The 108,991-nt window shown below is 51.5% G+C and overlaps 4 protein-coding genes across 7 annotated transcripts; 2 read left to right on the top strand and 2 right to left on the bottom strand.

Moving 5' to 3' along the window:
* The first annotated feature begins 4,633 nt into the window (after nt 1–4,633).
* On the top strand, nt 4,634–25,331 carry HMGXB3 (HMG-box containing 3). 2 transcript variants are annotated; one of them, XM_065644222.1, is made up of 21 exons: nt 4,768–4,851; nt 5,575–5,739; nt 6,126–6,273; nt 6,681–6,855; nt 7,287–7,850; nt 8,473–8,571; nt 10,079–10,210; nt 12,087–12,499; nt 12,846–13,021; nt 13,303–13,400; nt 13,947–14,045; nt 14,542–14,691; nt 16,396–16,697; nt 18,138–18,265; nt 18,888–19,019; nt 19,344–19,528; nt 20,125–20,344; nt 21,441–21,574; nt 21,981–22,097; nt 22,516–22,725; nt 23,301–25,331. In XM_065644222.1, exons 3-21 carry the CDS (start codon nt 6,128–6,130, stop codon nt 23,769–23,771), a joined length of 3,951 nt encoding a protein of 1,316 aa, XP_065500294.1. In that variant the 5' UTR covers nt 4,768–4,851; nt 5,575–5,739; nt 6,126–6,127; the 3' UTR covers nt 23,772–25,331. The 2 variants fall into 2 exon arrangements, with proteins under 2 accessions (XP_065500293.1, XP_065500294.1); XM_065644221.1 differs by lacking the exon at nt 5,575–5,739 and having other exon boundaries at nt 4,634–4,851.
* An 898-nt stretch (nt 25,332–26,229) lies between these two features.
* CSF1R (colony stimulating factor 1 receptor) lies at nt 26,230–47,271 on the bottom strand. 2 transcript variants are annotated; one of them, XM_065644331.1, is made up of 21 exons: nt 47,096–47,271; nt 41,957–42,202; nt 40,318–40,602; nt 39,634–39,770; nt 38,732–38,891; nt 37,688–37,877; nt 36,533–36,648; nt 36,145–36,265; nt 35,333–35,523; nt 34,623–34,735; nt 32,430–32,556; nt 31,842–31,946; nt 31,397–31,507; nt 31,123–31,285; nt 30,445–30,545; nt 30,184–30,299; nt 29,349–29,471; nt 29,117–29,228; nt 28,703–28,802; nt 28,008–28,113; nt 26,230–27,542 (listed from the first exon to the last, which is right to left on the bottom strand). In XM_065644331.1, exons 1-21 carry the CDS (start codon nt 47,139–47,141, stop codon nt 27,411–27,413), a joined length of 2,901 nt encoding a protein of 966 aa, XP_065500403.1. In that variant the 5' UTR covers nt 47,142–47,271; the 3' UTR covers nt 26,230–27,410. The 2 variants fall into 2 exon arrangements, with proteins under 2 accessions (XP_065500403.1, XP_065500404.1); XM_065644332.1 differs by having other exon boundaries at nt 40,318–40,518.
* A 4,112-nt stretch (nt 47,272–51,383) lies between these two features.
* Nucleotides 51,384–84,996, bottom strand: PDGFRB (platelet derived growth factor receptor beta). 2 transcript variants are annotated; one of them, XM_065643829.1, is made up of 24 exons: nt 84,634–84,996; nt 84,305–84,458; nt 71,091–71,168; nt 69,212–69,508; nt 68,569–68,838; nt 68,157–68,284; nt 67,633–67,807; nt 66,858–67,050; nt 66,529–66,644; nt 65,885–66,011; nt 65,511–65,722; nt 64,654–64,748; nt 64,237–64,369; nt 63,709–63,813; nt 63,489–63,599; nt 62,953–63,106; nt 61,433–61,599; nt 61,081–61,199; nt 59,743–59,865; nt 58,201–58,312; nt 57,821–57,920; nt 57,596–57,701; nt 56,856–57,094; nt 51,384–56,361 (listed from the first exon to the last, which is right to left on the bottom strand). In XM_065643829.1, the coding sequence occupies exons 3-24, from the start codon at nt 71,137–71,139 to the stop codon at nt 56,211–56,213; spliced, it is 3,282 nt and encodes a 1,093-aa protein (XP_065499901.1). In that variant the 5' UTR covers nt 71,140–71,168; nt 84,305–84,458; nt 84,634–84,996; the 3' UTR covers nt 51,384–56,210. The 2 variants fall into 2 exon arrangements, with proteins under 2 accessions (XP_065499901.1, XP_065499902.1); XM_065643830.1 differs by lacking the exons at nt 84,305–84,458; nt 84,634–84,996 and adding an exon at nt 71,276–71,390.
* Nucleotides 84,997–93,542: 8,546 nt separating this feature from the next.
* On the top strand, nt 93,543–106,718 carry CDX1 (caudal type homeobox 1). Its single transcript, XM_065644341.1, has 3 exons — nt 93,543–93,969; nt 106,165–106,310; nt 106,512–106,718. The coding sequence occupies exons 1-3, from the start codon at nt 93,543–93,545 to the stop codon at nt 106,716–106,718; spliced, it is 780 nt and encodes a 259-aa protein (XP_065500413.1).
* Nucleotides 106,719–108,991: the final 2,273 nt, after the last annotated feature.

The following is a 108,991-nucleotide window of genomic DNA, read 5'->3' as shown; positions in this document are numbered from 1 at the left end:
AGAATCTGCTTCTTGAGGAAAGACTTTCTGGCTCTCTGGGGAAAACTCCAGGTAAAACAGGGACAATGACATGTTATTCCTGATGTTCCTGTGGAAAGAAATGAGTAGGACAGAAATGTTTATTTCAAGAAAATATATTCGGGACCCTATAAAGTGTCAGACCTATCAAGACTCTGCCTTTAATAGCCACCAGCACTGTATTCAACACTCTCTAATAGACTCTTATGGTGATATGGGGCCTTGGAGAACTTTTCCTGGTCCCTTAGATAGTGGTGGGCTTATTCTTTAAACAGGAAGATGTTTAGCTCCTATTTGTTTATCCTGATGCAGTTTTCTAGATGGGTGCACTGTCCATATTAAGTTTTAGAGGGTTTGGATACTTGCTGATGTACTGTGCTGCTCTGCAATCAACTGGCAGCAAAGCTGGAGATATTTCTTCCTGTGAGCTTTGAATGGTTATGCTTCAATTTCGCCTTCCAAATTGGAATTAAATTAAAATTTTCAATTTGAAAAGCTATGCCCTTTCCTTTATCTGCATTTGAGAAGGAATGGGAACACTTGTCTAGCCTTTCTATACTGTTCATTATTCTACACAAATGTGTCACTAGGTTTCTCTTCCTCATCATAAACTCTCTAGACAGCCTTTTTAACTGTGCCTCTTCTCACAGCTTTCATTATTTTCATCACCTAGCATAAAATACTTCTATACCTCATTTAGCAGAAAACTGTATAGAGATCAAATTTTAGTTTAAAACATGAAGGTCACCTCTAAGCCTTGTTAACAATTTTATTGAAATAACTAGAACAGAGTAGTAATACGAATCATTGCTCCCATTTGATTGTTTAGGAAAAACTGAATAAATGTCTTGAAAATGTTTTATGTAACCTTTTTGAAAGAAACATATTTTACTTGCTGTAAAATATGTGCTAGTTTGACTACTGTTGAATATATTTGGTCAGGAGGTGACTCAGAAACCAAAGCAATTTCAAAGAAGAGAGGCAGGTTCTGCTTTATAAACACAGAAACCCCAAGTACTATGTGTGGCTATGGCAGCCTCACAGAGAAATGGAAATTTTTATGATCCTGGAAGATTGAGAGGTTGGTACAATTTATCGGTTGAGCAGCTGCTTTGTTTTGGATAAAACAAGAAAATACCTTTTGCTACCTAAATCAAATATATCACTTTTGGTCCCTTTCCTTATTCAATAATTTTGTGCTGTGAGTTACCTGTTCAGTGACAGCCACAATTAAGAGCCAAAGTTTTGTTGTTTTGTAACCCCCACTCCCCTGAAACATGTGAATATAATTTGAAACATTGAAAATGTTAACATTTCTGAGATCTGTGATGTTTGTAGTTGCACACAGCTCCCAAACAAACCAGAATTCATCAAAAATATAACAAATCCCTTTTTCCTTTTCCACTGGAGCTATTTTTAAGATAGCGACATTTTTATTGCAACATTTCTAAGGGAAAAGGGGCTCCTTTACCTTCTGCAGACAGACAGATGCTTTGTCTTTGTCCCCAGTCCTCCAAATGCTGCTTTATCATGCTGTTGCAGTTATTCCCAGCACAAAGACCACGAACGGCGCAGTGGAATGGGAGCTGTAGCAGATGTGTGCAGAACCATGGAGGAATTAGTTCAGCGTGTTTTTACTCTCAAAGGAAAGCACGACCCCATGGTCACCGATGCAGCGTCCTAGCAAAGCTCAGGAAGGTTTAAAATGACTTAGAAGGGCTGATGAAAACTGCCCTTGGTGACTACAGCTAATAACAGGCCTGCCTGACTGCTCTTACATCCCCTGCATGCCTCCCTCACCAAGGATGAGGCTCGGAATAGGTTCCATCGTGGATTTGATCCCTCCAACGTGCCCCCCCGACGTTCTTGGCAGTGTTCTCCTCCTTGCTGCCTTGCTGTCTCGGTCTCACATGAGCTTCTTTCCAGGAGCTGGTGTCATGAAAGCCTCTTGGAAACTGGTGCTGTTTGAGCAATGACAGAGAGATGATGTCACATTGTGCTCAGAAAAGAGGCCTCAGCCCCACATCACTTGCATGACAACGTTGTGTTGATGGAACAGGAGAAGAGATCGAGCCTTGGAAGGCTTTGTAGATGAGGGAGCTGGAGACGGATGGAACTAATAATAATCTGCTACACTTTCTCATCTATTTAAGCAGACTCTGAAGTCAACTCCTCAAAAGCACATGCTGGTACCTGCTGTGGTTCGGTGTCCTTTGAAATCCTTCAAAGTGGCTCTTGTGCTTTTTCAGGGAAATGAACAGGGAGATCCCCGTGTAATCTGCATCGTTACCTTTCATGTCTCGAGGTAATGACACTTCAGGTGTCCTGAGGAGAGAGCGCCTTTCCCTGCTGACACAGCAGGTTCTCCTTTGTAACCTTCCTCGGGCTTACAATAGACATCGCTGCACAGCAGCTTCCCTTGCTCCTCAGAATACTATTACAGCATACCTAAAATCATTTACATGCTGTTAATATTTTTCTGAGAAAAAGCTGTTATGTCCATGGAAGAGTCAAAATGCCCAATTTAGGAAAGAGTTTGTGTTTCTCATGCCATCAACAGCACGCACGCTGTGAGAAACTCCTCTGTGAATGATGAGGGAAATACAGCTGCTTTCCTTCTTTTTTTTTTTTTCCTCTTATTTTTTCAGTTGTTCATTAGTCCTATAAAGCCAATCAGCCCTTTTTTCCAAATATTTGGCTTCGTAATTCCAACAAAATTCTACTAGTTGTGTGTTGATCCAGATAAAAGTACGGACCTTCAGAAAATTACCTGGGTTGGATGAAGCTGCTTAGCGTTTGATGCAGAACAGACACTTTGCCAACAATTTTTGCACATAAACACTAGCAGAGCACATAAACAGCTGCATGGCTTCAGGAGAATAAATAACTGATTGCAGATTTAATACTGGCTGTCATATCACTGCTTTATGGATTTTATTAATGACTTGCTAGACAAAAGGAACCTTTATTCTGCTCCTCCAAGATCTGAGAAGACATGTGATAGGTGGGGTTTACATTTCTCTAAAGTTAGAAGTCATGATGTAAAACATAGAAATAAGACAGAAGTAGAAGAAATTTTTTTTTAAAAAAGCCAAAAAGTGTAATTTGAAAAACGTGTTAAAGCAATAGCTGCACAATATCCCGCTTTCCAAAAGGTTCAAAGGAAGAAGGTTGTGGGTAGAGAGACCTATAAGGCAAGAAAACAGTTAGTCATGTATGGAAACTTTCATTCTTGAAAACTGAGTGAAAAACGTTGGTGAGCAAGTGCTGGGACCCAAAGATCCCGTGAACACTTGTAGTGGCTGTTACACCTGGGCTGACACCACATCCCATGCCACGAAGATCTCCAGGGGCTCTCGTGCTGTGGTGGTGGCACCGGTGGAACAACCACTGCCCCAGCTGAGCGGCACTCAGCTTTCTTGCGTTTTCAGCTGGATCCAATTTTTGGATTGCCACTTCATCTGCCTCATCGCCGGGAACAGAGCGGGATGGACGGCACTGCTGGGCTGACGTTATGGGAGCCAAGAAGCTTCGCTCTGCCCTGCTGCCCGCCCGCTCCAGGGGCCTGGCCTGTGCCTGCTGCTCCGAGGAGCCCATGAGGGAGAAAAGCTGTGGAAAATCAGACCAAAAGTCGGCCTAGCACCACTGGAACGACAAATGGAACGTGAACCAACAGTGTGTCCTGGGTGCATCCAGCACGGCATGGCCAGCTGGGCAGGGAGGGGATTGTCCCGCTCTGCTCTGCGCTGGGGTGGCCTTGCGTGGAGCACAGCGCGCAGGTCTGGGCACCACAGGATAAAAAAGATAGCAAGGATAAAAAGGATATAAAGCTACTGGAAAGTGCCCATAAGAGGGCTATGAAGTTGGTGAAGGGTTTGAAGGGGAAGCCGTATGAGAAGCAGCTTAAAGTCACTTTGTTCAGCCTGGAGGAGACGAGGGGAAAACCTCACGGCAGCTACAGCTTCCTCACAAGGGGAGGAGGAGGGACGGGCACCGAACTCTTCTCTTTAGTGACCACTGACAGAACCCCAGGGAATGGCAGGAAGATGTGCCAGGGGAGGGTCAGCTGGACATGAGGAAAAGGTTCATCCAGAGGGTGCTGGACACTGGAACAGGCTCCCCAGGGAGGTGTCACGGGCCCAAGCCTGACAGTGTTCAAGAAGAGACTGGACGAGGTCCTCAGACACACGGTGTGAACTGTGGGGTGTCCTGTGCAGGGACAGGAGTTGGACTCGATGGTCCTTGTGGGTCCCTTCCAGCTCAGGACGTTCTGTGGTTCACTGAAGCACCCAAGATGATGCTGCTCCTGCAGAGAGCACTCCGCGCTTCCAGCGGCCGGAGCCTTTCGCTAATTACACCCTAACTGCGCCACGCTCCCGCGTGACCAGCCCTGAGGAGAACTGGCGGGAAGCGCAGCCGCGCGCGCCGCCTCCGCCTCGCGCCCCGAAGCGAGGAGACACCGCCCACACGCACACAGCGTGACCCCTCCCGGCCACCGTCCCGCGCCGCGCCGGCCCGTCCCAGCGCCCGACCTCGCCTGTCCCCCCGGCGCGGCCCCGCCCCCTTCCCGCCGCGACCCGGATGCTGTTGCCACGAGCACTTCCGGCGGCGGCGGGTGGCGGCCGAGGCGGAGGGTCCGGTGCTGTCCCGCCCCGCGGCCCGGCCTGGCCCAGCATGCCGGGGCTGCCTGCCCCGCCGAGCCCGCCCGCCCGGTCCTCTCCATGCGGCTGGGCCTCAGCTCCGCTGCCGCCTCCTCCTGCGCGCCGCTGCGCCCCGGCTGGGACGTGACCGCAGCTCGGTGCCTGCCCGACCGCCCGTCCCCGGTGCTGCCCGGTGAGTGGCCGAGGCGCCGGGGTCTTTCCTTGGGGGGCAAGGGGAAAGATTCACCAGGGCCAGAGGGGATCCCGCCGCTTCCCTTCGCCTGGGGCGCTGTGGCGGTGGCGGGGCCGCGGTTCAGCGGCGTTGGTGTCGGCGTGGGGCCGAGGGGCGGGTTGTGCGTGGGGTGGGGCTGCCCCTTGGCCCTGAGGCTTCTCGTGTCCCCTCTGCCTCCCCGCGCGGCAGAGGCCGGAGCTCTCATGGGTGTTAAGCGAGGAGCCCCGGATGTCTTTGAATCATAGAATCATTTTGGTTGGAAAAGACGCTCAAAATCATAGAGTCCATCCGTAACCCAACTCTAGCACTAAACCATGTCCTGAAGAACCTCATCTACGCATCTTTTAAACTCCTCCGGGGATGGTGACGCCACCACTTCCCTGGGCAGCCTGTTCCAATGCCTGACAACCCTTTCCAGAAAGAATATTTTCCCAATATCCAATCTGAACCTTCCCTGGCGCAACTTGATGCCATTTCCTCTTGTCCCATCACTTGCTACTTGGTAGAAGAGACCAACCCCCTCCATGCTCCAATCTCCTTTCAGGTAGTTGTAGACAGTGAGAAGGTCTCCCCTCAGCATCCTCTTCTCCAAGCTGAACCCCCACTGGTCCCTCAGCTTCACCTCATCACACTTGTGCTCCAGACCCTTCACCAGCTCCATTCCTTTCTCTGAACTCTCTCCAGCACCTCAAGGTCTTTCCTGTAGTGAGAGCCTCAAAACTGACACCAGGATTCGAGGTGCAGCCTCACCAGTGCTGAGTACAGTGGCACAATTACTTCTCTGGTCCTGCTGGCCATGCTATTCCTGATACAAGCCGGGATGCTGTTGGCCTTTTTGGCCATCCTCTGGTGGGTAAGAGGATTATGAGGCTGCCATGCTCCTTCAGCCTCTGCCCTTGATTTTGTGAACGTGGCCATGGTGTCTTGTAGCTGGACACCTGCTTGCTGGGTGTGAGGCTCATTCAAGATTACCAGACTTACCTGAGAGGTTTCTGGGGAATTGCACCTTTTAAGTGCACGTGCAGCGTGTCTGTGCTGAACTGATGGTAGTGAGGTCAGAGTAGTAAAGGTGTTTTCTTCTAGAAATAGATAAATAGCAAACACATAGTTATATTGGTTAGTTAACGTCACATGCCAATGATGCTGTCACTTTGCAAAGGTGATTAAGAGCAGTCTTGGTTGGGATAAACGTTGTATAACTTGCTAAGTATGTAACATAAAGTATGTATTTTTAGCAATGGAGGCTCCATATGATGGCACTGAAGTAACTGTGGTAATGGAGGAAATAGAGGGCACTTACACTTACGCATCGCCAGTGCCCTCTAAGAAGAAAAAGAAATATAAAAGTACTGGCGATCATGGAGAAAAAGCCAAAAAGCCTAGGTAAGTTCTTTCTGTCTTTATTTAGCTCCTGCGTAGGGCATGGGAGGAGTATTCCTTGTTTCTGATAAGAGGGAATTTTGCACTGCACTTGGAACACATAATATTGTACAACATCACATATAAAAAATTAGCTTGACACTTCAGGCTGCTCTAACGTTTTTGCCTTTGTGGGTGCTACCATTGCTTGATCTAAAGTTTGTGTATTGCAGAATAATTTGCCTTAGGTTCTTTCTCCTTACTACAGAGGTTCTCCTCAGAATCTTAATTTTCCTTTGGTTAAAAAATGTATTTGCAAGTAGAATTAAATATAATGTGCTTGTCATTTCACCTTAAGACAAACATAAACCTTGCAAATTTCTTTTTCCAAAGGAATGACTTTAAGGTTTAAGTCTCTGGTTGCCTTTCAGATCAGCGTACCTCCTCTACTATTATGACATTTACTTGAAAGTACAGCAAGAGCTGCCCCACCTCCCTCAATCTGAAATCAACAAAAAGATCAGTGAGAGCTGGAGGTTGCTCAGTGTGGCTGAAAAAAGTTATTACTTGGAGAAAGCCAAGCTAGAGAAAGAGGGATTGGACCCGGTAAGTCACCTTTCCGGCAGTTCTTTGCCATGTGAAGAGAGTGCTTAACTGCTTACGCAGTGCTGTGTGTCGGAGAGTCATTTAACTGCGGATTCCAGTTTGTATTTCTGCGTTTTTGTAAAGAATTGATGTGTGAGGCCACTGCCTCTTTTGCGTTGTGTTCAGTCAAGGAATAATGTTTCAAAATTCAAGATGGGTATGTCTAGTGCTCGCTGATGGGGATGGTGATTATTTTTGTGTCATGTCATCAGGGTGACTGCTGGTAAAGTGGATGATAAAACCAGGGCTGAGAGGAATTCCTCTGGCTCTGTCACGTGGAGAAATTCCCAGCAAACTACCTCAGGAAACCACTTGAAATTTAAGCAGGATCGAGAACTGAATCCCTTCCTTTTCTCATACTCATTTATTCCATACTGTGTTTTTGCCAACAGAACTCCAAGGTGTCCACGCGAACTGCAGTAGTTCCAGACATTCCAGGCTTCCGTAAGATTCTTCCTCGCTCAGATTATATAATTATTCCCAAAACCACTCTGCAAGAGGACAGGAACAGGCAGTCGCTGGAACTGTGTGTGACACCAGGTCAGGCAGCATCCGAAGGGTTCACAGCTTCCACCAATCTCACAAACGTCTCCCGCGATGCTGTACAGAACATCCTGTCTGTGGACTCGGGCCACGCTGGCGTTTCTGAGCAGTGCATTGCCATCGAAGGGCTGGCAGAAGAGGCGACGTCCTTTGGTCAGCCAGACGCTGTGGAAGAAGTGGTGGCATCAGAGGTTCTCTCTCACTACGTTGGGCCCGTGACGGAGAAAGTGACTGGAGATATCCTCTTGGATGAGGCTTCTTTGGAAATAGAAGGGCAACCGTATGGGACAGCTAGGGTTGTTATTGAGGAGACTCTCGTTAGCAGCTCCACAGACATCTCCAACGGGAGCATCGCGGTGGCCCCTCCTCAGGTTTCAGACGGTGTGTCTGTGGTGACAGTGGTCACTGGGAGGGTAAGTTGCTCTGATGACACTGAGCCTCCTGTCAGTGTCTCACCTGAAGTGTCCGAGTGCTGTTTCACACATTTTACTTGAGATCCTTGGTGGCTGCAGGAGATCCTGTGCTGCCCAGTGTGAGGGAAAAGGTGACTTTTCTAACTCGGTGATTTCAGTGTCTCTGCCGGGTTGACTCTGCCGTGTGCTGATATCACTTCTGTCATAAGATGACCGCTGGAGGTTTTCTAAAATTATTTCTTACAGCAATACTTGGGTTGGGTTCCACAGTTGGGCTGCAAGATTTTGGGGAGAATAAATGTTACCTCTTTGCTACTGATAGCTGTTTTCCTGCTTGCAGAAAGGTAGCAGGGAGGAGTCCTTTTAAGTTGAAATGTTAGGAATCAGTTCTAGAAAACCTTATTCTGTGAAGAATTTGATCTGCTATTTTTTATTTCAATCTATGAAGAGTTTGGTAATTTCCAGTGTGCCTGGTAAGCTCATTGCTCTTGAAATGATCGCTCTTCTTTCCTACTTTCTGGTCTCATCAGTCCTTAAGGAATATGTTCAATGGTGGTATTCATGAGAGAGTGGGACACAGATTACCATGTCTCTTGTTTTCTGCATGTATTTTTCATTTTAGGATACTGAAGAGAATAGCTCCTCCACACCTGCCACACAGTTTATTATGTTACCTTTGCCAGCTCATTCTGTTGTGGAGAACCCAGCTTCAATTAAATTGGTAAGAAATTCAGAGTCTTGTGTGGTATTACCAAGGGTTTGTCTTAAAGATGTTAAGAGTAAGAAGAGTTTGATCATGGTCTAGTTCTTCAAGATAATCCAATTTGGAGTCATTATCTCAGCTGATGTGTTTCTTGTCCCTGGTTTTATGCCTTGTGTGTCTTAGTGGGCCTGTTTTTGCTGCCTTCTTCCTTAAGGAGTTATGGGAGACAACTAGAGTAGTTAATGCTATCACAACACACCTGGCCAACAGCAGGTTCTATGTTGCCCTTTTCAGGGTCTGTGTAGCCATCTGCGTTCTCTACTTGGATGCATATTTGTCTTCATAAAATGCTGGTGTCCATCCCTTTAAGGGCAAATATCTGCTCTTGTGACAGAACACGTGAGCTCCCCGGTCTTGTGGTGTTGCTTTGGCCACGTGACAGGAGGGGAGCAATGACCTAAGATTTTTGAGAACCCATGTAAAAGGTTGTGTGGCCTGTTGCATGAGGAAGAATAGTATTATTTCGCTATTCTAACCACTCCAGCCATCTCTACTTCTGTAGTCATTGTAGGATTTCATTGTACAGTCAGCACTGCAGCTCCTTGAGTTGTACAAGCTAGCACCGAATCCTGTTTTCCAGGTCATCCGTGCTTCCAGCTGGTGGAACACTGCAGATATTTATAGTGGTGCATAGCATGATAGTCTTCCAGGTGTCTTAGGGAGAGTGGAAATACCTCAGGTTTCTGTTCCTGAGAAGTGCCTAGCTTAAATTGTCTCATTTCTTTGACAGCAGCACATGCATTTCTAGAAAAATCTATCTAGTTAGGGACTTACAGCACAACAGCTCCCTCGGGAGTGTTGAGTATAGAATATTGAGAATTGCTGCACTGACAAAAACTCGATGCGTTGATGCAGTTATCCAGGCAAAGATTACAAGTTCTGCTTTAGTTGCCTTTATAAATAGCGCCTGGTGGCGCTGCTGAAGTTAGAGTAGTTTATAGCAAGTTACAGCGAAGCACCTGGAATACTTGACCACTGCACGCAACAACAAATCACTAATGAAAACTGCCCATACATCATGAGTCCTTGTCTCCAAGTCTTGTCACTCTCTTGACATGAGTCAATCACATCTTGCCTCACTGTGGGCTGCTCTTTGAAACATTTTCTTACCATCTTATTATGACTTTTTCATATTCATAGGAGAACTGTTAGATCCCTGTAAATGCAAGGTTACCTCCTCCAGTAGGTTAAATGTGTTGTTGATCTCTGCTCTGCAATTTGATATAAATTCTGGTAATACCGAAGGCTTTTGTAGAGACTGAGCGTTTATACTCAGAGCAGTTATGGTGCTGACTCACTCTGATCCAACTGTGTGGTGGTTGATCAGTGAAAGGAATAATAGTGTAGGGCTGGTGATTTGCTGAGTAACGTTTGTAAAGTGCTTACGAGGAAAAAGGGAGCGATGAGCAGCACAGCTCTGTGTTTTTCAGCTCTGTCAAAAAATTCTTGATAACTCTCGTTTCAGACAACCACCTATACTCGCAGGGGACATGGAAATTGCACCAATCCTGGCTGTTCCTTCACTTATGTCACCAGGCATAAGCCACCAAAATGCCCGACATGTGGGAACTTCCTGGGAGGGAAATGGATCCCAAAGGTAGATTTGCCTTTCCTTTCCTGATTTTCAGACAAAAAGTGCTGTTTCTTTGAATGCCTGTGGTGTTTCTAGAGCTGTAGATGTAGCACAGGAGGTCAGACATGCCAGAATCGATCCCTGCACTTGTGTTCCAGTGCTTGTGCTGGTGCAAGTCACCATTGCAGGGGACACTTGGCCAAGGTGAGATGGACCTGAAATCACCCAGTCTGGGTAAAGATGCCGCTTGTAATGGTGTGAGGTACAATAGATGGGGCTGCGTTTGGTAGCTCTTTGAGAGGACACGCATTCTTCTGGCTACCTGCCTGAAGGTCAGGAATTCCGTTGAACCATTTGTGGTAATTCATCTGTGTTTGAAGTTCTACAAATTGAGGTTTTCTGTGGTCTTTCAACATCGTTTTTCCAACAGAAAGGAGGAACAATTCTCAACTATAGCAGGTACCTGATCCTTTGGGAGCTAGCTAATAAAGTTGATCTAGTGAAGCGGAGTGTTGCTGAGTAGTGCTGACTCGTGGCCATGTGTCTGATCATTCATGATGTTCTGACCTTTGGCTGGAAGGAAATTCCCAGGTGTTGATGGAGTTACGAAGTTTGTTTGAGTGGAAAAGTCTTTCTCCACGTGATACCTACTCTGCTTAAGTTATTGGCATCTCTGCTAGCTGCACGCAGCAAAAAAACTTTATCCTTAAACCTTGGCAGTGTCGTGGTAATTAGTCAGCTCTTAACAGATGTGCATTCATTAAATTTCTGTCTGGAACAAGTCTCCTCAGGCACAAGTTAAAGGATGTTCTCTGTGTGAAAATTTGCATTTGCGTTCAGTGGCTTTATGTGGATTTGTTCAGAACCTCCTTTGCTTTGTGTCTAGATCCATTAAAGATTTTTTAGGCAAGCATCTTTTAGGCAAGAAATTTCTAGGTGGTGTACAAACTGTGTCATGTCCGAGCTGATGGCTGAAATGGCTGGGCTTCCTTTTTTTTTTTTTTTCTGGCTTTCAGTTTTATTCTGCTCTTCTGGGAACACGTTTGCATAAACAGTTCCACTTGTTTTTATGGTGTTATGGCTTGGGAAAAACATGCACCAGCAGTTTTTTTTAACCAGTAATAACGTCAGTAGAACTGAAACTAAATATATACATACCTTCCACTTCCTTGTAAAGAAAAGGGACTAGGTTAGAAGATGTCCCTTTTTAAAAACCTAGATTATCCTTCTGACTATGAACTCTGTAGAGAACTTAGAATTAATTTGTTCGTCATGCCAGAAACTCTTGATTGCATTTCTCATATCTTTCTGCATATTACCGATTCAGTGTTCCATCATACCTTTGTTGACCTAAATACATGGCTTCTGTAGCCTGTCTTGAAAGTAACATTTTTCTTAAAGTCAAAACACCTTCCTGAGTAATTCTGTGTCTCCTGACTTTCTCAAATGAATGCTTTTCTGACTGCACGTATCCAAAAGATACAAGCTCTCCATCCCTTCGGTTCCTCAGGAGTGTGGAAGAACAGGCAGCACCAGGGAGCTGCAGCTATGAAAGGGGAACATAGGAGATGGGTCCTTGTTACAGAGGGTGGTGGGTGAGTTTGTGATGTTGATGCTAATGGTGATATTGGAGAGAGTTCAAGAAAGACTGATTATTCAAAGTAAACAGTGTCTAAAAATAATACATGAAAGGCCAGAAGGCTCGGTAAAATGTTAACAGGGACTTCGCTGTCATAGGAGATGAGGTATTTCTGGTCTTGTACAGTTCACTGCTTAAACCCTTAAAGATTTTGCCGATTTGATGCAGCATTAAATAGGCCATGGCAAACGTGGCATGTGTGAAAGGAACTTATCTGTGAAAGCCTAAAGCTCTGAAATGTGACTCTCTCTTTCTTTCCAGGAAAAGCAACCAAAAAGCAAATCTGAGCCAAATTCAGGCACCTCTCTTAAAGCTCCAGTGGCTAAAAGAAGTCAACAGTCAATATTCACAGAACCGGCAGCCGTTAGCGAGAGCACCTCCAAGTCTGCCCTGGAAAGCTCCGAGGCGGTCAGCCAGCTGCTGAGTGCTGTGCCTGTCGGAGGGCAAGTGCAGGAGACGGAGTGGGAGGAGGTGATCATCTCGGAGGCTCACATTCTCGCCAACAACGTGCTTGCTGAAGACAGAGGGACAGCTGTCGGAGGGATGCTGGGTCAAGGGAGCCAACAGCAAGGAGACTCTTCTTCAGAGCAGGCAGAAAAAGATAACACAGGGCTGGGGATTCCAGCATCTTCTGAGGTGCCGAGTCCAAATGCCTCTGCAAAAAAGCCAATGGGGTAAGTCAATTTTCCATATGTTATGGGAGTGTGAGATGTCTGGTTTGTGCTGGTGGGACTAATCCAAGAAATTGAAGGCTGTTGGCAGTGCTTCCTATAAGACCTGTTCTGTTTACTGTCTGTTTTCTGCCAGTTCAGGATTGTTCCTTTGAGATTGTTTCGTCCATCAGAGCTAATTTTGTTTTTAAGTGATAAATTATAGTCACAGGGCAGATGTATCCTTAGCGCTATTTCTCCTTCTACAGCAATAGTTGTGATTGTTGTGCTAATAAAGGGAAGAGAAAAAAATTGAGGCTGAGGTGAAACCGTGGGATTTTCTTTCCAATTGTAGCTCTTGTCCTTTCAGAATTGATGCTTCAGCTGCTACACACAAAGGGCAAGAAGTAAAGAGTAAACCAAGACCTAAGCCCTCCTTGCTGGCTGCAGCAAGACCCATGCGAGCCATTCTGCCTGCACCAGCCAGTGTGGGGAGAGAAGCCAGCGCTGAGCAGCCCAGCAACAGACAGGCCTTTGCAAATACCGGTACGAGCAGCATTCTCTGGTGTGCTTTGGGAGTGACTGTCGTTCCTCCCCACGTTGAATTGGTCTCTGTCAAATAATAAGATGTGCCTGAAGGGAGATAGTGACCTATGCTAGAAAAAACACATTCTCTGAGTGTACAGGGCCATGAAACACCTGCTTGGGTCATTATAAGTTCAGAGGAAAAATCTCACATGACTATGGTGGCAGTTACCAAAGATGTCACAATGAAACAAGACCTGTTTTCTCCTGTCTAACCTGGTGCATCCTTTTCCTCCTTCAAGACAAGCATTCCCCTGTGAGAACATCAGGCTTGAAGCCCAGCACGTTGAAACAACTGGGTCAGTCAATTCTGCAGCCACCAAGTGCTGAGGAGCGAAAGGTACCTATGGTTTGTTCTTCAAATGCATATTATTTTCCTTTTGGATGTTTTTCCCCCAGGTGAGAGATATGTCCTAAGTGGTGAGAAATAGAACATAAAAATGTAGCAGCCTTATGATGATGAGATCTGTGACTGACAGTTTTTATGAGACCGCTCAGAAGCAGCACAAATGCTGGATGGTTGAGTGTAGGAACTGAGCTGATAGATGTGGTTGGACAGTCCTTCTGGTGGCTGCTTTGAGAACCTCCCAGCTACTTCCAGAAGATGTTTTTTGAGGATCTGCTAGTGCTTTGATAATCTGACAGGCAATACTGAGTACTGAATCTTTCACCTGTGAAATATGACTGAGTATGCCAAGATGCTGGAATACTTGTGTTTGAATTGTAATGCCTTAGTATGCAAAACAGTGAGTTGTAGTCCTCTGATATTAAATGAACATTAATTGGTTTCTTGAGGGTAAAAATGCTAATAGGTATTGCTTACAGGATGTATGTATTCAGTAGTAGGTGTCTCATGGGTGATGTTTCTTCTGCTTTCAATCTCCAGCTCCACAGCGCTTTGACCAGCAAGGCGTCTCAGGTTAAAGTAGTGGAGGTCAAACCAGACATATTCCCTTCCTACAAGTACAGCTGCACTGTAACTTTGGTGAGAATTTTTCAAATGGTCTGACTTCTACTGTTGGGAGTGTCATCTCTGGGATGAGTCTGTTTTGTGACTTTGGTTTTACTGAATTGCAGAAATGTATCTCATATTTAATGTGAGACAATCTGTACTTTATGTCATCTGTTGACCTACGCCAGGGTGACAGCACTCTGTTGCAGTCACGTTTGGGACCTTGTTAAGAGCGGATTTTTATTCTTCATGCCCTGGCATAATCCCCATCCTTCCTTGAGCTCAGCAGGGAGGATCAGTGGTTTCAGAATTAGTTTAATGTGTGTTTGTGGTCTCTGGAACAGGCCCCAAAATGTTTGAGTGCCAGTTAAAATATTCTGTGCAAAGTGACAGGACCTGCTCTTTGACCTTTAAACGAGGTGTTACAAAGTGGTGAAAAAGCATATGATGTTCCAGCAGACTTTTCTAGAATCTTGTTGGCATCTAAAAGTTGAGGTCAGCAAACATCTTTTTTTTTCGTGTCATTCAGGATTTGGGATTGGCAACATCACGTGGCAGAGGGAAATGCAAGAACCCCTCTTGCAGTTACGTGTATACAAACAGGCACAAGCCCCGAATCTGCCCAAGCTGCGGATACAATCTTGCCAAAGGCAGAGCTGAGAAAACACCAAAATCCCTGGTAAGGTTCAGAATAGTTTGTTTCATCAAATGGCTGTTGTGGAGTGGGCAGGGAAGTACCTTAGTTTGCAAGTGCCCATGGGAACACGTTTTTTTTGTTATGGTAAGCTTTTCTAACCAAGTAATGTCTTATTAAAAATACTTGGGATGGTGTTCATACTATCCAATTCCTGCAAGAGTGATGCTTCAGACAGAGAATGAGGCTGAGTGCGCTCGTCTCTGCCACTGGATGTCTCTGTAGCTTAAAAATGCTGACGAAGTGTTATACATGCTGGGGAAATCACCCTGAAGTCACATTTGTTGTGTCAGCTTTGTTGAACTTCAGACTTCATCCACAAACTCCCAAGTATGCTCTGCTTTGTGACCGGTTTGTGGCTAATGTCAATTGAGTTAGTACATCTAGTACTAGAGCTTCCTATTTTTAGGGTTTTGTAGTGCAACTTTACTTCCACCTGAATTTATTTCTGGAAGTAGTATTTTTTCTGTTGTACAAAGAAGTTTTTCAGTTGACTGCACATCTACATAGATGTAAATAATGAATTCTGGTTTTTTGTTTTGTTTCGTTTGGGGCTTTTTTGCATTTGAAGTTTCAAAGGTTAGCTTTTCTCATACAGAATCACTTTGTTTAAAAAAATTTTTAAAAAGGAGCTGTCCTCTGCTTAGCTGAAATGCACATTCAGCATACAGACAGACTCCGTTTTAGTCTATCCGGTAATGACTCTTCCACTTGTCTTTTTTTTGAAGAACGGAACTTTGTGTATTGTTTTTTAAAAAAACCAAACCAACACAAAACAAAACAAAAAAAAAACCAAACTGAAAAACCACAACAACAAACTGAAATGGCCTGTGTGAAACTCAGACATTAGTAGCTGTGTAAGGAACAGCAGTGTGCTTAGCTCAGCTTGCATTTTGAGAGGCATGTGGCTTGTTTCTTCCTCATTTACTTTTTTTCCTATTTTCTGGTTCTAGATGTGTTTAACATTCCTGTCACACAGTTCATGGTTGTCTCTGGGCTTTGGACTGATCATTTATCTTGTTGCTAGACTAGACAGAAAAACAGGTTGAAGTGTTGCAGAAGAGTTTAAGTGATTACCCAGATGAACCTGTTTGTGTTCTCCCTGTTCTTCTGAGCCACATAGTTTGATTGTCCAGTGCTTGTGCATTTTATCTTGATAGCACAAGTGTGGTGTGGCTAACAACTATAACTGATGAATTGTAATTGATAGTGTATTCTCTACATCACAGCCCCTAGTTCTTGTTTAGCACTTGTCTTCTGTAACCTCTGGAGAGGCAGACAGACAGCCGGCTGTCTGAGTATCTTGTACAGGAGAACGTGCTTGAGAACCTATGGAAAAAGGCAGCGACGATTGTCAGGATTATTGAAGTGTTTACATACTGGTTGATGGTTGTCCTCACCCTCTTGCTTCTGCATCTCTGCACTAATGCTCCAGTTTGGTGACAAATCTGTGGTGGTCCAGGAGTGTTATGTGTTCCTCAAGGGCTGGGCTGTAAAAAGGTGTTTTTGATGAAGTAACATGGGCTTGAAGCTACTGTCTGGAGTCAATGATTGAGCAGTGGAGTAGAAGTCAAGTTTACTGGGTACAAAGGTTACTGTGTTTCTTCTACGTTAAATGACTTCTTTTTCTTAATGTTTCGTCTCCGTGCTTGCCTCGTTGAAAATGTGAGTGTTTGACTTGCTTTCTAGGAGGTCAGTCCAGGTCAGTCTGATGTGCTGAACACCAGCGAGCCCCTAACCCCAGCCCAGAAGGAGATCCAGCGTCAATCCACCCTGCAGCTGCTGCGCAAGGTAATGCAGATCCCAGAGAACGAATCGGAGCTGGCCGAGGTCTTCACGCTCATCCATGAACTCAACAGCTCGCGGCTCATCCTCTCCAACGTGAGTGAGGAGACAGTCACCATAGAGCAGACCTCCTGGTCAAACTACTATGAGTCTCCGTCTGCACAGTGCCTCCTCTGTAACAGCCCGTTGTTCAAGGGGGGACAGAAGTAAGATTCTGTTTTAGACTTGTGACCCTTTCAACCTTGTGCTGATATTCTATGTTAAAATCGTGCCTGAAATAATATTTGCTTTAGCCCCTGATACTGAAGCTGGTGTGACACTGAATAAGCTACATGTGTGTGGAAAGGGTTTAACTGGTTAGTGAGAAGCTGTCACTCCTGTGCAGTGTAGTTTGTTGCAGCTACCTTTTCTGTACAGCAGGAGAGCCTGGTCAAAGAGGATTGCTAAGTCTAGATGTTTTGGTTTTTTTTTTTTTTGAAACGGAATCTTTTCATTAGTCATCTCTTCTTTGTTTTCCAGTCTGATGTTTTGAGGCTGACAGAGGCAAAATTGTGGGATTATAGATGTGCATGATGTGATTTTGCTTTTCTCTCCTTGATCTGAGTATTTCTTGTGTGGATCTTCTTGCTTATGATATTTTTGTTTCTTTCATGGCTTAGTGTGGGCTTGAGTGAATACTTTTTTTGGAACAAATATCCAAATTGAAACCTGAAGAACTTTCAGAAATTACCAGAGTATAGGCTAGATTACCTTAACTAGATTTGTATAAAAGCCCGTAGTATAGCATATCTTGTCACTGAATCTGGCAAACATCCTCCTGTTGCCAAAAGCCTGAGCTGAAACATTTCCTACAGCAAAATGTCAGGTAGTTCACTGTTTTTTTTCTTCAACCAGAAAGATTTTCTTGATACCAATTAAGGATGTTTGCTTTGGTCAGACTAGTACTGATTGAGGTTTTTTTCAGCAGAAACACTTTTTATACTCAGGAATATTTTCAGAACAGTGCTATTTTCCATCCTGTCCCTCACCTTGTGACTTACTAACCCGTGCATTGTAAATCTTTGCTGCAATGCTCCGAGTGTGGGACCCTCATGTGTGCCTGCACAGGCTCTAATCACCCCCTGCCAGCAGGAGGGAGGTCGCTTTGACTTTGATTCCTATTTTCTCAGGTGCACAGCTATATTTCTGCCACTAGTGCACAACTGGCATTTTCCTGTCTGAACTTCCTCCTCGACAGCTGTACTGTAGGGGGGCAGAGGCTTTTCTTAACCTTGCTGTGTGCAGGGACAGGCTGTCACGTAGAATGTGTTATTAGTCACCACTTATTGCCCCACAGTGACAGGGTTGACACTTCTCCAAGGGCGGCTGGGCCGTAGATTTTCTCCACCTCTAAAATACTCTGTGCCCAATGTATGGAGCTGGAGATGTGCTGTAGCGCTGTTAAAAGAATGTGAGCAATGACCTGGCTCTGCCAGGGGAATCCTTTTTTAAATTTAACTTCTTTTTTTCTGGTGTGAAATGGTGAGAACTGCCTTAGACTGACATACTAATGAACTGACCTCAGCTAGAACATTTTAAGTTACTGCAGGAGTGGACTGTAAAACCTGCTGACTTGACTTTGAGTCGTCTTTTGTTGTCTGTTACAGTTCCCTTGCTGGTCCTCAGGAGTGCTGGCTGCTGACAGCCAACAGATTACAGGTGGTTACAGCTCAGGTCAAAGTGTGCTTGAACCCGCAGTGTCTGGCCCTCCACAGCTTCACTGATATTTACACAGGTAGGAGAAATGTGAGCACACCAACTTAGAGCATGACTACTGCTTAAACCTTTCAGAAGCCTTAGGACTGTATCACGACATTGTCTTTGCACAGAAAACTCTGTTCCCTGCCCCAGTATATTAAACTTGAATTATTTTTGACTTGCACTATTCTGCTTCTTCTGCAAGTCAGTCTGTATTTGTGAGAAAAACACGCATGAATGCTTTGCTGAGGAAGACTCTGCTTTGCTTCACCAGTGTAGGTCTCCTCTGTGTAAGTGGTAGATACTGAATTCTGGAAGGCAGTCACTGAGATCATAGTCAAAGACATCTCTGCAGAGTGCTGCTTCTCGGTGTTGACTGGTGACACTGGAGTGGCAGTCACTGTGCTGCAAGGCAGCGTGAAGCTGAGGAAATGGGTTGTCTGCTGTTCCTTGTAGCTTTTTAAATTTAAAGGCAAGGCTGTGAAAGGAGCTAATCTTGCTAATGTGCAGAGGGAAGAGTCCCAGAAGCACTATCTACCTGCTTCCGTTATCCTCTGAACCATACTTGTATGAGTATCTTGCGTATCGGTACGGAATATATTTATTGGTGAGGAAGATCTGTAACCCTACAGACAATAACTGTCTTGTTTTAACTGCAGGCCTTTTCAATGTGGGTAACAAGTTGCTAGTGAGCTTGGATCTTCTGTTTGCAATCCGAAACCACATTAAACTTGGAGAGGATCCCAGAGTGGCTGTTGGCAATATTCTTGACTCTGTTCAGGAGCAAACTGGTGGGTTCTCCTTCTTGTGGTGGGGGTGTTGTTTTTGTTGGGTTTTTTGGGGTTTTTTTGTTGGGTTTTTTTTTTTACCATAACATACCAAACTATGACCTACTGATGACTGTTAGGTTACAAAAGGGCAAAACTCACCTTTTCTGGTGTGGTGTGTTCCTGTTAAATCACTTCCTAGACCCAACAGTAGTCACCTCTGTGACCAGTTCTCTGTAGCAATTCTCTGGAAGACAGGTTTGTTTTTATTCTGCATAGGAGAGTTCTACTACCTCTCCACTGACTTTAGGAAGTGAAAGCTGTAACGGTGACATGTTCTCTTTTCAGAAAAAAGCCTGAGCCCCGATGAGCAGGTTCAGCTCCAGGAACTGCTCTGCAATGGCTACTGGGCCTTTGAATGCCTCACAGTCCGGGATTACAATGATATGATCTGTGGAATCTGTGGCATAACCCCCAAGGTGGAAATAGCCCAGAGGAATGTCGAAAATGTCCTGGCACTGAAAAATATAGAGGTAGGCTTTTCGCAGACTTCACATTCTGTTTGTCTTCAAAGCAGATCACAGTGACTTTTGCTGACTCTGGGCTTTGTAATGCACGATAATTACACGAGAGCTTTGTGAGCAGTTTTCTGCTGATGCCTGGCAAGAGGATGTGGCTGGAGTGGTGATGCCTGCACTTCCTCTTAGAAGTGTTGATGTATGGTTTGGGGAAAACACGATTCCCTGGCGCTGGACCACAGCTTTTGTCCAGCAGCCTCTGACAGTAGAGACCTTGGATGAAAGTTGCTGAACTTGGCCTTCTTCCTTTGATGTGAAGACGTTCATTTTTTTTCCCCCAAGAGCAGTTTCCTTGAGGTATTGTCTTCTCTAATGGGAAAAAAAAAGCCCCAGTAGTAGTATGCAGCATGTCTGGCTTTTATGTCAAATAAATAGTTTTGACTGTCACCCGGTGGAAAGTGGTTGTGGGGAACTCTAAGAGCCTGGAGTCACCTTGTTATACTCAGGCTGAGCTCTCTCCTGGATAATCCTCCTGCCTTGAGTGAGGCCGACACAGAACTGTCAAGTGAACTGTGGTTGTGTTTGACCACCGTGTTTCTTGCTCTTTCCAGTTTACTTGGCCAGAATTCTTGCCATCAAGTGAAGTGAACGTAGAAGACTTCTGGTCCACAATGGAGACAGAGGTGATTGAGCAGGTGGCTTTTCCTTCTAGCATCCCCATCACAAAGTTTGATGCCTCTATTGTTGCTCCTTTCTTCCCTCCACTGATGAGAGGAGCAATGGTGATCAATACTGAGAAGGACAAGAACCTGGATGCACAGCCAGTGCCAGGTAACTGCTGAGGTTGCGCTTATTAAGGGAGTGCTTTACGTGGCAGCAACTTAGGTCTTTTGGTGATGTTTAGAGTTGAGAACTGATGATTGTGTGACTCTTTAAACATAATGTCTGCTGAGAGAAGGCAGGAACACTGGGGTGAGTTCAGCTGTTCTCAGAATACTGAGCAGTTTGAGCATTGTCCTGCCAAGTGAAGCTTGAAGGCACTGATGTGCTCTGGTATGTTTGAGACACGTGGGACATGAAAATGCTGCACCCCGAGTTAGATGTGGTCTGATTGCAGAGGGGGGCATGCACAACATGAATGCCAGTCAGTATTTGTTTCATCTTAAGCTAATACTTGGACTGTGAAAGCTGCAGTCAGGGCTTGATATGTCAATATCATGATGTCAATATAAAGGCTGAATAAGTTTTTACAGAACTTGAAAAAAGACTAGAAGATGCATGTGTTAGTCCTGATCAGTGTTATCAACATTCAGTATATCCAGAGCATTGACTGCATGTAACTAGACACCATGAGATGAATAAGCTCAGATGTATGAGAGCTAAATTTAGTTAGCACCTGGTTCCCTCAACAGTTCAGGTATTAGGTATAAGAAGGAAAACTGGCTCTACAGGCTTAACAATTCTATGAGTTGGCTTTGCCGGCAAGGCTGCAGCTGTTTTAGAGGGCTGAACTGCAGAAGCGCTACACAGGCTTTTGTGGAAGTGGAGCTCCGGAGAAAGAAGCAGGGAGATGTGAAGGGTAATCCTGGAGCTGCTCAGTGCGAAGGCTGCAGGCACATTTCTCTGTGCTTCTCTGTCACTTGTTTATCCTCGCATCAATCCAACAAGTCATTTAAAGGTTACAAATGACAGGATAGTGAAGTATTCATGGAGTCTGTGGCTCTGCTGGGCTCAGTCTGGTGACCCTCCTAGCGAAGGATTCGAGAGAAGTGTGGGCTGTGACGCGCTTTGGAAATAGGACTATTCACAGCTTTCTGTTGCTGGGAGTTGGTCGCGCAGTGTCTGCTGCTGTCGTCTTCAGGAGAAATTATTTTGGTGACTTCCCTTCCTGAGAATGACTGCTGAGACCTGTTTCCTTCTTTTGCAGGTAATGGGAGTGCTTTGGTGAGGCTCCTTCAGGAAGAAAACTTGAGGCTTGAGATGATAAGCTCTTACAGTGAGGCAGAACTGCAGAGCTTTCTGACACAGTGTGGCATCCCCTGGAAGGCTTCAGATACAAAGGTAATGGCTGGTTTGCCCACATACACGCCTGCAGGAGCAGAGCTTTTCTTCACTGTCTTGCCCTCATTCACAACTTGCCATCCTAGATAATTAACTCTTCATTTGACTGCACGAAGGGCAGGGGTGGGTTAGAAGTGAGTGCCTGCAGATTATAGGATAACTCGCACATGGTGAAAAAAATTGAGCCTTTGTGGGCTAGAAGAAAGGAAGCCTGTAATTACTTTGTCACAGGCTCAGCATCATGTAATTGCTTGTCATCCTTGCAGTGCTGAGTGTGGGATTAGGAAATTATTGAATGAAGTGCAAATTAGGATTTGGGAGACCTTGCCTGCAGTCATGTCTCTTTCTGGAGGAGTCCATTAATTTTAGCCACATACAGACTTTCTCTGGGGCCTGTGTTTTCTAGGACCAGCTCTGCTACTCCCTCCTGGCTCTCTATGAGTTTATACAGAATGGGACAGACATCACAAAAACTTCTGCTCATCACACAGGAGGGAAAATCTACAAAGTGTGTCCACATCAGGTAAGGAAGGCTGGAGTCAGCTATTGACTATTATCTGATTTACCAGTGTGGAACTCCCTCATTAAGTAGAAGCAATGGAGGGGGCCTCTCTGAGCCTTGGGAATGAAACACTTTGCCTCGGGGGTCTGAAGTGTGAGTACTCCTGCAGGAGATTTCAAGATCAACTAGTGATGTGGAGCCTGGTTTTGATGTTGCTGCTGAGGTGGAGTTGAAAATCACCTCTCTCTGAACAAGATGAAGTGAATGTGTATGAAGAGCAAACAGAATATCTTTAGAGAAAGTAACTGTCTGGTTACTGTATTGTCTGGAGTACCTGAAAGGAAGCTTAATTTTTTTTTTAAGACTATATTTTTTTTCCATAAGTTTTCAGTTTTATTGTGCTATTTGGTGATAATCCTTTTTTATTTCTTTTCCCCAGGTTGTGTGTGGCTCAAAGTACATAGTAAGAGGAGAAAATGCCCGGGATCATGTGGACTTGTTGGTTTCCTCACGTCACTGGCCTCCAGTGTATGTTGTTGATACAGCCTCTTCAGTGGCGCTGTGTGCAGACATCTGCTGTCCTGGCCTGACTTCCCAGATGTGGGGGAAAAACCAGGGCTGCTTCTCTGACCCCATGGATCCTCCAACGGTTAGTTACATCCACCTTTGCACTGTGCTGTGCCAGTCCAACATGGAAAGGTTTCAAGTGAGATTTAAAATAAAAATTAAAAAGTATTTGTAACCTGCATTGTTCCTCAAGGTAATTGGATCTGATGAGTATCTCCTGACTCGCACCTTTACCAGCGAACAGCTTTTGGGCATAGCGGAAGGCGTACAGTGTTCCTTGGGGCATGGCGTTAGGTCTATGCTCCTTATTAGGAGGAGCTGTGCTGAAAGTGCATGGTATAATGACAGTTCAAATCATGAACTGTGGAGCAAATAGCTTATTTTGACACACCAACTCACTTCTCTCAAACTACTGCTATTACTTGAGAAATGGGAGAGGAATAGGATTGCTAGTGCCTTGGAATTACCTCTGGGGGCACACGAGTGAGGACAGAGTGTACAGAACCACCTTTGTGGCATTTAGTCCCCTAAATCGGCCTGAATCAATTATCCCTTCCTCTGTCCTGGGTCATAGTGCTGGTTGGTGGTTTTGTCTTGTTCTTCTTAGCTGTGGGAAAGTTGTTTCATGTTCTACCTGGTGTGTATTCTCTCTCCCAGTACGTGTCCTGCCCTGAACTGCAAGACCAGCACTACAGCGTAGATGTGACTGTCGCTGAGCACTCTGTTCAGCACCCGATCACCAAGTCGTCCACACGCCGAATTGTTCACGCGGGTTCGGAGCAGAACAGCCACCAGGATCCGACGGCACAGCATCACTGCATCTCCCTGTGCCGAGAGCTGGAGCCTTACGGAGCCATCATCGCTGCCATCAACGACAGCAAAACGAGCAACATCCGCCAAAGGCCCATCACCTTCGAGAACGCCACGCACTATTACCTCTACAACCGCCTCGTGGACTTCCTTACCAGCAGGGAAATTGTGAATCGGCAGATCCAGGAGATCGTGCAGAGCTGCCAGCCTGGGGAGGTGGTGATACGCGATGCTCTCTACCGGCTTGGAGTGGCCCAGATCAAAACAGAAACAGAAGAGGATGAAGAGGGGAAGCAGGAGGATGATAGAGGTTGCTGAGTAACAGAACAGCTGGTTGGTTTCTCTCTCTGGTCATGTGGAGGGGTGGTTCTGGGCCAGCTTCTGCAAGGTTTGGGCAGCTGTCTGGCTTGAGAGTTTATTTTTACAGGTTGGAGATGTGTGCCGGTGGTTTTGACTGCTGTTACTGACCAAAGAGCTGTGTGCTTCCAGAGTGTCACCATCGCCACTGCTGCGTGTGGGTCTGTCACCCCCCTTGTTGAAGGCTGCAGCTGCCTCCCGAGGTGTGCGATGGACCCGCTGTTCCGTGCTGGGAAATGTCGCCCTCCCTGCAGCTGCCAAGTGGAGAAGGGAGAGACGTTTCTGGTAGCGGGGAGTACGCATGATCAAGCGCACAGGTTTTTTAATTCTGAATCTTGCTTGCTGACTTCTTTGTGCATTGGTGGCAGGGCTGGGGGGGGGTAGGAGCAGATGTGGAAGGCAGACGGCTAATGAGAATTCCCCCAGAACGTTGTGAGTGGATTAGCTTAGAACACCGACTCCTGCTTAGAAATCTTAGAGAGCTCATGCATTGGTTGCAAGGAGTCTTTAGTTGAGGAAGAGCCACGCAGCTTTAGGTGTCATATCTGGGGACCTTCCCTGGATCCAGGATTGTGGGTGCTTTGGCTGCAGGAAGTTTCTAGAATTGTTTATCCCTTCGCATAAGCACTAATAATTTAAAAGCTGAACATACAGTGAGTGAAAAGCGTTTTATATGTTAAGGGAAGAACTGATGGAGTGAGCCCCGGGGGAGCCAAGCTCGTTGGAGGGGCTGTATGAGCACTGGGTAAGCTGGCAGCTGTAGACAGGGGAAGGACACTCAAAATTTCTGTGCTGTCTTCCTGGACAGGTTGGTTTTTTTTTTTTTAATCAGCTTTATTCTGTTCAAGGACATGAGTTTGTGTTGCCCTGCCCTTAGAACAGAATCACAAGGACTGTCTGTGGGTCAAGGAGAAACGATGCAGTGCCAGCGGAGCGAGCAGGGTTGGTGTTCCTCCTTTGGAGGAGGCATTGGGAGAGCTCCATCCACCTGTGCCATCTCAGCGCTCTGTCAGGTGTCATATTTGACCTGCCCCTGTCCGTGCAGTGCTGTGCGGGTTAGAGAAGTCTCATCCTGCCCAGTTTGCTTTACCAGCTCCTTGAGAGACATGGGGCTGAGGCCTCTGTCCCTACAGCACATCTGAAGAACACCTTGGGCTGCGGCTGTAAAGTTGCATGTTCATTTTCTGCTGCCAGCTCCCTATCTTGCTGGTGCTGGAGGTGGGTGGGTGTTTGCTGTGACCCACAGAGGAGAAGGATGCAGGACTGTTAAGTTGCGATCCAGGGAGCTTATTTTGGCTGAGCAGCGGGGAAGATTCAGAGGCTTGCGGTGTGGTTGAAAACTCCCTTCTGTGAAGGGGAACTTATTGAGTACTGTACTGTTAAAGTAAATGTATTAAGTCTGATCAAATGCAGTAATTATGGCTTGGGGTTTTTCTGTTAAGAACATTAACTTATTATAAGAGACATTAGTGACTTTTTTCAGTCAGCGATAAAGTTTAATAAATTATCTCCAATTTTGGGGGTGAAACTGTGGCCAAGTGACTTGTTTTTTGTGTGCAAGACATGGAGGACGGAGTTGGAAAGGGCACCAGCGCTGGGTGGATGTACCTGTGATTCCAGTCTGCACTGCCATGGTGCTGGGCCAAAGCCTGAAGCCTCAGAAGCAAGGTGTGAGAGGAGCAGCTCAAGAAATTGCTTGGGCCACCTCATCAGAGCATCAAATAAAATTATCCTGCTAAATATAGCTAAAGTATAGTTCTTATAAGTGGCAAGCACATTGCTTCTGCAGATGGTTGAGTCCCCTGCTCTACCTGCTCTTGTTCTGCAGCTCATGCACAGAGCAGGTCCTGAGGTGACTTTTGTAGGTGAGAGTCTGCAGCAGGTGCCAGTAGCTTCTCTTCAGGATGTGTCTGAGAGCCTGGGCTGCAGTTCCTGCTGTGTCTAAGCTGTTGGCACAGATGGTTCTGCTGCTGTGAGCTCCAGTCTGGTCACCAGGGCCCTGCCATCAGCATTGCACAGACTCAAACACTGTGACCATTGTCAGGTGTCCCATCATCACAATTGAAGTTACTCTGACATTATATCCATGCATGGGGACTATTTCACTTTTCCTGGTTACAGACAGGCCAGACAGAGCAAAGTGCTTTAAAACCTTGCTTTAATTTTTTTTTTTCATTATACAAGATTGAATGCTTTTGAGAGCTAGTAGTAAGTATGTCTGAGGAACTGGACCAGAGCTGCAAGGTGTGAGGATGAGCCAGTGCATCACCCTTGCTCTGATCTGTTCCCCTCTGAGAACAGTCCTTAAAGCCCTGGAAGAGACTTGTTTTGTTAAACATCTTATTTTTATTCTTTATAATGCTGACAGATAGAAATACATTAGCAATTTATTTAGTAAGGAGGAATGAATCACTTGGTATTAGGATAAAACTGAGTTTAATATAATCAAAAGTGGCCCACAGTGTAATTGTTCACAGTGTGACAAAGGCTGCCTGCCCCACAGTCACTCTGTCTCACTGTAGTTTGCCTGAGTCCTGTCAGTGCTTGTTCCTGGAATACTGATTGCTCACCCACCCAGTCAGGTGAAGCTAAGAAGGTTCATTAGCTGCTTCTGGTAGCTACACAGGACCAGGTGGCTGTGGCATTAGTAACCCTCACCAAGAGCTAGGTGAGAAATAAGTTTAAGGGCATTAGGCCCTAGCTTATGAAAAATAGTTACCTCAGCTGTACTATTAAAATACACTCAGGAAAACATGTACAAGAGCATATCTATAATTGTGACAAAGGCAGTGATTGCTACATTTTTAATAATTCAAAAGTTTTGTAGGGTATGGGTCATGTTGATAATTTCCAGATCTGTTTAAGCTGCCATTCTTTCCTGGATTGGGATTGTGTGCAGCATTCACATGGAAGAACACTGGTTACATCTGTATTTTACCTGAGGAAACAACTGCCCCTCTGTCCTGTCACTGGGGCACAAGTTCACATAACCCTGGGGTTGTCTTACTTCTCTCAAACAATCCCTACAGAAGCATCAGCTGCAGAGAGGTAGATTGCATGAGGAAATGTAAAGGTTAATGCATATTTAATGCTAAGTGAGGGCTTTACCTATATCTAAACACTAACTCTGCAAAGGGAATAGAGCGGGACCACCAAGAAAGAGGGCTGCTGCTGCCATGTGGAGCAGTTGCAGGTTCAGGACTTTGTTCAACATGTGCACACACAAGGCATGTGATTTTTGGAAATGTCTTACTTGGCTGCAACTTGTATTTAAAAAAAACTACAAAAAACCCAAACCCCTGCACAGCGTCCTCCAGAAGGTGAGGAGGCAGGTGACAGGGACCTCTGTACCTCTCAGAGGAGGAGTTGTCCCAACAGCTCTATGCTACGCTTGAGATAAGACTTCAAGGACCCCATGGTGAGTCTTGGTGTTGAGTCACTCCAGTGCTATCTTTTCAGCAAGGGAGTTGGTAACACTCATAGTTCAGAAAGGATAGAGGGAAGAGCCAAAGCAGGAGGCCTCTGTGTCCTTGAGCAGAGCAGAACCGTGTGCTCTGCAGAGCCAGGAGGATGGGGATCCACCCTGGGCAATGGTACCAGCTAACAGAACTGATAGTTGTTGCTCTTGAGAAGGGGCTGGCCACTCTCCTCTTGCTCGCAGGACTCCTCACAGCAGCCGGAGGTATCACAGCCACTGTCTTGCTCAGCAGGGGAGGGGAGGTTGGTGTAGTCCTTGAAAGCAAAAACCACCCCAAGTGTGTTTCGGTCCTTTCAATGGTGTATACCTGTTTCTGCACGGGTGGCCAGCTGGAGATGCTAACTCTACCCTGCGTTTTGCCCACAGGGCAGGGCCAGCTGGCAGGACAGGTGTGCCCTTGTTTTCCTGGAGCTGCAGGACAGCCACAGCCAGGAGGCAGTACAGCTTCTGTCCCGCTGCACGCCAAATCCCGGGGCACGGGGCAGGGTTGTCCTATCGCTACCCATATTGCTGCAAATCTGTATTTCTTTGTCCAGTCTCCTTTGGTCATGGTGGGCAGTGATGTAACCCTTCAGCACAGGGAAATCTGGATACCTCTCTGTGCTTTCCAGCAGTACTAAACTGCTCCCATCAGTTAAAGGTAAGGGACATCACCAAGAGCTACATTCATGTAGGGAAAAAGTATATCTCCCCCGCCTCCCCTCTCCAAAGGTCCTCACCTGCTCCTTATGCACCTCCAGCTCCTTCTGAATGAAGCAGCCGATCTGATCGAAGGTGGGTCTCTGTGTGGGCTCCAGGCTCCAGCATGCCTGCATGATGCTGTACCTGCAGAGCCAGACAGGGACGGGGTGGCTGCACTGCGCTGCTGGAGGGTCTGTGCGCCCAGGCTCTTCCCTGCAGCACTTTGTATTTCAGGCATACAGTCCTGAGCTGTCCCTTCTCTTCCTGCCTATAAACCCCATGGTCAGTGCATGTGCAGTGCTCCAGGGGAAGGGGAGCACAGAAGGAGATGGAGCAAACTAATCTGTCAACAAGGGGCTTATGCCTCTAGTACTTTTTTCTTTAAGCTTAATCTCATTCCCATCCTGCAACCCACTCAAGTTTGTCTTCTCATAGTCCTAGAGTCAAAAGTAGTGGACCCCCCCACCCCCCAAAAAAAAAGACTGTAGACATGTAATATCAGCTCTTCCATCTTCCTGTCCATAAACAGAGGAAATATTAGATAGAGCATCATTTTTTACTGCCCCAGCTCTTACTTCCCTGCAGAAAGCAAGACCCTGATAGTATCCAACCTGAGCCTCAAGGGCAGGCACACCTGTGACCAAGGTCCCTGTGGCATCTCCTCGCCCACTCCCCACCAAGTGTCTCCAGCCACCCTGTCACCTGTTGTGTGCACCTCAGTGCGTCCACTCACATTTCCAAGGGAGCGAAGTCAGGTCTGGCCATCTGATACCCCTGCTTCACCATACTGTAGAACTTGCTGTTCACCACCATGCCAGGATATGGACTTTTACCTGTGACAGTGACAGGAGGTGACTCTCACATCAGAGGCTTTGACATAACAGCTTTGTGGGGTGGGAAGAGGCAGCCTGGAGCACCGTCTGAGCCAGTGCTACTTCATCTCGGGGAGTTCCGAGTTAGAGCAAATCATCCAGGATCCATTGCTTTTAATGGTCCCTCTGGAAGTGTAACACAGTGTTTTATAGCCCTGATAAAACCCAGATTGTTGTCAATCTTCCTCCTTTCTTAGAAACTTTTCTGCAGAGACATTAGGGCAGTGGTAAGCCCTGGGAAACAAAAGAGGTTTGCAAGATGACTTCTTTCTTACCAAGGGAGAAGATCTCCCAGAGCAGGATGCCGTAAGACCATACGTCGCTCTGCACTGTGTAGATGCAGTCGAAGATGCTCTCCGGGGCCATCCACTTCACAGGCAGGCGGGCCTGGAAGAACAGAGTCCTGCAGACCGGGACAATCTGGCAGCTTACGCTACACCCTGTCCTTCATGCTCCAGCCTCGTCCCACCTCCAGTACCCTCTCTTGCCCTCATTTTAATTACTTACGTTGCCTTTCACAACGTAGTTTGAATCATTCATGATATCACGGGCCAGGCCGAAGTCACAGATCTTGGCTACCCGTCCATCCGATACGAGCACGTTCCTGGCTGCTAAGTCACGGTGGATGCACTGGGGAGAAGAGAGTGCGGCTGAGGCCCGGGCAACATCCCCCAGCAGCCCAGCCAATTCCCCACAGCCCAGGCTTGTCACTGAAACAACACTTAAGGGGGCAAGCAGAACATGGGCTGCTTGAAAAGCCCGTCAGAGGCACCATGTCACATACAAAGACAGGCTCTCTTTCAACTGCTTCGTTTGCAATGCTAAGACATGGTGGCGTTTCATGCCATGTCCTTTAATCACTCATGGGGCAGTCATGGGTCCTCGTCTCTGAAACGGTCATATGGTTACTCTCTGGTGCTATAAATGAGCCAGCCCCGGCAGACAGCACAACGGCCACTTTCAGTTCCTTGTCCCTGGGGCAGTGGGGAAGCTGCCAATGTGAGAAAGCTTCTCAGAGATCCTGCTCTCTCGTAAAAGCTGGGGAGAAAATGTTGAGACTAGTACGATGCACAGCTCTGGGCTCCCCCCTGTAACCGCCCTGCCGTGGTGGCCTGTCCCGAGCCCGTGGGAGAAAAAGGCCCTGAAGGGAACACCAGTCATCAGCATCTCTGAACCCAGCAGATGGAGCAGAGAGGCTCATTTCCAGCAGCAGAGTGCTTGAGCTTGGCCACCCTGACCAAAATCATCCCAAGCCTTGTGCAAATGGGATGGCTGATGCCTGCTGGTTGGACTGGCATCTCCCAGTTGGGGAGGCTAGGACAGTTGTCCGCTCGGCACTCACATTCTTGGATGCGAGGAATGCCATGCCCTGGGCCACCTGGCTGGAGAACTGTAGCAGGTCAGAGAGATTGAGGGGACGGAGGTCTTCCCTAGTTTCTTCTTCCTCTGAGCTTTTCCCTGAAATTCAAAACAAAGTTTTAGAGTTGCTGCAAACCCAGAGAGTAACGCAAGCTATGCTGTATCCTGGTTCGCCAGGCCTAAACCAGACAGGATGGCCAGAATAAAGAAATCATGAAAACACAGAAATGAACTTTTAACTCACCCCTGGCTGGCACAGAATCTGATGATGCTGAAGAAGATGATGATGACACAGGCTTCATTTCAACATATGTTTCCAAACCCTGGCTCGAAAAGCCACTGTCACTGAGACAGAAGCAACAGAGATGGGGCAGGCTGTTAGCAACCCTCCAGCAGCATCTTCTACCCTTCTCCACATCCACTGAGAGAAGAAACCACAACCCTGCCTGCAGGAAGTGGCTTAGCAAGAGGCTTAAGGGCAAAGGGAAAGTCAACACTGAGGCTGATTTGGAAAGGGGACCTAGGTGTCCTGTGGTACGGGGCTCCATGTACTGCCTCCCTTTTGCCAAGGGACTTCCCTTGGCTGATGGGGACCGCTCAGCCTCTTGTCCTACAAAACGTACGTGCCCAACAGTGCAGGAAGCCAAAAAGTTCTGATTCCAGATTGTGGGAGGGCAGACTGGATTGAAACGTGGATTTATTGTGGGATATTCAATGACTGCTATAAAAAACTTTGAAAAACTTGTAACTCTGACCAAGTCTAAACACACAGAACCCCAGTGGTTTTTACATGCTGGTGTTCTGCAAGTCCCCAGAGCTTCGACTTTAATCTCTCCCCAGCAGAACCCTCTGCACACTTCTCCCAGCAAGTACCCAGACCCTGCAATGCTCAGCCCTGTGGCCACCAGAGCTCTGCTTTTACCTGCGGATGTATTTCTTCTCTAGGTCAACGTTTTTGTAATCAGCAGTGCTGTCTAAAGAGGTGTCCAGGGCAGAATCCTGAATAATTATGGATTCAGCCTTCTTCCGCAAGAAATTCAGCAGATCTCCATAGCGACAATACTCAGTGATAACAAGGATTGGGCCTGGGAGAGAGGCAGAAAGGGTTAATTTAGAAGTGATATTACTGTGACCTGTCCTGAGAATTGCAGGTCATGGTAAGGGTCCATGGGGGAAATAGGGCTGTGGGATTCTACCTCCATAGGTACATGCTCCCAGCAGGTTCACAATATTCTCGTGGTGTCCCAAGTGACTCATGATCTTCAGCTCAGACATGAGAGCCTCCTGCTCATCTGTGTCTGCCGATGCTGCAAGACAAGAGGAGAAGGGCTGCGTGAAGGAGTGAGGGAGGGACAAGGAAGAGATAAAGGGGGAAAACAGAAAAAGCTGTAGACACAGATATGGAATCAAATGGGGAGACACACTCAGAGAAGAAATTTTGTTCTCTGTCTGTGCCTCTGGCCACTCGTCTCCACAAAAATGACAGCAGTGCGATTCCACCACCCAGCACTGTTCCCATCACAGGAACATCTAAATAAGTAGATGTTGCAGCCTGGGAGCATGAACACGTGGTGAACACACACTACGTCCTGCACGAAGGAGCTTGGGGATTTCAGCCTTTGCAAGTTGCTCTGGGCTTACACTTTAGCATCTTCACAGCCACTTTGAGGACCGAATCTTCTTTGCCCAGCCCAAAAGCAGTGGCTTCTACCACTTTTCCAAAGGCTCCTGCTCCAAGAGTTTTTCCTGTAGAGGGGGAAAAAAAAATGTGCTTACAAGATGCTTTGCAGAAAGAGGCTGAGCAGTTGTCCTGCACACAGCCTTGGGGAGGATGTCTGGTGGATGGGGATTCCTGCTGAGCCCAGACAAGATGACACATCACTTAGTCAGGAGCTGGTTAATGTCTGAGGGGAACTCTACTGTAAGCAAAGATGGGATGAAAGAGGCCATGTCCAAACACAGGCTCACCAGCTCCACACTTTAGAAATGCAAGAGGAGGGACATGATCCTCTCAGCCTTCCTTGCAGCAGTGGAGGGCTGCAGGGAGGTTGTACCCTCACATTTGTCACCCTTTGTGGGAGAGGGCAGCAAGGCCTGCTTAAGGATGTTGCTGTAATGTCTGGATGCAGCTTTGGATGTTGCCCGGTTGCTTTGGCTCTATACCTTGGAGCACTCTACCTCTGTGGTGAAATGCATGCCACCAGGTAAAGAGCAAGGAAGGTTTCTTACCAAACTGGAGGTTATTCCTGGGAAATTCCCATTTTTCATTGTATGGCAGCTGAGTGGGATCAATAAAGATGTAATTATTCCCTTCACAGGCCTCAATGATCTTCCACCGCACCTGGTACTTGGGTTTCTGTAAGGAAGAGGCTGCAGTTATTCAGGGTTCCCCAGTCCCACTCTTGCTCTCACCCTGCAGGCACAGAGTGAAGGCTTGGGTTTCAGCCCATCAAATATTTCTTGCTTTGAACCTGGACTGAGAGAGGCTTTGCCTGGATAGCCTGGTCCCTTTGCTGTTATAAAGTCCCACCGAGTCATCACCCATGTCTGAGGGAGGCTCTCTTGCCTCTTTCACTTAAAGCAGCCCACTACCCTCACTTGGGATGGCAGACCTGGGAAAGCCACCATGTCCCCCAGACCAGAGGCTGAACCATGACGAGCTGGTGCCAGAGGAAGATGTCCCTGCTCTGTCCCTTTCCTTGGTACCCTGGGCTGCTAGCACAGCAGAATGGTGGAGCTGGCCCAGCCCTGCCTCCCTTACACGGGGAAAAAAAAAAAATAGAGAAAGAGAAGTAAAATTTCTCTTTTCCACAAATCTCACAGCAGAAGCAACCAGGCGAGGACAGAGAGAAGCAGTGCTGGAGTCTGTGGGCAGAGGCAGTCACCAGCTTTGCTGGGCGTTGTCATTAATGTTGAGGAGGCTACAGAGCCAGGCTGGAGAAACGAATACAGAGAAAGGCAGTGAAATAGCTTGTCAAGAGAATACTGTGTGCGGCCTTTGCTCCTGTACAAAGAGACAGGAAAGGACCCACAACCAGAGTGGCAAAGGTGGTCTCAGGTCCACCAAGGCAGGCAGAGGGAAGCATGGGTGGAGTGACCATGGCTGTGGTGAATCACCTCATGTCCCAGCTACTGGGAGGTGGGTCCTGAAATGCTTCTCCTCACCACTTCCCCTGGAGAGTTGCAGAGAAGGATGCTGCATGTGTGTAAGTGCCCAAAGCTGGGTTAGCACAGACATGAGGGACCATAACTGAGACAAACAGACCTGTGGTTTTGATGCAAAGCATCTGTTTGTTTCCCCCCAACACACACTGTTTCTTTTTTGATTTGCCTGAGAGTTGAACATCCATGCCCGTGCAGGCTGTTGAAAAAAGGCCCAGACAGGATGTTCCAAAACAGCACAGTTTCTGGTGGAGGTCTCTCATAAAGATTGCCACAGGCACTCAGTTTATTTGCTGTTGCCTGCTCCCAGAGGGTGAGCATTGCTGCTTTCTGCTCCATGGTTCACCTAGCACTGCAGCAATCAGCCATGGCTCAAGAAGCCCATGGCTGAGAAAGATAAGATTATTTATAAACATGTCCTGCTTCTCTTGGGCTGGCAAGGCCTTCCTGAAAGCTGTTTCTTCAAAGCCATGCTTACATATCCATCCACCTCTTTATCTCTGGTCTACTGGCCAAAGACAGCTCTGCCTGCAAAGCCGTAGGAGCTTGTCTGGGAGAGGGGTCTGCTGGATCTTCTGACAACCAGCCCCAGAACTTTGCTGCAAAATTTGCAGCCTTGATGGGCTGTCAAAGGAAGGGTGCCAAAAGGGAGAGCTGAAAAACATGAGATTTTTCACCCACTGATGAAGTAGAGGTGGCTACTGATTGGTACAGTTTATGGAAACAACAGAGAAGGAATCCAAATGCTGAAAATGAGTCTTGCAGAGAAAACAGGGCAAGTTCTTGTGTAAAAATAGTGACCAAGTCTTCCTGGAGACAAACACCTTCTAACATCATCCTGTTTCCTCATAAAGACAGCTTTTTATAAAGCAGGGAGGAGAATAAAAAGTAGATGCAAGATGCAAACCACTTTTTTTTTTCTCTCTCTCCTTAATTTGGCTTGTAGTTCATGGCGACCAGAGCAAAACCAGCTTCAAGAGACAGCGCAGAGCAAGCACCTTTGGCACTAAGGAATATCCACATTGACCTCTGGGCTGCAAGAGTAAGGCACCAGGGTGGGAGAGGTGTAAACAGTCTGGGTTTGGTGCATGAGCCTTGCCCTGCAGCAGGAAACTCCTGGGGGAAGTTGGGAGGCAGTGGAGATGAGGAAGGTGACCTGCGTGGTACCTCCCAGCTTGATGCTCCCTGCCTGTGGCTGCCAACAGAGCCAGTGGGGCTGGGCAGGCCCTGCAGCTCTTGCCATGCAACAGGGAATCTGACCTGGTTGTACTTGTAGAGGAGGAAGAGGAGTAGGAGGAGCAGCAGGACCGATGTGCCTATGCAGGTGGAGAGAATGGGGCTGAAGAGCTTGTTTGGCGGGGCCATGATACTTCCTGGAGGAGCAAAAAAAACCAAAACGAGGGATGAGTAAAACACTCCTTTTTCAACCCTTACTGCCTCATCTCTAGACACATGTTGCTCAGCTGTTCACTTAGGCTTCCCCTGTATGCAACACAACCCACTGCAGGCCTTAAGGACACCCGAAAGAGCTGCTGGGAACTGAGGGAAGATCTTGATGCCAAACTCAAGGCTGCAATGTTTCCCCCCATGCACCCCAATTTCCACACAAAGAGAATCATGTGCAGGTCAGACTAACTGGGGACCCAGATCAGTGCAGCAAGAAGAGTCCAATCAAAAGATGCAACCCCTGGACTCCAGCTGGCTGAGCTGTGCCCTGGAGCTGGACCCTGCAGTTATCAGGTGTTCACGGTGTGGCTCAGCCTTTGGCACCAGGCTATGCCCAGCCAGCAATTCCCGCATGGCTGCTAGGACTGCCAAAAGCCAAAGCCTCCCACCTCCTGTGAAGACAGAGGGCTTGTAGAATTTATGCCACCACTCTTACAAGGCAATAGGGATGTATGTATATATGTATAGGAAGATGGGCCCTCAAATTCTCCTCCACTATGCCAAGCTACCAATTTTTATCTTACTTGTGATGGTGAGTGAGTGAAACATGTCAGAAGAGTTCCCCTCTCGGTTAATGGCCAGACAGCAGAAGGTGAAATTGGCACCCAGCTCCTGAAATGGGACAATGCTCTCCACTTCCACCTCTCGGAAGGGCGATATGTTCACCACCTGGGGACTGGAGTCATTCAGTAGCAGCCTATAGTCCTCATTGTATCTGCAGAGACACCAAGCAGGAGAGAATGAGTGTTCCTCTGCAGCACAGTTGCTCTTAAGTGAATTGGTACCTGTATCAGACTGGAGATGAGATGCTGGGAATTAGGGCTGCAGCTCTATGAGACACGTTACTCACTGCCTGGTTAAAAGACCTTTCCCTGAACATCAAAGCCCTATATAGATAGAGCTTTAACTGCCTTTATGTAGCTACAGCTGTGTTCTTGCAGCAGTTCCCTCCTTGGATAGGGCTCATACTGAGACACAACCACCCCTGTCCAGGCAGCTGCAGTTGCCTCCCATCATGCTGTAGCTCAGTACGCCTGTGCTCTGCGGAGTTTCGGACCTGTGGAGGTCCCAGAAAAATGACTAACACCAACCAGCATATAGCTCTACAGCAACCTCTTCAAGCTCAGGACTTCAGGAATAAGTACATACCCACCGTCCTTAAACATTCCCCAAGAACCTCTTTTTTTAGCAGAGCAGCCTCCTCGTTGCCGTTACTGAACAGTGTTTGCTACGTTGCCTGTAAGCAAGTCCACGTGGTGCTGGTGCTCAGCAAATGCCAGCACAGCAAGGGCAAGTGCACGCCTTGGAGGTGCTCAGTCCTCTGGGCATTTCTTACCTGTCAGAGTGGACGGGGCAGTGGTACCACTCGATGCGTGGGGCAGGGTAGCCGATGGCCATGCACTGAAGGATGCTGGAGTCATTGGCTGGCACCTTGATTTTGCAGACCCTTGGAGGAGCTGTTGGGGAAGGCAGATAAGCAGCGAGTGCTATGACCAGAGGAAGAGCACATTCCCTGTGCTCTGATTTACTTTCCATGTGTGCAACAATAAAATATCAGGAACCCCTGTGCTACGTGTAGGTTTGGGCTGGGTCCCAGATGCTCTCTGGCTATGGCCTATGGGCGCTGGGCTGGAAGCACCCTGGTACCCAACCCTATTTGCTGTCAGCTGGGCAGCAGCCCCAGGGCAAGCAGGGTGAAAGAATGGGCATTGCCAAACACTTACATTTCACAGAGATACTGAAGGTAACTGATGCATTGGTCTCATTGTTGAGGGCATAAAATGTATAGAGACCTCCCTCTCCTTCCTGCAGGCGGTTCAGGAAGAGCGTGTTGTTATACCTGCTCACAAAGAGAGAGTAAACACCACAAAGAAAGCTGTGTTGAGGAAACACAAGCACTCAGGGTCTTTGCTCAGCAAGATGCAGCTGCTGCCCTTGCCTTGGAGAGGGTGAACACTTCCCAGCACTAATCCCAGCCCACAAGGGGAATCTGCTACTTGCTTCTGCAGAGGAAGTACGGAAGGTCTGGTCTTCCTTTTGCCACTAAGTGCACAGCACTTCTGAAAGGCTACAGGTGAGTGAATGCTCAAGAAGGAGAGTTTAACATCTAAATCTTGCCTTTGAAGGGCCAGAGGATGCTGGTCCCCTGTCTTTGACAGAATGAGTTATTCCTCCCATTTCTTAGCCCATCAAGTCAGGGTCCCTAGTGCCCTCTGCCCCTCATTTCTCAGATCCCAATGCAAGAAAAAGTTCTCCCTAAAGCCACCGTGCTTGCTGAGTGGCACAATCCCTCTCCTGTGGATTATTTCAGGTTTCTAAGACAATGAAAGGGGAATTGCCAAAAGTCTGAAACAAATTGAATGATTCTCTTTCTTTCACTCTCCTTTTGGCCTCAGTTGGCTGTAGGCTTTGGAAGAACAGGGCTGTGCCCTCCATTAGGTCTTATCCACATAATGACATTTCAGGCTTCGCCTGACATGGGGCATACAGTCCCTCTCAATACATACACTCTCCAGACTGCAGAGACAGGTCTGAGCAGCAGCAGGGGAATTCAGTTTTTTGTACTGTTCATTCACCCCTGCAATGCCTTCCTGCAAGGAGAGTGCAAATTTGAACAACCAGACCACAGATGTGATACCACAAGGTTTTCTAAAGAGAAGGCTGCCAAGTTAGACAGAGGTGGTGTCCTCCTTGACCTGATCAGACATGCCCACTGTGGTTTGCTAATAGTACTGGAAAGAAAAGACAGAAAGGTAGAACAGTTCCTTTCTTTAAAACCAGAGTTTTCTGCAAGCCGGTAGCATGAGGTCTGCTTGTCTCACAATGAAAGTGTTGCTGGAAACATGCCATTGCCAGTGTAGAAGAGAGAAAGCACATACCAGTTGTTTCCAGAAATCATTTGACCCTTGAATGTGGTACTCCCAGAGTTCTTCAACGGGTTCATGTGCTCCCAGCCCCAGTGGAGAAGTTTTGGGTAAGCCTCAATGTGGACCTGCAGCTTCAGACTCTCTCCCAAAGCGACCTCCTGGCTGGTGGCTGGCACTGGCGTCAGGAACACAAAACCTCTCTCTGCAGGATGGAGGAGAGCACGACCATCAGCAGGCATGGCCAGAGACCTGAAACAAGCTTATACCAGCTTCAAAATGGACCGTTATTGGAAAGGGCAGCCTCAGCTGGGAGGCTGGAGGAGGGAATGACGCATTACACAGATTATGTTGCCAAAGGAGTACTTCTAAATTGCTTCCTTGTCATGGCAGCTTGGATTAGTGTCTGCCTGAGGGGAGCTAGAAAATCGTAGTGAACTCCCATGGGGAAAGAGGTTTTACATGCTGTATTCTAATAAGTGATGAGGCTAAAACTGTATCTCCCGATTGTCCGTAGAAAACAAGCCCCTTAGCTAAACTTCTGGCTTCTCGCTTGGAAACAAATCAGACCAAGCGCTGTTTCTGAGCCATGGTATGCAGCAGCCTGTGGGGACAAATTTTCTTTCTTGAGATACCAACAAGTGTATAATAGACCTGAATCCTCTTATGTGGATCTGTTACTGGAAGAGAGAAAGCTCTATGCTCTGCTCGTGTGGCTTGCCCTTCCTCCTAGACACCCTTTTGTGGTCTTCAGCGTAACCTTGCCCCATTGTTTTTTTGTCTTTTTGTTTTAAAACTGTTTATAGACACAAAGAAATTAAGAAGAGATTTCCAGTTTTCATTCAGACTCAAAAAACTGTCCTCCTGCACCTTAAGATGTCAGGGGAACACCAGGTACTTCCCTAGCAGTTCTACCGTTCTCATGTGAGCCTTCACACACAAGCAAGAATGATGTTTCCAACAACAAAACCAGGAACAAGATGGAGGCAGGAGTGGCAAATACTCAAGGCTACATGTGATTCAGCCCACACCTTCCTGATCTTTTGGGGAAGCACTCACCTACTACCTGAAGCATCGTGGAGGCATTCCTGAATCCTGCTGAATTGTTAGCTATACAAGTGTATGTCCCAGTATCTTCCATGGTCACCAATGGAACAGACAGGATGTCACTGATTAAGTAGTTCTCATTTTCAAAGCTAAGCTTTTTAGTTCTCCTGACCTGTCAGGCAAAAAAGGAATAGCAGCCACTTTCTTGGAAGGGCAGAGCATGGAACTAAATGATATTTATGACAAACACACCCACCCCCTCCTGTTCTGGGCTACTGAGCTTTGTTACAGAGCCTCTGTCACTGAAAACTATCTCTGTGGAGACCAAAAACCATATTAAACTCAAGTATTCAGGGCAGATATTCTACAGCAGTTAGGGTTGTAGCTATTGTCAGCCTTGTAACTGCAAGCTGTGTGATCCAAACCTATCTTGTATGTTATTTCAACTCCCTAATAAAGGCATCAGACATAATAGGGACTTCTAGCAAACCTCATCTGACCATCTAGCAGCTAGAAGTCAGAACAACAGAGATTTTTGAAATGCATTCCCGTTCTTCACCCGTATCTTTTCTCCAGGGAACTCTGTGTCCTGAACATGTTTGCTGCTTTATAAGCCCTGGCAGGGCTTGGTGGAAAAATGTTGCCCTAGTAGGTACTGTAGCTCCTCCTCCATGAACTTGGCTGAAACAACATATTTCTCTCTTGCAGCAAGACCCTGACGATGGGCAGGTGTTTCTTAGCCCTATGTCATCCCAAGGAAAGGACAGTCATATTCAGACTTCCACAGTTTGTTTAAATAGCTGCTTTGGTTGGGCAGTTCAAGACTTTGCTGCAGGTGGCTTGGGTCTGGGCAGTTCTTACCACCCACAGTTTCCGGGAAAGTCCTATTCCCCCCTCAAAGGTGCATGACTTACGCTCTTTGCTGCTGTCACCCATCTGATGTCATACTTGTGGGAAGGAGCAATTACTCTACATGTGACTTCGAAAGGTTCACCCACAATTCGCACATGGTCTATCGGGTCCATCATCACTGACACAGGCTTCTCCCGTGCTACACAAAGGCAAGCAGAGAGAGATTCAACGTCAGCTGGTCCAGCGACCCTGTGTGCTCTGGGGACTCCCCATGGCCTGGCTACCTTCTCCTTTCCATCCTTTTCAGTCTCTTTACCTCCAGACTTCTCCTTCCCCAGGGATCATCACTTCTTTTTGTGCACATGTCTATGGGAAGCAGTATACGAAGGGGAGAGCACAGCAGTCAGCACCATGGGTTGAAAGGGAAGGGGAACCTTCTGCCATGGTTACATCCTGAGCATCAGGGCCTGAGGACTTGCCGAACACTGAGGAGATGGGTGGACTTTTTACTCTGTTCTGTGACACTGCCTGCAAAGGTCTGAACACTGCTGAACACATGGAGACCCGCCTGAAGGAGCCAATTTGCCAGAAGCTAATGGAATTTTGCCCCTATTAAATACCCTTTAAAGACTGCAGGTTCAGAAGGTCTTTTCTACCACTAGTGAGGAGATTTTCCTTAACTATCTACTGTAGCCAGCTTAGATATTGCTGCCTCCCTGAGGACAGCAGCAACCCCAACCCTTTACCTTCTTCCACAATCAGTCTTATTCTTGATGACTTCTCTGTTTTTCCATTTATCATTGCTTGGCATCGGTAATAGCCCTTCTGCTTGCTTTGCACATTGTATAGTGTTATTCCTTTCTCAGTACTGAAAGAATAGTTGGTCCCGGGTGAGAGACGAGAGGCGTCATCCATTATCAGTGTCACGCTGGATCCGTACTCAGGGGCTGTGATGAGACAGGGGAGCTCAGCATTACCACCTTGGGTCACAAAGGTCCTGAAGGTTGGGACATACCACACATTATTGGGATCTGCGGAGAAGACAAGGTAGGCCAGAGAACGGGATCAGAAAATATATTGAAGCTGAGAAATACATTCCAGCAAAGGCAAGCATTGCTGCCCAGTGGGAGTTGGATGCTGGGGCAGCTCTGCTCAACGCCTGCCTGACTCAGCCTCCAAAAACTCACAGGACAAGCCCAATTCCAGCTAAGGAATTTGAAGAGAGCACAGCAATCAACTCACAAATGCGCACAGGCAAGAGAGACTGAGAAGTATGACACCATGGTGTTTTATTTATCAGACCTCCAGCTTCCCCAATGCAAGGGAAGGGGTGAACTCAAGTGGTGGAACTACCACAGCATAACTTCTTCTGGGGTAGAAGAATATCTGGGGTTCAGGTCCTGTTGTGAGGGTGTGATTCATGTGACTCTATCCCTTATCTATGGTACTGGTAATATGGTTCTCTGATTTCCCAGTCTCACTGCTCATTAAAGCACCAAAAAGACTTTCATCCCTGTTTTTTCAGGAGAGGAAGCCCAGGTAAATAGAATCATAGAATTCTTTTGGTTGGAAAAGACCTTTAATATAATTAAGTCCAACAACTAACCTAGCACTGCCAAGTCCACCTCTAAACCATGTCCCTAAGAACCTCATGTACATGAAACATTTCGTCTGTTAATCCCACGTTTGAAGACCATATTCTTCAAAACACAGCAGTCAGGAGTAATTTCAGAGTGATCAGAAGAGCCCATGTTTCCCTCTGCACCAGGACACGATCCCACTTGGGGAGTGCGAGCTGGCAAGCAGGACACAGCCCTGTGCTCTGGATGCCTGGGCAGGTGACACTTTCCAAGTTCTTCACTCCCAGGGCTTTCCTGTGACACCTGGAGGGCAGTGGACATGACAACACTGCTGTCACACTGCTTTGCACAAGCCCAAAGAGTAACAATACCTCTTTGGTGGGGATGAGGTTCTCATGACCTCTCCACCAGCACCCCTGGATCAGCCTTTTGGGGCAGATGGAAGAAAGCTGGGTTCCCACTGCCCGAGCACCAGCAAGGTGAGTTCTTGGCTGTATCAGCTTTGCCTGACTTCATAGAATCATAGAATAGCTTGGATAGAATCATAGAATAGCATGAATAGAAATGGAGGGAGAGGTCCAGGTCATATGCATGGCATGTAGATGCTCTGTACTCTACCCCAGTGCTTCAGCCACAGACCCCATTTTACATGGGCTTAAATGGTTGTGGGTGAGCCACTGCCCCATCAGGAGCCTGTTCGGCTCCCCCAAACACACACAGAACCACAGAGGACCTGTGTAACGGCTGTGCTCCCTGAAAGGCAGCTGTTCTGCCAGCACAGGTGGGAAGAGGGAAACGTGGTTACCTCGCACAAACAGATGCACAGTTGCAATGCCCTTGTCACTGCTGTTGAGATAAGCACACTTATAGGTGCCCGTATCCCTGTAAGTGGCCTTGGGAATACTGAGCGTGCTGCTGGTGTGGTTGCTGAACGTATCCTTTCGGCTTTTCCATTCAACTTTGGACTCTCCTGAGCAGTGCAAGGTGACTGGATCACCCACGTTGACAACCAGAGCAGGGAGGTCAGGGCTGATCACTGGGGATGCTGATCCTAGAGAAAAAAAGCAAGAAAAAGAGTGAGGATGCAAAAATGATCCTTAAAGATGTTCTGTTGGAGTTCACACTGCTTGGTATGGAGTAGCTCAGCATCAGGAAGAAGCTGGGCTTGGGGTTCAGACTGGCCTTTTGGCTCACATATACTCCAGCCATTCTCCATCCCATCAGACCAATATGGCCTGATACTCCAAGGAGTGAATTTCAGGGAATGGAGAAAACCCCACAGAGAGCACTGGGACAGGAAAAAACAATCATCTGGATCCAATTAGGCCAGATAGTAGCTTGGAAACTATTCCCGTTGGGTTTTGTTCCTTCTTGCAACAGTTTCCCTTCTGTGGCAGAGCTGGAGTCACTATATGAACTTGGTTAGCGCGTAACACCATTTGGTGAAGTTTAAGCCAAGTCCAGTGGATGGGGCTCTCTTTCTTGCATTGGTGCTGTGCTGATCTAGAACAGACCTGGAAAACTTCTGCAGAGCAGTAGTTCAGAGCATTTTCCTCACAGATACTATCAAATAATTATGAGGCAAAGCAGCATTATTTGGGGGTGGGAAACTGGGGCACAGAAAAGGTAAATGGCTCACAAAGGGCCATAGCTGCAGTCATAAATACAGCACAACAAGCCATGTTGACGCCGGCATTCCAACACAGCTGGATTTCTGATGTTATCTCCACTTTGAAGATGGTTTCTCCACTGGCTGAATAAAGGGGAACCAGGGTCCCACTCCACCCCTTACTGTCAGAGGGAAATATTTCCCCCCCCCCCTATTTTGCCACATCAGCGAGTTCTTTGAGTCAGCACCTATATTTAGGGAGGGGGGAAGTGAGAAATGAATCAGTGCTGTGGGGCTGGGGAAGAAGCAGCACAGCCACCCCCACGCCAGGCCCTGGGGAGGACAGGAAACACATTGCGAATGGCTATCTGTGCTCGGGGGGCTCTGCACCCCCCTCTGGCCTCCATCAGGGCTATTCTCCCACTTCTGCTTCCCTTCCTGGCTGCTAACCCATCCTCACATCTTAAAGACACACACACTCAGGTTCAAATAATAATAAGTGGAAAGGTAGCTGCCCAATTTATCAATTAAGTGCTGCTCTTGAGCGGTGGCAGTAGAAACAAGGGCTGAGTTTGGTCTTGTGATGCCTCAAACTCTGCAGCAGACTGCTCTGGACTCGCAGGGGCTCTTTAGTTGAAAGATTTGTTGTCCAAATGAACATAAACTCCTGCAGTTTTCAGGAAACGGGAGAGGGCAAAACACCCTATAATGGCACTGTTAGTCCAGCTGCACCTGCATATCCTTCAAGGGAAAGGGGAATAGTGGCCAGATGCTACAGCCCTTCACCACCCAAACCTGTTGCAGGGAGGAGAGAAGGCTGCTTCTGGCCATGGTTACCCAGGACAATTTAAAATACATCTCTTCCCAGGTGCTGCCTTTGACATGGCCAGCAGAAGCAACACGCACCCATCCTCATCCAGCCCTGCTCACAGCTCTCCCTGTGCCTCAGGTACAGATGTGCCCTGTGCTACCAGCTGTGCTGGGGGCTGTAACACCAGAGCCCGGCCATCAGAGTTCAAAGGGCATCATTTAAGCAGTCTTGGGCTGCTGCCTCTCTCTGCGCAATGAAGCGTTGAGAATACGAGACCTGAGGCCCTGAAGAGCATTTCTGGTGCGTGACAATGAAGCAGTTGCCCAAGGGAAACCCAGACAAGGTCTGGATCAAACTCCCTGGCCCTGCAGGAAGCAGCAGAGAACAGGGAGCTTCAGAGTATGGAATATTTGACATATTTGACATTTTATTTCCCTAGGGTGTTGGTGGTTTTTTTGTTGTTGTTGTGTTTTGATTTTTTAAGTGATGCTTTTATCTTTCTGTGGAAAGAGGAAAAACCTCATTTATTCCCAGAATGGAGAAAACACAGAATCCTTAGCAAAGCCACATTTTCCACATATCTGAGGTACAATATTCCTCCCTTTTTGCTAAGCTGTGTTTTCTAGTGGGGCTTGACACATTTGTGTTGCTTTTACTCTCTGTCACAGGATGTTTTTCCCTCACCTACTCTCTGTTTTATCTATCCCTCCACATCCAAAGCTTCAGCACCATTTAATGGAGGAGACAAGCTCTTTGACACACAGCTGTGTTCAAACTGGCTGAGGGAACGACCATGTTGTAGCTGGTCCTTGGTTTGAGCACAGCAGGAAGACAAGACAGACAAGAGTCATGTCACATTGTGTCCTTGTCATCAGCCTCCAGTTACTCCGAGATGCTCTGGCCAGAAAAGGCTCAGAGTAGGTGCTCTCCATAACAGTGAAGACACCAGCAGCCCTCAGGCTGTCACTGGAGACTCCTGTCGATGGCACAAGCGAGGACAGACAGGGCAGAGATGCTAAATGCAGGACGATGCCAGGTGAAGGCCACCCAGGCGTCCCCTCCTTTGTGTGGGGATAAGTCAGACCAGCAGGTCCTTTTCCAGAATGGGGAAGCAGGGCTGCTGGGAGAGGCTTTCTCCCTGCTGACCAGTGTGCAAACTTGCACGAAGCCCAAGGATGTCTCTCTGCTGCTCTCCAGCAGCTTCCGCAGCATTGCCAGTAACTGCTGGCCAAAGGTTTTACCACACTGGGGTTGTGTAACCATGACCTCTAGTTACAGCTGCAGGCTCTGTCCCTGCCTCTCCCATGCCAGCCAAAACACTGCTTTACTCTGCTGAGGGTTTGGAGATGGTGAGGAAGGAGAAGCGAAGGCTTGTGCGACACAGAGGCTCAAGAGCTTTAGCACAGAAGCCAGTCATCAGGACCTTGAACTAGTCCTGGGGGATATCTAGGCTAAGGTCTGGCCCTAGGAGGGACCCATACTAGGCCTGAACTTCCCTTGCTCCCCGCTCAGTGATGGGAGGGAAGAGCTTGGTTTCTCAGGACACCTTCCCCAGAGTCACCTACAGTATCTGGGTGGGTGGAAGGGGTGCTCATCATGTCTCTGCTTGGGGCTTCTGCCTCAGAGGTTTAGATTCATCCACAACAAGAAGACTAAAGAAACTGCTGGAAGAGCTCTCAAGATGGCCAAGAACACAGATGGGAGGTGGTCAGATTTCAAATCCTTCCTCTGCTTGATCTGAAGGTGGGATTTGAGCCCCTGGCACTCCCCCAGCAAGAGCCCAGACCATGATGGTCATGCCCTGGGTGCTCTCAGAAGATGCACTTGCAATCCAAGAGTTAGAAGAAGGAAGCCAGGCTTTGGCTTCAGCTTGAAGCTGTTGCTTTGGACAACCTTGGCATGCTGCAGCTTTGTGCTACAGATGGCCAACAGTGCTGATACTCAGACAAACGTGTGTCTAACACCCTGACATGGCAGACAGCGTCTGATGAGAATGTCACAGCTGGTGAACTGCGTTGCCTAGTGCCTCAAGGAACCTTCAGAGAGATCCTGATGAGACATCTTTACAATCTCTCACAAATCTATGTCAGACCTACCTAATCCCTAATATCTTAAATAAAAAACCAAAACAAAACACAACACAAACCCATAAGAAATTAAAAACACTGCAGCCTTCACAACCCCGTTCCCAGCACAGCAGACCTGGAAAAATCCTGTTCAGCATGTCAGAGATGTGACTTGAAGTGAAACACCACACAGTGCAGCAGCCAGAGGGGTGCACATCTCCTGGGCTGAAAATATGAACATAGCAGTGCCTCAAGAGGGATACACTGCCTCCCTGTTACATGCCAAATGCTTTCCCCACAGATTGCTTCCTTCCAGGGGAAACTTCCCACTAGTCTCATTATGCAGGAAGCAAGCTCAAGATGAAAATGAAGGAAAGTGCCACACAAGATCTGAGAAGTTACGAGCACTTAAGATGCAAGATTAGTAATACTGGTTTCTGTCTGTTTGGTTGAAAACCTCAAAACAAGCTTAGTGACTCTTGAGGTTGACAGATTATCACCTCTTGGCCATCTCTCTAGCCTCAAAAACCAGGTGTATTTACCTTTCCTCCTTGGCTACCTGAGTTCCGTTTCCATCAAAAGGTCTAACAACTGGCTTTACAGACCTGGTATGTCTGCCAGCACCACCAGAAAACAGCAACCCTCAGTCATCTCCAGCCAGGCACAAGGTGCATTGGAAGGTGCCAATGCAGCCAAGTTTCCCAATTCTTTCACCTTAAGGCCAAACATATTGGCACATTTAGTCAAAGTGTTGTTTCAGAGACTAGTTCCCTCAGGACACACTTTTAGCTGAGCCTTTCTTTCCTCCTAACCCACTCCAGACCCAAACAGTGGGAAATTTCCCTTTCCCATGTCCCCAGTGCCAAGGCTCTTCCTACACTATGTGCACCTCTCTGTACCCCTTGGCCTTGCCCCAGCAGTGCTTCAGGCAGCCAAGAGTGAGCCCTCAGCACAGCCGGGCTCCAGAGCCAAGGCAGACTAGCAACACACCCTCTCTCCACCACTGTCCTCCCTCTACAGTGACAGCCAGTTCTGGGTGGTCTTCATGAAGCTACGACAACCCAGCCTGCACTAAAGCCAAGCTGGTGTCTCTTCCCTGCTGTGCCATGGAGCAGACGTTCTCTTGCCCGCTCCCTGCCCATGATGAGGCTCCTTGAATCCGCTCCACAGCATCCATGGCTGCTTCACGCAGCAGGACCCAGAAGCAGGAACCGCCCCAGCCCACAGCAGGGTTTTGCTAGACACAATCAGGAGTCTGGCTTTCGATCGCCTGCCAGGAGCCAAATGCCCTTCAGTTTAACTTCAGCATTGCCCCGTCCCAAGCCCTGCTGAGGCTGTCACCTCTCCTTGCCCAAGGAGAGATGGAGCACTTACACCAGACATCCAGGAAACCCTTGCTGCGTCCCAAAGCTGCACCAGAGAGACATCAGAGGGCTTTGGGGGAGCTGGTGGACCTACCGTGCCAGATGCCAGCTGCGGTGAGCAGCAGGAGAGCAGGACCCATGTCCCCAGGGAGCGTGGCGTCCCCAGTGTGGAGCAGGGACACGGCTGGAGGATCCTCTCGAGCAGCGGGCACCTCTCCTCACAGGCACCGTCCCCAGCGTTCCCTCAGCAGGAGCTTCTCCTTTCTGAGTAGACCACAAGTTAAGAAATTCCCCTTTTTTTGGTTTGTTTTTGAAACAGGAGGGGAAAAAAAAAAAAGTGCAATGTTTTGAGATGTCACTGGTGACAAACCCGCTTGGCAGAGGTGGGGCCAGGCGTGCACCCCACTGTTGGGGCCACCTTGCTGTCACGGACCCTGTCTCAGGGAGGGGCTCAGCCCCAGACCACTCCTCAGAGCTGGCAGGGACCACGCACCATGCCAGGGTTCAGGACAATCCCAGTCCACCCTGGCTACTGCCACCAAACACCCAGGGACTTGCTGTAGACTTTCCTCTTGCTTGGGGACAAAAAGAGCCCGGCCAGAAACTGCCCTGGTAGTGGAGGACTCCATCTCACCTCAGCAGGACAGGTTTTACCTCAGGCCCTGTGGCTCTCGCTGGCTTTGAGTCCCACAGGCACACACAGGAACACGGCCAACTCCCCCGCAACCAGCCCAGGACAGCTCTCAGGTGGGAAAAGGCCTGTGGAGATGACTAATAGTTTTGTTTTAATCAAGAGCATGGTCCCTGGTGTAGAGAGGAGTCCTGCAGCCATACGGGATCACCCTCAAGCCTCGCTCTAGCACTGTGCAGAGACAGGGCTGATCCCAGCTGCAGGCCACCTTCACCACCCTCCTCAGCTGGGAGACATGCTGGGGTTCAGCCTGCAGACCCTTCCCTGTCCCCAGCCAGACCCCAGGCTGGGGCTCACAGCTCCTGTGTCACCATGAGACAGCCACAGAGCTCAAGCAAGGACCCCATCCTACCCAATCCTCCTCTTCACTGGTGGGGAGGCTTTTTGAAGTTTTTTCCTAATTGACAACCTGGCAGGCACCTGGGAGCAGTAATTAGGCACTTCGTTAATCCTCCCCTGGACCATCCTTCTTCCAAAATAGAGGGTGAGGGTAGACTTGAAGCAAAACAGCTCTCCTGGGGCTGCTCCAGTCAGCAAGATGTTAGCAGGTCAAGTAAGACACAGGGTGCCCCTTGCACTCTGCTTTATCTCAGCATAACCTCACGCTGCAGAAGAAGTTCATGACAGTTCCTGGCAGCTCTGAGGTGGGAAGTTATGGCCAGTGCCTGACAGGGCTGGGAAGCCCAAAGGAGGAAGGTCCTGCCTGGGGTGAGCCCTGGGGCTCTGCCTTAGCTGCACCCACATCGGCAGGGTGGTGACAGGGACATCAGCCGTGAAATGTGGGCAGAAAGAGACAGCTTATTCCAAAATGTCGTCACAGATGTGTATGTTGAATCTGTACTTGCAATGCAGAGGTGCTAGGCAGGAATGCCCCTCATGCTTCTGCAAACTGGAGGGGAATGGGGTTCTCCAAAGGGGGCAATTAGAGAGGTACCAGCAAGTCAAGGTCCTGGGGCCAAGAGGTGAGAGCATGGCTGACTGTGCTGAAGATGACTAAGAGTCATGGGAACATGGAGAGAGCTTCTGGTTTTGGCTAGAGGGGTAGCTGGAGAGCATGAGGGAGTCCAGAGAGAAGGAAAGGCAGCTTTTGGCTGGAGAAGATTTCCTCTCAGCAGTTTTTCCTGGCAGGGTGCAGGGAAGAAGAACATGAAGCGGAGGCAGTGTGGTGCACTGAGGGGCTCCTACCCAGGGCTGGGGGACTGTTGAGCGGCTGGGCTGTAGAAGACGTCTGCCTGATTATTCTTTCTTCCTTTGAGCCAAAGGGGCCTTTAGAAGGATGTTTGTTTCCCTCCTTCTTCTTTTTAGAGTTTGGCTTTTGGGTGGTTTTATTTTGGTTTTGGATTTTTTTTTTCCAGGAACAAGTGCCAGCTCAGAGAGAACTGACTCACCAGTGTGAACAAGTATTAAACCAGACACATTTAATACGGAAAAGGGAAACAATCTCTCAGCCTCTCTTCTCTTTGAGGAGGCCCCTTACAGAGCGTCTCTGATGGCAGTGGTCCATAGGTGACAAGTCACAGCCTGTGCACACAGGTCTCCAAGCTGGGCTGGGCACACCTAGGGATGCTCAGGCTAGTGGAACAAGCTGTCTACTGGGGTTCCTCCCTCACTGGTGGCCATCTCCTCCTGCCTGCAGGCTGCACCCCAAATCCTGCAGTTGCAAGCAGCAGCTCAGCCACAGGAGTGCTGCTGGGGCCTTTGTGCCCAAGCGGCTCTGAGCAAGGGACAGGGATGCTCTCAGGGGACCTGCAGCCTTCCAGGGAGTAATTCAAATCCCAGGGATGTCTGTGGAGGCCCTGATGGCCAGGAAGGTGTGCTGGGAGATGACACAAGACTTGCTCAGTGCCTGGCTGTGGAGGCTGCTGTGATCCCTGATTGGGAGCACTGGGAGCTCAGGCTTGTTTCCCAGTCTGGGAGCAGGGCTGGGCCATTCCAGCCAGACAGGACTTCTGCACGGAGCACAGCTGGCCATGGTGTCATGCCTGCCTGTACTGCCCTGCAGCAGTCTGGGGACACATGTGGAACACCCATCTCCCAAATAAGCTGTTGGTGCCCAAACGGCTAAAAACCCTGGTTGTGGCAGGACAAGGCTTGTCTCCACAGCCTGAGTTTCTCTGCTTCCCTGAGCTTTTCCACGAGGTGCCTTTCTCATCACTGGAGAGGAGACTTGTTTTGGGGTGAGGAAAATGCCCTGCTGGGTGTCCCCATGTCTGCTTACTCATTCCTATCCCCATGACTGCTCCTCAGTGCATCTCAACAGGCAAGAAGCCTGCCAGGCAGGCAGGGATCGAGCAGTGGGAGCTAGTTCAGGGCTGAGGTCTACCAGCTCCTCTCCCTGCTTCCCCCCAAGCCTTTGCTACAGCCTCGCTAGAGACAAGGTGATTTTTTTTTTTTCCTGCTGATTCAGCTTCAGGAGAAAAATGCCCTGTCTGCCTGTCGTGGCTGAGCTGTGCCAGGTGACTCAGTGCATATCTGGGGAGAATCAGCCTGAGCTGCTCAGGGAGCCTGCAAACCTCCTGTCTGGCAAACTGAGCAAAGACAGAAGGCCAGGAAAGGCCATGATGGAGTGGGGAGCCTTGCTGGGACTTGGACGTGTCTCCTGCTGCAGCCAATGCCTTGAACCTTTGGGTACACAAGGGATTTCAAGGAGCTGAGGGAGGCACAACTGCTGCCAGAGGAGACTTGCACTGGGGCTGCCTCACGCAGCCTGAAAACAGGGTGGACATTGATATATTTGAACCTCAGTTCAAAATCTCCTCTTTGTAGCAACCCCAGGCTTTCCAAGCACGTGGCTCAGTGCTGGATGCAAACAGCTCAGCTCAGCAGCTGAGGTGGTTTTCAGGAGAAGCAGTTCCATTGCAGTCAGAGAGAGGAGAAAACTTTGGGCTGGACTCAGGAGCTGCCCTGTCTCCTCTGGGGTTGGGGGACCCCAGCACTTCTGTAGAGGTGTCTGGGGAAGGTGAGGGAAGCAGGGGGACATGTGGACATGAGGTGATGGTGGAGTGGGGAGCCACTATTTTGGGGTTGCATCTTTAGAGGGTATCAGAGGGAGAGGAGGAGAACCCAGCTCGGAGGAGAGCTGGACATGGGCATCCCTGCGTGCTGCAGTGTGGCTCCTGCTGGTGCCCTGCCCCATTGCTACCTCCAGTCTCCCCCACCACCCTGAGCTATTAAACTGTGTGGAAAAATCAACAGCGCTGTGGTGTACCCCTGTTCCTTCAAGCCAGCACTGGTCAGTCTGGCAGCTCCCACATCTCTCCCTTGATCTGAGCACAGACCCAGCAACACATCAAGCCCTTGTTTGGGGCTGCTGGCCCAAACCCCTGGCACTGGGGATACACACGGGAACCATTCCTGGTGTCCTTCCCTCTATCCACCTCCTCCCAGTGCCACACAACCCACAAGCTGCCCAGTTACCAGACAGACTGGGCAGATCCTGTCGTGTTTGCAGCCCCTTTTCCTTACCACATCTCTGGGCTCAGCTGTTGCCTTGCCGTGCTTCTCTCTGCCTGGCTCCCATCTTGGCTTTCGCTAAGCGTTGGGGTCATGCACAGTGTATTAACATGCTTAGCCTTCACCCACGACAGGGTTAAGCTGTATTCGCAGCCTCATATTAGTGTGAGAAAGTGGCAGCAACCAGCACCAGGCAAACAAAGGAAGAGATGGAACTATGCAAAAAGAAAAACACCTTTATTTTATTTTTAAACTCTTTCTTTAAAAATGTATCTGTAAAAGTTTACAGCATAAAAATAATATCTCATGACTATAAATGTGACATAGTACAAATCCTAAAAATACATCTGTAAACCTAGGAAAATGTTAACTCTTTGGTACCTTAGTCCGAACTCTGTTTTTTCCTTGCCCTCAGGATGTTTTCTGACAGACAGTGTGGAGGCAGGTGCTGCTTCTGTTCAGAGATGCTGCAGAGTAACAGTGTGGTGCCAGAAAGCCAGCACAGCAGGAAGGGGAAAGGGCAGAGGGCATGCTTTGGGCAAGCTTTGCACTTCAGGTGCAACCCATGAAGGAGGAAAGGACAGGAACAATGGGACGCTGCAGGCCTCCCACCACGAGTTGGCTTCCCTGCCTCCTCCCACTCCTGCAAGAGTCACCGCTCCAAAAAGCCACTGGAGCTACACTGGAGCAGTTCCTCTGCCTTTGCCAAAGCCAACTGGATCCATCTCAGCATGCCCCAGAGACTTCAGCCCTCTGGGTGAAACATAGGACTTACGCTGGGAGCCCAGCAACCCATGTGCTTAACCACAAAATCTGATTTTTTGACAATACCTGGCCTGCCCTGGGCAAGTCCTGAAGAAAATGTGATGACTCCACCATGGCAGTCAGCCTTGGCCACTCAGCACTCAGGCAGGGCTGGGGTCTGCTGCGGGAAGGACCTGGAGCTGCAGCTGCCCTGGCTGCTCTCTGCCAAAAGGCTGAGGGGCAACCTTCATGTGCTCCTTCCTCATGCCTGTGCCTTGGAGAATGGGGTTTACCTCCTTAGCACATTAGCTGACATGTCACTTTAGAAAAAACCTCCAAAAAGAAGACATCTGTGAAATCCCCTTCTCCAGATCAGCCCAGCTTTACACAGGCAGACCTTGGGCTTCCCCCCAGCCAAAACCCAACCCACTGCCCAGTACCCTGTATTTGAGGTGCTGTTCCTCCCCCAGGCCAGAGCCCGGACTGGGAAGAAGGAGAAGAGCCATTTCTCACTGCTGGCTTCCTCCTGGTTGCACATCTGCACTGCACTTCTGCATCCCATCCCCATGGGACTCCACCACAGTCCCCTTGGCAGGTGAACAGAGACAGTTTAGTTACAAGTGAAATCCGCTGTGCTCTAGATTTCTCAACACAACACAAACAAACACTAAATGTGACACTCTCACTTAAAAAAATAACAACACACTCAAATCGAGAAGGACAAAAGGATTAAAACCTGCGCACACATCAGTCTGGGAAGCATCTTAAATGTGGAAAGAAACACTGGAGTGTTGCATTAGTTTCTGAGATACACTTATGAAATGTATGTATACTTACTTTATGTATGAAATAGTGACTGGCAGTAGGATTATGCATATACTGGTGCTGATAACAATGTAACAGCTGTAGAGTAAAATATAATCTACAAATAAAAGATATTGCACTAGAGATGGGCCTGAGCTGTGTCCCTTTTTGGAGGGCTCAGTGTGGGTCCACCTCTAAACACAAAACCACACCCAAACAAAAACAGTGATAATTGAAACTAAAACCCCAGAGGGATCAGTTCCCTTCAGAGTCTCACCAGAGAAATCGTGGCTACAAAAGTGATGGGCCCAGAACAGCCGATGATTTATCCTGGCCCACACCTATCGGGGCCACACAGGGACCGGAATGTTGGCAGCAGAGAGAGAGGGAGCGGGGCTGGAGCTCGTTCCATGAGCAGAGAGCGCTTGTCTGGAGAAGACTTGCAAGGATGCTTAACAAAATATTTTGGCTTTCCCCACCTGCCAGGCTGTCCCTGGCTGAGAAGACCTGCTTGCTGCAGTGGGCGTGCATGCCCTGGCAAAATGGTGACGGGAATAGTTGGGGGAAGACAAGAAAGTACCACAAAGTGCAAGACTTGGCCCTTGCAATCACAGAGCCAAAGGCAAACGTTTGGTTATATCTCTCTGGAGCAGAGAATGGTACCGTTTCGCAAAGAGTCTGGCGTACCTACTTTAAGAAGGAAGAGGGAGGTGGGGTTAGCACCCCATCAGCAGCCAGAACAGGTTTTGATGCAAAGAATAATTGCAATAAGTCTACAAATGGGCCAGAACGCAATAGGCATCCAAGTGTAGCTAATGCCCAGCTAATAGGACAGGATACCCGAGTTCCCCCAGCAGGGAGAAGAAATAGATCTTCTCTTTCAGGACTATGGAAACTATGTGAAAGTGGGAAATCAGTAATTTAATTAGTAATTAATCTATACAAGAGATGGAGTTTAGTGTGGGATTTGTGAAGTAAATAAGCAAATGGCCAAAGGAAGGGTGAGGAGGGGTTAATTGATGGGGAAAACTTTGGGCTGGACAGAGGTAGTAAAAGTAGCTCTCTAGGGGTGTTCTTGATGCTAGAAGTATTTAATATTTTTATTAGTCAGTCCAGCCCAAAAATAAGAGCTTGTCAACAAAATGTGCTGATGACCCAATGTCTGGAACAGCAGGGAGTATCTTGGTTAGAAATGCTGGAAGAGTAGAAAGACGTAGGAGCTTAGACTGGTCAGAGGATGACTCCAAACTACCAGTATGTTGTGTCTGGGAAAAGGCCAACATTATCCAAAACTACACCAGGCAAGTCAAATCCAGTACAGACCAGAACTATTAATGCCCTATGCGAGGTCTCGATTTGACCTCACCTGGAGTACTGAGTACTTCTGGTCACTTTTGTCAAAGGAGGACTAACTAAAAATGGAGCTGGCACAGATTGGGGCTACTAGGATGATCTGATGTGCCATCCTATGGGCTCAAGTTGCAGTGACATGGACCCTACCAAGTACCTTACATGTTAGAAAAATAAAGTGGTCTGATCCCAAAGATCTCATGAGTTACTGCTTCTCTGCAGTTAGGATCATTTCATGAGCTATGGCCACAGAAGATGGCTCCTTCATTACAAGCAGGAGGAACAGAGCATGGAAAAACAGTTGTCATTCACAGTGTGTTTCCTATGGATGGTGGGGAATCTGACCACATGGGCTGAAAATATACTCCACTGGTTGCCAATAAAAGTGTTATTTCTTATGTTCACATTTTACCAAGGACATCAGCCCACAAAATATCTACTCTTCTTTCAGCTGCATAAATGGCAGCATTGCAATGACAGAAAACTTAAAACGAAGCAAGCTGTTTTGCTGGGGATTTCTGGCAGAAGTTTCATATTTTAGAAAAAAAAAAAATTCTCAGTAGCTCTGAGGCAGCAGAAGCCCAGCAAGATGCTGATTGAATTTCTGAATTTGTAAACCTGCCTGTGCAGCTTTTTCTGTAGGATGCACAGAGAGATGTGCATGAGAAGGGCAACGAGACTCCTCATTCAAGTGCCAGCTGAGAGCACAAGAAGTCCCAGGGCTGCCTGTGAGAAGCAAGGAAGGAGGCAAGAAGTTGGAGGAAGGTCTCTGCCTTTTTGTTCTTCAAAACACTTTCCAAGAGAGAGGAATCCTCCCCAATTCCTCTTGCTCTGCTTGGTTCCACATGACACTTCATCCCCAGCCCTGGCAGTCTGCAGGTGGCTGTACCTGGCCCTCAGAAGGTGACAGGTGGTCACAGTTCAGCTGTGACCAAACAGCTTCCCAGCCTCTCTCCGTCTCTCTCTCTTTTTGTTGGTGTCCCTGGGCTGGTGTTCTGGCATCCTTATTGGTCCCCATGGTCTTGCTACGACTCAGGAGGGACCACTGAGATCTCCCAGCCTGAGGAAGAGTGTTTGGGTGAACAGTCTGTCAAAAGGGAGCCCTTGCTTCCCAAAGATAAGGCACAAAGATTCTGCAGCTGTCAGGGTTATATGATTGCCCAGCAGATGAGCTGGGCCTAGTGGCAGTAAATTAATTAATAGCCGTATTGCTTCCTTATACTGGCCCTGGCTAGTGGATTAATATATTTGTTCCCTTTAAATCTTCGATGGAGAATTATTAGCTTAGTGTCCACACAAACGACATGAACAACACTGGACTGCCCTCTTTGCTACTACAACAGAGTCAGTGTGAGAGCATTTTGAGTTCCTTGCATGCCCTTGGGGCTCCTGGTGCCATGCCGGGCACAAAAGGTTTTGGGGTGTGACAGCCCCTGTAGGTGGGTGCAGAGCTGTGCCCCAGAGCCTTGGGTACCTGTAGTGCTTGTGAGGCTCTATCCACCATAGAAGAGCTGTCAAGAAAGGAAAACAGTGATTCAGTATCTCTGAGACGCTGGCTGGTCTCTCCAGGACTTGGCTGTGCTTGGAGGAGAATCTACCCAATGTACTCTTGATCTCCAGCAGCTGAAGGTTGGTGTTGCGAGTTCTCTCCACCCCAGAAATGAGCTCCAAGCAAGTCATCTGTCCCAGTGGCATTTCACAGAACCACAGTGTGGCTGGTACTGAGACCATCAGAGAAGTGCTGGTGCAGAGGAGATGAAACTCATTACCATCTAAAGAGCATGGAAGGGGAAGAGGCTGGAGTATCATCTTATCAATGCAGCAAGTGTTATGTCTTGTGGAGATCTAGCCCACGTCTTCCACTTGAAAAGAAGATGTTGGTCTGTGAGATGTCTCTCTCCTGCAGTGGTTTGATCACCGAGGAGGATGTGGCAGTGATCTGGAAGGTTCCTAGCACTGAGCCACCTCTTTGTAAGGCAGAAGGGGATGACAACGGGGGAAAGTCTCTAATTCCGCACACAGTGCCGGGAGATGCAAGGGAAGGAGGAATGCTGGAACAGGTGGGGATATCCCCATGTACAAGCGCGAAGCATGGCTTTCTGCGATGTCTGGGTGAGCCCCTCAGCTGTCCTGGCCATGGGGAGATGCAGACTCAGCCCAGCCCTGTCTACAGGAAGCTCTCCTCCACCTCTTGGTGCCCTGTGGTCAGCTCCTGGCAGCTTGGCTGAGGGTCACATTCCTGCTCCTCGTCCTGCCGGAGGCCCAGAGGGCTGTCACAGGATATTGTAGATGATGTGTTGGCCTCTTTCAGCGTAGAGCTGAAGGGAGACAAGAGAGAGAGAAATGAGTGCCTTGTCCCAAGTCTCCTAGTGAGAGAAGATTTCCAAAGGCTGAGAAGCACATCAGTCTCCTGACAGCCCCAGTCTGAGTATCTTTCCAGAGGGGGACAGACGATATCGCTTGGGTCTATTCTATGATTCTTTTCAGCCCTCAAACACAACATGCAGCCAGTTGGGCTCTGCAGACTGTGTGTCCCAGCGTGCCCTTCTCTTTGTAAGTGGTGTCTCTTGTCCCCAGTTGTGCCAGCTGATATACAGGGATGTGACATGACATTTCATCTCGGCTCACGTCCCAGCTCCTCTGGTTCATCTCTGTCCCTGCAGGCTCATGCAAGGGCGCAGCACCTCAGCTGGGGATGACACTGCCCTTCTCTCCTGGTAAACCCACCCCGGTCTGTCCCATAGCAGAGCATCCCCATTTTCAGATCTGGGCACTCTGGGGATGGGACAACAATCAGAAGCAATGTTTTCACCTGGCCCGGCTGATGGAGGCCTCCTGAGGGAGATCAGAGGTTGCCTCGGGTTTGGGGTCAGGAAGAGGGATGATATAATCATTCTCGCCCCCGTTCTGGTGCACAGCTGTGTAGAGGATGCTGCCGGTGGGGGAGCTGGGAGTGAGCCTGGTGTTGTTCAGCCCGGGGATTGTGGGTCTTGTGCGGACAACAGCAGGGTGGTCGCTCTTCATGAACTCTTCATCCACCTGCTGGTATCTCTGCTCTCACAGAGCAGGTTACCAAAGAAAACGGAAGGTCTTGTGAGTGGAGAGAATACAGTCACGTGTTTGCTTTCCCTGTTTGCTAGGGTTTTTCTAGAGGACCTGGCACCTTCTAGCTGGGTTCATCTACTCTGACTCCACCAAAGACAGGTCATGAACATTTTCTAAAGGAGAAATCAGGGGCACAACTCCACAGTTCCAAAATACCGAACAGTTAGAGGCAGGTTTTTGATCTCCAGCCAGTTTTGATTTGTGCAGTTGCTGAGATACCAGCTGCCTGTCTAGTGATGCCAGTTGTCTCAGCAATGTCTCTGGGATGCCCAAACCACCTTCGTTGCCTGTTCAGACTAATGCAGCCTTAGTCACAGCAAAATCCTTGGGCACAGCAGCACTAAACACTGGTTTCCAAACCCTGGTTGAGGGCCCTAACCAAAGCAGCATCCTCCTCAGAGCACTGAACCTCCTCTGTCCCTCCAGCACAGGGTTCTTTGAACATACCTTTCTGTAGCAATCCACCAAGAGGTTTCCCATAAGCACCACCAGCTGTGAGAAGGATGGTCTGATCTCAAACTTCTCCTCCCAGCACTTCTGCATGATATCGTAGCTAACAAGAGGGAAGGGAGAGCACTCCAGTGAGTGAGCGGGTGGGGAAAACAGAGGCAGAAATGCTTCTTTAGTTTGTGTAGGGCAGGCCCAGGGCAAACACCTATGGGCAGCACTTACATTTCATCAGAGGCGTGAGTGGGTTTGGACATCCGATAGCCACGTTTGATGGCGTTGTAGAACTGTTCGTTCATGGGCAGTTCGGGGTATGGAGTTCCCCCTGGGTATAAAGGGAGAGCAGAAAATCAGGCTGGTGGATTGCCTGCCACCCCCATGCCAGCATACATTTCACACCAAGGTTTCCTTTTTTATCTTTCCTGTTTCACTTGACTTCCAAATGGCAATGTCAGCATGGGCAAGAAGGAGAGAGGGAAATGAAGTGCTAATTAATGCTGGTAAGGTTGGGACTTAGGGATTAGAAATGGATTTCTATTTGGGAAGGTATCCTGCTAACCTGCCATCAGACCTTTGGGCACCACCATGATCTCCAGGGCACTTACCTAGAGTGAATATCTCCCAGAGGAGAATCCCGAAGGACCACACATCACTCAGAGTGGTGTAGAGGTTGTTGAAAATGCTCTCTGGAGCCATCCACTTAAGGGGCAAGAAGGTCTAAGACGAAAAAAAAATGGAACAAGAGAGTCAGCTGCATCTCCAGCGCTTGTTTCAACAGGTGAGAGCCTGACACCCAATTTACAAGCAGAGAAGACCCTTCACAGCTGCCCATCCACCCAGCCCATCCACTGACATCTGCTGTCAGTCACTTCTCAGAGGGATCAGTTTCCTTGTTCCTTGTGCAGGATGAACCCAGCAGGCAGGAGGAAAGAGTGGATGTGCTACATCCGTTTCCATCACTGTGTGCCATGGTGAGCTGTCATGATGTGCGTTCTCTGTTCCCTAGTTCTTGGGGAGTCCGCCGCCTTGCACAACTTGACCACAGCACTCCTGAAGGGAGTCTAGGCCTATCTGGACTTTGGAAACCTGAGACCAGGCTAGAGACAGCTATGGGATGACCAGAAAAGAGCCAAAGGACAGAGCAGGCAAAAGCTGCACATTTCTCACTCAGAGTGAAACCCAAAAAGGAGCCTCACTTCACCAGCTTGTATGCAGCACTGCCTGTGCTGTTCCTGGGATTCACTTGCACAATGATCACCAAAATAATCTCCAGGAAGGATTGCAAAGGGGCCCAGTTTCATTTCCCATTTTGGAAGGAAAAGCGGCTATGCCAAGGCTGGACTGGAAAACCCCAGCCCCTCTGTTGGAGGATCTCTCTGCCCAGGCACTGAGTGCCTGTCTGCCATCCCATGCAAATGGGAAAAAGAAGGAGAGAAGTTAACCAGTTCATAGAGTAGATAAAGACTGGGGTTTGAGGGGCCTGGTTGCACTCTCAGCTCCCCCAGCCCCACTTTGTCTGTCTGGGAGTTACATGGTTGCTTTGCTTGGGGTCGCATGTTCCCAAAGGCCCCAGGGCTGGAGTGGACAAACTGTTGTTGAAGTTACAGGGAAGGTTTCTGGGGAAGCCAAACTACAGCCTCATCCTCTCCTGCCTCCGAAGACTGGAGATGCCTTTCTGGAAAGCAGCTGCTTGCAGGGAAACGCTTCCTCTTGCCCTGTGGTCTAGCAGTTAGAGCAGAAGTCTGTGAACCTCTTCCCAGAGCGGCCACTGACTCGCTGCGGCACTGCCGGCTGCCCAACCTTGCTCTGCTCCTGCCTGCTGCTCTGGACCAGGTTCAGTGCCATGCAGGGGAGGGATGCAGCTCTGCTGCCAGTGATGCCCACGCAGGTGACAAGCCTTAGTTTTGCTGCTACTGCCCAGGTTCTTCTGTAAGAGCCTGGACATATCAGCCTGCATTCTGCTACTCCACAGCATGCAGAGCACACCAGGGGCAGGATGGTTGGCTGTTGACACTGCCTCCTGGGAGTCCTGCCATGTCACCACCCCTGGGCACAAGGATGGACATGTGACTCCCAAGAGGAGCATGTAGGGGGTGCCAGGCCCAGAGCCCCAGGAAAAAGGGTCTTGCACGGCTCCTGGTACTCACGCTGCCTTTGGAGATATAGTTGGAATCCCTCATGATGTCCCTCGCCAGGCCGAAGTCACAGATCTTCACCAGCTTCCCCTCGCAGATGAGGACGTTCCTGGCAGCCAGGTCACGATGCACACACTGTAAGGGGGGGACAGGGCACTGTCACTGTGAGGGGCCCCCAGGCAGCCCAAGGAAACAGCCCAGCTCCAGCACTAGCCCGTTTCTGGGGCTGCAGGGACAGGAGTCACCTCACATCATTTGAGGCATCTCCTCCATCTCTAGGGACAACCATGGCTCAAAGCCACTAGCAGAGCTACCACATTTTCATTGCTCGCCTGGATTGCTACCCCATGACAGCAAGAGGCGTACAAATCTAGTAAGAGCAACTTAGGAGAGAGGGGACTGCCAGGGCCTGATCAAGCAAGGAGGCTGATGGGCTGGCAAGGAAGGCAGGTCTCCATTTCTGTTTGGACAATCCAATCCAGCAGTCTGAAGACATCAGACTTACACAAGCCTAGCTTGTGCATCCTGGTTTGCCAGTACGTTGGATGTTTTCCATATGAACAGCCCCAAGGTTCGTTCGAGACCCTCTGCCAGACACCACTACCGAGCACTGTGATATTACACCACTATAAACCATGACTGCAGGAAGCTGTGGGAAGCTGGGAGCTTCTCTTCTGTGCTCCATGAGGGAGCACTGACCACGAACTTTTGATGATCAAACTGTCTGGCTGGAGCCAAAGAGCCAGGAATTTCTCGGCACACATCACTGATAACATCCCTACCCTGTCTCTCACCCTTGCACTGTGTGATGTTTCACACAGACCAACTATATTACTGCTTGCCCTGGGCTAAGCCAGACCTTAGGAAATTCCAGAGCCTGGTCCTTTGTGGTGGCTTAATTTCCACTGAACAAGCTCTTCTGATGAGGCCTGCAGTGCTCAAAGCCTGTGGTGCAACAGCGGTGTCCATGGACAGTAGTAGCTCTGCTGTGGAGTCCCTTGTGCTTTAGCATGGAGATGCCATCACTGTCTGGTCATTCTTGCAAACAGGGATGATATAACACCACAGCTGTGCTGCACAGGGCTTGGGAGGAGCTCAGAGTCAGGGAATTTGAGGTCCGAAGCTCAGTCTAAGCCAGGCTTAGCTGTCACATGCAAATATAGTCATGCTGACCCCTAGGGCTATGTTTCCAAACAGAAGCAGTCAGCAGCTCTTCAATCGCATGGCCACTTCTCCCACAAGGAGGTCAGCATGAACAGAGGGACAGTGAGCAGAAGCTGACCACAGGACACAGTGGAACACTGTTGGCCTCCACCGCCACAGGCACCACGGACCAGCTGGCATACGTACATTTTTGGAAGCCAGGAACTCCATCCCATTGGCCACCTGGAAGCTGAAGCCCACCAAGTCCATGTAGCTGAGGAGCGGAGACTCATTTATCAGTGTCACTCGTTCTGTTCTTTCAGGAGCTGGAGAACAAGCGGAGATAGATGTTGGTGTTACTTGGCATACCAGTGGGCTGCCCAACAGTGAAGGGACAAAGGGACAGAGCTGGGAGCTCCCATAGTGAGGGCATCTGCCACCACTGCTGAAGTCATCCCAAAGGTGACTTTTGCAATACGGACCATCTGTCTCTGCAAGCAAAGACATCCAGTGCCCAAAGTGCAAGCACCCCTCCCTCCTGCTGTGGCTGAGCTGTTACCTGATGGGGAATAGCTGTCCAACTCATATGGGGTGCCGTAGTTAGAGGACTCGATGTCAGCATACTTGATTTCACCCTTCATGTCAGACATGGGCACATAATCCAGTGAGTCGTCCTTGCTCATGTCCATGTAGCCTCCATCGCTCTCAACAGATATGGAGAGGTGACTGCGCGGGGAAGCAGAGAGGCTGTTCAGATCCAGAGGAGAGGAGAAGACACAGTGGATGGGGGCAATGATTTGCAGGAGGGCAATACCTGAACCCTCAGTCCCAGTACTGAGGCGTCCCACACAGCAGGGAAAGAAGCCCTGCATCATGCACGCAGAGAAGTGCAAATAGCAATGGACACCTCCTTCCACTGCCTGATAGCTCTGATGTTCCCAGTGCTAGCTTTAAACAGCCCTGCCATAGTCCTCTGAGGGTCTCCAGGTGTCCTGGCCCACAGGCTGAAGCTTCTCATGCTCACCTTGCCTGGCAGAGCACAGGTTTGGCTCAGCATGTGAGCTCAGCCCTGCGGAGGGCAGGAAGCGGCACCAGGGCCATGCCAGCTCCACATGTGCCCACAGGGCAGGAGAGCATGAGACCCAGGCAGGCAAAACCCTCCACCTTGGCTGTGCATGTTCCCAGGCTGGACAGGACTGGCCAGGAGAAGGATGAACTGAGCAGACAGGACACATCCCTCTGTCCACAGCAAAACCTTCTCATTTTGGATCAGCAAAACACCTGCATCCTTGAGCACCTCTCCCTTGAGTGAGCAACAACTGCATCTGGGAAGCAGCATCTTGAGGGTTTCCATGTGCCAGTGCTGGGCAAGGGAAACCTGCTGCATGGCCAGAGGTGTGGGCCACGTTCCCATGGGCTTGGGAGACTGCCCTTAGTACTTAGGATGATCTCAGCTGCCTTCAAGCAGAAATGCAGGGGCCAGCTGTTCTGATGTCCTAACACTGTTCTATTTTACTGTTGTTTGGTGTGCTGGAAGGAAATGCTGCTTTCCAAATTCCCATGGGACTGTTTCTCTGTGCTGATGTGCCTGCATCCCTTACAGCTGGCAAATGGATGAAGGACTGTTTCCCTCTCCTTGTAGCACCTCTTGTGCAACCACACTCCTTCTAGCACTTCTCCCTTATGCACAAAGTAGCAACATGACCTACCCTGAAAATGCAGAGCTGAGGTCCCCAAGGGCTAAGACATGCTGGGAAACCCTTCATCTCTGTACTCCATGCACATCTATAGTTATGGCAGTAAAGTTAATGATGCCAGGGAGCTGGCAAACTCAGCCTCCAGGACACACAGATTGCCTCTGCTAACTTCCCATCTGCCAGGAGCTGTCTGGAGATGGCTGGTTGGCACATGGATTGGTCTCACAAAGTAACAGAGCGTCCAGCTGTGTCCCAGTTCTGGGCCAGCATTTGCTTTACTGGTCTGGAGGAAAGGTGGGTACCCTTCCTGGTACCCTTCTTCATCGACAGGGTCTAGGATGGGGTAGGCATCAGAAGGAGGAGAGCGCTGCTCTCCGGGTACCTCTGCACATGGTCCTCCTTAGGGGTGTTTCCGTACAGCTCTGCCTCTCGCCGTGCCTTCTCCCCGTAGGACTGCAGGAAGGTGTGCTTGTTGCGGTGCAGGTAGTCCACCAGGTCCCCATAGCGGCAGTACTCAGTGATGATATAGATGGGGCCTGGAAGGAGAGCGCACCCATGTCAGCCCTGTCTCAGCCCTGCTGACTCCCTGGAGCAGAGAATTTCATCCCACAGTGACATTAACAAGGTTGCAGGATGTCTAGGCATGGCCAGACGGAAAAGCTGCCTTTTCTGGTACCAAGCGTTTTTGGAATTTGAAATTTGTGTTCGGGGAGGGAGGTGGGCGTTAACAGAAACATGTCTTCTCAGTTTCAATCAGGTTGGAAAAAAAGGCTTTTATAGCCCAAAAAGGCTCCCCTAGAGGGAGGGTGAATCACTTTGCACCAGAAAACAGGAATTATTCTCTCTGAGGACAGTTCTCCTCCTTAGCACAGCCCAGGGCAGCAGAGAGAGGAGACAAGGCACACGGGGCTCAGCTACCTCCTTTGGTGCAGGCCCCCAGCAAGTTGACGATGTTGAGGTGAGGTCCCAAGTGGCTCATGATCTTCAGCTCAGACATGAGGGCTTGCTTCTCGCTGCTGCGGGCAGTGGCTGTTGGAGAGAGCTGGTGTGAGTAACAGGGAGAGGAGAGGAGTGCGTGGGCACTGTTCAGCCTTATGGCTTTGGGATGGGGGAAAGGGATAATGTGAGGGCAACTCACACTTGAGCATTTTGACTGCCACTTTCATGGTGGCCTGCGAATGGCTCAAGCCATGGGCTGTTGCCTCCACCACACGTCCAAAGGCACCGGAGCCAAGAGTGCGTCCTGCAAAGAAACAGTGAGGAGACAAGGTTGGTGATGGTCCTTGAGGAGAGGTGAGGAGAAGATGTTGGAGAAGACAAGTCTCCTGTATGAAGCCACACCAGCCTCACTGCAGCCATCCTGGTGGTCATGGAGGTGATCGTGAACTGTGATATTTGGGGTTGGGGCTGGTTTCCATCTGGCTGGGAAGGGAAGGAGCTGCCAGCCACAACAAAGGATAACCATGAATAACCCAGTGCTTCATGCCAAAGGGGGCAGCCAGCTTCCCATCATGGTCCCAAATGGTCTCACTCTCCCAGGACCACATCGTATCTTCAAGGATCTCTGTGCCTTTTCTGGGTTGTCTCTTTTGGAGATCCCAAACCTATCACCCCCAGGCAGCAAGGACCCCAGAGGGTCTATCAGTAAGACCTGCACAGGCTTTACCTAACACCAGCTTGTCCCTGGGCACCTCCCAGCTGGAGTCGTAAGGGAGCTGCATGGGATCCACGTAGATGTACTCATGCCCATCAGAGCTGACTGACTCGATCACCTTCCAGCGGATTTCATAACGAGGTTTCTGGAAAGGGGAGCAAACGGGAAAGAGAGATCTGAGAGCCTGAGGGTCAGGGAGGGCATGTGGATGGGCTCTGTCAGGGAGACTTTTGTCCCTGCAGCCACTGCCTCATTCCCAGTCCAGCCTACAGACTGGGGGGATGCAGGGGCTGACGGAGGCCCATGGTACCTGGCATGGGTGGGAACATTATCAGCCTCATGCCAGCAAGAGCTCACAGCTTTGCTTTTCCCAGCCACTCTGACATGCAGGTACCACAATGCCAGCCCGGGAACAGTCTCCTCTTTTACCTTCTGCCACAGAACGATCAGGATGATGAGAGAGATGACGGTGAGGACCAGCAAAGCCAGGATGACAGAGATGATGACCACTTTGAACGGCAAGGCTACAATGATAACAGGGATAACAGTGAGATTCTTCCAATCCTACTTGGCCCAGGTACCCCGGGTAAAGGAGGAGACAGCAGCACAGAGGGAGCCCTGCACCCTTCTCGTTTTCTCCTCTAGCCACCATCCCCCCAGTCCTGCTACACACTCTCCCCCCCAAGACATTGACCCTGAGCCCTTCTCTGGGTGGGGGTAGTCCCTGTCCTCTCCTCCTGGGCAGACCTGCTGGCACTTGCAGGACCAGCACCCCAAGGTTATTGGTGTGATGGGTTGTTACAGCCTGCTGAAGGGCTTGTTGCCTTGGGAGAGGTTTGACCATGGGAGGGTGTAAGGAGCCAGAGGGGCGAGTTTGCTTGGGGGAGAGCTGGCAGCTCCAGGCCTGGGCATAGACCATCCTTCCTCACATATGGGATGTTCAACACATGGATGTTCAAGTCTGTGGCACCATCTAGTGACCCACGGGCTAATAAGACACTGGGGACCTGCTCAGGCACTCTTATCTGTGCATCTTGCCACCCTGCCAGTGGTGAGAAGAAGATGTCCATGGCCAGTGGACATATGGGCTCCAGACTCCTTCTGGAGGAGCCTTTCCTTCTCAACTCAAAGGAGGCTTCATTTTAGGCACAAATAACCAGGCTTCCTGCCTCTGACAACTGCAGTCATCAGAGGACAGTCCTGGTTCCCAGCACCTCCAGACTGGAAGCATGGAGAGAAAAGTCTATTTCCCCACCACCAGCTCAAACACCTCCCACGGCACTCACTGTGTGGGACCAGAGTGATGTCCTGGGAGCTGGCGCCCAGGAAGTTTTGCACAGTGCATCTCAGGAGCAGAGGCTCGTCCACCCTGTGCAGCTGCAGGGTGCTGTTCACCCGGTACACCTGCAGCTCCGCGTGGTACGTGGCATTAGTCTGCAAACCGATCTCCGCGGACTCGTTCCCCAGCAGCCGGGTGGGCTGCCCCTTGGTGCTGCACCTGGCCAGGGAAGGATAAAGGCACCTGAGAGGCAGCTGGGACCATGCACTACCATGGGATGCCTGGACGCTTGGCCCAGCAGAACACAATAAAATAACAGCCTATTATTCTAAAAAAATGTGAGAGCCCAGCTGTTCCTATGGGCTCCATCACTCCACGTACCATTTGATGTCACTGCAAGTAGACCAGCTGATCTCTGGCTGGGGCATCCCTTCGGCAGAGCATGTTACAGTCTGCTCTCCACTGCTGGAACTGCTGTTCTCCTTGAGATCTATCACTTTGGCTGGCACTGAAACCAAGAGACACTGGTGAGAATTCATGGAAGGGGAACATGATTCCCCTTTACCCCTAACATGGCTTGGGGGTGAGGGGACAGGGAGGTAGGACTCATCGCAGCAATCATGTTTCATTTTTGAAACCTAATAGCAAAAAGAGAAAGGTTTGAGGGGGTCATGGGGAAGACCTGCCCTTGAGTAGCTTGCTAGGAGGGTGGAGGTGAGCACAGGGGAGACTCATGGACACCAGAGCTGCCCACCTGAACCTGCATCTACTACCTTGGGTCAGGGCATGAAGGCCAGGCTTCTGATGTCTGCACTGTCCCCCTGTTTCCTTCGCTTTGAGACCAACTGTGACATATTTCAAGTTAGCATGTTTCTGGCTTTAATATTCTTCCTTTGACCAAAACCACTCTGTGGTAGTCAGAAGAGTAAGGTCTTCAGCCCAAGGGTCCTGCAGCAAAGGCTGGAGCCATTCCCTGAGACTGTCCCGACACTCCTCAGCCCCATGCTTGCAATGCCCATCCTCACCATTTATCTGGAGATGGAAGGACAGCTCCTGCTCATCATCCTCATTGGAAGCCCGGATGGTGTAAAATCCTCCTTCTTCCTGCTTCACCCGCACCAGGACCAGAGCCGTCTGGTACCTGGAGGAGACACAGTCCCAGAGTGATGGGTGTGGGAAGGTACCTGGGGACTGACAATGCTCTGAGGCAACCAGCTCCTCACCCATCTGGAGCATGTTCGAAATCCACTCACAGAAAAGCATTCAACCACCAACGATGTCCAAACAGGAATTTGGAGGCTGCTTTGTGAATTAACCCTTCCCTGCATCCTGGTGAAGAATGATGGGCCCTCACCTGGTTTCTGACAGGTTCCTGCTGGTGAGGGTGAACTCGCTGCTGCTCTCCATGGTCAATGTCTTGTTGTTCTTCAGCCAGACGATGCTGGGTTGTGGGTAGGCCTCCACCTCCACCTGGATGGTGCGGCTCTTGTGGACCTCGGCGTACACCATGCTGGGCAGACGAGTGTGGAAGCGCACAAAGCCACGCTCTGAGAGGGAGCAGGAGGGACAGGGGGTTAGAGAGAGAGAAACATCCCCCTCTCCGGCTCTTTGGGCAAACATGGATCTGGAACAAAACACTCTGAACACCCAGAAGTGGTGGGGCAGCTCCAGATCCACCTCTCAGGGCTTTGGGCTCTTGTCTGAGGGGAGCGTGGGTGCAGAGCCACACCGGAGCGGAGCAGCTCATGGGGCAGGCAGCATGTGGGGAAAAGGCTGTTATCCTGTGGAGATGGGGCAGGTTCCCTCAAATTACATGAAAGGACAGATGCAGATGGGAGGTGACAGTGTGACCTCACATCACCTTGGCACTGCACAGTGCAGAAGAACTCTTATCCATACCCTCAAGTGTCTCAAGGGGCCACAAATGCAATGGTGGGAGATTTGGGATGTTTTGCAGCCAAGAAGTGGGCTGGAGCGACATGGAGTGAGGGTTGGCTTTTTGCCACGGTTACTTAGGGTGGAGGGGAGACAGCTGGAGGTGTTATGGCGAGAAGAGGGTGCCACCCTTGGGCAGCCTGCCTGGACACCCATGTGGTTTCCTGGCATTGGGTGTGTGGGCAGCAACATACCGATCACATGGACCGTGATGTCTTTCCGGTCCGTTTTCTCGTGGTAGCCCTCAGATACATTGCAGACATAGGTCCCGCTGTCCTCCAGCTCTGCATTCTGGATGATGAGGATGGAGCGGATCTCATGGGTGGATCCGGGCAGGAAGTCAGTCACCGGCTCCACAGGCTTCCCTGCCTGCACAACAGGGACAGGAGATATGGTCTGAGAAGTCACGAGCATGTTCTGCCATTGGAGCTACAGAGCCAGGCTCACAGGGAGGGAGGAGGAGGGGGTAGAGTACCTCAGTCTGTCTGCAACAGGGACAGGGAACATGCACCGATCAGAGGCCAGTGAGACAGACAGCCCTGATCCAATGATCTCCCCATAAAGTCTCCCCATGTAGCAGCAACAGCATCCCATAGCTTCTGCCATGGGATGTAGCTTCCTATGAAGCTTCACTTAGGATTTTGATGAGTGATTGCCATGGGACATTTGGGCGAAGGCTGGAGCTGCTGAATGGAGCCTGTGGGGCTGGAGCACTCACTTGTTTGCGGGGATAATCCCAGTTGAAGTTGACCAGCTCATTTCCGCTCACTGTGCACATCAGGGTCACATTTTCTCCCTGCCGCACTATGGTCTGCACTGCGCTGATGGAGACGTTCACAGATGAGACTGTGGGAAAGGTGAAAGAAAGGAATGAATAATGAGGGAAGGGATGAGTGGGCACCCACTTTGTGTATCCTGAGTGAAGTGGTCCTCTGGAAAGTCTCATCCCTTGAAGGATGGAGCTGGCACTTTGGCAGAACCCATTCTCTAATGGAGACAGGACAATCCAGCTCCAAGTTGTTCAGGAGTATTGCTAAGGAGACAGGGGGAGAGCTTTGCTGTCCCCTGCCACTGGGTTGGAGGAACAGCCACAGCAGGGGCACAGGTATGTTAAGACAATGGCAGCTCACCCTGGATCCTGTAAACATAGAAGGTGTCTGAATCCACCTCCTGGTCATCCACAATTGTTCGGCAGAAATAGGTCTTGTCCTCAAAGAAGCCTTTGAATCCCTGTTGTGGGTCATAAGCAGCTGGGATGGGGTTCTCCACCTTTTTCTCATAGAGGGTCACCTGCATCTGTGGGTTGGTCACACGGCATGGGATGACAGCCTCTGTGTAGCCTGTGATGAAGATGAAGAGCTCTTCGGAGGTGATTGTGGGGAGGAAGGCCAGGGAGGGATCTGTGGGAGAGAAGGAACAGTGGTTACAGAAAGCTTCTGGTATGGTGGGATGCTTCTTCCCTTACTCCCCATGGCAAAGGTGGGCTGCTGTGTCATGGACTCGCCAAAGTTCTCCTGGGAGGGTAAGAGAGACCCAGATGCTGCTGCCTAATACTGCTGCCTCCTCCACCACTTGTCCCAACAGGCCTCTCCCATGATCTGGCATACCAGAGACATGCCATGGCCAGATCATCTGCAATGAGGGCTCTCCTACCATGGCAGGAAGGATTTTGGGAGGCCTGGTACTTGGAGACAGAATGATTATTCAAAGTCCTCTTCCTCTCGGTTGCTAAACTCCATGGAAATGCAGAGACAAGGACATGCTGCTCCCTACCTGGAACATAGACGTAGATGGCTTTCCTCTCCGCTGGCTCTGGAGCCTGGTCAGGGCTGTAGGTGCACGCGTACTCCCCGGTGTGACGGCCCGTCACGTTCCTGAGGGTGAGGTTGCTGACAAAGATGCCGCCCCTGTGCTCCAGCGAGGCGGCAAGGGGCTGGCCCTCCCGTTCCCAGGCCAGGGTGCCGTCCCCATAGCAAAAGAGGGAGAAGGTGCTGTGGAGCCCAAGGACAAGCTCAGCATCTCCGGGTTCGATGTGCAGCCCGCTGCCGCCTGATGTTACCTCCAGCAGACCTGGGAGAGGAGTGAGATGAGACCAAGATGGATTCCTCTGAAATCCAAGGAGAAGCATGCTGGATCACAACCTCATGCTGATGTATTTGCTTTCTAGTGTCAGCCTTTACACTGAAAAATAACTTCCCTGGATTTGTCCTCCTTGGTGTAGCTACCCCTGACAAAAACATGCTCTCCTCAGAAATGTCCTGTCAACCCAGGCCTTGGTGGGTCACCCTTCATCCACTATAAATCCCAAAACACTTACTGGGGTGGAAATCAGACATCACACAGTTTAGCAACATTCCATGTTGCCCTGGCTGTCTGTGGAAAAGCTGAGCAGAGGAATCCCAGTTTCATGCTTTCACTATGTTTGCCCCATCCAACCTTTCTGCATGGTAAGTGCACCCCCAGTGCCACCCAGTGCTGCCCAGTGTCATCAGGTGGTGAGGAGCAAGAGGGTGGCTCTGAAACAGCAGGTGTGAACAGAGCTGTGCTGGGGGGCAGACGTGCTGTGATACTGTTGTACCAGCCCAAGGGGCATCCTTGGTCAGGATGGGGCTGGAAATGCGGATGAGCTGGTCCTCCCCCATGTGTTTGCACCTTCAAAGGCTGGGGAAGGCCATGCATTTAGGGGGTGTGGAGGAGAGGAGGAGATGAGGCAGTTCCCTGCTCTGTTGGCTGCCTTTCACAGAATCACAGACTGGTTGGGGTTGGAAGAGACCTTTGGAGATCATCTGGTCCAAGCCACCTGCTAAAGCAGGTTCACCAGAGCAGATGGCACAGGAATGTGTCCAGGTGGGTTTTGAATGTCTCCAGAGGAGAAGACTCCACAACCTCTCTGGGCAGCCTGTTCCAGGGCTCTGGCACCTCAAAGGAAAGAAGTTTCTCCTCTCCACAGGGACAGTGTCAGATGGGACACAGACAAAGCTGAAACAATGTCAGTTTACCACAAAGTGAAAAAGGAATGAAAGTAAAACCCTGCAGGAAATCCTGCGGAAGCAATAGAGCAGGCAAGGTCTTCCTTAACAGCTCCCCGTGTCTCTCCCAGCCTCCTGGCTTCATCCTTTGCCCAGATATCCCACTGACAGTGGGACACGTGCTTCCCCACACGATGTCCCCATGGGTGGGCAGGACAGCTAGGGGCAGCCCCCAGGGACTCACAGAAATGCTGTGAACAGCCCAGATGCAGTTGGGTGCCCTGTTGCCTTGTTGCAGGGGGTTATTCTATATACGGAGTCTGACCAAATCCCTCCTGCTGTGGGGGTGTCTAATGTCCAGCTAATGTGGGTTCTCGGGTGTCTGCTGAGGGCTGAGCATACCTGGCAGTGTCCCCTCTGCAAAGGTCTCCTCCTGCCACCCAGCTGTGTGTTGCACGAAGCAGGTGGGGACTTTACATCCACCCTGCCATAGGATTGGGTCAGCATAAGCTGAGGGACCTGAGTCATTAGGAGGGATGGATGCTCCTGGAGTGTGCTGTGCACCCCTGTGCCTCCCCACACCATCACCCCTTCCCTCCCCCTGGCCCTGGGGTGAACGTCCTGGGGCAGCGTTCCCACCCTGGGCCCAATCCTGCACGCACCTCCCCGCCCACAGCACTCACCGGTGAGGACAAGGAGCCGGAGAGATGTTTTCAGAGAGGGGAGCAGCATGGTGGGCTTCACAGCTAGATGGCCAGATCCTGCCAAGAGCAAAGCGGGGTGAGCACAGCACTGCCAGCAGAGAGGGCTCCCACATCCATCCTGGGCAGGGGGGGTCCCTGAGCCCCCAGCCGAGCCCCAGACTCACTTCTCCTCCTCAGAAACTTCTCATCTCTTTCCAGTTTTCAGCTTTTCCCTCCCAGAAGGGTGGTTGGTTCCCCACCAAGCTAGATCTGCAGGAGGAGCTGTTTCTAAAGCATCTCCCACTGGTAAACAGGGATTTTGCTGGAGGATCCAGGAGTTGTGTCAACTCTCACTCATCTCTACTGGAAATGCCACTCCCCTTGCTGCAGAGCCCTCCCTTTCTCCCACTCTCTGTCCCACTGCCTCCTTTTTTTTTTTTTCTCTTGTTTTTCACTTCCCTCAGTTCCAGTGAGATAAAATTTGCTAGAAAACAGATCCCCCTTCAGCCCTCCCACATTTTCTGCTCCTTCCAATGGAATCAAACAAGCCCGAAGAAACCTCCAAAAAATGAGTTTCTTGTATTTAACTTTTAATTATATATGCTTTAAGGAAATATTTAATGGAGCTTTTTAGTTAAAAATCCCTTTTATCAACTTTTCTCAAGAAGTCTTTTCCACGGACCATTTTCAGCCCTCTCTGGTGCAAACTGGCAGCTCAAAAGAGATGAGGCCAGAGCTCCCTAAGAGCAATGGGGTCTGTCCCCTGTGTAATGGGGTGACAGGTAACCCCCCCATTAGCACCTGCAGGTATGGGGATAAGTATATTGGAAAAGCAAAATGAAGACACTAAGAAAGGGAAGAGTAAGGGGAAAAGGCTTCCTCTGTGCCCAGACAGAGTTGAGGGGAAAAGAGTTCAGTAGCACTGAACCTGGGGATGCTCCTGTGTGGAGCTGAACTTCACAGCTCAGCCAGCCTGCAATCCGGGGCCGAGCTCCCGTCCTGCTGTGGGCCACCTCCTCTCTGCCAGCACAGGAGGCATTTTGGACCTGTTCTCAAAGAAGACCCCGAGGAAAAGCCCCTGTGATGCTGGCACGGTGCTGAGGATGGCTAGTGGCAACCTGGGCTCCCTGACCCAGCCCCAGGCACTGTCTCTTGCTGAGCGGCTCTGCTGCCTCATGGCCCCGGAGTGGCCTCCTGGTTTGCTTGATGTGAAGGAGGAAATGGTTTTTAAATGACGTGCGTTTGTCAGATGTTTTTATTATTCTCTTGCTTTGGCTCAACAAAAGTCTGATCTCCAGCAAACCCTTCCAGGTCTGCAGCTTATTCAGCAGCTTCTCTCCCCCCTCCAGAAAAACTCTCTGTGACTCCTTCTCTTTTCTGCATTTGCCAGAGGGCATGAGAGCCCTTCTGGGGCAGAGCTGGGGGTGGGTAGGATGAAAGGACAGAGGTGAAATTCAGGCTGTAAATGAATGTGACCTCGCTGCTCCCTCCCTCAGAGCACCAGCCTGCAGGAGAGAGGACAGACAACCTAATCTCGCTGCCCCCCAAGGCACTGCCATGAGAACAATTAGCTTTGTTTCCCAATTCTCCTTTACAGAGGTGTGTGATTCATCCATTATTCAATGTTCAAGGTTGCAAGGACAACTGGGATCCTCTCTTTTCACCCCTCCTTGCCTGCATACACAAGTTGTATTTGCCTGCCTGCCCCCACCCGCCTCAGATATCTTCCTGCCAGCACCTAAGATTTTCCCAAGCTCATGCCCAGCTTTGAGCTGCCTGCCCAGTTTCATGGCTATCACTGTTAGTCCTGCTGCAGGTGAGATTTTGGCTTCCTCCACCCACACAGACAGGTCCCTCACTCCACCAGTGATCTCTGCAGGATCACCGATGGCGCAAACCGCAGCTTTGCCGGGGAGCTGGATGCGGGTGCATGGTGGTTCTGGGCTGGCATGGATGTTGCTTCAGCAAGCAATGAGAGCCCTGCAGCCTCTGCCCACCTCCACCCCCGTGTTCAGAGCTGGTTTTAATAAAGCTGCTGGTTTTGCAGAAAGGCATTTCTCTCGGAGATGCTTCCCAAGCAGAGTGGGAGGGTGGCAACATCTCTCAGAGAGTGCTGACCTCTCCCTTGTTTGTCTGCTCTGGTCAGGGCGAGAGGCACGCTCAGAGATGCTGAGCTTTGCCTGTCCTGCAGGATGCATGCCAGAAGGACAAACCTTTCCCTGCCACGGGGACACATGCGCTTGGACATGTGGGTGCACACAGGCATTTCACAAGAGATGTAAATGCACCCAGATCACCACCAGCCTTGAGAGCACTTGTTGTTTCCCTCCTCAGTCACAGCTTTTGTTCTCAGCAAGAGCAATAAGACGCACCCTACGAGTGCCAGACAAGGAGGTGGGTGCAGCCTCACTCAGTGATCCAAACTCAGGTGCCCAGACATTATCCCAGCCAGGGACCCAAACACAAGCACCTACACAATGCTCAGCTGCTTCAGACTGTCTCCTCCCAGCCCTGTGTGTCAGCAAGGTGCCTTGGACCCCTCAGACTCCTGCATCCTTCCCAAGGGCCAGTACCTGAGTATCTTCAAGCCATGGGACCATTTGCCTCCACCCATCCTGGCACATGCCTGGAGGCCAGGGAGGTCCTGCAGCAATGCCACATCCCACGCCCTTCGCTCAGCCCTGCAGCTTTGCAGCAGCCTCCCACCTTGCAGCCGCCAAGGTGAAGTCCCAGCTCCCCATCGCCGTGTCACACCCCTCACCATCCTCTCCTCCCCATCCACACGGGTACAGACTTTCTCTCTGCCCCTCTCCAGCACCGTGATGCAAGGGCCAGCCATCCCTGGCCTGGCAGGCAGCTTCTCTCTTGAGCTGCACTGTTTATTATTCTAAAAGAGGAATTTGGCTGGGAGAGGAGACGGGAGGTCAGCTGGCTCGCAGGGAGGCCAGGCTGGCTGGGTGATGCAGCCCCACGCTCAGCCCCACATGCCTGTGGGGTGGCTGTGCTCCCCCTGGGGACACGGGTCCATGGGGCCACACTGGGGCTTTGCCGAGTGCCGGGGGGAGGACGGGTCCCCCCAGCCTGCTCGCCGTGTCTCTGGTTGCCTTCGCACTGCTGCCCAGTTAGGCTGGGAGCGGCGCACTGAATGTCTGGGAGGGTTTTGAGTCTAAAAAAGACACAGAGGTGACTGTCCCTGCCCGGTGATACAGCCACATTGTTTGTCCTTATCTCTCCTCTGTAATCACATCAGCCTGGCCGGCTGGATGCACACCTTGCTGCAGGATTGCACCCGGCGGCTACTCCTCCTGCGCACACCAAGAGCTGCGTGGAAGGTTTGCAGGCAAGATGAGGGAGAGCTGTCCCAGCTCTAGGGCTGCCAGGTTCCCCAGCTCTCTGCTGAAAGGAAAGCATCCCACAGCCAGGCACCATGGGGGCTGGCAGAGTACCTGCTGAAAGCCTGTTTAAGCATCTCTAACTTCATGCTTTTCCTGCATGTTGCATGGGGTGATGGGATAAACAAGGCCACCCCACCAGCCCTGAGCAGCAGCAGCGCTGTGCAGAGGGCACCCCGGGCTCCAACAGACCATGGAGCCTTTTACAGACAGGACACAGGTGAGAGAGCCAGACCACAGAGGTCAAACGCCACAGCCAAGGCCACGCAGCAGGACCACAGCTGCGCCAGGACCAGGATTCAAGTCTCATGCTTCCTTGTCTCATGACTTCGCAGCTTCTCCAGAGCAGCCCGCTCCCATTTCTCCTGCATCCCAAGTCTGATGACAGCTGAGCTTTCCCCTCCACCTCCTCTTCACTCCCCCACCCACTGCTGCGAGCAGCAGCCAGTGGCTGATGCCTCTGTGACTGATGAACTTGGATGGGAGTTTCTGTGGTGGGAGCAGGGCTACACCCAGGGCCTTGTACATGAGGAAGAGCTGTATCCAGCCTCTGCTGGGGATGGACAAGCTTTATTTTTGGAGGAGTACTCCTTCAGCCATCTCTGCCATTCCTTCCACCTCACAGCGCCTTGCTCAGGAGCCCTAGCATCACCAAACGTTATTGATTCATTAGCTTTCCCCCACTCCAGACCTATCTCTCACTTAAGGGTGCTAGTAAGACAAACATGCCTTTGCTAATGCCCAAAATACGATGTGTGGGCTCAATCTTGACTATTCCCTGGTAACAAGAAAAGAATTTCCTTTGCCTTAGCTCATCATGCCCTGCCAGACCTCTGAGCCCCCTTCCCCCTGCGTTTGCTCCCAGCACGTGTATGGCGCAGTGCTCCTGGCAGAGCATCCCAGCACGCATGGCAGCCACTGCCCATCCCCAAGCACAGATCACGTGGGACGGGGCCATTTCCAGCCCTGCAGATGCCTTAAACCGTGGGAGATCTACGCAGACAGGCACCCATGCCAAGGAGACCCTCCTGATCCACTGCCCTCTTCTCGAGCATGCCTAGACCACATTTCTCACCTCTCTTCCACAACCACTAATGTCCTGTGGAGAACCAGTATGGGGTCTCGCAAGCACTCCCAGAGCTGTGGGAGCTGGGAGCCAGCCTGGTGCACAGGGGAGGGGAAAAGCAGCCATGGCTGCCCTGAGAGCCACCTTGGAAGGAGCTCTGGCCCCTACAGACCATTGATCACTGGCAAGGGGATGTGCTGTCTGCTGGAAACCAGCATGCACAGTCCCCTCTCAGCAAATCCCAGTTGCATTTCCAGGGGCAATTCCTGCATCCGTTGCCTCACGTTGCTCTTCTCCCCTGGCCGTGTTCCCCTTGCCCGAGCCTCTCCACTCTGGCGATGCTGGGCAGAGGTGCTGGCTGCCATTCCAGACCGCCAGGGCATCTTGGCTGGTGGGAACACGACTGTGGCAAAGGAAGGAGCAGAGCAGCAAAGCCAGACCTCTCACACAACCACTGGTCCTTTCTCTTCCTCTGCCTTTCTATTTCGAACCCCTTGTCTTGCTGCGGCTGTGCTTCCAGGCGCTCCCACAATGCTCGCCGGCCCCGCTATCCTGCCAAGCAGGCCAGGGACATCTGGTGCAAATTAGCGGGAAGTACAAGATATTTTATTTCTTTTTTGTCTAAGCACATCTGAGTCATTAAAGTGAGATCATGGGTGCCCGTATGCGACAAAATAAGCCCTGTATAGATCCCATGATCAATGCCGCTTGCAGCCAGGGAGCGAGGCCTCCTCCTGGCTGGGGGGGCACCGTCCCCCGCTTTTGAAGGCAAAGAGCTCCCCAAGCCAAGGCTGGTGACCCCTGAAACCCAAGCCTTGCTTGTCCTACAGTGAAACTCCTTGGCTTGCCCTGTTTTCCTCTGCCACCCTCCCCCTGGCCTCTGCAACTGCTTCTTTCCCACCCTTTAATCTAAATAAAACTGTGCTTTTTTTTTCTCCCTCCCTTGGCTGAAGCCGTCCGGAGTTGCAACATCTCTCCTCTGGGGTCCCTCGGCTCCCATGACACCGAGTTTACTCACAGGCCAGATGATCATCACAGAGCCCTTTTTCTTTTTCCCAGCACATGGCTAGAATTAGGCAGGGCACACACATGGGGAGCCTGTCGTCCCAAGGCCCATAAACAGCTGCTGATAAAACGCAGAGGTAGGAAATCTGAAACCAGGCTGAGGAGCAGAGGCACTGGGGAGTCCCTGGGATCCCACAGACCATCCCTGCCAGGGCTGAGGGGTCCTGAGGCTTTACCCAGGCACTGGTGAGGCCAAGGGATGCCAAGAGCCCTGGGTGCCTGTTTGCAACTTGCTTGGGTTTGGGGGTTTCTTTTAGTCACACCAGCACTTGCAGACAGCATTGCAAACACCTAAAGCCCCTGAGCAGTTTTGCTCATTGATCTGCAAATATGTGATTAAAGCCACAACCACTGATCCCTGCTGTGGACCAAGCAGGGGTAGATGCCACCTCTGGGGCAGTATGAGTTCAGATTCACGATGCCAATACATGAGGATGGCTCTCCTGTCTGCTTCTGCTGCAGACAGTGAGGCTGGTGTGACCAGAACCCCTGTCCAGGACCACAGACCCTGGTCCCCAGCTTTGGTGGCAGCTGGAGAAGGTGTTTGTGGTGATTCTGGTCCTGCAGCAGATGGCAGGACACAAGCTGGCACAGCCAGCCTGCCACAGGCTGTCATCGGCTCTGACGGCATCTGCCAGAAAGCCAAAAATTAGGACCGTGACTCCAAAGCAGGGGGGAAGGCTGCTGGGAAGGATGACGAGTCCACATGGAGCCCCAGGAGTGTGATTCAGCAGCTCTGGGGTCAGCCATGCAAGGAATGGGGTGGGGAGGCGAGCCCCACGCAGCCCCATTTTGGCTGCAGACACCCTCCCTCTCTGAGCACTGAGGGATCTCGACATCCATGCACATGATCCAGCACACGTCCAGCCGTGGGCTCTCCACAACGCATTGCTGCAAGGAGCTCTCACGGCGGGACGTGGGACCACGGCAAGCCCTGCTCTCTCACCCCTTATCCGCCCTGCTTTCCCCCTCTGCTAAGCCCATGGGAGACAGAAGAAACGAGTGACCTATTTAGTGCAAGTTCAAAATAAAATGAAACATCTGTTTGGAGAATTGCCAGCGTTATAAATAATCCCCCAGCCCAGAGTGTTGGTATTCATGGCCCTTTCGGCTGCGCATGCTCCCCCGCTTCCGCTGTCGGAGGAAAGGCTGAGCCCCAGGGCCGGCAGTGGCTGCTCCCCCGAGCCTGCGAGCTTGGCCCAGGCTGTGGGAAAACCCTGGGCGAAGACCAGAGCTCACCCGGGGCTGAGGAAGGAGGGGTGGGGGTGTTGGGAGGAACGGCTGCCCCGTGCCGGGAAAGGCTGATGCGGTGCCTGGCTGTCCCTTGCTGCACATCCCAACCAAATCCTGCTCCCCTTGGGCTCCCCAGGGCAGCGAGTGCAGGTCAGGGCCATGGTGATGCTGGGGCTGGCCAGTGTTTTGGAGCACAGCCCTGAAGTCTGGTGCTGTGTGTGACTGAGGATGCTCACCAGGGGTGTGGGGAGCAGAGCTCTGTTCAGCCTTGGGGTAATGACCCCCTTGGGGAGGCACAAATGTGCCCTTCGGGAGCCTTTCAGCCTTTCCCAGTGCCATTCTCCAGCAGGATGCTCTAAAGGACACAACAGAACCCAGCTGGGACTGACCATGACTGTCCCCAACTTCTCCATTGCCCCGGCACACCATGCTGCTTCTCAAGCACACAAGCAGCACAAGTGATGAACATGGCTGCAGGACACAACCCACACAGCTCCCTGCATCGCTTCACCCCCAGCCCCTCCAACCAAGCAGCAAAGCCTTGGGGCTGGGTGGCAGCAGTGACTTAAAGACCTCTCTGGCCCCTGCACCCCCAAATGGGCAGATTCAGGGGTCCCAGTTCCCCAAGATGTAGGCCTGGATATGGCTCACCTCTAAGCAGAGTCCATGCACTCACCCACTGCTTTTCCCCACTACCAGCAGAGTGGAGAGGGAAGCAGGGTGAGACCAAGGGTCAGGCACCATCCTGGCTGCTTCTTCCATGTCCTGGCTGCTCCTTCCATGTCCTGGCATTCCCAGGTCTTTCATCGCTCTTGTCCCACAGCTGCCAGAAAGCCACATCTGCCTTCCCACAACAACTCAATAGAAGCATGCTACTAAAGTATACATGAGAAAGAAAGCAGTTCCTAGCACATCACCATCTCTACCACCTGCTTGTGGTCACTATTTGAGGGTGGCTCTAGAGTGGGGCGAGGGCTGGAGCCAAAGGTCCCAGCTGACTCTAATTAACCATCAGTCATCAGCTGCAAGGGCAGGGTGGTGAAGGCAGGAGAAGAAAAAGAGCCATCCTGAGCCCTAGTAGGATATAGAGGTTTTGCAAAGCCCCAGGAGCATTCAGAGTGTTGTGGTCTTACCAGCCCCACATCCAAGCAAAGGATAAGCAACCCGATCCTCCTCTGAAAATTTCCGTGAGACACGGATCTTCTGGGAAGGAGGAGACAATCTGCTTGGATGCATTGACTCTTCTCTTCTTGGCTGCCTGCAAAGGATCCGAGCTTAATCGCTTTGTTCTGGGGTTTTAGGCTCTCGTGGCTGGGATTAGGCACTCACCAGCTCTGTGGTCAGGGCACCCTTTGCCCGTCTGTGGGATCTGGAGAGGAGCCTGGCACCATGGCCAGGGTGGGAGAGGAGGGGGCCAGGCAGTGCTGGGGTGCGAAGGGCAGAGGCTGCTTTCAGAGGGGGTTGTGTTTGATTTGGCCCTGCTACTTCTGTGTTCCTAAGAGGGAGCAAAACGCAGCTGCTGGTGCAGCTCTTGGTGCCAGGGGCTGATCCTGCCACCTCCTCTATAAGCCCAACTGTGGGCAAGAAGACCGGGGTGGTGGAACCCAGTGCCAGGACTGCAGAGACAGCCAAACCGCAGTGCTGGGGACAGCCACCCTCATCCTGTGCCTGCCTGACAGGTCAGACCCCAGCCGGCAATCGTGCGCTGATGGGGCTCTGGCCCTCACCTCCTTATAACAACAGGTCCTGGGGGCAGCGATGGAGCTTTCTGTAGCGGGGAGGTACAGAAAGCCAAGCACATCCCACAGGTTGCACAAGGGATGCCTCCCTCTTGGATGATCTCTTCCCATGTGTTCTGCTCAAGCAGCACAAGCCGTGGTTGCCACCCTGCACACAGGGTCCTGTATAACATCTGGTGGCTCCTCTCCCTGCAGTCATGGAGCAAAAATCAGCTCCACTCTGTCCCCACGCTTTGCAAACAGCCCCTGGCCCCCAAACCCCATGGATCCTCCAGAGGAGAAGCCAAGGCAGGAACCAACGCTGGGGCTGGCAGCTGCCAGCACCCCCTGCCCCTCCAGAGCGTGGCTTTAAAATGGGCACCGAGTCCTGCCAGGAATTCACCTCCTTGAATAAGAACATATTCTCCCAGGCTGGAAAGGGAAAGTTGGCAGCTGCCTGCAGGGAGACAAGAGGGGATCCCTCTGGCGATGCCGGCAGCACTCAGCCCCAAGGAAAGCGGGGTTTCTGTTCTGCCACTGTTTGCTCGGCAAAGGCTGAAACCGAGGTGACTTCCAGTTTGCGAGCAGAGAATGTGCTTTCAGAGAGCGAGGCTCGAAATGGTGTATTTTCTGCTGGCCCCGGTTCAGACAAACCCACAAGCAAACATATTTTTTTGTATAAATAAGACAGTGTGTCTCGCCAGTTAAAGCAATTCAAACATGAATGTAGCAATTTAATTGGTGCCAATTACTGTGTCTCGGTAGCATTAAGATTTCAGTCACAGACTCTTGTGCATGGTAGAGGAGCCAGAAGGGAGAAGGCAGAGGGACTGGCAGGACGGGGCCTCGCACCGAAGGGCAGATTTGCCTGTCACCTGCTCATCTCTTCCCTGCTTTGGGAGCCCCATCCCTCCGAGCAGCCCTGGTGCTGCCCATGGGGATGTGCTGAGAAGTCCCCTTCCATAACAGGGAGAAGGTATCTCCTACCCCATCTGTCTCCTAGTTTACAGCCTGGGGTTTGACAGCCAGCGCAGGGCCCTGGTTACATCCCTGCATTCTCCAACCCTCCCCTGCTCCTGCACCCCAAATCCTCCTGTGAGCCCCATCACACATCAGCTCTTGCTGAGCCCAGGGGGGAGTGTAGGGTGGGTGTTAGCGGAGACCTGGAGAGATGAGCAGATGTCCCCACAGACACGTTCTGGAGAGGACGAGTTCTCCATGGGTGCGGGACATGCACAACTTGCACCACACCAGCCTGGCTTTCCTGGCAGCAACCTTTCCGTAGGGGATTTTGTGAGCTGCCTTCTCCCTGCACGGGGTCTCCACACCTGGCACTGCAGGTTGGTGGTTGCAGGAGGAGGGTACGAAGACAGATCAGACCATGTCCCAGCCTGTGTCCCAGCTGTGCGCCAAGAGATGATGGAAAACCAGGGTGTGAGGGGCAGCAGGTCACTGTACGTCTCCTGCTACCAGGCTGGGAGAGCAACGGACCTGTGGGACCACCTTGCTCAGTGCATGGCTGTGTCCCAGCACAGCTCTGTGCATCCCCGGCACGTGTCCCTGTCCGGCTGGGTCAGCTCCGTGTCCCCCGTGGTGCTGGGAAAGCGTTGCGTTTCCAGGAACAGGCATCCCAGTGGGAGTGGAGCAGGGCAGAGGTGTGCTTGGCTCGGGGAGCCTAATTAGGCAACCGGGGAGAGGAGGAGGGGAGACAGCTACCCCTAAAACAAGCCTTGTTATGTCCAGTTTGCCTGGTGGAACGGAAGGAGCCTCCTGGAGCCGGTCCAGCCTCTCAGGAAACAATACCCAGTCTATACCCTCCCCTTGCAGATCCTCTCCAGGGGATTTCTTTCCCTTGGTTAAAGTACAAACAAACAAACTCCACGAAGTGTTGGGCCCGGATCCTCCCTCGCAGCGATAGGATGCATCCCGCCAGCCCCGAGCCCCCGTGGTCCCCAGCAGCCTCCAGCTCTGGGCCAAAGGCAGCCCTCGCTGCGCTCCCACGGGATTTGGCCACTGCGCAGCCCCTCTGCTCCCTGCTCTTTGCTGCTGTATCCCTGGAAGATGCCTTGCCAGAGACAGACCCTATGAAGACCATTGCAATCCCATCCTGCCTCAGCATGGCGTCAGACACGGGGGCCAGAGGGACTTTCGGGGACTGTCTGGCCCCAGCATGGAGTCAGGTACAGGGGTCCCTGCCCTGACCCTCCAGCAGCCAGTCACATCTGTCTGTCACTCGGGTGATGCCATGGCTTTTTCTTGCATGGCATCGCTCTTACGGTTAGAGAGCATTTCCTAAACTCAGCTTTCCCCTGGTGCTCGCTAAGACAATTTCGTCTTTCCCTAGTGCTCGTGAAGGGCTCAGTGCTCTCCTCTTCCTGACAGTTCTGTTCTGAACGTGTTGGAAATCCTGTCACAGACCCATCAAAAATGAGGCTGAAAGAGATCACGGGGTCATTGCCCTGCTGCAGTGTCCACATCGCCTCAGCCAGAGGTTTTCCTGATGTGTCCTTTGAAACCTTCAGGGCTGAAGGCACCCAGCCTCATGTCTTTAAACTTACAGATGTTTTCCCTAAAAGCTAACGTTTTTCTTTGCAGTGACCTTTCCTGTGCATGAAGACTGTGCTACCTTCCCCCAGTGCCCAACCAGCCCCATTAACCCCTCTTTCAGTCCTCCGTAGACTATTCTGGGCTTCTCATCACCCCCCATGCTCGCCCCAAGTCTTTCCACTCTGGGCACATCCCTGCTGAAGCGCTTGGCATCGCTTGCTGGGGAGGACCCGTTCCTCCACCCCACGTGCTCAGCCTGCCTCCCGCGTGTCCCGTGCTGCAGGTCTGCCCGCACCACGCTGCAATCTGGTTTGTGTCCACTCTAGCCCCCAGGTCCTTTCCCACCATACAAGCTGCTGGGCTGTCAGCTCCCAAGATGATGCACAGCCCTTTAATATTTCCTTCCCAACGGCAGCATGCCGTCACAGCTCGCTGTTGCCTGGTTGACGCTGGACTCCTCCCGGACTCCTCTGGGATCCTCCCACACTCTGATCTGCCTGCGCACCAGCTGCCCACCCAGCGTGGTACCAGCCTGGAGTTTCATATGTGTGCTCATCCATCACCCAAGCAGCTAATGTAGAGATTGCAGAGGACCAAGCCCAGGCCAGAGCCCCGCCAGACCCTACAAGAAATCCCCAGGACTTTGGACAATCAGCCATGGCTGACTTCTCCCTGGTTGCAGCATTACATGTGTGCATGCATTTATGCAAATGGGTCACTGTGACTCGATGCTTCTCCAGAACAGTAACCCCTCATGATGCACCAACCAAATTGAGGGTGTTTCCTGGACCCATGGACACTGTCCGGGGATGGGAACTGCCACCAGGTCTGCAGCCACCCATGCCTGGACAACAGCGGTGTCAAGGAGTGACTTCAAGCCTCATGTCAGACCATGCCCAGGGCTGGGTGCCAACCGGGGTGGGTACCTGGCAGCTCCCCTGCTGAGCCAGCCTGGCATGTGCCCTCTGCCAGGATGAGCCATGTCTTTGCTGCCAGCTCTGGCTGCCTGAACAAAACGTGTCCCTTTCCTGAGAACATGGGGTGAACAGGCACCTTCTCCCTGCAGTGTGTTGAGGGAGAAATGACCCTCCAACCGACCTCTCAATGGCCCCTGGGGAGCTCTGGGTCTCAACTTCGCTGGTCCTTGTCATCAGTGGGAGACCCTCTGAAAAGATTCGGGACTGCCAAGCCCCTGCAAACAGGGTTGCACGTCAAACCAACTGCTTATAGCTATTTGCACACTGCTTTAGCAGAAGCCTCAGGTGCTCTGGGGCAGGGATGGAGGGAGCAGCACAACATCCCCCTCCACCACAAGCTCTGCTTTGGAAGTCTCCCTGTTGGCAGGTGAGTGCAGGAGCTGGATGCTCTGAGCCCACAATGGCCCCAGTGTGAACACCAAAGCCCCACAGGTCATGCAGCCCCCTGTCCCCAGGCTGTTGGGGCTGCCTGAGGTAGCACAGCTTCACTTCAGACCAGCTCCAGCCTGGGACAGCAGAGTGGTTGCCCACATCTGTGCCTTGAAGGGTTTTGCCAGGCTCTTCCCTCTCCAGTACCCACTGAGCAGGGCTTGCAGACGTCCCTCACTGCACTGGCCTGGCCCAGGGGGACAGGAGTGCCATCAAGAGCAGAAACCTGAGAGACATGGTCTTAGGAGCATCCTGTGTTTAGGGATGACCACGGATGCATTCGGATGGTCTGACAATACAGTAACGCTGCTCTGCAGCGGCGCACACGTCTCTGAAAGATGTCTTGCTGTGGGGGGTGAGCAGCCCCTTCCCCAAACACACCCCATCCTTCCAGCAGCCGCTGGGCTGGGAGAGCCGGGGTAACCCCCTAACCCAGGGAGGGACTGAGAGCTCCTCAGGGAAAAGCAGAGATGACCTGGGTCCCATTTCCTCTGCAGTGGGGTCCCTCTGCCTGCCCTACAGCCACAGTGTCCCCTTGGCTGGGACAGCTTTTCCTGCAGGATGCTGCAGAGCTTGGCCACTCTCCTCCAAACACCACCTCCCCAGGGCTTGCAGGGGTGTTTTGGGGTGCCGGACCCTTGAAGGGGAGCAAAGACCCTTACAGAGCAACAGGGCCATCTCGGGGAGCAGGTCCTTGGGGTCCTGCATCACCTCCAGTGCGAGGTTTCCTGGCTGGAGCGGAGCGGGAGGATGAGCCGGCACCCGGGTGGGCAACACGAGGGCTTACCTTGGGCAGGGTCCCACCAGGTGACCGCTGGTGCCACAAGTCCCACAGGCGCTGGCGACACAAAATTCCTTCGTCTCTTCCTCCACACTCTATCTGCTGTCTGCCGAGGCTCTCCCTGCCCTCTCAGCCCTCCCCAGTTGGCAAGGCTTTTCCACTTAAAGGAGAAAGAGAGGGAAGGGAAGAAATGAAGTGGAGGGGAGGAGGGGAAAAAAAAAAGTAAAGCCAAATAAAAAGGAGAGACGAGGCTGTGCCAGGGCTGGGCTGCAGCCAAGCCCTTGCTCTGCTCCTCTAGTGCATCTCAGCAGCGCCCTGGGCAGCCCCCAGCCCACCTGGGAGGGGGTCCGGCCGCCCCGGGCACAGGGATGTGCACGCGTGTGTGTGCGTGTATAAATAAAAGAGACCCCGGGAGGAGGAGAAGGGGGGAGTTGGCCTCGCCAATGAGGAGCGGAGTCCCTCCGACTTCCTCCCTCCACCCTCGGCGGGGACCCTTTGCAGAGCAAAACTTTTGATTAAAGCCCGGCAGACGAGTGTGATGGGAAAAAAAAGTTTTAAAAAGCAGGAGAAGCCAAAGAGGCTGCAAGGAGAGGGGAGTTTTGCCGCTGGCTGCAGAGGGGGAGCGGCCAGGGCCCGGCAAACGGGAAACAAAAGGAGACCGGACCGGCTCTCGCCTCCTTAAACCGGAGGGAAGGCGCTGCTCTGTCCCTGTGTCTGCTTTCAATTCTGGCCTTTTTCCCTGTTTTCTTTCTTTTTTTTTTTTTTTTTCTCTCTTAAGCACCCCCCTCCCGTTTTCTTTCTTTTTTTTTTTTTTTTCTCCCTTTCTCAGGATATGAGGGGATGTTTAGAAAATCCACTGCCCACGCCAGCAGCTGACTCATGTTTTTATTAAAGAAGGCCTGTGCTGAGCCGACTCCGCGTATTCCCCCGGACGCCTCCCCGGGCCGTGCTGTGCCGGCTCCGTGCCTCCCACCCCACTGATCCCCGGCTGCCTGCGGCCACTTGGGGACCGCCAATGCACCCTCCCAGCCCTATTTTTTATTTTTTGGAAAGGGGAACAAAAGGTCTTGTGTGACTGGGGTGCTGTGGCAGAAGGTGGTTTTGCTTGGGGACTCAGGGCTGTGCGGGTTACCAAGGGGCACAGAGCAGGGAGAGGTGTCAGGAGCTCCCGTTTGCACCTCAACCAGGGCATCATCTCGGATGTCCTGCACCCCTCCTTCCCTGGGAGGTGGGAGTTGACTAATGAACCTGCTTTAAATCCTCCCCATACCTTGATGGGTTCAACTAAGTTTTCTGAGATTCCATCAATAGGAAAAACGTTATCATTTGTCCAATAGGGAATTTATTTGCAATTAGTTTCAGCACTGTAACAAGGTGCAGAAGCTCTTTGGATCAAAACTGTCTTTCACTCATCAGTTCTTGCCACCATTTCCATCTTGGGCATGTGCTTTTGTCTGATCCAGACAAGAAAAAATGCAGAAATGCACTGGCTATCCTGAAAAGATGACTCTCCTGGAAAGAGACCTTTCTCTCTTTTTTTCTTTTCCAAGAATTAAAAAGTCCTTCCCGTAAAGACAGCACTGCTGAAATCTGTGTTCCTGGCTTGTTTGCAAGGCAGACTCATCCCTTTCTGCCTCCCTAACGAACACCTGCACAATGGGCATGGCTAATGATTCCCTGGCTGGATAAACCCAGGAGATTGCTGCTTATCACCCGTTATCTTGGCGTTTTCTTTGCACTGATGAAAAACCAAAGGGGAAAGTCTGTTCTGTGCAGCTATGGAGGGCAAGGAGGGCCGGGCTGCAGCATCCCCGGTTATCTGCATGCAATGAACAGCATTTTGCACGAGGGTGCTCCTGGGCTGACTCTGTTCCCGGTGGGGTCAGGCAGCTGGGCAGGTGCAGCCCGGGCAGGGCAGGGGAGATGGGGCCTGGCTGGATCTGGGAGGAGAGGGGGACCAGGAGAGGAAGGGTGATGGAGAAATGGCCTCCCAGAGCTGGAGGGGCTGTTGCTCCAGGCTGCATGGTGGGTCAAAGCTCTGAGACCCTGCTGCTCCCCTGTGCCAGGATGGCCGGGATCCCTGACTCCAGATGGGGGGATGGCCATATACGAAGGGGTTCCAGCAGCCCCCCAGAGCCAAGACGGTCTGTCGTGCGGAACAGGAAAGGGTAAGCATGAGAGTGGCTCATATGGGGGGCAGGCGGCAGAGGGGATGTGCTGTGCACATGGCTCTTCCTGACACTTTTCTCAAGGGATAAAGACATGTCTGACGGGTCTCTGCGTGGAGATATGTGGGCTGCCGGGAATTGCTTGGCAGAGCTATTTCCCAGCAGCGTTCCCCCTCCAGGACAGCATCGCTGCTTGCGACAGAGCAGGAGAGGGAGAAACCCTCTGGTGTGATCCTGCTGGGACCCTCGCTCCAGGGACAGGCTACTGGGAGCCGGTGCTTTCCCAAGACCCAGGACTCCCAGTGTTCAGCCCTAGGATGCCCATGTCTGTACTGCATGCCAAACCCTTCAAACAGGCTCTGAGAGGGGGATCGACTGGGAGCCCATGTCCAGGCATCCTAGGATGAGCAAGGGGTGGAAAATTTAGCACAAACCATGCTGGAGGGCAGAGCATCCTGATCCTGAGGTGGGACATATTCCACTCCCTCTCCCTCCTGCAGACAGATGACCCCTATGCCCACTCCTGGGCTGGGAGCAGGGACAACCTGTGCAAACATAACCCTCTCCCAGGAGAAGTCTGCAAAGACCAGAGCTCATTGTTTTGGGATGCTGGGACAGCCCTGGAGAGCCCACAGCATCCCAGCAAGCACATGGTGGCCCGTGCTGTACATCCCCAGGGAGCATCCAGGGCTGCGCACTTTGTTTTGGAACAGCATGTAGGGTCACAGCAGCTCCTGGGAAAGGCCAGCTCGGAGGAAGCACTGAAGCCAGAGGCACTCGCTTGTGCAAGTGTGTGGGTTTAGGGGAGCAGCTCAGCTACTTCTGTCTCATCCCCCTTTCGTTGCTTACCTCTATTTTTGGTGCCTACACCCCCATTCGTGGTGCTTGCAGGACTTAGTGATTCCCCCAGGGCTGGGACAGCTGCAGTGTGGGCTGCCAGAGCCGCTCTCGGCTGAGATTTCCAGCCTCAATAATCATCCCTAAGTGCTAGCGGGAGCTTGGGGTCATGCAGCATCTCTGGTGGGGACAGCAGCCACTGACATAGGGACACTCCAGGGTATTTGGACTGCTCTGGTGTCACTTGGATCAAAGCAGCTCTCTGACCTCTTGCCCCATACCAGGCAGAGCTGGGACCATGGGGAAAACCCATATCCTGTGCCTGATGTGGAGAAGAGACGCTCAGGCCAGGTGACCCAAGATGACAGTGGGAATGGCCATGCTGGAGGCAGCGACAGGTCCCGTGTGTTGGCAGGTGAGAGGCAGGTAGGAAGAAGCAGCAGATGTCGGCCTTTCCCACTTCTCTGAAGGTTTAACAAGGGCCAGATTTGCCCCTGGCTTCAGGTCCTCCAAGCCTCGTTCACCTCCAAGTCACCCCAGGAATTTCAGCATTGCTCTGATGTGATATTGAGCTGCAGACCACAAGAGAGGAGTGATGGGTACTGGGGAGCACAGCACCACATTTGGGCAACCCATCTGGTGTGACAGCTTCCAGCGCTTGCTCCTGGCTGGATCTAGCTTTTGGGCCCAGGGGAGAGCTGCCTGGAGGCTTCATCCAGCCCTTTCCAGAGCTCTGTCCCGGCCTCTGGAGAAACCACTACCCTGTACATGGTCCTGCTTTGCCAGGGTGGTGGTGGGTCACAGCAGTGCCCAGGGACGAAGGGGAGACAGAAAGTCCTGGGATCCTTCCAGTGACCATACGGCCGAGCACAATGCGCTGGGGAGCATCCCAGACCGCAGAGCATCCTGCAGCACCATGAACGCTGGTCATGGACGCCACACGGCAACAGTGCTATTGGGAGGTAGCACTGAGCCATACACCCTACGGTGCTGTGTCCCAACAGATGCTGGCCTGTCCCCTACATCCCCTGGGTTCGGGCACTTGGAGGGGACACTAGCCAGCGGCAGAAGGTGCTAGCCCGCTGCCTCTCCTTGCATCGGGACCTTTCTGTCCCCATCCCACACGCTCTTCCTAATCCCCACAACAAGCCTCGGTATTAAATGTGCTCCGCAGAGCCCCGGGAGGCAGCGGCAGGCTCCTGGGTGAATACTAATAGCGATGCCGTCCGGTCGCCCCAGACTTTCCCACACATCTGCAGTCACTTAATGTGGGAATTGTTAACCCTCTGCTTACGCCGTGCCTGAAATTTGGCGAAGGAGTGGAGCATGGCCAGGATGCTCCCGCCAGGCCCCAGCCACCTTCGGGACCCCATGTCTCCTGTCACAGGCTGGGTCAGGCAAGACGTGCTCAGGGCCCATCGGCTGCACAGCGAGCACCCAGCTCGGTGCAGGGGGAATCGCATCACCAACCCAGTGAGAGCAGGGGCCCCCCAGGTGCTGGAAGGCAATAAGAGGCAACAAGAGACGCCAGTGTGTGCCCCTGTCCCCAGTGCCCTCTTGAGGATAGTCCCATCATTTGTGGCATTTGCATTTTGTCAGGAAAGCTGATCTAGACCCCGCAGAGTGAAACAGAGCCCTGGGGAGGGGAGAGGGGGGCTGTACGACAGTGCCGGCAGCACATCGATTTGGGCTATCCTGGTCCAGCACCCACATCTCTGGGGACCAGCTCTGCAGAGCCCTCCTCAGCACAGGGACACAAGTGCCAGCAGAGATGTGGTTGAAGCACCTGGGAAAAGCCACAGGGCATGTGGGAGTCTACAGTGGGGCTGATGGAACAGGGGCAAGGCATTGTCCTCTGCAAGAGGGTTTCATCAAAAGGGTTGCCAGAGAGGAGGGGATACTTTCGGGGCATTCGGTGGGGTGGCTGTGCTTGCCCCATCCCTCTCTTGCTCCCTGGGATGTTGCTTCAAAGGCGTATGGCAGGAATGATGCAGAGGAGGTGTGCTCTGCTTTCCCTTTCTTCCTGCAGCAGGAGAGTGGCAGGAGAAGCTGGGGAATGGGAGGAAGATGTTGGCTGGGTGGGTGTGCACGGGTCCATGCAGCTCTGGGATGAGCTGGTCTGAGGCCACAGGTTTGCCTTTGGGAGCAGCAGGGGCTGGGGCGAGCAGAGTGGCCATGGGCCCATGCGGCTGCCAGGGAAGTGGTGGGGCAGGAGGAGTGAGGGAAGGCACCTACTCAGCCCTTTGTGGGCATCTCCCTGTCCTGCTGAATCACAGAATCACAGAATCACAGAATGTTAGGGATTGGAAGGGACCTCAAAAGATCATCTAGTCCAATCCCCCTGCCAGAGCAGGAAAACTTAGGTGAGGTTACACAGGAAGGCGTCCAGGCGGGTTTTGAATGTCTCCAGAGAAGGAGAATCCACAACCCCCCTGGGCAGCCTGTTCCAGTGTTCTGTCACCCTCACTGAGAAGAAGTTTCTTCTCACATTTAAGTGGAACCTCTTGTGTTCCAGCTTGGACCCATTACCCCTTGTCTTACTGTTGGTTGTCACCGAGAAGAGCCTAGCTCCATCCTCGTGACACCCACCCTTTATATATTTATAAACATTAATGAGGTCAAAAAACCATGGTGGGGGCTCAGAGCGAGCCAGGAGACAAGGCAGGACTTGGTTTCCTGGGGTGAGTGCCTTCCCCATGCGAGGAAGAGGTGGTGGGGTGGTGATCTCATCTGCAAATCTGCTCCATCTCTGATAGCTGCTTGAAGCCTGGCCCTGGGGACCTCCCGGCCCTCCCTTCTCCAGCCTCCTGCTTCCAGGAGATGGCATCACTCGATCATGGATAGCAGAGCCCAGCCCCAGGCAGCGGCTGGGGAACCCTGGCTGCTCTCCCCCTCCGCTGCATCCACCTCATTTCCAGCAGGAATCTCAGGTCTGGAGGACCAGAAGGAGCTCCCCAGGCTGCGTTTGGTGCTGGGGGTTTCTGGGGTGGATGGAGAGGGTACTGCCACCTCCACTTATCCAACTGGTGATGCCTGGGGGCTCTGGCAGCCCCTGACCTGCTCACTCATGAGACCCTGGTATGGGTGGCATCCTGGGGCACTGAGTGTCCCCAGCAGCACCCTTCAGCCCTGGTCTAGCAGCTGGGATGCTCCCTGGGGAGCACATGAAGGGAAGCCCAGCATAAACTTTGTGAACCGTAATCCCCACCAGCAATAAACAGGCCAAAGAAAAGGAAAAGAAGAAAGTTATAGTCAGAGGAACTTTATGGCCTAACTGTCTCCCCTGCCCCTGTCGTCCCACGCGGGGGAAGCTCACAGCACGGCTGTCAGGAGGCACCTGACGATGCTGCACCACACCGAGCCCTTCACCTGCTGCGGGGAGGATGCAGGTGTGGGGTCCTGCCCGCTGAGCCCTGACCCCAGTCCCCAGCAGCTGCCTGAGCCCTTGGCCATGGCTCCGACAGCTGGGAAAAGGGAAAAGGGGACCAGGGCTGCCCATCGCTGCCAGCTGGAAACAGCCAGCAGCAGGAATGATCCCAGCATCCCCTATCCCTGAAATGCAGCTGTCCCTGGGGTGGGACCCAGTGGCCACCTGCATCCCTCTGTACCTCCCACCGTCTGCTCAGGGGAGATTTTATTTTCTTGTTTTCTTTTTTCCCACCCCCTGAGCCACTGTCAATTTGCTGGCAGGAGGAGGAGTAGGAAGAGGATGGCCTTGGCTTTCTTGTCTAAACAAAGCCATGACAGTGTTGAGACCTTGGCAAAAAACCAGGATAGATGGGGTTATATGGTGCATCCATCAATCTGCACTGAGCATGAGCTGGGATCATCATCAGATGGATTGGTCACCTTTATCACGAGGCAGGGAGCTGGGACAAGGCTGGGTGAGGGGCAGGGGATGCTGGCGGGACAGGGAGGAGAGAATGGCCAAATCACTCACCTCTCATGGTACCTCTGGTCGTGCCAGGTCTCTGGAGGCAAATTTGGGGTGATGTCAGCTCTGGGGGTGATTTCCCATTGCTGGGATTTTATTCTGCTTCCATCTTGAAAGCCAGATCCCCTATCAGTTACTGTCCTCTTCGACCCCATCCTGACTCCCACCTCCTTGCAAGGGAGTGGATGTGGCATGAGTGTATCCAATGATATACAATATATGATATACAATATTTTCAATACAATATTTTCATCTGGAAATTGGACTGCAGCAACGGCATGAGGTGCCCAGGACTGATGCAGAGCTGCTGCTGGTCCACAACTCTGGGGTTGGGGTGGCTGCCCCGTTACGGTTCCAGCATGGCATGTGAGATTGCAGGGTGGGAATGGCAGCAGCCTGGCCTGTGAGATGGGTACAGCCGGCTTTTGCAAAGTCCACCTTGAGCAAACAGATGACAGCAGCGCTGCGGGGGCTTGGGGACACTCCGATCCCTCCAGACATGTGAGATTGCTCAGGGCGCCGTGGGGAGTGAGGGCTGGGGTGGCAGCGAGCGGGGCCCTGGGGAGCACCGGTGTCTGGGTGCTGTCCCCAACCCACCGGCTAATGCTGGGGACATCTGCCACCGGCTGCAGGAGGGGAAAAGCAAGAAATGGTCATGTACCAAATGCACTGAGCTCCTGGATTCAGGGAGGCTTTGCTGGTTTTGTTACCATTTTCCTTGTAACCCCACAAATCTGGGAAGCGACTCGACACTGGAAACACTTCCCAGGTTCATACCAGGAAAAAGCTCTGAAAATCTCCTGTTTTATTCTCTCCTCTTATTTTTATCCTAAATTTGTTTTTTTTTTCTTTTTTAAAAAAAATTTTTTCTTTTTTTTTGGTTTCCTCTGTATTATTTTTTTTCCTGTTTCTTATTGTCAAATTCCAGGATGTTTCTGTCCTGGGAGGGTAAGGAACAACCAGTCCTTGTCCTGCTCATGTTTCCAGCAGGAGAAGGGGCTGATATGGAGAAAAGGTCAGAGGTGGCCTTGGGGAGGTGACAAAACACCCTCCTGGAGCCTCTGCAGAGCTGTGCTTTGGTTTGAGGAGAAAAAGCCAGACTACAAAGGATAACTGTGACTAAGTGGTGGTGGCCAGTGCAGCCAGAGTGTGACACCAGTGGGGAGGGGGACGTTGGCTGGGAGGAGGCTCTTGGCTGAAGATGATGGGGATTTCTGTCCTGGATGACACAGAGCTGACCTGTGGTCCCTTGTCCCCCTCCAAAGCAGAGGTGTGTCTGTCCTGGCAGGTGACAAGTGTGCGATCTCTGCTGGGGGGTGTTTCTAGCTGGTGGCCACCTCCCACCTTGCAGGCAGAGGCACTGCACCAGGGTCCTGTTTCTGCCTGGTTTTCCCTATCAGAAAACATATGGGGATGGTTTCGCTTCTTTAAGAGGGAAAAGAGGTGAGAAACTCCTCTTGCTGCAGGGTCATGAGCCCCTTGGAGCCACGTGGGAGCCCAGGGGCTCCCCGTTGGGTGGGAGCATTCCCCCTGCACACAGCTGGCTCTGTCTGTCTGTCCATCCCACTCTCTGGGGCTGGGCTGAGCTTTGCTGGGGTTGGAGGGGTGGGTTTGGCCTCGGATGGAGTAGATTTAGGGGGACCTAGAGCCTCCTCTTCCCACCAGCCCCTCTTTTCCGAATGAGGCGGATGCTGCCACCGGGCCTGGGAAAGCACCACAGCGGAGCGAGGGTTTGGTGTCCCCCAACGTGGGGACAGGGCTGATGGCAGGCACAGCCCAGCTTGTCCCATGCCCAAAGATGACAAGGGCTCAGCCCAAGGCATCCTGCTTCTGGGGTACGGATGGCTGCAGGGACAGGGTGGGCACTCTCGGGGCATTCTGGTGGGTGACACCCTGGATGCCCTAATGTCCCCAAAGCCAGCTGCTACAAAGGGACCATGGCCAGTGGCATGGGGACAGCTGTGGGGTGGTGACAGAAGAGGGGACATGGGGTCTTCGGTGCTCCCCGAGGTCACCCACCACCTCAGCCACCCTGCAGCTGGGATGGGAGGTTTGAATTCACCCCCCTCGCCCTGCTGGGGTTCCTGCACTTTGAAATGCAAACCTGCCTTTCAATGCAAATGCTGCGAGAGGTTGGGCCCAATAAAAGCCCGTGGGCAGGGAGGTGCCTGGCCCTGGGACGCAGCTCCCCAAGGCGCCCAGGTGAGCGGCGGTGAAGGAGGGGCGGCCACCTCCCCGCCAAACCCAACCGGCCCACAGCCGGCGACACTGCGGTGCAGCATGTGCGCGGAGCCAGCCAGGGAAGATGTATGTAGGTTATCTTTTGGATAAGGACACCAACATGTATCCCAGCCCTGTCCGGCATCCCAGCCTCAACCTCAACACCCAGAATTATGTGCCGGGGCCACCCCAGTACACGGACTTCGCCAGCTACCACCATGTGCCAGGGATTAACAACGACCCGCACCACGGGCAGCCGGCGGCCGCCTGGGGCTCTCCCTACACCCCTGCCAAGGAGGACTGGCATTCCTACGGCACCGCCGCCGCGCCTTCCACCGCCAGCCCGGGGCAGTTTGGATTCAGCCCCCCAGATTTTAACTCCATCCAGCCCCCGGGCTCTGGACTCCTGCCTCCACCCATCAGCAGCTCGGTCCCCCAGCTCTCCCCTAATGCCCAGAGACGCACCCCGTATGAGTGGATGAGGCGCAGCATTCCCAGCACCAGCAGCAGCGGTAAGGAAACCCCCCAACACCGCACCCCTGCGCCTTCCTCTGTGCAGAGGATCCCTGGGCTTCACAACCTGAGGGGCTGGGTCCTGCTCCTGTGGCTCTCCTGGCAAGGGGACAGCATGCTTGGCCTGCCTTGGGCATGGCCCTGGACCCCAAAGAGCAGGGAGATCCCACTGCTGAGGTGGCAGGGGCTGAGATGGGCAGGGAGGGGACTGGCGTTGCTAGTAGCAGGGATTATATGGCTGGAAATTCGGTTTCCCTGGCCAGTCTCTATCCCTGCAGCCCTGCCCTCTCCTGCCACCACCACATAGGATGGGCAGAGCTGGAGACCCCTGGGGTCCCAGGGTCCCACCAGCCCCGAGGGGGTTGTGACGGGGTGTTTCGTGTGTGCACGGGGGAGCGTGTGGGTCTGCGGCTGCGAGCTGGTGTGCAGCTGCATGTGAGAGCCCATGTATGGGGCATGGAAATATGCGTGTGTAAGGTGCCTTATGCTGCATGCATGTGTAGTGTGTGCATATATGTGTGCAGGGAAGGTACCATATGTCTATACATGTGCAGGGAAGGTATCATATGTATATATGTGGAGAGAAGGTGCTGCATGTGCTATGTGTATGTCTGCAAGGTGTACACACAAGGTGCTATAGGCTCTGCGTGCGTGTGCAAGGTGCCATAAGCAGCATGTGTGCATGGGGCTTGCCGTATAGACCGTCAGTGAGAGCATACAGGGAATGCTGCAGGCTCACTGTGTGTGTGCAAGGTGGTGTGTGTTGAGAACAGTGCAAGGTGCAGTGAGTGTGTGCATGTGTGCTGTGTGTGCAAGGTGCAGTGTGTGTGTACGATGTGTGTGCAACGTGTGGTGTGACTGGGGACTGTGCCACGTGGAGGGTGCATGTGGGTGCTCCGGGTGTGACATGCCACGTGTGCGTGCACACAGCATGTGGGTGCTGTGCACTGCGTGAGTGGGTGTCCCCGCTCCTGTGCCTACCGCTGGCCTCGGCACTGAGTGGCCGTGCTGTCCCCCTAGTCCTGTCCCCTTGTCCCCGGGGTCCTGTCCCCACTGAACTCCTGACCTAGGGGTGGGGAGAGTGTTTGGGTGACCCCAGCCCCTTGCCCACACTGGCCGGGGGTGGCCCTGCTGCCCACTTCAAAGGCTATGGGCAGTTCCCCCCTTGGGGCCAGCCCAAATTGACAAGAGCTTCGCTTTGTCATGGAGATGGTGGCCGGCTCCTTTGGCAGCGAGGTGAGGTGCGGGGCCCTTTGTCCTGCCCTGCCCGCGCCCTTTCATCTTCCCCTCCAGGCTGCGATTGCTGCTGCCAGCCCAGCCCGGGCCCGTCCTGCCCACAGCAGGACCCCCTGCCCGCTGGGCTTGCCTGGACCCGTCACCCCGCTCCCTCTCCTGTGCTGGCCATGAGCTCTGCAGAGCACTGCTGGGGCCAAACTCGCTACTGGAGTGGCTCTGGGCGTCTCCCAGGGATGAGTTTGCTTTTGGTTACTGCTGCCCCATATCCCCAGGATCGGGGCCAGGGCTCCTAGTTTGCAAAGTGTCTTTAATTTTAGACTTGTTTCTGGCTCCCCACTGGCCAAGCCCCGTGCAAAGATCCTCGTGAAAGGGGCTCGTGTAGAGCTGCCTGGGGTCTCTTCCAGCATGGAAAATAGCTCCTCGTGTTCACCGGATCCGTGTGGCGGGGATGGGGATGGGGGCTGTCCCAGCAGGACCAGTGGCTGCGGTGGAGCAGGCAGAACGTCCCACCGAATGGAAAAAAACAGCTTCAGTCTGGAAAGAGGAGGGGAGAGGCAGGCTGGTATTTCCTGACCCATTTTAATCACTGAATATACCTATTTAGGAAAAATGCCTACCCTTGTACTCAGTGATGGGGACCCGGTGGTGTGCTGGGGCTGAGGCTTCGCTCTGCTCTGCAGTGGAAAGGGGATGTGATCCTGCAGGCCCCCCAATGCAGATGGGACCCTGCCACTTCTGCAGGTTTTGTAGGTCCGAATGTCTCAGTTTCATCTGAGGAGAGAGGTGGGAGGGAAAATTAATGAGGGGAGAAAGACAACAGCACACCTCTCCTCTGCATCAAGGGCATGGTTTTACACCCAGCAGAGGGGCCGAGATAAAGCAGGGGCTTGAAAGGGCCTTTGATTGAGTTAAATGACAATTGAGTTGATTGAATTCTGGAAAAATATCATTAGTTGCTTAGTTTGTATCTCTTAGATTAAATACATACAAAGGGACAAATAAATCAGCCTTGTTCCCCTTGCATGCAGCCGAGGAGCTGCCCCAGCCCAGCCCCAGCGATGCAGGGATGGGTGTTGGGGTGAAAGCCCCGTTCTTATGGTGCTTCCCCAGGTTGGATGACCAGCGAGGTCCCTTTATAAGGCACTTGCAGATTAAGGACCTGTCCTTGTGTCTCTGGCGGGTCCAAGCCCAGCACTGCTGGTGCCAAGCGGCTGCAGGATTTGGCCGCCATGGGACCATGTGCTGAGAGATGCTGGGATGCAGCCTGTGTTTTCCATGGCTGCCTTTAAATTTAAAAAAAAAAAAAGAAACAAAAAAGAAACCTTTCTCCATTCTCCATTGAGCTTGAAAGGGAGTGGGGCAGAGATGGTTTTGACATAGATAAGGGTGAAATTCTGGGATGAATTGTTTTATTGAAATCAATAAACTGGACTTTAATCAGTCTTGATTGATTAACTACCTATCTCACCGCAGTGGGAATAGGAAATGAATACACGGACTTTTTTGCTATAAATATCAACAGTTTCATTGTGAATGCTATAAATCATAATGCTTCAAAGGGTTGTAAATTAAGGTTCCCTTTCTGTCTTGCCTTGTATAAACAGCTCTTGGCCGCAGTTCGAAAGCTTTTGGGAAAGAGCTGTGTGGTGGTAAGAGAAAATGTTATGCAGAGAATATGAATGTGTTTGGGGCTTCTGCAAATGTGATCCAGAGCCTGAGAAAAATCACTGAGAAATCTCCTAGTGACTCACTGCAGAGTCAGGCTTTATAGGGGGATGATTTAAATATGTTGCTAAATACGTGTGTGCTTCACCCAGCTGAGCCAAGATAACCCTGCAGCAGAAAGGACTGCGACGCCAGAGTGTCGCTGGAAATCAGGGGTTAAAGGGAACCAAACTGGAAGATGTCCGCAGGCTTCACTTCTCTCTCCGATGTCACCTCTTTTTCTGCTCATAAAATCTTCATAAGCAGCGTGTCAGAGCCTCATGCTTCCTCCTTATTCACAATTATTTGCAAACTTCCCTGTGAATTGCACCCTGGCTCTATAAAAAGCTCATGAAGGCAGTCGAAACAGTGGCTGGCTGAACTTTGAAATTCACCCTCTGCTTGTTAGTTATGCAAATCCTCAGATACTGCCTCGGGTCTGGCTTTTAGGTCACTAATTGAGCCGTGGCCGCAGTGCTAAATATTGCAAGTGAAAGTCCCGTTGGGGCATCCCTTGGAATGTGCTCGAGGCTTTGTGTGGTGTCAGTGCCCGTGATGCCCGGGCAGGTTGTGGGGTGATGGAGAGCAAAGAGTGATGCTCCAAGCATGGGCATGCGGTGATTTGCTGGATGTGCAGTTTTCCATCTCAGTTTTCACTATTTCCAGCTCGATTTTCCAGCTCTACTTGTTCACCCCTAGTGAGGTACATGAAAGCTGGAAGGAAGAGTAAAAACCCGTTAGTGAAACAGAAACGTTTTCCCTGGACGGGCAGGGCACATGCTGTGCACAGTATATTTCAGGATGATGGTGGTGGCTGTAGAATAATGCATTTCCCTGGCCAGTCCTTGCATGGGAGACCCCTCTTCAGGACACAGTCACTCCCTGTGAGAAGTTTTGCTCCTCCAGGTCACTCCATGTGTGTATGTGTTGGGGCTCATCAGTCTTCTCCCCTTGAATTATTAACCCACAACCTGCTCCTGGCCCCAGCTGGGATTTATTGACCGCTTAGCCTGCTGGCCAAGGTACAGGCCTTTCAAACTTTCCTAAAATTGACTTTCCTTGAACAAAAAGGGCTTTCCTGGAGCACCGGCGGTACCTACGTGATGGGCTTGGCTGGCTAATACCCCGGGATTAGCAGAGGAACGCTTTAAACCTCTGGCCAATGGCAGATGTTTCCTACAGGGAACCCTTCAAGGACGCCCACGCCAGTGCTGTTAGCTTTGTGATCGATGGATAAGGGGCTGGATCCTTCCCCCTCACTGCCCCACAGTGAGGATAGGCTGAGCCCTATGGGGCTGCGAAGGGGGAGAGGATCCCTGGTACACCGCCGGCCCCCCCACCGCCTCACCATCCTCCTCCTCCTGCTGCAGCCCAGCCAAACCCAGCCAGGTGGCAGAGCCAGATGAGCTGGACCCAAGCTCAGTGCCGCGGGGCTGGCGTGAAGGTGACACTCTGAAACGGGCGGTTTCCAGCCCACTCGCCACGCCAGCGCTCCTCACCATCCCCTGCTGCTGTGGTCTTTGACCTGGCACGGGAGCCTGGCTGGTGACGCTCATCTCGGTGCTCGTAAAACCATGGGAGCAACTGAAGGAACCTGCCAGTTGCCAAAATAAAGGGTTGAATCACTGCAGGGCTGGGAAATGCTTGCCCCAACGCCCAGCCTCAGGCTGCTGCCCCTGAGATTAAAGCACCTCCTGTTGTGTTGCTCCATGTCCGAGAACATGGGGTTGTGTTGGGGAACCACCATCTCGCTGCAACCACCGGCAACCTGCTCCTCATCCCCTTGAGGTTTGCACCTCCTGGGAGGAAGAGGAGGCTTGCAGGAGGGCTGCCTTCACCCCACATATGTGGGTGTGTGTGCAGAGCCGGCAGCATCCCACGGTGCTGGCAGCACGGAGCGCAGCCAGGGCCGGTGCGTGCTCCCGCACACCGGTCTGCGCTCCCCAAATCCGGCTCTTTGCCCACGTGTTTCTGCCCCTCCCAGCAGCCGGGCTGTCCTGCACGGCTGTGCCAGGCACCAAACCCCAGCGTCTGCCTCCTGGCTCTGCCAGTCCCATAACATACAAAGATAATGAGGGTTCTGAAGCATCTTCTTTATGAGGAGAGACTGAAAGATCTGGGTCTGTTCAGCCTGGCGAAGGCTGAGAGGGGATCTCATCAACGTTTATAAATATCTCAAGGGTGGGTGTCAAGAAGATGGGACCAGACTCTTTTCAGTGGTGCCCAACAATAGGATGAGGGGCAATGGGCACAGACTGAAGCACAGAAAGCTCCATCTGAATATGAGGAAAAACTTCTTTCCTTTGAGGTGCCAGAGCCCTGGAACAGGCTGCCCAGAGAGGTTGTGGAGTCTCCTTCTCTGGAGACATTCAAACCCACCTGGACATGATCCTGTGTGACCTGCTCTGGTGACCCTGCTTTAGCAGGTGGGTTGGACTGGATGATCTCCAGAGGTCCCTTCCAGCCCCAAACCCTCTGTGATTCTGTGAATCTCCAGGCAAGCAATCCCCAGCCACACACACAGCAAAGCTGTGGGGCTTTTTTGGAAGCACAGAGCTCAATCCTCTGTGTTCAGGACACAAAAAATCAATCAGGACAAGTGATGTGGTTTTGTAAGTGAAACATAGACAGTGCACGATGTAATGAGCTGAATCAGGTTTTATTGCTAGTGGGTGCCCACAGGAGCACCACCATTTGTTCTGAAGTCTTTGGCACCAGGAAGAAATCTCCAGGTTGGGTCAGTGTCGGGCGAATAGCCATGCAAGGAGCTACCCTGGGTGCAGGGGGGTTGTTGGGCTCCTCGGAGGGGCACAAACGAGTCCTGCCTTCAGCCCCGCAGCTCTGAAATGCCTGTTTCTGCAACCTGGAGCAGAGCTGGGGAAGCCTTGGGAGGATCCGTTGGGTGAGGATTCATGCAGCATCCCCTCCCTCCACAGTACAGAGACATTAAATGTACGAGGCGGGGGGTGGCAGGGGTGGCTCCTCTCAACCAGTTTTTGACACCCGGCTGTTGTCTAAATCCGGCACCCTTTGGCAGAGGAATGATCTCAGGCAGGGATTTCAGGAAGAATTGCCCTCCAGAGGGATTCGTTTCTCACTGGCGGTGATGAAGGAAGCCACATGGCTCTGGTCCTTTGCCCCACGTCAGTCATCCCATCCATCACCCCTCTGCTTCCTGCAGTAGAGGAAAAATAGCTGACAATATTAAAGCATGCATGGAAGAGGAAGGCTTGTGAAAACCCTGATCTGCTGGTTCCCAGCACTCGGGGAGGATGGGGGGCTCAGGTTTATCCCCCCTCGTCGGCCATAGAGGAGCTTGGGTGCTTTGGGATTGGTTGCTGGAGCTGGAGGGAAAGGCAGGGAACACGCAAGTGTGGGGCAGGGGGGGAAAAAGGAGGGATTCGGGGGGCTCAGCCCCTGCCACTGTCAGTGCAGACTCTGGCATTCCCATTTCCAGTAGGTTTAGGGACAGTGAAATGAGCTGGGCTGTCTGTCCCAAGCGTCAGCATCACCTCTGCGCAACGCGGCTGCTCGGCAGAGGGAGCATTGACCCCTCTGCACAGAAGCAGCTGGAGCACATCTGGCTGCCAGACGGGGTGACTCCAGCCAGCCTAGAGGCTCCTGGGCATTGGGAGCTGAGCCCAGCCCTCTCCTGGGCTTGGGGTCTCTGTCATGGGGCATCGCTCTGCCAACAGCCCTCCTCTCTTTGCAGTGGGGGGTTTCCCCCCTGGAGCTGCAGGAGAACCAGGGGGTTAAGGTACGCAGGAGTCCCACCAGTGATCACAGCCCACAGTGCTGACCCTGGGACTCCACTTTGGTTTGCATCTGCTTCTGTGCCTCAGTTTCTCCAGGCGCAGCATTGCTGAAGCTATGCCGGGGGTGGGGAAAGTTTTCCTTGATGCTCTCCCTGGGGAGGAATGCCAAATCCTGATAAAGCACTGATTCCTTCCGGGATGGGAGGATTTTATCCCCTTTGCAAGTAGTTGCTGCTCATTCAGAATGAAGCAGCTTTATCATGGAGAGGAAGCACCCACCCCGGGTGGGGGACAGCCTTGCACCCTGTCTCACTGCACTTTAATTCCAGTGTGGACAAGTTCTTTCCCTGGTGCTCACTGGTGATGGGACTTTCACATCTGATGTTTTCCAGCATTAAAATATTGTAGTGCAGCCATCTAGCGTAGAACCAGGCACCCAGTACGGACAGATGTTGTTGTAGAAATGGAGTCAGAGCATCACCGGGAAGGTGAGACCACGCCATGCGGCTCTGGGAGCACGTTGCCCAGACTTTTCATGCCAGTCATGCGAGGAGCCGCTGTGCAGCAGGGCGTGCAGAGCCGCCGAGCCTCTGTTCCCCACACCAGCACCTCCCCTGCAAAGCAATGTGCAATGTGCCTGTGTCCCCAGGCCTCGGGGACCTCTGCAGCTGGGGCGCGACAGCCGGCACCGCAGTGGGCTCTCATCTCGGTGGCTCTGGTGAGTGCATTGGGGCTGTTGTACCCTGGCTGCTCTGATCAGAGCCCTGATGGCTGCGTAGTGGCTTCCCAGGGAGCTGCTGCTGCAATTTGGAGCTGCTTTGACCTGTGAAATAGAGACCTTTAGAAAAACGTGCAGGTTTATGCTTCTCGCTGCTGGCAGCCATGCTGCTCCCGCTGTGTCTCAGGGATGGGGATGGAGCCTGACCCCCTCTTAGCTGTGCTGGACACACCAGGCTGTGTGAGTTGCTCTGTGGAATTGGGGAAAAGACAAGCTCCGAAACACAGTGCTAGCTCTTGTTCCTTCATTACTTTCCACCGCCTCCCAGGGTGCCACTGCCACCCCACAGTCTTTTTTCCTCTCTGGTTTGGACCAACCCCTTCCCACCTTCCCCTATTCCCTTTGGGAATAAAGCTGCACAATGCCAGCCTCGAAATACCCTATCACCCTACAGCCTATCTGTTAGGGTGTTTGGGGCAGTTTCTTATTGAAAGCCATCCTTTGGGCAGGCCAGGGCTGGAGAGGGTGAATTACCCCCTCCCTGGCAGCCTCTGCCGTGGCCATGAAGACACAGAGCCTGGGGTGGTGGGCACAGGGATTTGGTTTTATTTTCCCTTCCCCTGCCAGGCTCTGGACCTGGTCCAGGGCAGGAGCACCAGCATCCCCGTCCCCAGGCAGGGCTGCTGCAGAGAATAGATCTGGGCTGGGGGTCAGGACCCATCCCCTCTCCTGTGTGTGGGTGCGTGTGCGTGCACACTCAGGAGTGCGTCCTTTGGGGTTTGCACAGCACATTAAAGCTATTCCCTTATCTAATCACGGCTCAGGTGAGTGCTATTAGGGTTATACATTAACATCGGTAACGATACCCTCTCCCCGTGCAGCCATTGGCCCTGCCTTGATCCCAAAGCCGAAACCATTCCCACTTGCCCCACGAATGGCTCCTTTTGCCTGCCCGAGCAGTACCTTTGCCTGGTGTTTTGGGGACAAGCAGAAGGGACTTTAAATGCATAGCAGGGCTGGGAGGGACTAGCAGCTGTGCATCACCAGCACCCCCTTTGCACCCCGTGCACCCCATTCGCACAGCAGCTCCGGGCTGTCCCGGCCCCATCCACCTCGGAAGGGCTTCACTGGAAATGCAGGAGCAGCTCCATCCCTCTTCCATCCCTCTGCTTGGTTGCGCTCCCCGCTGCAGCACCAGGGTTTCCCCATAGGTACGAGGGGTTCCCATAAGGAACTGGGCTGGTTCATCCCAAATTTCCTCTTTCCTTTCACAAAGCCATAAAAAGTCTCCAGGAGAGAGCTAAGTGTAACCCAGCATTCATATTCAAGGCAGTCGAATTATTCATTGTCAATAGTATTTCTTGCGAATCCCTTTCTTTTCCTTGTGAATCACCCACGATACATTCCCGAATTCGGCAAACATCACCAAAACCAGCAATTATTTGAGATAAATAACTTTTCATATCTGGCTTGGTGGTGAGCCCTCTGCTTTGAGGCCCTGCTACCTGATTGTGGGCAGTGAGAGACTGATGCCCTGCTCAGATGGCAGCTGCTTGCTGGTGTCTGCCAGACCTGAGGCAGAGCAGAGGCTTCATGAAGGATGAATGGTGAAGAGGGAATAACAAAGAACAAGCCATGATGGATCTATTTACAGCTGCAGCAGGAAATAATAATTCTTGCTGAAATTCGTGGCATATGTGGTATTCACAAACCGCCTTATTTCTTTATTCTTTCACTTTTTTTTTTTACTTTATCTGTCAGTTCATTTGCTTTCCAGCTGTTTTTTCTCCAAGCAGTGGTATTCAAATAGCAATATCACAAATAAGATAATTTAAAAATCATTATCTCTTCAGAAAGGTTTTTGCTTTCAAAAAAGAAAAAAAATAATATGAGAAAGAGAAGAACTTGTAGGAGTCCCTGAGCCTGGAGCAGAGACAGAGGGAGCCCGGTTTCTCATGGAGCTGCTAAACCCTGCATAAATCTCTGCCGGTGCCTCTGGTTTATTCTGTAACTCCCTGGGAATCGCTGTGTTTGCAGATTCCGCATGGGTCCCTCCTGCGCTGGGATGCACAAGTCCTTCTTGTGCTGATGAACCCTTTGCCTGCAGGGTGACGAGAGGAGGCAGTGACCCCCTGGGAAGGGCAGAGGTCCCATGGGACAGTGAGGGGAGAGCGTGGGAGAGTGTCCCGCGTGGGACAGATGCCCCTGGCACCGCTCCAGCCCCGCGCTGTGCCAGAGAGGAGACCAACACCCAGCAACGCTGCCGTAGCTGAATGCTGTGCTTCAGCCTTGTGTCTGCAGCCATCGCCATACACATCTTACTCAGTCAAATTACCTTTTTTACCCCACTTTTATCTGCAGAGTCACGCTATGTGGCCAGAGGCAGGTTTGCTCTCAGCGGTGGTAAGGAGGGATTCGCTGGGCTCCCTGCTCTCTAAAGCAATGACCAAATTCATCACACCCCTCAAATACCAGGCAGTGGCAAAAAACCAGCCCTGGTCCTGGTAGGTTTGGTTTCGGTTCCCTTGTGTCTGCCCTCCCCTGCAGATCACTGGAGACCTTCAGTGCTGGTTGGGGAACATGCTGGGACCCTTGGCCATCCCGTACAGCCCCTGGCATCACCTCGCTCGTGTCATGCTGAGCCCATGTCAGCACCTACTGCCAGGAGCAAAGAGGGGAGGACACAGAGAGTGACACAGTCATGGAAATCAGGCACTAAATTGAATTTCAGGGCTGCTGCTTTTGTGCCTGGGAGCATTAGGGTCAAGTCCCACCCCTCCTGTGCCCACCCCGGCTCCCACATGCGCCCAGAGGTGCACACACACACACTCATGCATTTCTGCACCTGGTTTGCTCAGTGACCAACGGCAGCAGCTGCACCTTTACCAGCTCTTGCTTATTTAGTAGAAAAACAGCTGCCTTTTGGCATCCCACAGGATGCGGCAAGGGAAATTACCTTGAGGGAGCCCCTGTCCCACTCACAGCGTACCATGGCCGGGGTTTGTCCTGTCTCCAATGCTCTTTTACATTTACCCTTCAGCATCAGAGGTGGCTTAGGAAAGTCCCTGTCTTCTTGCAATGGGGAAGCAGGGGAGAGACACCCTTAAAAATAAAATTGAGTTGTTTGAGAAACAGATTTGCAGCCTGATGGTTGGGGGTTTGCTGTGTGGAAATCCTCTATTGTCTGGTTAGGGTTGAGTCCACCCTGGAGTCTCTGAAGCACAGTTTTGCTCTGCACCAACCAAACTCCTGCTTCCACCAGGATGGTCACAATTTAATAATATTGCTGAGATATCTAGATGTCCATCAGATTCGGCTCAAACTGACAGATGTGCCAAGGACTTGTTAGGGGGAATGGATGAACAGGATGGCAGTCACACAAAGATCCCGTTTCCTAGGGGAATCATGCTGCAGGCAAGGGTATATGGGTTGCTGGGTCACTAGAAATACCTCCCTGCATCTCTGTGGCAGTGATGGGCAGTATCTTGCCCATGCTGGCACACCCAGGGCAGCCCCAGGGAAATCCACAGAGCTGTTCTGGGCTTGCTCCTGCCCCTCAGCAGCAGAAATTAAGAAGATGCACAAATGTGTCTGCCAGGCAAACAAATGGTCGTGTTCCCAGTCGGAAGGACAGTAGCTGCTCAGCTGAACACACAACTTCGTCCGTCCCTATGCCCTGGAACAGGAATTTGTTATTTCGGGTGGAGAAGCAAATATTCACAGCTGTGTTTATTCCCCACCCGTGGGCTCTTCTGCAGAGGAAAGCATCAGGGACTTGTCAGCAAACTGCCAGGCATGAGCATCCTTCCTCGAAGTGCCACTCGCATCCCCCGGCGCAGGCAGAGTTCAAGCCGCTGGCTCCTGCTCCACCACTCGCCCTGTGTGTGTGCAGATTGACGAAGGAGCTAATGGAGAAGTCTGCTGGGCTATTTGTGACTGTATTTTTTGGCTAGAAAGCAGCAGGTGACATTTGCAGTCCCATCGGATGTGCATCCATGTGCATGGAGATATGGGGCTCCATGGCCCTGTGTTCTGTCCAGATCTGGGGGGACCCAGGGCAAGATTTGGGCTGGCATCAGCCAAGCACTGCTGGCCCATGGAGCCAGTTCCCAAGAGTGATTGGGCACCATGTGGGCTTTCTCCAGAGCATCTTTAAAGACTGCCCCAAATGAATAAGTGCTGCCCTTCATCTTAGCTTGGTGTGGCGAGGAGGAAAATAACGCTCTTGGTGACAGAGAAATGCTGTCATCCTTGGGTTTTCCATCTTGCGCCTGTCCTGACCTGAGTGCCTGCAAGTGATTGCACCTTGGGTTTGGGCTTCGTGGCAAAGAGCTGGGCTTCCCTCAGTCCTCCCAGGCTGTAATTTTTCAGGCAGCTTTTCCTCAGCCCACCGCAGCGCTTGCAGCTCTGCTCCTCTTAGTCCATCTTCTCAAGATGCCTCTGAATCCCTCTTGCTCTTTCCACCAAGCAATTTCATAGAATCACAGAACCATTTCGGTTGGAAAGAGACCCTTAAGATCATCAAGTCCAACTATAACCTAAATCTAGCTCTAAACCATGTGCAGTGCCCAGGTGCTCTCCAACATGAAGAAACACCCTGATGCTACCCAGGATGTGCATTAAATGTAGTAGGACCCTCACAGCTTCTCCTAGTAGGACCCTCACAGCTTCTCCTGAGATCTCCACAAGCACCTGTATAGCTCCTCCATCCTCTTGGGGATGCTCCTACCCCTCCACCGCTCCTCTCCATCCCCTTTCACTCCCTCTGTTCTCTCTGACAGGCAAGACAAGGACAAAAGACAAGTACCGGGTGGTCTACACAGACCACCAGCGCCTGGAGCTGGAGAAGGAATTTCACTACAGCCGCTACATCACCATCCGCCGCAAGGCCGAGCTGGCCGCTGCCCTCGGGCTCACCGAACGGCAGGTCAGTGCTGTGGTGTCCCAGGAAAACCCACGTCCCAGGTGGAGATGGGGTTGGAGAGGGGAAGGGCTGCAGCCCAAGCAGGCAGAGGTGGATTCACCTTGCTCCACGTCTTCACCTTCTCTTCCAAACCCCAGGATGCTCTCCCTGCCCCAAGGGTTGTCATCCTCAGCTGCATCCGTCACTGTCTTTGTCTTTCTGCAGGTGAAAATCTGGTTTCAAAATCGGAGGGCGAAGGAGAGGAAGGTGAACAAGAAGAAGATGCAGCAGCAAAGCCAGCCCACCAGCACCACCACGCCTACCCCGCCGGCTGTCGGCACGCCAGGACCCATCGGAGGCCTCTGCAGCAGCAGCACCCCAAACCTCGTCTCCTCATCTCCCCTGACAATCAAGGAGGAGTTCATGCCTTAGCCCCCTTTACCAGCTACAGACACCAAGAGATAAGCACTATGCAGCAGAGCTCAGGCGGTCCGTGTGCTCTGAAGAGTGACAGCCCCTTCCCAAAGACACGATGGTCCCTGGCTGAACCAACGGAGCAGCCAGTGAAGCTGGGCAAGGTGGCACCAGCACCTTCCCAAGGGGCTGGTGAGCTCTCCCCTGCGTAAATACCATAGGTTAGGTCGTATTGCTCACCTGTAGGAAACACACACCGGTCTGGTCTCTGGTATTTGCTACCCAGAGCAAGGTCCTTAATGTCAGCAGAAGGAAGGGAGTGGTGGTGGAGGATGGCTCGCCTATGGTGCTTCAGGTGGAGCCGATAGGACACTTCCTTCAGTTCTCCTGGAGATCCTGCTGCCTGGTTCTTTTGGGGGTAATCTGAACAAGACTGAATTAGAAAACAGACCTAGCTGGACTCAAGACAAAAGAGATTTCTGCTGAGCTGGTCTCCTGGATCTGCTGTGCCGGGAAGGGGGTGCCAAAGGCAGAGTGAGCTGGGCTGTGGGAGCCAGGCAGGACCCTCAGCCTCAGGACAGGGTGCAAGAACCCGCCCCAGGCCATCCAAAACGACCGATATCGTGAGAGATTTGTGTTCTCCTCCAAGGGAGCGCAGCCACCGTGGGTGCCAGGAGCTGCTGCAGGGACAGGCAGGGGCTGTCTCAGGCAGAGGAGGGGCTGGCACGTGCCCTGGTGTTGGGTGATGGACAAGTGGTTTCCAGAAAGACAGAGGAGTGGGTTTTTCCTGTTTTCTTCAAAACCCGAAGGACTTCAGGTTTTTCTCTCCCTGTCTCTCCCCTCCTCCATGCACGGCACCACCTGCTGTGTGTCCTAGGCCAGTACCTGATACCCCTCTTTTCCTGCTGGGGATCTGCAGTTGAAATGTCCCTTCACCCTGCTGAGTCCTGACCACTCTACTGGCCTGGGTTTCCGAATCCCAAAGGCCAACAGGGCATGGCTGGGACACGGGAGAGTGCACGTCTCCTGCTTGGGGCTGCGCTGGGTGGTCCTGAGCTGCAGCTTCCCAAAACCAAGAAAGGGATGAGGGTGCACAGGCCTCATGTGGCAGCTCACATGGCCGTTACCAGAGCCATTTCTCCGAGCTCCAGAACAGCGGAGCAGCAGACATGTCCCCCGCTGCTCGCAAAGCGCCCGGCTGAGCCCTCTCATCGTACCCAACACCGCTCGTGCATCGCATCCCTCAGCTACTCTGTCCACCGCCAGCCTCACACTGCTCTCAGCCCCTCCTGGCCCAGAAAACAAGGTACTCAGGCAGGCTGCAGCTTTTGCAAGAAGGTCCCTGCCATCCCATTGCACCCATAGCACTGCTCCAGCTCTGGTAGGATTTGGGTCTCCCTCCCACAGGGGCCAGTGACACCGCCCTGGCCACCACTGCCAGCTGCACTTGGTGTTGAAGACGAGTGTTTGCATTGGCTCAGGACTTTGGCTCAGTTTTTGTGTATATAAGGCAGAACTGGTTTTCCTTTTTATTTTTTAGACATCACTGGAAATAAAAGCGAGCAGGAATCCTGCACAATCCTGTTGCTGTCTCTTCCCAGCCTGCAGTGCTGCAGCAGGGGAGGGATGCCCGCTCCAGGATCGCACCGGTGCCGATGTCCCTGGGCACAGCCAGGGTTGGGGACAAGGGGTCCTGCCCAGCCCCACCAAAAAGTGCACACACAGATGTCTCGATGAGGCAGCCTTGCCCCTGTAACATGCAGCATGCCCATCCCACAGGGGCATTGCCAGGGGTGACACGTCCCACACCGTGCGCAGAACAGCCACATCCCATCCCTTTGGCACCAAGAGGGCTGGTCGTGCCAGGCGACACGGTGGCTGCAAACTGAGGGCAGTTGAGGAAAAGGTGAGGCTGGGCTTGGGCTAGCAGAGGCCAAAGAACAAGGCCAGCTGCTTACCGATGTGGCCACCTCCCATTGGCGTCTCCTGGCCTCTAATCTTGTTTTATGGCTGTTGATGGGATGAATATCCTCCTTGTCCAAGAAGAGTAAACAGAGAATGAGGATGTGAGATAGCGCCTGGGACAGCTGGCATCAGTGCCCAACGCTCTCCTCTCTCCTTCCCAGCCGTGTCCCTCTGGTCCTGTAGGGCACCGAGCAAGAGGCTGCTCTCAAATCCATTCCCAAAGCAGCTCCTCCAGCCCCAAAATATGCCAAGTGTTCCCTGGGAAGAGGTGAGAACATGTGTACTGAGGTGCCCACGCAAGGCAGGTGGCTGTGGAGGGACACTTG

The sequence above is a fragment of the Caloenas nicobarica genome, chromosome 13 (assembly GCF_036013445.1).
Source record: "Caloenas nicobarica isolate bCalNic1 chromosome 13, bCalNic1.hap1, whole genome shotgun sequence".
Taxonomy (NCBI): domain Eukaryota; kingdom Metazoa; phylum Chordata; class Aves; order Columbiformes; family Columbidae; genus Caloenas; species Caloenas nicobarica.
The sequence above is the reverse complement of the archived record's forward strand: the minus strand, read 5'-3'. Positions and strand labels throughout refer to the sequence as shown.

Coding starts and splice junctions, on each gene's coding strand:
- HMGXB3 (XM_065644221.1), top strand. CDS start 4,740: ATGCGGCTGGGCCTCAGCTCCGCTGCCGCCTCCTCCTGCGCGCCGCTG. Junction 10,211..12,086: donor GAGGGAAATGGATCCCAAAG/GTAGATTTGCCT, acceptor CTTTCTTTCCAG/GAAAAGCAACCAAAAAGCAA. Junction 22,726..23,300: donor ACCCCATGGATCCTCCAACG/GTTAGTTACATC, acceptor TCTCTCTCCCAG/TACGTGTCCTGCCCTGAACT.
- CSF1R (XM_065644331.1), bottom strand. CDS start 47,141: ATGGGTCCTGCTCTCCTGCTGCTCACCGCAGCTGGCATCTGGCACG. Junction 34,736..35,332: donor TCACTCACTCACCATCACAA/GTAAGATAAAAA, acceptor TTGCTCCTCCAG/GAAGTATCATGGCCCCGCCA. Junction 31,947..32,429: donor CAGGAATAACCTCCAGTTTG/GTAAGAAACCTT, acceptor CCCCCTCTACAG/GAAAAACTCTTGGAGCAGGA.
- CDX1 (XM_065644341.1), top strand. CDS start 93,543: ATGTATGTAGGTTATCTTTTGGATAAGGACACCAACATGTATCCCAGC. Junction 93,970..106,164: donor TCCCAGCACCAGCAGCAGCG/GTAAGGAAACCC, acceptor TCTCTCTGACAG/GCAAGACAAGGACAAAAGAC. Junction 106,311..106,511: donor TCGGGCTCACCGAACGGCAG/GTCAGTGCTGTG, acceptor GTCTTTCTGCAG/GTGAAAATCTGGTTTCAAAA.
- PDGFRB (XM_065643829.1), bottom strand. CDS start 71,139: ATGCTGCTCCCCTCTCTGAAAACATCTCTCCGGCTCCTTGTCCTCACC. Junction 66,645..66,857: donor AGGAACCTGTCAGAAACCAG/GTGAGGGCCCAT, acceptor TGTCTCCTCCAG/GTACCAGACGGCTCTGGTCC. Junction 59,866..61,080: donor AGTTCCTGGCTTCCAAAAAT/GTACGTATGCCA, acceptor CCCCCCTTACAG/TGTGTGCATCGTGACCTGGC.